Source organism: Aythya fuligula, chromosome 11 (assembly GCF_009819795.1).
Source record: "Aythya fuligula isolate bAytFul2 chromosome 11, bAytFul2.pri, whole genome shotgun sequence".
In the NCBI taxonomy this organism is placed as follows: Eukaryota; Metazoa; Chordata; class Aves; order Anseriformes; family Anatidae; genus Aythya; species Aythya fuligula.
In genome coordinates this window covers 11,115,394-11,232,605 of record NC_045569.1, presented here as the reverse complement: position 1 = coordinate 11,232,605, position 117,212 = coordinate 11,115,394, and the positions used below count along the sequence as shown (strand labels likewise).

General features: G+C 50.2%; 4 protein-coding genes and 29 non-coding genes across 33 annotated transcripts; 14 read left to right on the top strand and 19 right to left on the bottom strand.

Moving 5' to 3' along the window:
* The first annotated feature begins 3,584 nt into the window (after positions 1-3,584).
* Positions 3,585-9,501, top strand: LOC116493524 (olfactory receptor 11L1-like). Its single transcript, XM_032194987.1, has 2 exons — positions 3,585-4,490; positions 9,445-9,501. Exons 1-2 carry the CDS (start codon positions 3,585-3,587, stop codon positions 9,499-9,501), a joined length of 963 nt encoding a protein of 320 aa, XP_032050878.1.
* Positions 9,502-16,425: 6,924 nt separating this feature from the next.
* On the top strand, positions 16,426-17,364 carry LOC116493523 (olfactory receptor 5V1-like; the record flags this gene model as incomplete). Its single annotated transcript, XM_032194986.1, has 1 exon — positions 16,426-17,364. A coding segment is annotated over one exon (939 nt), but the record flags the coding sequence as incomplete, so codon positions are not given.
* Positions 17,365-18,669: 1,305 nt separating this feature from the next.
* TRNAQ-CUG lies at positions 18,670-18,741 on the top strand. Its single transcript has one exon. It is a non-coding gene; the product is annotated as a tRNA-Gln (tRNA).
* Positions 18,742-24,126: 5,385 nt separating this feature from the next.
* On the top strand, positions 24,127-24,198 carry TRNAQ-CUG. Its single transcript has one exon. It is a non-coding gene; the product is annotated as a tRNA-Gln (tRNA).
* Positions 24,199-29,578: 5,380 nt separating this feature from the next.
* Positions 29,579-29,650, top strand: TRNAQ-CUG. The gene has a single exon. It is a non-coding gene; the product is annotated as a tRNA-Gln (tRNA).
* A 4,494-nt stretch (positions 29,651-34,144) lies between these two features.
* Positions 34,145-34,226, top strand: TRNAS-AGA. Its single transcript has one exon. It is a non-coding gene; the product is annotated as a tRNA-Ser (tRNA).
* Positions 34,227-36,566: 2,340 nt separating this feature from the next.
* On the top strand, positions 36,567-36,638 carry TRNAM-CAU. The gene has a single exon. It is a non-coding gene; the product is annotated as a tRNA-Met (tRNA).
* Positions 36,639-37,198: 560 nt separating this feature from the next.
* TRNAG-UCC lies at positions 37,199-37,270 on the top strand. Its single transcript has one exon. It is a non-coding gene; the product is annotated as a tRNA-Gly (tRNA).
* A 5,519-nt stretch (positions 37,271-42,789) lies between these two features.
* On the top strand, positions 42,790-42,861 carry TRNAQ-CUG. Its single transcript has one exon. It is a non-coding gene; the product is annotated as a tRNA-Gln (tRNA).
* Positions 42,862-47,371: 4,510 nt separating this feature from the next.
* Positions 47,372-47,453, top strand: TRNAS-AGA. Its single transcript has one exon. It is a non-coding gene; the product is annotated as a tRNA-Ser (tRNA).
* A 1,446-nt stretch (positions 47,454-48,899) lies between these two features.
* On the top strand, positions 48,900-48,971 carry TRNAM-CAU. The gene has a single exon. It is a non-coding gene; the product is annotated as a tRNA-Met (tRNA).
* A 337-nt stretch (positions 48,972-49,308) lies between these two features.
* TRNAG-UCC lies at positions 49,309-49,380 on the top strand. The gene has a single exon. It is a non-coding gene; the product is annotated as a tRNA-Gly (tRNA).
* A 1,138-nt stretch (positions 49,381-50,518) lies between these two features.
* On the top strand, positions 50,519-50,590 carry TRNAQ-CUG. Its single transcript has one exon. It is a non-coding gene; the product is annotated as a tRNA-Gln (tRNA).
* Positions 50,591-54,715: 4,125 nt separating this feature from the next.
* TRNAQ-CUG lies at positions 54,716-54,787 on the bottom strand. The gene has a single exon. It is a non-coding gene; the product is annotated as a tRNA-Gln (tRNA).
* Positions 54,788-55,925: 1,138 nt separating this feature from the next.
* On the bottom strand, positions 55,926-55,997 carry TRNAG-UCC. Its single transcript has one exon. It is a non-coding gene; the product is annotated as a tRNA-Gly (tRNA).
* A 337-nt stretch (positions 55,998-56,334) lies between these two features.
* On the bottom strand, positions 56,335-56,406 carry TRNAM-CAU. Its single transcript has one exon. It is a non-coding gene; the product is annotated as a tRNA-Met (tRNA).
* A 1,446-nt stretch (positions 56,407-57,852) lies between these two features.
* Positions 57,853-57,934, bottom strand: TRNAS-AGA. The gene has a single exon. It is a non-coding gene; the product is annotated as a tRNA-Ser (tRNA).
* Positions 57,935-62,446: 4,512 nt separating this feature from the next.
* TRNAQ-CUG lies at positions 62,447-62,518 on the bottom strand. Its single transcript has one exon. It is a non-coding gene; the product is annotated as a tRNA-Gln (tRNA).
* A 5,900-nt stretch (positions 62,519-68,418) lies between these two features.
* TRNAG-UCC lies at positions 68,419-68,490 on the bottom strand. Its single transcript has one exon. It is a non-coding gene; the product is annotated as a tRNA-Gly (tRNA).
* Positions 68,491-68,827: 337 nt separating this feature from the next.
* Positions 68,828-68,899, bottom strand: TRNAM-CAU. The gene has a single exon. It is a non-coding gene; the product is annotated as a tRNA-Met (tRNA).
* Positions 68,900-71,229: 2,330 nt separating this feature from the next.
* TRNAS-AGA lies at positions 71,230-71,311 on the bottom strand. Its single transcript has one exon. It is a non-coding gene; the product is annotated as a tRNA-Ser (tRNA).
* A 4,504-nt stretch (positions 71,312-75,815) lies between these two features.
* On the bottom strand, positions 75,816-75,886 carry TRNAQ-CUG. The gene has a single exon. It is a non-coding gene; the product is annotated as a tRNA-Gln (tRNA).
* Positions 75,887-84,812: 8,926 nt separating this feature from the next.
* On the bottom strand, positions 84,813-84,884 carry TRNAG-UCC. Its single transcript has one exon. It is a non-coding gene; the product is annotated as a tRNA-Gly (tRNA).
* A 337-nt stretch (positions 84,885-85,221) lies between these two features.
* Positions 85,222-85,293, bottom strand: TRNAM-CAU. Its single transcript has one exon. It is a non-coding gene; the product is annotated as a tRNA-Met (tRNA).
* Positions 85,294-87,622: 2,329 nt separating this feature from the next.
* Positions 87,623-87,704, bottom strand: TRNAS-AGA. Its single transcript has one exon. It is a non-coding gene; the product is annotated as a tRNA-Ser (tRNA).
* Positions 87,705-92,216: 4,512 nt separating this feature from the next.
* Positions 92,217-92,288, bottom strand: TRNAQ-CUG. Its single transcript has one exon. It is a non-coding gene; the product is annotated as a tRNA-Gln (tRNA).
* A 5,019-nt stretch (positions 92,289-97,307) lies between these two features.
* Positions 97,308-97,379, bottom strand: TRNAQ-CUG. The gene has a single exon. It is a non-coding gene; the product is annotated as a tRNA-Gln (tRNA).
* Positions 97,380-102,395: 5,016 nt separating this feature from the next.
* TRNAQ-CUG lies at positions 102,396-102,467 on the bottom strand. Its single transcript has one exon. It is a non-coding gene; the product is annotated as a tRNA-Gln (tRNA).
* Positions 102,468-103,097: 630 nt separating this feature from the next.
* On the bottom strand, positions 103,098-103,169 carry TRNAG-UCC. The gene has a single exon. It is a non-coding gene; the product is annotated as a tRNA-Gly (tRNA).
* A 337-nt stretch (positions 103,170-103,506) lies between these two features.
* Positions 103,507-103,578, bottom strand: TRNAM-CAU. The gene has a single exon. It is a non-coding gene; the product is annotated as a tRNA-Met (tRNA).
* An 821-nt stretch (positions 103,579-104,399) lies between these two features.
* On the bottom strand, positions 104,400-104,481 carry TRNAS-AGA. Its single transcript has one exon. It is a non-coding gene; the product is annotated as a tRNA-Ser (tRNA).
* A 5,849-nt stretch (positions 104,482-110,330) lies between these two features.
* On the top strand, positions 110,331-111,305 carry LOC116493522 (olfactory receptor 6B1-like). The gene has a single exon (XM_032194985.1). It carries the CDS (start codon positions 110,331-110,333, stop codon positions 111,303-111,305), a length of 975 nt encoding a protein of 324 aa, XP_032050876.1.
* Positions 111,306-115,674: 4,369 nt separating this feature from the next.
* LOC116493521 (olfactory receptor 12D2-like) lies at positions 115,675-116,643 on the bottom strand. Its single transcript, XM_032194984.1, has one exon. It carries the CDS (start codon positions 116,641-116,643, stop codon positions 115,675-115,677), a length of 969 nt encoding a protein of 322 aa, XP_032050875.1.
* Between the last annotated feature and the right edge of the window lie 569 nt (positions 116,644-117,212).

Here is a 117,212-nt window from a genome sequence, read left to right as displayed (position 1 = left end):
TGGTTGAGTCCCAGAAGCACACACACAAATCTGGAGAAAAATAGCAGTCATGTTTTTGTTTCCTAGGCATCACAAGTAACAGAAGCACAAGTGAAGCCACACAGGCTATAAGTGTCCCTTGAAGCAGTCTCCTTTCTTTTCTAGTCAAGCAAGACATACTACACTTGTGCAGTATTCAGTGATTCAGCCACCCAAACAGATCAGGCTAGATTGTTTTCACAGCACCCAGTTTCTACTGTATTGCCTCCTTTCCTCTCTGGCTTCTGAGCAAGAGCTAATTTCCCTGTAGGTAGTGCCAAGCATTTGTGTCCCCTTCCCTCCCCAAGCATGGTGCTGTCCTCAGCAGCTCTTTAACATTCTTCTGCTAGTGAAGTAGCTCCAGGACCAGACAGGGCCATGTGGCAAAGGCCCTGCTAAAACAGAGAGCTACACTTCAGAATCCCTGAGCTAGCAGTAGAGCCTCCAGCAACTCTGCTCTGATTGCAGTAGGATCTTTGCATGCTGCAGGTGTTATGTACCTCATCCTATAGACATCTTCGCCTCATGGCTCTTTCTTACAAGGGTGAGCAGTGATCCTTCTTACTTCTGTGGGACAGCTGCACACTGACAGGGTTTGGGACTGAAAGATGAAGCATCTGCCCAGAGATGTTGTTTTTAAGAGTGGCAGGCAGGACTGCCAAAGGGAAAATTCCTTACAAGCTTCTCTATGTTGGCATGGATTTGCCAAAAAAGAAAATTCTTCTCTGGCAATGTAAGGATGGACATGAGGATGCAACACAACAGATATACCCCTCCTCCTCCCACCCATCAGGAACACAGATTGTAGGTAAAATGTTATGTGAGATGAGGAAATACTATCGATGAGCAGGAAATTTCCATTGAACCTGTGAAGAGTAAGACTTTGTCCCTTTGTCCTAGCCTGTAAAGGTGCCTACAGAGGGGATTCAGCTCAACATTTGCACTAGCTTCTTTGCAAGAGCTTCAGAAATTGCTGCGTACCATAGGTACCAAACATTAGAGCTCAGTGACAAATACCAATTTGCTTGCTTTCCTCTCTTTTTTCTCCAGCCTACACAAGCCAGAAATTCCCTAAGAAAAAGGAGGAACTGCAGGACAGTTTTGGGGATGGTCCTGGGAAAAGGGGTATGTCCTGTCTCTGTGAGGTGATCATAGTGGTTATACCCTGCTGGGCAGCTAAACTCCACCACAACTGCTCTCTCACTCCCCTTCCGCAGAAGCAGAGGGGGAGAAGAAAGTAGAAAGTATGCTGGAAAGAAAAAAAAGACCCAGGGGCTGAGATAAGGGGAATTTAGGAAGAAAGAAAAAAACAAACAAAGGCCGTGTGGAAGCAGAGAGAGAGAGGAAAATAATTATTTCCTACTTCCCATCAAAAAGCAATGTTTGGCTATATCCTGGGGAGCGGGGCCTCAATATGCGTAGTGGTTGTTTGGGAGGACAGACGTCTTCATAATGAGAGCCACTCCACTCCTTCTCCCTTCCCACCTTTTATTGCTGAGTGTGACACCATGCAGTATGGAATATCCTTTTGGTTGGTTTAGGTCAGCTGCCCTGGTGATGTTTCTTTTCTCACTTTTTTGCCCACCCCCTGGGAGAGTTAGAGAGAGTCCTGATGCTGTGCCAGCACTGTTCAGCAGCAGACACAACACTGGTGTGATACCACTGCTGTTCTGGCTACAAGTGCAGAGCACAGCACTGTATGGGTTGCTGCAGGGAAAGTTAACAGCCCAGCCAGACCCAGTACAACCTCATTGCAGCCTTCCAATGAATCTCTTTTGTACTGTTAACTTGGGAATGAAGAACTCAAGAGAAAAGTCTCTTTAAAGTTTTCCTCCTCAGTAAGCTTGCCATTTTCAAAAAAATGAAAAAATGTTTGAAGAACTAAGAAAATATGTTTTGATGCTTTACGCGTTCCAGATACCTTCTGACTGAAGAAAAACAAACAAACAAACAAACAAACAAACAAAAAACATAAATAGGAAATAAGTAGCAAAAAGTCTTTTTTGTTTCTTATTTATTTATTTAGTTAGTTTTCCCCTTTAACATTTTGAAGACAATCAGAAATTATGAAGATGAGCCTTGAAAGCCCGTAAGTGATCAACAAGCAGCAAAACGTACGTTTTGCCTAGAGAGCTTTCCCAAAGTGTCACTCAGAAGATGCAGTAGAAAGACACAACTTGGATGAAATGTGCTGCGAAAATGTCCCAGAGCAAAATCTTCAGTTATTTTAATGTACTTCAAAATGATTTTCTTTTTAACAATAGAATTTCATTTTACAGTTACTGAGCTGCTACATTTGAGCTTTTTTTCAGAAAGCATGGTTTGGTTAGCTGAAATGTCTGTAGTGTATCTGGTGAATTCTGGATGCAGTTTTTTCAAAGGGATTTTTCCTCTTACTGACAGGCTGTAGATGTGTCATCAGCCTTGCAGTAGTAGCTAGGGTGTTCTACGGAGTGTCTCCACCCATGGCATTACTCCCTAGAGATGCTTAGTAAAGACTGAAATCAATGTTTGGTACAGTTCCACCTTTGTCTGTGTCAGCCTGTCTTCATAAAAGTCAAGACTGACCAAAAGGTAGTTGAATCTAGAAGGGTTTCTATCTAATGAGATGTTGTAGTCAATGTAGGAGATTGTTAATAAAGCTCTAACTACAGAGTAAAGGACGTATCCAATCTAAGGACCTGAGCACAGACTGAAACCTCATCAGTACCTAATGTGTTTGTAGTTTGGAAAAGGTCTGAAGCACATACTCAATATTATGTGTAGTGGTTCATACGTAAGTGAGTAGATAAATACTATATGAATCTGCTTTATTATGTGTATGGAAAAATGAGATTATTCTTATGAATTGCATTGTGCCTAATCAACTTGTAATAATAGTTTATTCACTATGAATTCCATTCATGAGGCAGGAATTTTATCTTTATGCACAGTATTTAACAAGAAATTATATGACTGCTGTTGAATCTGTGTGGAAGTTTGTATCCTGCCATAGCAAAGCATTTTGAAAGTGTTATGTATTATCTTGATGTGTTTGAACAGGACCATGTATATGAGTAGTTTGAAATCATTATTTAAAAAAAAGTAATCATGAGTGCAATAAGTACTGTTGATTGTGCATATTAATTCTGTCAGTGAATAGTAGATCTTTGCTGTCTGAGTTCATATGTGTAAGTTTATGTATTGTTTTTTAGCATGCATTAGTATGAATGATACCTATTATATCTACTTATGCAATTTTTTACACATATCCTTATGAAAAGATACATATCCTTATCTGAAAGTGTGAAGAGTGGCTGTCTACATGACCATTTGCAATTCATTCTGTATCTGTCTATGTGAAGTTCATGAAATACATGTTAAAAAATCTGTCTTGGGACAAATAGAGAGCAGGATGTAAGGAAAGGAGGTAGAATGGAAGGTCAGATCAGTAGTGACTTTGATGCTGCTCCAAAATATTTATTTGAGAAACACAATCTTTAAAAAGAACACCTTCACTGCTTAAAATTATCACATTCTGATATTGATTACTTTCTTAACAGACAAATCCTGTCTTTTTCCAAAAGATGGTAAATGACACAGCAGTACTGGAATTCAGGCTACTGGGTTTCGGTGGCAACCCACAGTACCAGATCCTACTATTCATAGTGTTCTTGGTTATTTATATTCTCACCATTTTAGGAAACTTCATTATTATTTCAGTAGTGACACTGGAGCCACGACTTCATTTACCCATGTACAAATTTCTCAAGAACCTCTCTTTCCTAGAGGTCTGTTACACCAGCACAATTGTACCCAAGATGCTGGCCAATCTACTGGCAGAGAGGAAGAGCATCTCTTTCTCAGGGTGCATGGCACAGCTTTTCTACTTCATTACCCTGGGAGCCACTGAGTGCTACCTCTTGGCAGCAATGGCATATGACCGATACCTTGCAGTCTGTGAACCCCTGCACTATATTGTGACTATGACTGCTGAGTCTTATACTCGTCTGGCTGTGGGCTCCTGGATCACTGGTGTCTTCACTGGTTTTCTCCCCTGTCTGATGGTCTCCAGATTGCACTTCTGCAGTTGCAACCTCATTGATCATTTCTTCTGTGATATCTCTCCACTGTTGAAGCTCTCATGCTCAGACACCACTGTAACAGAAGCTGTCATCTTCATCCTCTCTCTCCTCGTCCTTTCCAGCTGCTTTCTGTTGATTCTTTTCTCATACCTACTTATAATCCTCAGTATCCTAAAGATCCCCTCTACTTCTGGAAAAAGAATGACTTTCTCCACCTGTAGCTCACACCTCATGGTTGTGACTATATACTATGGTACAATGATTTCCATGTACGTCCGTCCCACCTACCGCCTATCCTCAGAGCTCAGCAAGGCTGTATCTGTGCTCTACACAGTGGTGACACCCCTTCTGAATCCAGTCATCTATGGCTTGAGAAACAAAGGATTCAAGGAGGCATTGGAAAAAATAGTCATCAGACACCATCGTCCTTGTGCTTTGTAAGATGGGGAGAGTTCAACTCTGACTCTTGTTATCCAGGTTCTTTGTTATATTCTGATTACAGTGCAGGTTATTATCTCAATAACACATTACAGTAACAGTTTCTGCTTTTTTTATAAAGAATAATTCAAGCCAGTTATTACTGTTAACCAAAATAACTCCTGGCATATTCTCATGCTTTACTTTCCTCTTTTTCTTTTTCCTTTCTCCCTCTGTATTTACCCAGCATTTAATTTACTTTTTATTAATTTTATAATTACTATTTGAATTGCATTTTATGTTCTTGTTACTGCACAGGCACTAAAGCACAAATTTCATATGTGTTAATAAAGGTTAAAATTTCTGTATTATTTATGTTTTTCATTGCCTGTAGATGCTAGCTCATTTTTCTCTTGGTCATTTTTGGTGTGTCTATTGATTCAGAATAAATGCCACTGCAGTTTTTCTGTGTTTCATGTGTGGTATGTGAAACAAATATCTTGACATAAATAGAAACAGTGTAATCGCCTGTTATGAGGAAAAGGTATCTGAAAAGTACATTTTCTTTTGTTGCTTTACAATAATTTAATGCTATGAGTAGTTAATATGATTTAACTGAAGGATACTATTCCGTTCCTTTCTCCTTGAAGGAACATTTCAGGTGATGAGACATCAAATTATACTCTTATATTAGTAGGTGCAGACTACTTAAGGCATCTGCAGGAGGTTATGAGTCATGTCACGGAAGCCATAGGAGAAGCCATCTTTCTACAGTAGCTGCTTTATTCCACTGAATGACCTATGGACTGTTAAATTCTTGGACCCATATATTTATGCATTTGATTTGTCCCCCGAAACTCTACTTACAGAAATGAAAGCTTAGGTATCTACCTGGCATGTGGACACCTGTGTGAGAACCCACAAGTTTAGAAGTCATAGAATCATAGAAGTCCTTAGTACTTAGAGATAGGGATTGCAAAGAGTCAGAACAACCTAAAAGATACAACTACCATGGTTCTGCTAAAGAAAGGCACTACAGCAAACACTCCATTGAGTTCTTAGGTGCCAAGGACAGAATTGCACAAGAGTCTTGATAGCAAGACTATCACCATAGCCACAAGATATTCAATACAAACAGCAGTGAGAGTAACCTTGCTTGACTTCAACTTACTGAAGTTATGAGCATTAACCTAATCAAGTCAGGATGAATCACACTTAACTGAGGATAGCAACTCAGGTGCATAAAGAGAAACCATTAGTAATAACTTCGTGACTTATTAGATGCTGCAGAATAAATCTTTTGGTTAGCAGATTCAACACTAGATCAGTCAGAGACTACCCCTTTTTGAAGTTACGGGTGGAGGCCATTGAGAGCACTGTAGGACATTCACAATGACAATAAATGCCTGTTTTTAGGCAGTTAATTTTCTTCCCAGGTATACACTTCAGATAAGATGAATGGCACTCTATAAAGACTGATGATACTAACTAGGATTTCAATTTAGTTCCTGTCTAAGATGTCTTCAGATGATCAAGATATCCATCTGGGGCTGGTAGACAGGGAACGGGATAAAAAAGGAGCTTGCATTTAATGTTTTAATGTTTAATGTTTTAATTAATGTTTTAATGTTTAAATTTAATTTAATTTAATTTAATGTTGCTTTAATGGAGGTTTTCACCAAAGCTCTCAAAAGTATGCAAGCAAGTAGATGCTTTCATTCTCCAATTCAAAACTATGGAACTAATTTTCTTTGCATTCTTTTCTGTTTGTCAGCCACCTATCTGCAACACCTGAATGATCAACTACTCTGGTCTGACACAGAAATTAACAAATTGTAGGTTCATAGGATAATTCAGATAGGCAGAGATCTTGGGCAGTCTCTAGCCCAACCTTTTGTCCAAAGTAGTCAGCTATGAAGTCAGACCAGGTTGTTCTGGACTGTTTCTTATCAAGTGTTGACATGCTCAAGGGCAGAGAGTGAACAGTCTGTTTCAGTGCCTGTACAAGAGATCCCTTCTCAACTACATTATTCCATGATTTTCCATACAATTTTATTTTGCGTAGAGACTCAGAATCATAGTACTACTACAAAAAATGCAAATAAAGTAGATGTTAGAGCAGTCATTTCATTATTTTCAGACAGATTTGGCTAGAGTTCAAGAAAAAAAAAAGAGGGTTTAGGATCTTTGGAAGAAGGGGTGGGCCACTCAGGCGGAATACAAAGATGTTGTGAGGCTGTGCAGGGAGAAAATTAGAAGGGAAAAAGCCAAACTGGAGTTCAATCTGTTTATTGCTGTTAAAGACAATTAAAAATGTGTTTATAAAGACATAAAAAAGGAAAGGAGGACTAAGGAGAATTTCAATCTTTTATTGGATGTGGGGGAAAACACAGTGGTAAGAGGTGAGGCTGATGTACTTGATGACTTCTTTGTCTCAGTATCGCATTGAGATATTCATAATGTTTTAATCAAATAAGTGTACTTCTGTCAGATTTTCCTTTTGTAAAATAATATATGCATTTGTTTTCTTGTCTACTTACCAATATTTTTTCCAACCACAATATATGTAAATATTTATTTTAATTCTTGAACAAACATTGACAAAGACTGTTGTCATTAACTTTAATTGCTAATCATCTTTCTGCTCATCTTAATGTACCCACATCTATCTGTCTGTGCACTTTGTCATCATTTGTCAATCTGTAGCTATGTGACCAGTGTTTGCCATGTTGGTACATTTTCCAGTCATGTGAAAATAACTGAAAAGTCATCTTCAAAACACTATAAAATCCTAAACATTTTCTAAATTATATAAGTTCTGGCAACTGCAAAGATCAATCATGCTGATTGCATGTTCAGCCAATTTTACAAGAAAAGCAGCAGAGGACATTGAAGCTAACACAGAAGTTGCAATGCAGTTTTACTTCTGCTGTGGGAAGAGTTGGTGAGAAGGAAGATGTTACAAGAGCTACTAATGAAAAAAAGTAACCAGAGACTGTCCACAAGATGTTTGACCACAAATACTGAAAGATGAAAAGTTTTTGAAGTGAATTAATTTAACTTTGTTAGTCTTAAATATGAGAAACAAGAGAAGCCTTGTTACATTTTTTTTTCATTGAAAATTGCAAAGTCTAGCAAAAATCTTCCTCAAAGATGATTTCTCCTATTAGACACCTTCTGACTACTTGCAGAGTCAGAAGTAAGAGTAAGCTTATAGCGTCCTTACTTTACAAAGACTTTGTGAAAAAATTACTGTGAGAAGGTCAAACACAGGAGTAAAGTTTCCTGAAGTTTTAATGGGGCCTTCTGAGGCTATTAGAAATAGAGCTGTTATGGGAAATCCTAATGGCCCTCCGGGGAGGAGCTGATTAGAGCAGAAAAACAGAGCATGGTTACAGGCAAAGAAAGGAAGGAAAAAATGCTTTCATGAAGCAACCCCTGTGAGGTATCCTGCCAAAGAAAGGAGCAAGGATTTTCAACCTTTGCAGCCCTTGCCTGCCTGAGGTTTCTTTCTGATCAGCATGGAGCATGAAGAGGAGATTGCCTCTGCACTTCCAGGATCCTGGAGAGTGCAAAGGCAGCACAGTAAAGGTGTCTGAGCAAAGGTCTCTTCCTGCTTGCCCTGCTGCTGCAGGAAAAAGTAGCCAAGGGTCTGTGAAAGGGACAGACCTCCCTGTCACAGTATGGCCCAATGATACTCCTCTTCAACTACAATCACTGTGACTCCTGTCCCATATCTCCTACACCCACACAGCTGGTATCCATCTGGCCTACACATCATTGCTATCCCAGCTGTGGGACTACCCTCTTCCCCTATGCTCCTCAGCCTCAAACAGAGCCCTCAGACTGAGTTTTCCTGCTACACCTCTAGCCTAACCTGCAGGCCCCCAGCAGTCCAGCCTCAGAGAGATGGTAGCCAGCTTCTCCACATAGAGCTTTGCCTGCCCCAGACCAGTTTCACTCCCCACCAGACCCCAGTATTTCAGTGATGCTTTGTAGACTGACCCTGCAACCCCTAAACTTCCACTTGCCACAGACCATTCCCCTAGCTTTCCAGAAATGGATGCTTGTTCTTTGGCCATGAAAACATGATCAGTGCTCCCATACATGGAACAGTCCCTCAGAATCTGAGCAGGATGGACAGAGATGGGTGCAGATCCACTACAAGGAAGACATTGATTTGCTGGAATGCATGCAGAGAAGAACAATGAAGCTCATGAAGAAGACAAGAACACCATGGAACAGCTGAGAGCACTGGAGTTGTTTGTGTAAGGATATGTAGAACAAGAGAGTCTGCTTCTTTAAGGGTATTTGGTCAAGGGCCTTTTTTTCCAGGGCAACAAGGGAGAAGAAGAAGGGGAGGCAATGATGGGAATCAAGTCTGGTCAGTCACCCTGATTTATGAGAGCATGTGACAGTGTAGGAATATTTATTCCAGAATGATTATCTGATAGATAACTTCTAAGATGGAAGACAATCATAAGACAAAGACCCCTCAGTCACTAATTGGTGAGCTAAGAAGCTACAGGTGCCATTTCCAGGGAGGATCATGAGAACAAAAGGTGGGATAGGTAAAAACAAATGGATATAAAAGAGCTGGTTGTATGTAAAATGGGGTCTGTAGTATACTTGTCTGGCCAAGCACTGCACCTGATCACCACAGTCTGTCTATCACCTTCCATCTTCCTCTCATTAAATCTTTTCTTAGTTATCTCTCTGTATATTTGCACTTTTTCTCCAAAATGTACATGAGCTGTGAGGATTAAGAACCAGCTACTGCCAAGACCTGGATATGGGTGAGTGAACCTCAGTGTCAGATACTGCAGTCAGGTTGGGAAAGGGCACTCCAGCCTGTGGTGCTAGCTATTGGAATGAATGCAGGGGTCTCAGAAACAGTCACTGGTGGGACCTATGTGTGTGGAAGTGGAATTGGGGCCAGGTACAGGAGCGAGTAGGGGTCCTATTATCAGGAATTGGAGGGGGCAGAGCTCTCTGGATCTGAAAGGGTCCTACAGACTTTGAGCCCAGAGTGACAGCTGCTGGGGGAATTGGTATGAGTGAACTGGCTGGCCTCAACTGGAGTCAGCCCAGTGGTGTAGGCACCCTTGACCTTTGGTGCCATCTACTGGAGCAAGTGGGGGTCTCAATGCCAGCTGCTGGAGCAAATGGAGTTCCCTACTCCAAGCCACTGCAGTGGAAGAAGTGTGTGTTCCCAAGCCAGGTATTGGGACTGGAATTGGTGTGACTGTAAGCATATAGTGTTATATGATACAATATTAGGATGAAGCTAATCTAACTTATGTTCTTTTCTTTACATTGTACTTGAGATCTGCTCCAAGCAGTGATGCTTTGAGTGCATACTCAAATTCATAGCTTGTAATGTATCACCCCATGCTTACTGTTTAGATAGGAAAAAAAGTGGAATAAAGGTATAGGGCTTTGATATGTAATACTAGAAGACTAAACCAAGATGGGAAAGACAGGGTATGGTCCTACCCTTGTTAATCAGGATATCCCTGGAATTATGACACCTTTAAAATATATTTGAGTTTAATTTGGGAACATGCCGGAAGGGATCCATGAAGAGATTCAGCATTCATGCACTGATAAAATAAGGGGTGCATGCAGCAGTAAAACAAGGAACAGAAAACATACATTGACTCTACTACTAGCTATTAGGAGTAAGACTATAATCAACAATCGATATCTGAGACAGATGAAATAAGCTGTGCCTCAGATGCACCCTCTTTTCTCCACTTTCAATAATTTGAAAGATACCTCATGCATAAGAAAATTAACTCCATGTCAGTTGAAAACCTGCTTATTAACTCAGCAGCCCAGTGAAGGTATGTGCAGTAAGAGAAGGAGATGCACTCATATCAGCTGAAAACATGTACTTCATCTTCATTCAGCCTTTGTTACAGTCCCTCACTACATCCTTGTATCTGAATTAGATACATGGATTAGATGTACATGTCTGTGCATAAGAAATAGTCTGGATGGCCATTTCCGAAGAGGGGCAGTCAACAGTTGAATGTTCCCAGGCCCATTGTTCAATTGCAAATCTCCAACAACCATCCTATACTTTGGCCAGATGAACAAGATATGCATGTTAATCAATACAAATTCGTGCATGTTAATTAAATCACATTCCTGCTCAAACCCAGTCTCAGCAATCCTCTCTTGATTTACAGTCACTGGGTATTTCAACGCTAACAAGCCTGACAATATTCTACAGCAAGAACAATCAAGTTCTTATCATAGAGCCTGGCTGTGTTGTCTCCACTCCGCTCCACACTCTATAATGTTCCTCTTAGAGTTACACAAGTTCCCCCAGTGTGATCAACATCTGAGGTTGGAGGCCTAGAAAACTTCTGTGTAGAGCAGCTACACTTCACTCTGGAAGCTTCTTCAGTGTTGTACTTTTTCTTTAAGATGTGAATATAAGTTTAATTTGTAAGTCACCTCAGGCAATTTTCCATAGGGGGAGAAGGGAAAGGAAGACATTTTCTGCTTCAGGCATAAGCCACCACATTCACAAAGGCATAGTATAGCACTGCCTAGCTCCTTGGCTCTCCATATCCTCTGAGTCCATCTTTAGTTGCAGTGTCCTGTTTCCAGAGTCTGTGGTCTACTCAGTAGCCTTCAAAAGCAAGCATTTCAACAGCTTCCCAAGTGTGCATGGCTCCTTCCAGCTGAGGGCATGATAGGCTGTTGTGTGCCTGAGAAGAGACTACAGAAACATAGGCTTTGCTAGTAGGCCAAGGAAGGCAGGAGTGAATCATTTTCCAGGGCAGATGTGAAGGCCACATTGTTTGGTATTGCCTCCCATTACCTTTTCCAGGTAATTCCTAGAATAAAAAAATCCAGTGATCGATAGCCCTTCATCCTCTAATGTTAATCCTGTTTTTGGAGAACCAGTTTTTCAAGCTATCCTACTGGATAGTGTTTGGTGCATGCATGGTATTTGGTATTGCACTTCTTTTCTCAAGTCTGCAAATGTATTGCATGGCCAAGAATCAGCTAAGCTTTCTCCTGAACAAGGACTTGAATGCTCATATTTAGGGGCTGATACTTTCCCAGCTGATCAGCCCACGCATTACAATACAGAGCTGAGCCTCATACAGAAGGCAGAGGTGAAGACCGTAGCTTTCCAAGCCTTTTGGGGGAAGACATATAGCTGGAGGTTTATATAAAGGAAACTGACCTGGAGACAGACACTTCTGTTTATTGCCCAGAAAGGCAATCTACACCATGATGGGGTTCATCAGCGCTGGTCATTTTTAATTCAGAGCACAGAAGCAGGCAATTCCAAAATACAGGGACAGAAGTCTGGCTTGGCTTGAGATGGGAAACAAAATAAAGGTTGGTTCCATAGGTCTTAGATAGCACAAAAGTGTTCTCTTTTGTTTTGTTATTTTTTTTTTATTATTATTTTATTACTTAAGTGACTTTTTTAAGTGTGATAACTTATCCAAAAAGATCTTCATAGGTTAACAAGCATGCCTTTATGTGTGTGCACATCTAAGTGTCAGACTATGGGAGACAATGACTGCTGGAGGCCCAGCTGCCAAAGAGACTGTAGAGTTTGGGGGCTTCTAGGGGTGGGAAATTTGTGTGTGCCTGCATGAATGAAGTAGATTCAGGGGGAGATAGTGTTGTATAAGAGAGATTTTAAACACACTAAAGGAAAAAAAATCATCTGCCATTTCCTTTTTATGTCTACCCACCTACATACATGAATATTCATCTACCCATCTACCTAGAAGTAATTCAGAATTCAATGAATTAATATTTAAGTATTTGATTTCAGATTTAGGAATAAAGAATTCTTCTGTTTAGTTAAGAAGTTTTAATTACAGTACATTATTTTAAAATAGAGATTAATGAAAGCTTTGTGAAAAGTTAAAATTGACAATAAAGAGAAAAGATATATGGAGAATCTTCTTGATTTATTTGTCGTGCAGTAGTAGTATCACAGGTTCTCCACAAAACCAGGAAATTTTGGAGGAAAGCATGGCTGAATAGGTGCTCATTGCCATGTCTTTTTTTTCTTCCTTTTCCTTTTCCTTTTCCTTTTCCTTTTCCTTTTCCTTTTCCTTTTCCTTTTCCTTTTCCTTTTCCTTTTCCTTTTCCGTTCCCTTTCCCTTTCCCTTTCCCTTTCCCTTTCCCTTTCCCTTTCCCTTTCCCTTTCTATCCGGGGTTCCAATAATGCAAACTTTTATTCTCATGCATGGGATGTTATAATTCTTCCTTGCATCATACTTAATAGGAAACAGAGACTACTGAAAAACACCACTTGTCCTGAAAGTCATTCCACCACAAACATGTTATCTCAGTTGCATAAATTGTGGTAGACTCATGAACGACTCTCAGACCACAGTTGCAAAGGTGCTAAAAGGGGATAGAAATCAATAACTCTTTTCTAGGGCACTCAAAGCAAAATATACACAATTACAGAAAGTCAAGCACAGGCTAAAAGTCTTCTTATATAAAGCAAAAAGAGGATTTTTAGAAAAAAAAAAAAAAAAGAAAAGAAAAGCTATGTCACCTCTTTTTTACTGCTGAGATATAGTATTTCTTTCAGATGGGATGTTCATACTTAGATATCCAGATTATGGGCACTAATACCTAAGCAACTTCTTTAGTTCTTACAAATACAAAGTAAAAATGAATTACCAGGACATGGTTCACTTCACTCTCAGGTAAACACCTGACATAAAGATGAGCAATCACTATATATGATTACATATTTCTATATGAACTGTATATGGACATTAAGATACGGGGGCCTTAAGTAGCTGTCTCAGCTGTTTGTGTTGTAGGCATCAAAGATTATGAGAGTCCACCGTACAAGAGATCATCAATAAAAGGATGTACAATGTGTAGTTTCAGATTATTTGGGAGGGATGCTTGTAATCTTAATTATCACTGCTTTTAATTGACTTTTTTTGTTTCAGCCAAAACATCCAACATATGATGATTTCTCTTGGTCTCAGAATTACTTACTAGGCAGTTTGTGTTTCCAGTATCAGTAAATTAATTTTTCTGTTATCATACAGACATCACAGCAGTCTTCAAAACAGAATGTCTGATGAAAGGCATTATAATATGCAACACTGGGAATATAAGAAACTAACTAATAGCCTGTTGTTATTATTTTTCCTGTCTTGAAAAAAACTCATTAGCTCCTGGCCTGAAATATTAACAGTTTCATACACTAGAGATAATCTTCCCTGCGGAAGTCAGGAAATATTTAGGCTTCCCAAAGTAAGGCTAAGAATTCAGAGTCAGGCATATGAAAAGAGAGGAGCTATAAAAGAAGAAGTGTATAACAGATTCTTCCACAGTACATAACCAGGAGCCAGGAGAAGCATTTATTTTCCTGCGGTAAACTGTATTGCATGTTTTTAAGTACAATGTTAGACTTAAAGACACAGAGATTGACAGGGAGGTTGAAGACTAGATAAGTAGATCAGAGACAAGAGAGAGAACTTCAAGATTTTTTTTATGTTGTCTTTTTGGAAACATTAACTTATAATTTCTGTCTAACAGTTTCATTAATACAAAAAGTAGTAAAGAGGAAGGAACTGTATCAGTTTAATGTATACTCTTTAGTTCAATCTCCCCAGTTGTGTGTGTCTTTGTCAATCTGTTTACTCAGTTTTAATTTGTTCATGATTTTAATATCAGAGGTAGGTCAGTTCACTGTTATTTTTCTCTTTTCTATGGATTTAGGAATATACACGTATGGACATAATTTTATTATTATTCCATTATGGTATTTTGTACTAACCTAGACATTCTATACATTTTAATATACTTTACAGGGAGAGGATACAAGAATTTGAAACAGGTAAAGAAATCCTAAGAAAATAAGTTATTCCTTTGGTGTGTACATAAATCCTAAAAGAAATAATTCAGTAAAGGTGCAATTTTTTCTTTTTTTCCCAGTACTATGAGTCAGTGAAGGCTTCTGGGAAGGACAAAACAACACATAATCATGTCTCTGCATGTGTATGTTAAAAAAATATATATATATAAAAAAAATCCAATGTAAGCCTGATATGGCTCTGTACACTTAGCAAAGCTCTTTTCAGTTTAACTTTGCAGAAGTTTTGAATGAGGATGCACACCATGCTTGTGATTCAAAGCAGCTCGGCATTCCACTACTGTTATTGCCACCAGTGAAAAATGAATAAAAAACCAGCAGTTTATATTCATTCTTAAGAGGTTTTTATTTGTTTATGGATAGTTTTTTTTAGATTTTTAGATTCTTTAGATTTAATGGACTGGTTTTATTGCCTTTTGTATTGAATAACAGCGTCAATCTATTAAAAATATAGTTAAAGAAAAAAAATCAGAAACTTTTGCTAAAATTTGAAGGTAGATATGGAATCAATTTTCTATTTGTCATCTGTTCATGTTCAGCATTTAGACTCTTTGTGTAGCCAAAGAAATCAGCCTTCCCATTCCAGGAGTGACTCAGAATGTATATGTGAGACAGGTAGAATTAATTTGCTATTAAAGGTGCTAGTGTCCACTTTCTTACCTACTGTCTGCTACAACTAAACTGCAGTATTCTTTTAAAATTCACAAAGAAAAAGATAAATTATCATGGTACTATGATTTTTGTTCAAGTCTTACATAGATGTGGAGATAATATAAACGTAAAAGTAACGCTATTGCATCCAATATAACCCAAGTGAATAACACTACAAAATTTCTCATAATGGGTTTCAAATGACAGTCTGCAAGTGTTGACTAGTATTGTCAATGTTGCAGAAGACTGAAAGGGTATAGACCATTGATATAAAATTGCAAAATCAATTTTACTCTGCTGACCTAACTCTCTCTCACTGTACCATTCTGTTTGTTTTTTTTTTTTCATGTTAGCTTTCAAAATAGGAATGGTTGAGCAAAATATGGTTTTAATTTGACATACTGTGAAGCTCTTTGAGCTCAAAGAGCTTCATGGTATATAACATGTTCTACAACACAGCAATGTTTGTTTAAAAAAAACACTGTCAGGCATTCCAGAAAATGTCAAAATGTCAAAGTGTCATGATAGCACTGGGATAAAGCTCACACTTTGATATAATATCCCTGAGTGCCAAAAGTACGGCTTAATTCTGCCTGAACTCAGGAGTAATCCATCTGTCTCTTTAGAGAGACAAACTAAAGGAAAGGACCGAGGTGGAAGAAGTGGGAACTCAGTCATAGAGTAGTTCTGCTTATTCAGATGTTAAAGATGCAAAATGGATGAGGATACTTGGTTCTAAGAACTTGAGTCTGAACTCTACAAGTTACCAAAGATTTAGAGCTTAGTGATGTGGTTTAGTGGAGGACTTGTTAGTGTTAGGTCAGAGGTTGGACTAGGTGATCTTGGAGGTCTCTTCCAACCTAGATGATTCTGTGATTCTGTGAAAAAGAACTAAGAAGTGAAACAACCTTGCATAAAGTCTCTAGTTCAAAGTTAAGGTCATGAGTTGTGCAGAACAGACTGGTGCAACTGGTATTGCTGCTGTGTTTGGTCTTGGGCAAATCTGGGATTTAAACCTGTTTGTCAAGAGGAAAACATACTGTAAGGAAGTGAGTGCATTGTAAGGATGTCCTCTTTCCCAGGTTTAGCTGTTAAGGCCTTCCCCTTGTGTGGAATCTGAAAGGCACTCTGAGCAGGAAATTCCTGTTGGACTCAGTGGGCAGGACAGCTTACATCAAAACCTGTCTGCATACCTCTGTTGGAAATTTCTCAGCTAGGACTGAAACTGACTGCACCCCACCCACTGCTGCTAACACTCAAAACTGCACTGAGTTGTCTCTTTGCCTTTCTTTATTACCTGAGTGTCAATTAGTGTAACTTTAATCCTGATTCCGCTTGCTGACGTCATTATTTATTTCTGCTCTTACAGGCCACATACTGTGAATGGCAAACCAAACAAGTGCAAGTGAGTTTGTTCTATCGGGACTTACAAGTGACCCACATCTTCAAAGCCTCTTCTTCTTTGTCTTTTCTGTTATTTATTTTATTACTCTTTTTGGAAATATGTTGATCATGATTGTAATAAGTACTGATTCCCACCTTCACTGCCCTATGTACTTCTTCCTTTTTCACTTAGCCTTCATAGACATCTGTTATGCCACCACCACTGTTCCTAAGATGCTGGTGAATTTCCTAGTGAAGCAGAAAAGCATTGGATTCGGTGCCTGTATTACACAGATGTCCCTTATCCTTCTTTCAGCTGGTAGTGAAATTTTCATGCTCTCAGCAATGGCATATGACCGATTTGTTGCTGTCTGTAACCCGCTGCACTACCAAGAGGCTATGAACAAACTTTTCTGTAACCAGCTGGTGGGGAGTGCATGGGCAATGGGATTCTTACATTCCATTATAAACACACTGCCAATGTTAAATGTACAATTCTGCAACTACACAGAAATTAAGCATTTCAGCTGTGAGTTGCCTCCTCTCCTCTCTGCAGCATGCTGTAGAACCACCCTCAATAAAGTTGTTCTTTTGTCTTCTGCGGTGATCTTTGGGTCAAGCTCCTTCCTGCTCACCCTCACCTCCTATATCTATATCATCTCTACTGTCCTGAAGATACAGTCTTCAAAGGGAAGGCAGAAAGCATTCTCCACTTGCAGCTCCCACCTCATCATAGTGGTTTTGCTATACACAACTGCTCTGTTCCAGTACACAAAATCCAGCTCAAGTTCTTCACTCATTCTAGATCAACTGTTTTCCATCCAGTACAGCATTTTAACTCCCATGTTAAATCCCATAATCTACAGCCTGAAAAATAATGATATGAAAACAGCTTTGGGCAGAATGTTAGGGAAAATTAAAGTTTCACAATCATTGTAACTACCTTTAAGCTATACATTCCAAATAAATGCACTTTTTAAAATGGAGCTATAAGGAAACAATCTGTCCTATATGTTAAAAGATGGTAAGAGCAGCCTTCACCTCCCACAGCTTTGGACCCAAGACTCCTTCCAGCCCGGCTTCTGGAGCTCAGTCTGGTGCCCTTGGGATGTGGGGTCTCTACTTAGGGCAAGGAACACAGCTGTTGCTTTCCTGTTTGCAAGTGTAACTGGTAGCAAAGCTAACCGCTTATCTCAAAGAATATTGACACAGTCACACAGACTTCCGCAGGCAATGTTTGCCTCTCAAGTTTGTTTCTCTGTATAATTTATTTATCGTTTCCCTCTTTTCCTTCATATTGCATTTGACAAGGTCCTCAATCACACCATCTCACTGAAAGTAGCATTTCTACATTTCCACAAATCTTTATGAATTAGCATGACCTACAATGTTTGTTCTTGTCATTGATTCTTATCACTGATATCATTTGTTGGCCAGATTTGTGTCTGTATGTTCTTATTTATTTCTGCTTCCTTTTTTTTATTTTATTACCCCTTTTTGAACTGAACAGGTCCTACAACTGATACCCTTTAAAGGAGCAGGCATCCCGTTTCCACAATACCATTACACTGTAGAAATCAGTTGTGTCTGTAGTAGCAGATCACTTGTTTTTTCACTTCATGCATTTATTCACATATTGCCTTTACTGCATTCCTACTCTTGCTACTGGGACCTTTCCAGAGGGAAAAAACTAAGATGACAGATGAAATCTAGAACCAATTCAGTGCATAGATAGCTGCTCCTTTAGGTTTGTTCTACCTTCAGTTACATCGTAGTGGAACTATCCCTATTCCAGATGGTATATTGCCTTCACAGCCATGGTGGGCATTCTTTTCCTGCAGCCAGCACTCCTGCTTTCCTGAAACTATGTTTACTGAAATTGACAGAATGGCTCGTGCTCCATTTCTCTAAGAGTTCCCATCTTTCTGTTGTGCACCTGTTTATGCTAGTTGCTGTGGAATGAGGTCAGGGAAGTCCATATAGCCGTGGCAGTGCACCAAGCGTGGGGAATGACTGGCAGGCATGGGAGAGGGCAGGTTTTGCCTGCTGTGTTTCCAGTGGAAAGAGTTAGGATGTGAGGAGAGAGGGCACCTGAGTGCCATGAGAGGAAGAAGGCATTGCACGTTGTGCAACGCATAGGAAGGTGTGTTGTGTGTTGTGTCATCGTGGCAGCTCTTTGTTTTGTTGAACCTCGTGCTATGCCCCATCCCTTGCTCAGGGCAGGGCCACAGCACACATCCAGGAGGTCCCATGGTGTAATGGTGAGCACTCTGGACTCTGAATCCAGCGATCTGAGTTCAAATCTCAGTGGGACCTCTACTCTGACTTTTATTCCAATCTTCCAAGTTCTTGCCTTCCTCCCTACCCTGTGTTACCAATCCCACCGGAATCAGTGCCCCTCCTCCTACCCTGGGCCCCACTGCCCGCAGTCTCTTGCTTATGGAAACCTGTCACGTGCTCGGGTAGAGGAGACTCTCGAAACCCATGGCCTGTGGCAACTTGGTCATCTCCAGAGACTTCACAACATCCAAGAACGGTACATTGCCATCTTTGACCACTCTCAGATCAGTAGTAGAGGGTTACTGTGCAATGCTTTCCTTGAGGAGTGAGGAGCTAATGGAGGCAGGAAGAGAACAGACCACCACGAGTCTCCAGCTGTGCTGCACAAGGTCTTTAATGAGAACGAGAAAATGCAGTGGAGCAGTACAGAGACCAAGAAGATCGTTTGCAGGGTTCAGGGAGGCAGAGAGAACGGCCCATCCATCTCAGGGATGTCTGTCCCAAATGGGATGATCCACGCGCTTCAGCAGTTGAAGCGGCAGAGTGGGGAAGGCAGACACAGCCCTGACCCCCCCAGACCAAGGGAGCCCCCAGAAGAGATGGGAACCCCCCCAGTGCTGAGGGAGCTGCCAACAGCAGCTGACAGAGAGGATCCCACGGCGGTGCTCTGAGGGAAGGAGGTGAGGATGGGGCCCGGCAGAGTCACCACGACCGGGGAGGGCTGGATGGCAACCGTCGAGTCAGCGCACCGGGCGACACATGGCTCACTGCAGCTGCTGGCAAGTGGGGTTGGGCCAGAGGCACCGCAGGACGATGGGACACAGGGTCTGAAGCAAGACATCTCTCGTCGAGGGAGGCGAAGCTGAAACACAGAGTAGCAGGGAGGGGATACACACCCCAAGGTCAGCCTTTGTCATCTCCAAAACAGAAGTGGCTGCACTGAAGATTGGGCAGGAAGCACCGGCTTATTTGGTAAGGGTCCCTCTCTTTTCAGGCACTTAATTCTTGCAGAGAGACATCCCTGCAGCTGAGCCCCATCAATCTCCCTCTGCTAGAGAGGTCCCCACAGTCCCCAGCTCTCCAAATCCACCCCTTCAAAAGGGAAAGAAGTCACAGGCCCGAACCATCTGTATTGCAGCGCCAATCTGAGGCAGCCCAAGTACCAAACGGAGTCGCCAGCGTGACAGCAATGGGGCCCTCAGGGAGAGCTGGAGCGAGCGCAGGCTTACCTCGTTCCTCAAGGAAAGGGAGAGAGAAGAGAAGTGGATGCAGAGCCTGCAGCAGCATGGTCTTTTATGCTGCATCCCAGAGCCCCACGGGAACAGAAACATTCCTTGCTCATGAAGCATCAAAACACCTCATAGTTGCTTCCTTCAGAGGCCTTGGTGGTGGTTAAGAGCTTGCTTCTTTCATCTGCCAGCTTTTGTTCCTGCCTCATGCCACCTAACACTGAAATGATATATCTGTGTCCCAGGCTCCTAAGACCAATTGTGACAGAGGTCTTAGGCTGCCTGTGTGGGATTGTGTGTTTCCGTCATACAAACGTCCTTTGGAGTATCATCCACTTTGTGGTGAGCATGGCCACTAGTCACGGTGATACCCAGCCACAGAGGACACGAGAAGTCACCACACAAGGGCATTCAGTGCCGAGATTCGAGCTAATTCTGTGAGACATTTCTCCCTGTGGTTTATCACAGATAGGCAGGAGACCATTGAGTAAGCTCAGGTAGATGATCAAGACAGCACACGTGGAGGAGACATGGGCCATGTTTCTAAGATGTTTCAGCAAGGATGGAGTGTTCTGAACTAGGGGATGTCTCCTGAAGGCAGAGGAGAGGACATCAAGGTCATTGTTGACACTTGTCATGCTCTGACAGAGCCCAAACACAAAGTTCAATGAAAGCAGAGTCAAAGGGAGGAAGGGTACACCTGAGGCCAATGCAGTTCTCTCTCAAGTCATCTCTCTGAAGCAGTGAGACCTTTCTCTGTGCCTTCACAGAAATGCAGCAGGTCAAGGCATAGGAACGCGATGCAAGAGATGCCCGCGTCCTTCCCCGAAGCTGACGCACTCTCCAATTGACCTGATTTCCTCAACACATTTGTCCCACTGGCCAGAGGTCTGCCTGGCCTGCTTTTGAGGCGAGGCTTGCAGCAAGGAGCCTAAACTGGAATTGTCTTTGTTCGGGGCCAGGGATGGAGCAGCCCCTTCCATGCATTTCCACGTATAAAGTGAGTGGGGATCTGCCTCCCAGCACACCTGACAGTCATCCCGATGTGGAAGAGCTGGGAAAATCCCTGAGCTGCAGGCAAACATGAGTCACCCAGCTGTGGACAGCAGTGGACATGGCTTTTCGGCCTTAGGCGTGCCAGGAATAGCAGAGCTCTTAGCTTCACTCCTACCTACGTGCTGCTTTCCTTACCAAGGGAGTTTCCAAGGGGCTCTGTACCCTTCCTGAAACACCAGGTGCTTTTACGCATTCTTGTGCTGCTGCCTCCCAAGGCATTCCCTTTGTGTGGCTGGTCTGGGGCCCATCTGATACAGTGCACGCCAGAGTACTCAGGGTCTGAAAGACCCTCTGGAGATCCTTTGGGCTGAAGTTCCGGCCTCAGCTGGCCAAATATCCCATTTATCTCAGGGGGTTCTGGGCCTTATCTGGTTGCCATCTGAACACTGCATCCCCCTCAGGTCGCAGGCTCTTGGTAGCTCTTCCAGGGCTCCACCATGCCCACTGTGACCTGTTTTCTCCAAAGGACAGCTGGCAATTTCCTTGTGGCAGCTTGTGAGCATTGCTTCTCTCTTTGCCCAAGTGATGAGACAGGAAGGGATCAGGATGTGAGAGGGAGGGACAGGAAAATCACCCAGCTGGGGCTTAAGGCACTTTGAGCACTTGCAAATAGGCAAGGAAGTGCCTACAAGGCAGCATTATGAAGAAATTGCACATATCCTTTCCAGAAAGGATGGGGTGCTTCTTTTAGAGGACCAAAATACTGATGCACGCAGGATGGGGAATAAACAAGATGAGCTAGAGATGTGTGTGTGTAAGGTGTCTGGCTGTGCAGGAGTTAACTTTCCCCACAGCAGCCCATATAGCATTGTGTTCTGCACTTGTAGCTAGAACAGCACTGATATGGCACCAGTGTTTTGTCTACTGCTGAGCAGTGCTTCCATGCCATCAGAACTCTCTCCAATCCACCCTAAGGCCAGTAGGCAGGGGGTCGGCAAGAGCTGGGGAGGCGGCCTTGGCAGAACAGCCAATCTGAAGTGACCAAAGGGATATTCCCTACCATATGATATCAGACTCGGCAAGAAAAGCTGCGCAGGAAAGGAGAAGGCGGTGCTCTCATTAGGAACACATCTGTCCACCCACGCGACCACTATGCATTTTGAGACCCCGCTTCCCAAGATGTGGCCCAACATAACTTCCCGATGGGAAGTAGTGTATAATTGTTTTCTCTCTCTTTGCTTCCGTACAGCATTTGCTTGTTTTGTCTTCTGGGGTATGTTCTTGGTTGTTGTTGTGTTTAGTTTTGGTTTTGAAGCAGCGTGATCAAAGCAATGCCCACGTTCTTCCCTAAAGGTGACCCACAATCAAATGTCCGTGTGCTGCTCAGCAGCTTCATCCCATTGGCCAGAGGTCTGGCTGGGCTGCTTTTGAGGACAGGCTCATGGCATGAGGGCAAATCAGCCTCCCAGCGCACCTGGCAGTCATCCTGATGAGGAAGAGCTGGGAAAATCCCAGAACTGCAGGCAAACATGAGTCACCAAGCTGCAGACAGAGTGGACTCGGTGTTCTGACCTCAGTCATGCCGGGAACAGGAGAGCTCCTACCCCATTCCACCCAAAGTGCTTCTTTCTTCACCAAAGGCATTTCCAAGGGTCGTTGTACCATTCCTGAAACAACGGGTGCTTTTGCACATTCTTGAGCTGCTGACTTCCAAGGAATTACCTTTGTGCGGCTGGTCCATGGCTCATATGACTTGTGAGACCTAGACTTGAAAGGACCTTTGGATGTGAGCCACTCCAACCCCTCTGACCGCCTCCCCAGAGCATGGTGCTGCGTGGTTTCTCTCCCAGGGACGAGCACCCCCATGACGAGGGTGCTGAGAACTGCTGAAGCAGTTTGGTGCTGCAGCAGGTGGATGGCTGTCCTTTATGCTTCAAAGACTCATAGGCCTGCCCGGGTGTTCTGAAGTCACACCAACTCGAGTGTATTTGCTCTCTTCGTCCTCCTCTATATTTGGTATCTCCGTGGTGCTGGATGATCTAAGGTGGGGTTTCCTCAGCTTCAGAGGGTATGCTGGTGTGTACAACGCCAGTGTTCGGAGCACAGCGTTCTTTCCTCTGAGGTTGGCTTTGAAATGCTCTTTTGCACAACCGTAGCCAGGACTGCACATCTCGGCATCCCTGTGTCCCCAGGCTGCGTGCAGAGCCACTGCCATACTATACAGAGCCTCGGTCATTTTGGAGACCTTCTGAATATAACTGGAAGTGGATGCCACAAAGTTCCTGGGAAGAAGGAAGTGAGGTACACACTCTGCTCTCTGGAGACACTACTCTGCCACCTTTCCAGGCACATTCCTTTGAATCCAGATCCCCAACCTGTCCCTGTCCTTTCCCTTCCACAAGATTACAGCAAAGAGCAGAAGCCATGTGTACGTGTCAGCGGTAGGATATGGGAGCTCATTTTTGAAGCCTGTGGAATCTCTTAGACACAGAAATAAAGTAGCTAGCAGAAAAATGCAAGATAAGGTACAAGACAAGTAGCACAAGGTCGAAGAAGAAGTAACAATTGATGAGTTGAGAAAACAACCAGCACGAGAGGTCCTCATGACAATAAATCAACGAGCAGAATAAGAGCGTGATAGTCGCGTGAACACTACTATAGCCACCAAAGAGCGAGCTTACCTGGTAGCATAAGCAGCATGTGTAAAGATGCTAAGGGTATAAATGTAAGAATGTATACTCAATAAATGCTTCGGTTGCACACCAGCCTGGAGTTGTGTGATCAATTCCCTTCAGTAGGAGGGCTCCAACCTCACGTCCATCCTGTGATCACCAGGATGGAGAGTCGTACTCCGTTTGTCTAAGACGTTCCACCTTTCTGTTGCACACCTGTTTATGCTAGTTGCTGTGGAATGAGGTCAGGGAAGTCCATATAGCCGTGGCAGTGCACCAAGCGTGGGGAATGACTGGCAGGCATGGGAGAGGGCAGGTTTTGCCTGCTGTGTTTCCAGTGGAAAGAGTTAGGATGTGAGGAGAGAGGGCACCTGAGTGCCATGAGAGGAAGAAGGCATTGCACGTTGTGCAACGCATAGGAAGGTGTGTTGTGTGTTGTGTCATCGTGGCAGCTCTTTGTTTTGTTGAACCTCGTGCTATGCCCCATCCCTTGCTCAGGGCAGGGCCACAGCACACATCCAGGAGGTCCCATGGTGTAATGGTGAGCACTCTGGACTCTGAATCCAGCGATCTGAGTTCAAATCTCAGTGGGACCTCTACTCTGACTTTTATTCCAATCTTCCAAGTTCTTGCCTTCCTCCCTACCCTGTGTTACCAATCCCACCGCTATCAGTGCCCCTCCTCCTACCCTGGGCCCCACTGCCCGCAGTCTCTTGCTTATGGAAACCTGTCACGTGCTCGGGTAGAGGAGACTCTTGAAACCCATGGCCTGTGGCAACTTGGTCATCTCCAGAGACTTCACAACATCCAAGAACATTGAGATCTTTGACTACTCTCAGATCAGTAGTAGAGGGTTACTGTGCAATGCTTTCCTTGAGGAGTGAGGAGCTAATGGAGGCAGGAAGAGAACAGACCACCACGAGTCTCCAGCTGTGCTGCACAAGGTCTTTAATGAGAACGAGAAAATGCAGTGGAGCAGTACAGAGACCAAGAAGATCGTTTGCAGGGTTCAGGGAGGCAGAGAGAACGGCCCATCCATCTCAGGGATGTCTGTCCCAAATGGGATGATCCACGCGCTTCAGCAGTTGAAGCGGCAGAGTGGGGAAGGCAGACACAGCCCTGACCCCCCCAGACCAAGGGAGCCCCCAGAAGAGATGGGAACCCCCCCAGTGCTGAGGGAGCTGCCAACAGCAGCTGACAGAGAGGATCCCACGGCGGTGCTCTGAGGGAAGGAGGTGAGGATGGGGCCCGGCAGAGTCACCACGACCGGGGAGGGCTGGATGGCAACCGTCGAGTCAGCGCACCGGGCGACACATGGCTCACTGCAGCTGCTGGCAAGTGGGGTTGGGCCAGAGGCACCGCAGGACGATGGGACACAGGGTCTGCAGCAAGACATCTCTCGTCGAGGGAGGCGAAGCTGAAACACAGAGTAGCAGGGAGGGGATACACACCCCAAGGTCAGCCTTTGTCATCTCCAAAACAGAAGTGGCTGCACTGAAGATTGGGCAGGAAGCACCGGCTTATTTGGTAAGGGTCCCTCTCTTTTCAGGCACTTAATTCTTGCAGAGAGACATCCCTGCAGCTGAGCCCCATCAATCTCCCTCTGCTAGAGAGGTCCCCACAGTCCCCAGCTCTCCAAATCCACCCCTTCAAAAGGGAAAGAAGTCACAGGCCCGAACCATCTGTATTGCAGCGCCAATCTGAGGCAGCCCAAGTACCAAACGGAGTCGCCAGCGTGACAGCAATGGGGCCCTCAGGGAGAGCTGGAGCGAGCGCAGGCTTACCTCGTTCCTCAAGGAAAGGGAGAGAGAAGAGAAGTGGATGCAGAGCCTGCAGCAGCATGGTCTTTTATGCTGCATCCCAGAGCCCCACGGGAACAGAAACATTCCTTGCTCATGAAGCATCAAAACACCTCATAGTTGCTTCCTTCAGAGGCCTTGGTGGTGGTTAAGAGCTTGCTTCTTTCATCTGCCAGCTTTTGTTCCTGCCTCATACCACCTAACACTGAAATGATATATCTGTGTCCCAGGCTCCTAAGACCAATTGTGACAGAGGTCTTAGGCTGCCTGTGTGGGATTGTGTGTTTCCGTCATACAAACGTCCTTTGGAGTATCATCCACTTTGTGGTGAGCATGGCCACTAGTCACGGTGATACCCAGCCACAGAGGACACAAGAAGTCACCACACAAGGGCATTCAGTGCCGAGATTCGAGCTAATTCTGTGAGACATTTCTCCCTGTGGTTTATCACAGATAGGTAGGAGACCATTGAGTAAGCTCAGGTAGATGATCAAGACAGCACACGTGGAGGAGACATGGGCCATGTTTCTAAGATGTTTCAGCAAGGATGGAGTGTTCTGAACTAGGGGATGTCTCCTGAAGGCAGAGGAGAGGACATCAAGGTCATTGTTGACACTTGTCATGCTCTGACAGAGCCCAAACACAAAGTTCAATGAAAGCAGAGTCAAAGGGAGGAAGGGTACACCTGAGGCCAATGCAGTTCTCTCTCAAGTCATCTCTCTGAAGCAGTGAGACCTTTCTCTGTGCCTTCACAGAAATGCAGCAGGTCAAGGCATAGGAACGCGATGCAAGAGATGCCCGCGTCCTTCCCCGAAGCTGACGCACTCTCCAATTGACCTGATTTCCTCAACACATTTGTCCCACTGGCCAGAGGTCTGCCTGGCCTGCTTTTGAGGCGAGGCTTGCAGCAAGGAGCCTAAACTGGAATTGTCTTTGTTCGGGGCCAGGGATGGAGCAGCCCCTTCCATGCATTTCCACGTATAAAGTGAGTGGGGATCTGCCTCCCAGCACACCTGACAGTCATCCCGATGTGGAAGAGCTGGGAAAATCCCTGAGCTGCAGGCAAACATGAGTCACCCAGCTGTGGACAGCAGTGGACATGGCTTTTCGGCCTTAGGCGTGCCAGGAATAGCAGAGCTCTTAGCTTCACTCCTACCTACGTGCTGCTTTCCTTACCAAGGGAGTTTCCAAGGGGCTCTGTACCCTTCCTGAAACACCAGGTGCTTTTACGCATTCTTGTGCTGCTGCCTCCCAAGGCATTCCCTTTGTGTGGCTGGTCTGGGGCCCATCTGATACAGTGCACGCCAGAGTACTCAGGGTCTGAAAGACCCTCTGGAGATCCTTTGGGCTGAAGTTCCGGCCTCAGCTGGCCAAATATCCCATTTATCTCAGGGGGTTCTGGGCCTTATCTGGTTGCCATCTGAACACTGCATCCCCCTCAGGTCGCAGGCTCTTGGTAGCTCTTCCAGGGCTCCACCATGCCCACTGTGACCTGTTTTCTCCAAAGGACAGCTGGCAATTTCCTTGTGGCAGCTTGTGAGCATTGCTTCTCTCTTTGCCCAAGTGATGAGACAGGAAGGGATCAGGATGTGAGAGGGAGGGACAGGAAAATCACCCAGCTGGGGCTTAAGGCACTTTGAGCACTTGCAAATAGGCAAGGAAGTGCCTACAAGGCAGCATTATGAAGAAATTGCACATATCCTTTCCAGAAAGGATGGGGTGCTTCTTTTAGAGGACCAAAATACTGATGCACGCAGGATGGGGAATAAACAAGATGAGCTAGAGATGTGTGTGTGTAAGGTGTCTGGCTGTGCAGGAGTTAACTTTCCCCACAGCAGCCCATATAGCATTGTGTTCTGCACTTGTAGCTAGAACAGCACTGATATGGCACCAGTGTTTTGTCTACTGCTGAGCAGTGCTTCCATGCCATCAGAACTCTCTCCAATCCACCCTAAGGCCAGTAGGCAGGGGGTCGGCAAGAGCTGGGGAGGCGGCCTTGGCAGAACAGCCAATCTGAAGTGACCAAAGGGATATTCCCTACCATATGATATCAGACTCGGCAAGAAAAGCTGCGCAGGAAAGGAGAAGGTGGTGCTCTCATTAGGAACACATCTGTCCACCCACGCGACCACTATGCATTTTGAGACCCCGCTTCCCAAGATGTGGCCCAACATAACTTCCCGATGGGAAGTAGTGTATAATTGTTTTCTCTCTCTTTGCTTCCGTACAGCATTTGCTTGTTTTGTCTTCTGGGGTATGTTCTTGGTTGTTGTTGTGTTTAGTTTTGGTTTTGAAGCAGTGTGATCAAAGCAATGCCCACGTTCTTCCCTAAAGGTGACCCACAATCAAATGTCCGTGTGCTGCTCAGCAGCTTCATCCCATTGGCCAGAGGTCTGGCTGGGCTGCTTTTGAGGACAGGCTCATGGCATGAGGGCAAATCAGCCTCCCAGCGCACCTGGCAGTCATCCTGATGAGGAAGAGCTGGGAAAATCCCAGAACTGCAGGCAAACATGAGTCACCAAGCTGCAGACAGAGTGGACTCGGTGTTCTGACCTCAGTCATGCCGGGAACAGGAGAGCTCCTACCCCATTCCACCCAAAGTGCTTCTTTCTTCACCAAAGGCATTTCCAAGGGTCGTTGTACCATTCCTGAAACAACGGGTGCTTTTGCACATTCTTGAGCTGCTGACTTCCAAGGAATTACCTTTGTGCGGCTGGTCCATGGCTCATATGACTTGTGAGACCTAGACTTGAAAGGACCTTTGGATGTGAGCCACTCCAACCCCTCTGACCGCCTCCCCAGAGCATGGTGCTGCGTGGTTTCTCTCCCAGGGACGAGCACCCCCATGACGAGGGTGCTGAGAACTGCTGAAGCAGTTTGGTGCTGCAGCAGGTGGATGGCTGTCCTTTATGCTTCAAAGACTCATAGGCCTGCCCGGGTGTTCTGAAGTCACACCAACTCGAGTGTATTTGCTCTCTTCGTCCTCCTCTATATTTGGTATCTCCGTGGTGCTGGATGATCTAAGGTGGGGTTTCCTCAGCTTCAGAGGGTATGCTGGTGTGTACAACGCCAGTGTTCGGAGCACAGCGTTCTTTCCTCTGAGGTTGGCTTTGAAATGCTCTTTTGCACAACCGTAGCCAGGACTGCACATCTCGGCATCCCTGTGTCCCCAGGCTGCGTGCAGAGCCACTGCCATACTATACAGAGCCTCGGTCATTTTGGAGACCTTCTGAATATAACTGGAAGTGGATGCCACAAAGTTCCTGGGAAGAAGGAAGTGAGGTACACACTCTGCTCTCTGGAGACACTACTCTGCCACCTTTCCAGGCACATTCCTTTGAATCCAGATCCCCAACCTGTCCCTGTCCTTTCCCTTCCACAAGATTACAGCAAAGAGCAGAAGCCATGTGTACGTGTCAGCGGTAGGATATGGGAGCTCATTTTTGAAGCCTGTGGAATCTCTTAGACACAGAAATAAAGTAGCTAGCAGAAAAATGCAAGATAAGGTACAAGACAAGTAGCACAAGGTCGAAGAAGAAGTAACAATTGATGAGTTGAGAAAACAACCAGCACGAGAGGTCCTCATGACAATAAATCAACGAGCAGAATAAGAGCGTGATAGTCGCGTGAACACTACTATAGCCACCAAAGAGCGAGCTTACCTGGTAGCATAAGCAGCATGTGTAAAGATGCTAAGGGTATAAATGTAAGAATGTATACTCAATAAATGCTTCGGTTGCACACCAGCCTGGAGTTGTGTGATCAATTCCCTTCAGTAGGAGGGCTCCAACCTCACGTCCATCCTGTGATCACCAGGATGGAGAGTCGTACTCCGTTTGTCTAAGACGTTCCACCTTTCTGTTGCACACCTGTTTATGCTAGTTGCTGTGGAATGAGGTCAGGGAAGTCCATATAGCCGTGGCAGTGCACCAAGCGTGGGGAATGACTGGCAGGCATGGGAGAGGGCAGGTTTTGCCTGCTGTGTTTCCAGTGGAAAGAGTTAGGATGTGAGGAGAGAGGGCACCTGAGTGCCATGAGAGGAAGAAGGCATTGCACGTTGTGCAACGCATAGGAAGGTGTGTTGTGTGTTGTGTCATCGTGGCAGCTCTTTGTTTTGTTGAACCTCGTGCTATGCCCCATCCCTTGCTCAGGGCAGGGCCACAGCACACATCCAGGAGGTCCCATGGTGTAATGGTGAGCACTCTGGACTCTGAATCCAGCGATCTGAGTTCAAATCTCAGTGGGACCTCTACTCTGACTTTTATTCCAATCTTCCAAGTTCTTGCCTTCCTCCCTACCCTGTGTTACCAATCCCACCGCTATCAGTGCCCCTCCTCCTACCCTGGGCCCCACTGCCCGCAGTCTCTTGCTTATGGAAACCTGTCACGTGCTCGGGTAGAGGAGACTCTCGAAACCCATGGCCAGTGGCAACTTGGTCATCTCCAGAGACTTCACAACATCCAAGAACGGTACATTGCCATCTTTGACCACTCTCAGATCAGTAGTAGAGGGTTACTGTGCAATGCTTTCCTTGAGGAGTGAGGAGCTAATGGAGGCAGGAAGAGAACAGACCACCACGAGTCTCCAGCTGTGCTGCACAAGGTCTTTAATGAGAACGAGAAAATGCAGTGGAACAGTACAGAGACCAAGAAGATCGTTTGCAGGGTTCAGGGAGGCAGAGAGAACGGCCCATCCATCTCAGGGATGTCTGTCCCAAATGGGATGATCCACGCGCTTCAGCAGTTGAAGCGGCAGAGTGGGGAAGGCAGACACAGCCCTGACCCCCCCAGACCAAGGGAGCCCCCAGAAGAGATGGGAACCCCCCCAGTGCTGAGGGAGCTGCCAACAGCAGCTGACAGAGAGGATCCCACGGCGGTGCTCTGAGGGAAGGAGGTGAGGATGGGGCCCGGCAGAGTCACCACGACCGGGGAGGGCTGGATGGCAACCGTCGAGTCAGCGCACCGGGCGACACATGGCTCACTGCAGCTGCTGGCAAGTGGGGTTGGGCCAGAGGCACCGCAGGACGATGGGACACAGGGTCTGAAGCAAGACATCTCTCGTCGAGGGAGGCGAAGCTGAAACACAGAGTAGCAGGGAGGGGATACACACCCCAAGGTCAGCCTTTGTCATCTCCAAAACAGAAGTGGCTGCACTGAAGATTGGGCAGGAAGCACCGGCTTATTTGGTAAGGGTCCCTCTCTTTTCAGGCACTTAATTCTTGCAGAGAGACATCCCTGCAGCTGAGCCCCATCAATCTCCCTCTGCTAGAGAGGTCCCCACAGTCCCCAGCTCTCCAAATCCACCCCTTCAAAAGGGAAAGAAGTCACAGGCCCGAACCATCTGTATTGCAGCGCCAATCTGAGGCAGCCCAAGTACCAAACGGAGTCGCCAGCGTGACAGCAATGGGGCCCTCAGGGAGAGCTGGAGCGAGCGCAGGCTTACCTCGTTCCTCAAGGAAAGGGAGAGAGAAGAGAAGTGGATGCAGAGCCTGCAGCAGCATGGTCTTTTATGCTGCATCCCAGAGCCCCACGGGAACAGAAACATTCCTTGCTCATGAAGCATCAAAACACCTCATAGTTGCTTCCTTCAGAGGCCTTGGTGGTGGTTAAGAGCTTGCTTCTTTCATCTGCCAGCTTTTGTTCCTGCCTCATGCCACCTAACACTGAAATGATGTATCTGTGTCCCAGGCTCCTAAGACCAATTGTGACAGAGGTCTTAGCCTGCCGGTGCGGGATTGTGTGTTTCCGTCATACAAACGTCCTTTGGAGTATCATCCACTTTGTGGTGAGCATGGCCACTAGTCACGGTGATACCCAGCCACAGAGGACACGAGAAGTCACCACACAAGGGCATTCAGTGCCAAGATTCGAGCTACTCTGTGAGACATTTCTACCTGTGGTTTATCACAGATATACAGGAGACCATGGAGTATGGTCAGGTAGAAGTTCAAGATACAACCAGTGGAGGAGACATGGGCCAGAGGTCTGCCTGACCTGCTTTTGAGGTGAGGCTTGCAGCAAGGAGATGAATCCTGATTTCATTTTTTCCTGGACCAGGGATGGAGCAGCCCCTTCCATGCTTTTCCACATATAAAGTGACTGGGGATCTGCCTCCCATCACACCTGACAGTCATCCTGATGTGGAAGAGCTGGGAAAATCCCTGAGCTTCAGGCAAACATGAGTCACCCAGCTGTGGACAGCAGTGGACATGGCTTTTCAGCCTCTGATGTGCCAGAAATTACAGAGGTCCTCCCAATGTGCTGCTTTCCTCACCAAGGGTGTTTCCAGGGGGCTTTCTTTTTTTTTTTTTTCTTTTCATTCCTGAAACACCAGGTGCTTTTATGCATTCCCGTGCTGCTGCCTCCCAAGGCATTGCTTTTGTGTGGCTGGTCCAGTGTCCGCATTACTCGTGTTGGACTGGAAAGTATCTTTGGAGGTGAGCCACTCCAACCCCCTGTGCACTGCAGGCTCACCTAGATGAGGTTTCTCAGGTGGGACTCATCACCCTTTCTAGACCTTGCCCACCTCAAGGAGTTCTCAGGTGCGTCCTGGCCCTAGATGCACTTCATTGGTACTTTAATTTCCCCTGCTGACTGGTTCAGCTGATGGCTGCTTTTATAAGGTAAGAGGCAGGAAACCACCTAAGAGGAACACTTTCACCTGAGAAGGGGCTTGCATGCTGGACCCCTCTGCCAGCCAGGGGCTCTCCAAGCTGACCTTCCCTGGCAAGCGAGCTGGCAACCAGGAAGGAACTGGCAGAGAGGATGCCAGCAGTGTTGAGCAGATCTCAGGGTCTGGAGATTGAGAGGAAATAAATACTGGAATTAAGCATGAAGCCTCCCTCCAGGATTGGCCGGGAAAACCCGTGCTGGGACACACTTCCTCTCATCCTTTCAGCACTGCTGCACAGGAGACTTTTCTAGTCACTGGTAAGCAAGGATAACCAGGGCAGGTGGCGTTCAGTGCACGTACGCGTCCTCATACTCACTGTGGTGCCAATGAGCACGTTCAGACCCCGTGTCTCATGGAGATCAAACTAGAATTAGCTGTGGGCTTTCACACCCAGATGAAAGAACAAAAAAAGCTCACAAAAGCTCTTCAAACAACAGCCCCATCTCCTGTGTATAACCAACACCACCCAAAAACAAACAACAAACCAAGAAGCACAAGGACAATATTTGATCCCAGGCCCTACTTTGGAATTTTCACAGGGAATCAAAGGCATGAGGGCATTTCCTGAGATGAGGTCCTACCCCAGGAGGTGGGACACCTTAGGTGTGGAAGCCCAACAGCACAGCCCTCAGAGGAGCATGTACAGGAGGACAGGCTTGGCCTGAGTGTACTCTAGTTGGGCAAAGGGCAGAGGAAAGAAGCTGCTCGGGAGTGGGACTCGATCTCACGCCTCCCAGGGAGACTGCATCCTGAATGTTTGTCCCTGCCTCCTGTCCACAGTCCTGCTCCCATCCCTGAACCTTCCCAGAGCCAGCCTGCCTCCTTCAACCTCCACCAGGCAGGGTTGTAGGGTGCACACTTGCCCTCCTTGCAACATGGGCCACTGCCAGGCCACTGCAGCACCTTCGGGTACGTGGGAGCACAGGGAGGAAGAGTCCCTGGCACAGGGGCAGCACACTGCTAACGCTTCTCCCTAAGGCCGAGGCAATCCTGCACAGCGGCAACCAAAGGAGGTGCCAGCAAGTGATGGCTCTGCACATTCAACGTGCTGCCAAGGGGCTCAAGGCACACGTGTACTCTTCCCCTGACTCCCTGCATTCCCTCCAGAGCCTGTGGAAATACAGAACCAACCACTTGGCCAACAGGGCTGTTTCATGGCCTGTTCACTGGGGGAGCAAGGGTGCTTCTTTGTGCCCTAAACGGGCCCAGCCAGCTGGCTACAGAGGGCTCTATGACATAAAGCCCTAGGGGGAAGGCTGTGACAGTCTCATGGTGTCAGTGCACAGGAAAAGGCTTGGAGAGTCAACGAGAAGTGACAGGGCATGGGCCGAGTGCTGAGCAATGACTGAGATCCAGTGTCACAGGGATGAGGCTCATTTGCAGCCCATGCAGCAGAAGAGGAGAATGCAACTCTATCTTAGACTTGAGGCTTCAAGTCTTTCTTTCTTCTTTCTTGCGGCTTTGCGGTGGAACAGGCTGTCCCCCTGCAGCCTGTGGAGCAGACCATGGTGGAGCAGGTAGATACGGCCGAAGGACATTGCAGACCACTGTTAGCCATCAGAGGAGCAGACTCTGGGCCAGAACGGCAATCCCAGGAGAGGAGCTCCTGGTGGAGCACTCCTGAAGGGCTGCACACTTTGTAAGGAGCATGTTGGAGTGGTTCTTGAAGAACTGCGTTCTGTTGGAAGGTCACATCGGATCAGTTTGAGAACGACTGCATCCCATGGCTAATATCCCATCCCACAGCTTCCGCTGTCAGGGTCTGTCTCCACACAGGTTGTCTCCACGCTTTTTCCATGGAAGCAGCTGAGATGGCAGGTGAGCAGATACGGTTCTGTGTGTCAGGATATGCCGTATGGCAGTGTGAGGCCAAGGTGCAGGAAGGTGCGTCCTTATCCGTGGGCTTCGAGCAGTCAAGGGGCCAGGAAGCGTGTCAGCAGGTGGCAATTTGGGCTGCTGGTGCAGGTCCCTTGTGCAGCAGCTTTGGGTGCAGCCTGTCCTTGAGAGTGGCAGGGAAGTGGTGGTCATTGCCCAGAGCACTTGATGATGCCATCAGAGCTGGCCGGAGCAGGTAGTTGTGGCCGAGTGGTGAAGGCGATGGACTAGAAATCCATTGGGGTTTCCCCGCGCAGGTTCGAATCCTGCCAACTACGGCATGCAGTCCCCTTTTGGTCTGCCTGCAGTGACCGTGCTGCTGCCACGGGATGCAGGCCCCCAGGGGCCCAGGCACAGCCGTGTTCCTCCAGCTGCACAGGGCCTTGCCAGGGAACACAGCAGCTCCCCCTTGCTCACTTTGAGTACTTGTCCTCGCCTCCGCCCCAAAAGTGCCCGGATGGGCAAGTAATGCTGATGCCATTTACCGGGCAGGCAAGAAGTGGTCACAGAAAGAGCCACAGAAAGGGCCACTGATGTCCAGGGGCTGCAGAAGAAGTCCTTCTGTGAGCAGAGTGGCCTCACCCTGAAGGGAAGACACCTCCTAGCTCTGAGAGCAGTGGATCCTCATGGATCTTGCCTAAAGGCCATGGGGTCCGAACAGCTGACCCTCTCTCTCCCCAGCCTTTGCACACACAGGAACAACCTTTCCCAGGGGTCTTTCCCAAATTTCCAAATGCAGGTACCTGGTTTGTCCCCTGCAGTTGTCCCACTGACAGTCACGGATCAGCAAAGCTCTAAGGGGCAGCTCAAAGGCTCTGCCCCGAGCTATACGCACTGCAGAAGGCAGGCAGTCTCCAGCAGCACTCTTTGACCTCCCATCTGCATACCTAGGCATCTGTGTCCTGTTTTTTTTTTTTTTGTTTGTTTGTTTTGTGTTGTTTTTGTTTTTGTTTTTTTTTTTTTTTTGTTGTTTGTTTGTTTGTTTTCTGCATGTCTGTCTGCTGTGTGCCAGGGCACGTGGACAGGCCGGAGAAGCAGTACGCAGAGGCAGAAACATATAGGCCTGAGCACGGGCACCTCAGCCCTTGGCTCTCATGACAGCGTCTACCTGCAGAGCCTGCCCAGCACCTTCCCAGGAGGGCTGGCAGCAGCTAAGGCTGGCCCTCAGGCAGGCTGGGTGGATGGCCCTGCCCTGCCCTACCCTGCCCTGCCCTGCCCTGCCCTGCCCTGCCCTGCCCTGCCCTGCCCTTGGAGGCTGGGAGTCACCACCCGACAGCAGAGCTGCGAGGGTCAGGCCTCGCTTCAGGGCTAGGGCAGAGGGCTTTCCGTGTGTGCCTGGCAGGCCCCAGCCTGGTGGTGGGCACAGCCCTGCAGCTGTCAGGGAGCAGCAAGGGCTGGGCTGCATCAGGCGGTCGGAGGAGCCCTGCTTGGTGGGGGTGACTTGCAGAGAACGGGCTCCAGTCAGTAAGACTGTAAAGCAAGTATGTTTATTCAGCACTGGGCAGCATGCGGGGTAGTCCCACCAAAGTCGTGTGCACCTGACACGGCAACTTGCCTTGGTTATATGCAGTAAAGGGTTTACATATACATGAAGTTTCACAATACGCCTATACATATTCATAACCTGTCCCCGCTTCGTATTAAAATTAGTTCCAATGAGTCATTTCCATAAATTCCTTCCGTCTGTGTTTCCGCAGTGTATCCTGGTGGTGGTCGTCAGGGGTCGTGGGGATGAAGGTTGGTGACTCTTCCTCGTCACCACTAGCTTACCTCTTGTCTTTGTGCAGACTTGGTTGCTCCTTGGCTCTTCTCCATCCACAGGACCAGTCTCTACTAGCTTCTTAAGACAGGCTCACCCTCTTATCAGGAGACTGACCTTGGTAAGGGACCCAAGGCTTCTTGCTTTAGTTAATTTGCACAATGCACCACAGTTAGCAAAGACACTAAGTAGCACTAAGTAGTTTAATGCCATCAGCGCCCTAGAATCATGGAATGTCCCGAGTTGGAAGGGACCCATAAGGATCATCAAGTCCAATTCCTGGCACCGCACAGGTCTATCCAAACGTTTAGACCGTGTTACTAAGTGCACAGTCCAATCGCTTCTTAAATTCAGACAGGCTTGGTGCAGTGACTACTTCCCTGGGCAGCCTGTTCCAGTGTGCAACCACCGTCTCGGTGAAGAACCTCTTCCTGATGTCCAGCCTAAACTTCCCCTGCCTCAGCTTAAGACCGTTCCTGCGGGTCCTATCACTGGTGTTTACGGACAATAGGTCACCTGCCTCTCCACTCCCCCTCGCGAGGAAGTTGTAGACCACGATGAGGTCCCCCCTCAGCCTCCTCTTCTCCAGGCTGAACAGGCCCAGTGATTGCTCAGCTTCTCTTAACTCCCTCTCTCAGGGGAGCGCAGCACAGGCAGGGGCAGGGCGCTGTCTGTGAGGGGGCGCAGCCCCATCACGGGGCAGCGTGATTTGCACACATGGTGGCGGCCCTGGTGAGCTGTGTGGAGAGCAGGTGGTGGGAGCCTGCAAAGCAGGCAGGCAGGTGCCCCATTGCTGCGGGTTTGGCTCAGGGCACCGCAGGCAGGGCTGGGCGAGGTGGGGGCAGCAGGTCTGGGGGAGAGCAGAGTGGCGCAGCGGAAGCGTGCTGGGCCCATAACCCAGAGGTCGATGGATCGAAACCATCCTCTGCTACAGCCTTTACTTGCAGGCTCCTGTGCCAAGCTTTTGTGCCTCTGCTGCCGTTCGGTCCTCTCTCGTGCCGTGGCTGGGGCTGTTATGGCTGTTGCACTCCCTCTGCTCTGCACCCTTCCCCTTTGCTTTCTTGCCAGTCAGCACTCCAAAAGGGCCGCTGAGCAGCGCAGGCTGCTGTGGAGCAGCAGACACACCACAGCCCTCAGCTCTGCCCAGGAAACGCTGGCTGCTCTGCTAGCTACGCTGACACTGGCACAGGTGCACACCCCCCCTACACACTCACAGCACATGCAGTGCATGGGCAGCCCGCGTCAGAGCCAGCGCCAGCGTCAGAGAGCAGGGCCAGCAGCAGCAGCCAGGGAGGCAGGCCCTGGAGGGTCCTTGCAGAAGACGGAGAAGACAGAGGTGTTTGTGGTAGCGCTGGTTCAGCCCTCTGTTCCCGAATGAGCCAGAATGGCAGGGCCCGCAGCAGGTTGAGGAAGCGTGTGGGGAGGTGGCTGAAAGGAGGAGGCCCCTAAGGTGGTGAGCTGCAGGAGCCTCGGGGAGGCATGCAGCCAGATGCGTTGGTGGTATAGTGGTGAGCATAGCTGCCTTCCAAGCAGTTGACCCGGGTTCGATTCCCGGCCAACGCACACCAGCTTTTCTTCAGCCAGGCAGCAGCAGCAGCCGTGTGTCGGGCTCCAAAACCACCCAGTTTCTGTTCTGACATTTGAATGCAACATGCTTAGGGGCATGGTGCGGCTGGATTCCTCTCCCAGGGCACCCCCATGACCGGGGTGCTGCAGGGAAGTGCTGAAGCAGTTTGGTTCTGCAGCAGGTGAGGTGGATGGCTGTCCTTTAAGGCTCAAAGGCCTGTCTGGCTGTCTGAAGTCACACCAACTTGACTGAATTTGCTCTCTTCATCCTCCTCTGTATTCGGCATCTCTACAGAGCTGGCTGGTCAAAGGTGGGGATTCCTCAACTTCAGATAGTACACTGGTGAGTACAACACCAGTGTTCAGAGCAAAGCGTTCTTTCCTTTGAGCGATAGAAAGATACTGTGTGTGGCATTTAGTGCATTTACACTGGTATGCACTGCATTCTGCTGCCTCGAGAGAACACCTCTGAAAAGAGGCTGGCTCTCTCTCCTTTATCACACCTGCCCAGCCTACCTTCCCCACATATTTAAACACATGGATAAGAGGCCCGCTGAGCCTTCTCTTCTGCAGGCGAAGCAGTCCCTGCTCTCACAGCCTGCCCTTTCATCAGTCACGACAGAACCACAGCATTGCTGAGCTTGGCAGGGTGTCCGCAGGACATCTTGTCTGTCTCTTCCCAGGGACATATTCACTGCCCTGAGTGAAGGCACCTTCACCCTCCTCTCTTTCCAGTAGAAACAGGCCAGCTTTCCTTGCAATGCTTTCCTTGAGGAGTGAGGAGCTAATGGAGGCAGGAAGAGAACAGACCACCACACGTCTCCAGCTGTGCTGCACAAGGTCTTTAATGAGAATGAGGAAAGGCAGTGGGGCAGTACAGAGACCAAGAAGATCGTTTGCAGGGTTCAGGGAGGCAGAGAGAACGGCCCATCCATCTCAGGGATGTCTGCCCCAAATGGGATGGTCCACGCACTTCAGCAGTTGAAGCGGCAGAGTGGGGAAGGCAGACACAGCCCTGACCCCCCCAGACCAAGGGAGCCCCCAGAAGAGATGGGAACCCCCCCAGTGCTGAGGGAGCTGCCAACAGCAGCTGACAGAGAGGATCCCACGGCGGTGCTCTGAGGGAAGGAGGTGAGGATGGGGCCTGGCAGGGTCACCACGACCGGGGAGGCCTCAATGAACACCGTCGAGTCAGCGCACCGGGCGATACACGGCTCACTGCAGCTGCTGGCAAGTGGGGTTGGGCCAGAGGCACCGCAGGGGGATGGGACACAGGGTCTGCAGCAAGACATCTCTCGTCGAGGGAGGCGAAGCTGAAACACAGAGTAGCATGGAGGGAACACACACCCCAAGGTCAGCCTTTGTCATCTCCAAAACAGAAGTGGCTGCACTGAAGATTGGGCAGGATGCACCGGGCTATTTGGTAAGAGTCCATCTCTTTTCAGGCACTTAATTCTTGCAGAGAGACATCCCTGCAGCTGAGCCCCATCAATCTCCCTCTGCTAGAGAGGTCCCCACAGTCCCCAGCTCTCCAAATCCACCCCTTCAAAAGGGAAAGAAGTCACAGGCCCGAACCATCTGTATTGCAGTGCCAATCTGAGGCAGCCCAAGTACCAAACGGAGTCGCCAGTGTGACAGCAATGGGGCCCTCAGGGAGAGCTGGAGCGAGCGCAGGCTTACCTCGTTCCTCAAGGAAAGGGAGAGAGAAGAGAAGTGGATGCAGAGCCTGCAGCAGCATGGTCTTTTATGCTGCATCCCAGAGCCCCACGGGAACAGAAACATTCCTTGCTCATGAAGCATCAAAACACCTCATAGTTGCTTCCTTCAGAGGCCTTGGTGGTGGTTAAGAGCTTGCTTCTTTCATCTGCCAGCTTTTGTTCCTGCCTCATGCCACCCAACACTGAAATGATATATCTGTGTCCCAGGCTCCTAAGACCAATTGTGACAGAGGTCTTAGCCTGCCGGTGCGGGATTGTGTGTTTCCGTCATACAAACGTCCTTTGGAGTATCATCCACTTTGTGGTGAGCATGGCCACTAGTCACGGTGATACCCAGCCACAGAGGACACGAGGTGTCACCACACAAGGGCATTCAGTGCCGAGATTCGAGCTAATTCTGTGAGACATTTCTCCCTGTGGTTTATCACAGATAGGCAGGAGACCATGGAGTATGGTCAGGTAGACGATCAAGGCAGGACACGTGGAGGAGACATGGGCCATGTTTCCAAGACGTTTCAGCAAGGATGGAGTGTTCTGAAGTAGAGGAAGTCTCCTGAAGGCAGAGGAGAGGACATCAAGGTCATTGTTGACACTTGTCATGATCTGACAGAGCCCAAACACAAAGTTCAATGAAAGCAGAGTCAAAGGGAGGAAGGGTACACCTGAGGCCAATGCAGTTCTCTCTCAAGTCATCTCTCTGAAGCAGTGAGACCTTTCTCTGTGCCTTCACAGAAATGCAGCAGGTCAAGGCATAGGAACGCGATGCAAGAGATGCCCGCGTCCTTCCCTGAAGTTGACCCACTCTCCAATTGACCTGGTTTCCTCAACACATTTGTCCCACTGGCCAGAGGTCTGCCTGGCCTGCTTTTGAGGCGAGGCTTGCAGCAAGGAGCCTAAACTGGAATTGTCTTTGTTCGGGGCCAGGGATGGAGCAGCCCCTTCCATGCATTTCCACGTATAAAGTGAGTGGGGATCTGCCTCCCAGCACACCTGACAGTCATCCCGATGTGGAAGAGCTGGGAAAATCCCTGAGCTTCAGGCAAACATGAGTCACCCAGCTGTGGACAGCAGTGGACATGGCTTTTCGGCCTTAGGCATGCCAGGAATAGCAGAGCTCTTAGCTTCACTCCTACCTACGTGCTGCTTTCCTTACCAAGGGAGTTTCCAAGGGGCTCTGTACCCTTCCTGAAACACCAGGTGCTTTTACGCATTCTTGTGCTGCTGCCTCCCAAGGCATTCCCTTTGTGTGGCTGGTCTGGGGCCCATCTGATACAGTGCACGCCAGAGTACTCAGGGTCTGAAGGACCCTCTGGAGATCCTTTGGGCTGAAGTTCCGGCCTCAGCTGGCCAAATATCCCATTTATCTCAGGGGGTTCTGGGCCTTATCTGGTTGCCATCTGAACACTGCATCCCCCTCAGGTCGCAGGCTCTTGGTAGCTCTTCCAGGGCTCCACCATGCCCACTGTGTCCTGTTTTCTCCAAAGGACAGCTGGCAATTTCCTTGTGGCAGCTTGTGAGCATTGCTTCTCTCTTTGCCCATGTGATGAGACAGGAAGGGATCAGGATGTGAGAGGGAGGGACAGGAAAATCACCCAGCTGGGGCTTAAGGCACTTTGAGCACTTGCAAATAGGCAAGGAAGTGCCTACAAGGCAGCATTATGAAGAAATTGCACATATCCTTTCCAGAAAGGATGGGGTGCTTCTTTTAGAGGACCAGAATACTGATGCACGCAGGATGGGGAATAAACAAGATGAGCTAGAGATGTGTGTGTGTAAGGTGTCTGGCTGTGCAGGAGTTAACTTTCCCCACAGCAGCCCATATAGCATTGTGTTCTGCACTTGTAGCTAGAACAGCACTGATATGGCACCAGTGTTTTGTCTACTGCTGAGCAGTGCTTCCATGCCATCAGAACTCTCTCCAATCCACCCTAAGGCCAGTAGGCAGGGGGTCGGCAAGAGCTGGGGAGGCGGCCTTGGCAGAACAGCCAATCTGAAGTGACCAAAGGGATATTCCCTACCATATGATATCAGACTCGGCAAGAAAAGCTGCGCAGGAAAGGAGAAGGCGGTGCTCTCATTAGGAACACATCTGTCCACCCACGCGACCACTATGCATTTTGAGACCCCGCTTCCCAAGATGTGGCCCAACATAACTTCCCGATGGGAAGTAGTGTATAATTGTTTTCTCTCTCTTTGCTTCCGTACAGCATTTGCTTGTTTTGTCTTCTGGGGTATGTTCTTGGTTGTTGTTGTGTTTAGTTTTGGTTTTGAAGCAGTGTGATCAAAGCAATGCCCACGTTCTTCCCTAAAGGTGACCCACAATCAAATGTCCGTGTGCTGCTCAGCAGCTTCATCCCATTGGCCAGAGGTCTGGCTGGGCTGCTTTTGAGGACAGGCTCATGGCATGAGGGCAAATCAGCCTCCCAGCGCACCTGGCAGTCATCCTGATGAGGAAGAGCTGGGAAAATCCCAGAACTGCAGGCAAACATGAGTCACCAAGCTGCAGACAGAGTGGACTTGGTGTTCTGGCCTCAGTCATGCCAGGAACAGGAGAGCTCCTACCCCATTCCACCCAAAGTGCTTCTTTCTTCACCAAAGGCATTTCCAAGGGTCGTTGTACCATTCCTGAAACAACGGGTGCTTTTGCACATTCTTGAGCTGCTGACTTCCAAGGAATTACCTTTGTGCGGCTGGTCCATGGCTCATATGACTTGTGAGACCTAGACTTGAAAGGACCTTTGGATGTGAGCCACTCCAACCCCTCTGACCGCCTCCCCAGAGCATGGTGCTGCGTGGTTTCTCTCCCAGGGACGAGCAGCCCCATGACGAGGGTGCTGAGAACTGCTGAAGCAGTTTGGTGCTGCAGCAGGTGGATGGCTGTCCTTTATGCTTCAAAGACTCATAGGCCTGCCCGGGTGTTCTGAAGTCACACCAACTCGAGTGTATTTGCTCTCTTCGTCGTCCTCTATATTTGGTATCTCCGTGGTGCTGGATGATCTAAGGTGGGGTTTCCTCAGCTTCAGAGAGTATACTGGTGTGTACAACGCCAGTGTTCGGAGCACAGCGTTCTTTCCTCTGAGGTTGGGTTTGAAATGCACTTTTGCACGACCATAGCCAGGACTGCGCATCTTAGCATCCCTGTGTCCCATCCAGGCTGCGTGCAGAGCCACTGTCATACTATACTGAGCCTCGGTCATTTTGGAGACCTTCTGAATATACCTGGAAGTGGATGCCACAAAGTTCCTGGGAAGAAGGAAGTGAGGTACACACTCTGCTCTCTGGAGATACCACTCTGACGCCTTTCCAGGCACGTTCCTTTGAATCCAGATCCCCGACCTGTCCCTGTCCTTCCCCGTCCACAGAAGTACAGCAAAGAACAGAAGCCATGCGTACGTGTCTGCGGTAGGAGGGCTCCAACCTCACGTCCATCCTGTGATCACCAGGATGGACACTCATTTCTCTAAGAAATTTCCACCTTTCTGTTGCACACCTGTTTATGCTAGTTGCTGTGGAATGAGGTCAGGGAAGTCCATATAGCCGTGGCAGTGCACCAAGCGTGGGGAATGACTGGCAGGCATGGGAGAGGGCAGGTTTTGCCTGCTGTGTTTCCAGTGGAAAGAGTTAGGATGTGAGGAGAGAGGGCACCTGAGTGCCATGAGAGGAAGAAGGCATTGCACGTTGTGCAACGCATAGGAAGGTGTGTTGTGTGTTGTGTCATCGTGGCAGCTCTTTGTTTTGTTGAACCTCGTGCTATGCCCCATCCCTTGCTCAGGGCAGGGCCACAGCATATGTCCAGGAGGTCCCATGGTGTAATGGTGAGCACTCTGGACTCTGAATCCAGCGATCTGAGTTCAAATCTCAGTGGGACCTCTACTCTGACTTTTATTCCAATCTTCCAAGTTCTTGCCTTCCTCCCTACCCTGTGTTACCAATCCCACCGGAATCAGTGCCCCTCCTCCTACCCTGGGCCCCACTGCCCGCAGTCTCTTGCTTATGGAAACCTGTCACGTGCTCGGGTAGAGGAGACTCTTGAAACCCATGGCCCGTGGCAACTTGGTCATCTCCAAAGACTTCACAACATCCAAGAACATTGAGATCTTTGACCACTCTCAGATCAGTAGTAGAGGGTTACTGTGCAATGCTTTCCTTGAGGAGTGAGGAGCTAATGGAGGCAGGAAGAGAACAGACCACCACACGTCTCCAGCTGTGCTGCACAAGGTCTTTAATGAGAACGAGAAAATGCAGTGGAGCAGTACAGAGACCAAGAAGAAAGTCTGCAGGGTTCAGGGAGGCAGAGAGAACAGCCCCTCCATCTCAGGGATGTCTGTCCCAAATGGGATGATCCACGCGCTTCAGCAGTTGAAGCGGCAGAGTGGGGAAGGCAGACACAGCCCTGACCCCCCCAGACCAAGGGAGCCCCCAGAAGAGATGGGAACCCCCCAGTGCTGAGGGAGCTGCCAACAGCAGCTGACAGAGAGGATCCCACGGCGGTGCTCTGAGGGAAGGAGGTGAGGATGGGGCCTGGCAGGGTCACCACGACCGGGGAGGCCTCAATGAACACCGTCGAGTCAGCGCACCGGGCGATACACGGCTCACTGCAGCTGCTGGCAAGTGGGGTTGGGCCAGAGGCACCGCAGGGGGATGGGACACAGGGTCTGCAGCAAGACATCTCTCGTCGAGGGAGGCGAAGCTGAAACACAGAGTAGCAGGGAGGGAACACACACCCCAAGGTCAGCCTTTGTCATCTCCAAAACAGAAATGGCTGCACTGAAGATTGGGCAGGATGCACTGGCTTATTTGGTACGGGTCCCTCTCTTTTCAGGCACTTAATTCTTGCAGAGAGACATCCCTGCAGCTGAGCCCCATCAATCTAACCCTGCTAGAGAGGTCCCCACAGTCCCCAGCTCTCCAAATCCACCCCTTCAAAAGGGAAAGAAGTCACAGGCCCGAACCATCTGTATTGCAGTGCCAATCTGAGGCAGCCCAAGTACCAAACGGAGTCGCCAGCGTGACAGCAATGGGGCCCTCAGGGAGAGCTGGAGCGAGCGCAGGCTTACCTCGTTCCTCAAGGAAAGGGAGAGAGAAGAGAAGTGGATGCAGAGCCTGCAGCAGCATGGTCTTTTATGCTGCATCCCAGAGCCCCACGGGAACAGAAACATTCCTTGCTCATGAAGCATCAAAACACCTCATAGTTGCTTCCTTCAGAGGCCTTGGTGGTGGTTAAGAGCTTGCTTCTTTCATCTGCCAGCTTTTGTTCCTGCCTCATACCACCCAACACTGAAATGATATATCTGTGTCCCAGCTCCTAAGACCAATTGTGACAGAGGTCTTAGCCTGCCGGTGCGGGATTGTGTGTTTCCGTCATACAAACGTCCTTTGGAGTATCATCCACTTTGTGGTGAGCATGGCCACTAGTCACGGTGATACCCAGCCACAGAGGACACGAGGTGTCACCACACAAGGGCATTCAGTGCCGAGATTCGAGCTAATTCTGTGAGACATTTCTCCCTGTGGTTTATCACAGATAGGCAGGAGACCATGGAGTATGGTCAGGTAGACGATCAAGACAGCACAAGACGATCAAGACTTGGTTCGCTGAACACATTTGTCCCACTGGCCAGAGGTCTGCCTGGCCTGCTTTTGAGGTGAGGCTTGCACCATAGAGCCTTAACCTGATTTCATTTTTTCCTTGGCCAGGGATGGAGCAGCCCCTTCCATGCATTTCCACATATAAAGTGACTGGGGATCTGCCTCCCAGCGCACCTGACAGTCATCCTGATGTGGAAGAGCTGGGAAAATCCCTGAGCTTCAGGCAAACATGAGTCACCCAGCTGTGGACAGCAGTGGACATGGCTTTTCAGCCTCTGGTGTGCCAGAAATTACAGAGCTCATTGTCTCCCTCCTCCCAATGTGATGCTTTCTTCACCAAGGGTGTTTCCAGGGAGCTTTGTACCCTTCCTGAAATAACACTTGCTTTTATGCATTCCCGTGCTGCTGCCTCCCAAGGCATTTCCTTTGTGTGGCTGGTCCAGTGTCCGCATTACTCGTGTTGGACTGGAAAGTACCTTTGGAGGTGAGCCACTCCAACCCCCTGTGCACTGCAGGCTCACCTAGATGAGGTTTCTCAGGTGGGACTCATCACCCTTTCTAGACCTTGCCCACCTCAAGGAGTTCTCAGGTGCGTCCTGGCCCTAGATGCACTTCATTGGTACTTTAATTTCCCCTGCTGACTGGTTCAGCTGATGGCTGCTTTTATAAGGTAAGAGGCAGGAAACCACCTAAGAGGAACACTTTCACCTGAGAAGGGGCTTGCATGCTGGACCCCTCTGCCAGCCAGGGGCTCTCCAAGCTGACCTTCCCTGGCAAGCGAGCTGGCAACCAGGAAGGAACTGGCAGAGAGGATGCCAGCAGTGTTGAGCAGATCTCAGGGTCTGGAGATTGAGAGGAAATAAATACTGGAATTAAGCATGAAGCCTCCCTCCAGGATTGGCCGGGAAAACCCGTGCTGGGACACACTTCCTCTCATCCTTTCAGCACTGCTGCACAGGAGACTTTTCTAGTCACTGGTAAGCAAGGATAACCAGGGCAGGTGGCGTTCAGTGCACGTACGCGTCCTCATACTCACTGTGGTGCCAATGAGCACGTTCAGACCCCGTGTCTCATGGAGATCAAACTAGAATTAGCTGTGGGCTTTCACACCCAGATGAAAGAACAAAAAAAGCTCACAAAAGCTCTTCAAACAACAGCCCCATCTCCTGTGTATAACCAACACCACCCAAAAACAAACAACAAACCAAGAAGCACAAGGACAATATTTGATCCCAGGCCCTACTTTGGAATTTTCACAGGGAATCAAAGGCATGAGGGCATTTCCTGAGATGAGGTCCTACCCCAGGAGGTGGGACACCTTAGGTGTGGAAGCCCAACAGCACAGCCCTCAGAGGAGCATGTACAGGAGGACAGGCTTGGCCTGAGTGTACTCTAGTTGGGCAAAGGGCAGAGGAAAGAAGCTGCTCGGGAGTGGGACTCGATCTCACGCCTCCCAGGGAGACTGCATCCTGAATGTTTGTCCCTGCCTCCTGTCCACAGTCCTGCTCCCATCCCTGAACCTTCCCAGAGCCAGCCTGCCTCCTTCAACCTCCACCAGGCAGGGTTGTAGGGTGCACACTTGCCCTCCTTGCAACATGGGCCACTGCCAGGCCACTGCAGCACCTTCGGGTACGTGGGAGCACAGGGAGGAAGAGTCCCTGGCACAGGGGCAGCACACTGCTAACGCTTCTCCCTAAGGCCGAGGCAATCCTGCACAGCGGCAACCAAAGGAGGTGCCAGCAAGTGATGGCTCTGCACATTCAACGTGCTGCCAAGGGGCTCAAGGCACACGTGTACTCTTCCCCTGACTCCCTGCATTCCCTCCAGAGCCTGTGGAAATACAGAACCAACCACTTGGCCAACAGGGCTGTTTCATGGCCTGTTCACTGGGGGAGCAAGGGTGCTTCTTTGTGCCCTAAACGGGCCCAGCCAGCTGGCTACAGAGGGCTCTATGACATAAAGCCCTAGGGGGAAGGCTGTGACAGTCTCATGGTGTCAGTGCACAGGAAAAGGCTTGGAGAGTCAACGAGAAGTGACAGGGTATGGGCCGAATGCTGAGCAATGACTGAGATCCAGTGTCACAGGGATGAGGCTCATTTGCAGCCCATGCAGCAGAAGAGGAGAATGCAACTCTATCTTAGACTTGAGGCTTCAAGTCTTTCTTTCTTCTTTCTTGCGGCTTTGCGGTGGAACAGGCTGTCCCCCTGCAGCCTGTGGAGCAGACCATGGTGGAGCAGGTAGATACGGCCGAAGGACATTGCAGACCACTGTTAGCCATCAGAGGAGCAGACTCTGGGCCAGAACGGCAATCCCAGGAGAGGAGCTCCTGGTGGAGCACTCCTGAAGGGCTGCACACTTTGTAAGGAGCATGTTGGAGTGGTTCTTGAAGAACTGCGTTCTGTTGGAAGGTCACATCGGATCAGTTTGGGAAAGACTGCATCCCATGGCTAATATCCCATCCCACAGCTTCCACTGTCAGGGTCTGTCTCCACACAGGTTGTCTCCACGCTTTTTCCATGGAAGCAGCTGAGATGGCAGGTGAGCAGATACGGTTCTGTGTGTCAGGATATGCCGTATGGCAGTGTGAGGCCAAGGTGCAGGAAGGTGCGTCCTTATCCGTGGGCTTCGAGCAGTCAAGGGGCCAGGAAGCGTGTCAGCAGGTGGCAATTTGGGCTGCTGGTGCAGGTCCCTTGTGCAGCAGCTTTGGGTGCAGCCTGTCCTTGAGAGTGGCAGGGAAGTGGTGGTCATTGCCCAGAGCACTTGATGATGCCATCAGAGCTGGCCGGAGCAGGTAGTTGTGGCCGAGTGGTGAAGGCGATGGACTAGAAATCCATTGGGGTTTCCCCGCGCAGGTTCGAATCCTGCCAACTACGGCATGCAGTCCCCTTTTGGTCTGCCTGCAGTGACCGTGCTGCTGCCACGGGATGCAGGCCCCCAGGGGCCCAGGCACAGCCGTGTTCCTCCAGCTGCACAGGGCCTTGCCAGGGAACACAGCAGCTCCCCCTTGCTCACTTTGAGTACTTGTCCTCGCCTCCGCCCCAAAAGTGCCCGGATGGGCAAGTAATGCTGATGCCATTTACCGGGCAGGCAAGAAGTGGTCACAGAAAGAGCCACAGAAAGGGCCACTGATGTCCAGGGGCTGCAGAAGAAGTCCTTCTGTGAGCAGAGTGGCCTCACCCTGAAGGGAAGACACCTCCTAGCTCTGAGAGCAGTGGATCCTCATGGATCTTGCCTAAAGGCCATGGGGTCCGAACAGCTGACCCTCTCTCTCCCCAGCCTTTGCACACACAGGAACAACCTTTCCCAGGGGTCTTTCCCAAATTTGGTGTAAAGCTGAGATGCTGAGGAGTGCGGAATATCCTGTGTGCTTCTCCTCTGAGGAGGAACAGCAAATGCAAAAGGACGTGTGGTGGGATCTTTGGCATCCATCAGACTACTCCCGTCTGTCTCAGGTGCTGACCCGTGTGCTAGAAAAGAGCAGGAGGCTTCAGAGAGGCCTTCTTTTGGTCCCATGGCCAGCTGCTCTGGCAGCAAAGGCCCTGGGAGGAAGAGGGGCTGATACTGGTAGCCTGGCTGTGTTTGCAGAAGCGGGAAGGGATAGGACAAGGGATAATACCCTGAGGTATTATCACAAGGAGAGTGCCCCGAGAAGGAGAGTGTGTGACAGGCCCAGGCTGGTACCTGCCTTGTCCCCTGCAGTTGTCCCACTGACGGTCACAGAGCCGCAAAGGGCTAAGGGACAGCTCAAAGGCTCTGCCCTGAGCTATACCCAGTGCAGAAGGCAGGCAGTCTCCAGCAGCACTCCTTCTGTGCCCAGCCCTGTGTGTTGTGTTTGACCTTTATCTTGTGTGCCTGCATGCTGTGTGCCGGGGCGTGTAGACGGGCCAGGGAAGCAGCAGGCAGAGGCAGAAACATGCAGGCCGGAGCATGGCCCCCTGAGCCCCCACAACAGGCTCTCCCTGCGCTTCAGGGCTGGGGCAGACGGCTTTCCCTGTATGCCTGTCAGGCCCCAGCCCGGCGGTGGGCAGAGCCCTGCAGCGGTGAGGCAGCAGCGAGCGCTGGACTGCAACAGGCAGTCAGAGGAGCCCTGCTCTGCGGGGGAGCGCAGCACAGGCAGGGGCAGGGCGCTGTCTGTGAGGGGGCGCAGCCCCATCACGGGGCAGCGTGATTTGCACACATGGTGGCGGCCCTGGTGAGCTGTGTGGAGAGCAGGTGGTGGGAGCCTGCAAAGCAGGCAGGCAGGTGCCCCATTGCTGCGGGTTTGGCTCAGGGCACCGCAGGCAGGGCTGGGCGAGGTGGGGGCAGCAGGTCTGGGGGAGAGCAGAGTGGCGCAGCGGAAGCGTGCTGGGCCCATAACCCAGAGGTCGATGGATCGAAACCATCCTCTGCTACAGCCTTTACTTGCAGGCTCCTGTGCCAAGCTTTTGTGCCTCTGCTGCCGTTCGGTCCTCTCTCGTGCCGTGGCTGGGGCTGTTATGGCTGTTGCACTCCCTCTGCTCTGCACCCTTCCCCTTTGCTTTCTTGCCAGTCAGCACTCCAAAAGGGCCCCTGAGCAGCGCAGGCTGCTGTGGAGCAGCAGACACACCACAGACTAACTCTTTCCACTGGAAACACAGCAGGCAAAACCTGCCCTCTCCCATGTCTACCCGTGTGGGCAGGTGGCTGGAAGGAGGAGGCCCCTGCAGGGGTGGTGAGCTGCAGGAGCCTCGGGGAGGCATGCAGCCAGATGCGTTGGTGGTATAGTGGTGAGCATAGCTGCCTTCCAAGCAGTTGACCCGGGTTCGATTCCCGGCCAACGCACACCAGCTTTTCTTCAGCCAGGCAGCAGCAGCAGCCATGTGTCGGGCTCCAAAACCACCCAGTTTCTGTCCTGACATTTGAATGCAAGGTGCTCTGGGGCACCGAGCCTTCCTTGCCTCCCCAGAGCATGGTGCTCACGCTGGATTCCTCTCCCAGGGCACCCCCATGACCGGGGTGCTGCAGAGAAGTGCTGAAGCAGTTTAGTGCTGCATCCAGCAGATGGATGGCTGTCCTTTAAGGCTCAAAGGCCTGTCTGGCTGTCTGAAGTCACACCAACTTGACTGAATTTGCTCTCTTCATCCTCCTCTGTATTCGGCATCTCTGCAGAGTTGGCTGGTAAAAATGGTGTTTCTTGAGCTTCAGAGGGTATGCTGGTGTGTACAACGCCAGTGTTCGGAGCACAGCGTTCTTTCCTCTGAGGTTGGGTTTGAAATGCACTTTTGCACAACCATAGCCAGGACTGCGCATCTTAGCATCCCTGTGTCCCATCCAGGCTGCGTGCAGAGCCACTGTCATACTATACTGAGCCTCGGTCATTTTGGAGACCTTCTGAATATACCTGGAAGTGGATGCCACAAAGTTCCTGGGAAGAAGGAAGTGAGGTACACACTCCGCTCTCTGGAGATACCACTCTGACGCCTTTCCAGGCACGTTCCTTTGAATCCAGATCCCCGACCTGTCCCTGTCCTTCCCCGTCCACAGAAGTACAGCAAAGAACAGAAGCCATGCGTACGTGTCTGCGGTAGGAGGGCTCCAACCTCACGTCCATCCTGTGATCACCAGGATGGACACTCATTTCTCTAAGAAATTTCCACCTTTCTGTTGCACACCTGTTTATGCTAGTTGCTGTGGAATGAGGTCAGGGAAGTCCATATAGCCGTGGCAGTGCACCAAGCGTGGGGAATGACTGGCAGGCATGGGAGAGGGCAGGTTTTGCCTGCTGTGTTTCCAGTGGAAAGAGTTAGGATGTGAGGAGAGAGGGCACCTGAGTGCCATGAGAGGAAGAAGGCATTGCACGTTGTGCAACGCATAGGAAGGTGTGTTGTGTGTTGTGTCATCGTGGCAGCTCTTTGTTTTGTTGAACCTCGTGCTATGCCCCATCCCTTGCTCAGGGCAGGGCCACAGCATATGTCCAGGAGGTCCCATGGTGTAATGGTGAGCACTCTGGACTCTGAATCCAGCGATCTGAGTTCAAATCTCAGTGGGACCTCTACTCTGACTTTTATTCCAATCTTCCAAGTTCTTGCCTTCCTCCCTACCCTGTGTTACCAATCCCACCGCTATCAGTGCCCCTCCTCCTACCCTGGGCCCCACTGCCCGCAGTCTCTTGCTTATGGAAACCTGTCACATGCTCGGGTAGAGGAGACTCTCGAAACCCATGGCCCGTGGCAACTTGGTCATCTCCAGAGACTTCACAACATCCAAGAACGGTACATTGCCATCTTTGACCACTCTCAGATCAGTAGTAGAGGGTTACTGTGCAATGCTTTCCTCGAGGAGTGAGGAGCTAATGGAGGCAGGAAGAGAACAGACCACCACACGTCTCCAGCTGTGCTGCACAAGGTCTTTAATGAGAACGAGAAAATGCAGTGGAGCAGTACAGAGACCAAGAAGATCGTTTGCAGTGTTCAGGGAGGCAGAGAGAATGGCCCATCCATCTCAGGGATGTCTGCCCCAAATGGGATGATCCACACACTTCAGCATTTGAAGCGGCAGAGTGGGGAAGGCAGACACAGCCCTGACCCCCCCAGACCAAGGGAGCCCCCAGAAGAGATGGGAACCCCCCCAGTGCTGAGGGAGCTGCCAACAGCAGCTGACAGAGAGGATCCCACGGCGGTGCTCTGAGGGAAGGAGGAGAGGATGGGGCCCGGCAGAGTCACCACAACCGGGGAGGCCTCAATGAACACCGTCGAGTCAGCGCACCGGGCGACACATGGCTCACTGCAGCTGCTGGCAAGTGGGGTTGGGCCAGAGGCACCGCAGGACGATGGGACACAGGGTCTGAAGCAAGACATCTCTCGTCGAGGGAGGCGAAGCTGAAACACAGAGTAGCGGGGAGGGGATACACACCCCAAGGTCAGCCTTTGTCATCTCCAAAACAGAAGTGGCTGCACTGAAGATTGGGCAGGATGCACCGGCTTATTTGGTACGGGTCCCTCTCTTTTCAGGCACTTAATTCTTGCAGAGAGACATCCCTGCAGCTGAGCCCCATCAATCTCCCTCTGCTAGAGAGGTCCCCACAGTCCCCAGCTCTCCAAATCCACCCCTTCAAAAGGGAAAGAAGTCACAGGCCCGAACCATCTGTATTGCAGTGCCAATCTGAGGCAGCCCAAGTACCAAACGGAGTCGCCAGTGTGACAGCAATGGGGCCCTCAGGGAGAGCTGGAGCGAGCGCAGGCTTACCTCGTTCCTCAAGGAAAGGGAGAGAGAAGAGAAGTGGATGCAGAGCCTGCAGCAGCATGGTCTTTTATGCTGCATCCCAGAGCCCCACGGGAACAGAAACATTCCTTGCTCATGAAGCATCAAAACACCTCATAGTTGCTTCCTTCAGAGGCCTTGGTGGTGGTTAAGAGCTTGCTTCTTTCATCTGCCAGCTTTTGTTCCTGCCTCATACCACCTAACACTGAAATGATATATCTGTGTCCCAGCTCCTAAGACCAATTGTGACAGAGGTCTTAGGCTGCCTGTGTGGGATTGTGTGTTTCCGTCATACAAACATCCTTTGGAGTATCATCCACTTTGTGGTGAGCATGGCCACTAGTCACGGTGATACCCAGCCACAGAGGACACGAGGTGTCACCACACAAGGGCATTCAGTGCCGAGATTCGAGCTAATTCTGTGAGACATTTCTCCCTGTGGTTTATCACAGATAGGCAGGAGACCATTGAGTAAGCTCAGGTAGATGATCAAGACAGCACACGTGGAGGAGACATGGGCTATGTTTCCAAGATGTTTCAGCAAGGATGGGGTGTTCTGAAGTAGAGGAAGTCTCCTTAAAGCAGAGGAGAGGACATCAAGGTCATTTCTGACACTCATCATGATCTGACAGAGCCCAAAGACAAAGTTTAATGAAAGCAGAGTCGAAGGGAGGAAGGGAACACCTGAGGCCAATGCAGTCCTCTTTCAAGTCATTTCTCTGAAGCAGTGAGACCTTTCTCTGTGCCTTCACAGAAATGCAGCAGGTCAAGGCATAGGAACGCGATGCAAGAGATGCCCGCGTCCTTCCCTGAAGCTGACGCACTCTCCAACTGACCTGATTTCCTCAACACATTTGTCCCACTGGCCAGAGGTCTGCCTGGCCTGCTTTTGAGGCAAGGCTTGCGGCAAGGACCTAAACCGGAATTGTCTTTGTTCGGGGCCCGGGATGGAGCAGCCCCTTCCGTGCATTTACATGTATAAAGTGACTGGAGATCTGCCTCCCAGTGCTCCTGACAGTCATCCTGATGTGGAAGAGCTGGGAAAATCCCTGAGCTCCAGGCAAACATGAGTCACCCAGCTGTGGATAGCATTGGATGTCACTTTTCAGTCTCAAGCGTGCCAGGAATATCGGAACTCCTAGCCTCACTCCTCCCAATGTGCTATTTTCCTTCCCAAGTCTATTTGAAGGGGCTCTATATCCTTCCTGAAACACCAGGTGCTTTTACGCATTCTTGTGCTGATGAAAGAATAGGGCTCAGAAAAGCTTTGCTAACGACAGTGCCATCTCCATTGAATAACCGTCACCACCGAGAAAATACCTTAGTTTCTTCCTTCAGGAGACCACCGCTACTTCAGAACACCCCATCCTTGCTGAAACATCTTGTAAAGATGGCCTGTCATGTCATTACTTTTGTATGACGGAAACACACAATCCCGCACCAGCAGGCTAAGACCTCTGTCACAATTGGTCTTAGGAGCTGGGACACAGATACATCATTTCAGTGTTAGGTGGCATGAGGCAGGAACAAAAGCTGGCAGATGAAAGAAGCAAGCTCTTAACCACCACCAAGGCCTCTGAAGGAAGCAACTATGAGGTGTTTTGATGCTTCATGAGCAAGGAATGTTTCTGTTCCCGTGGGGCTCTGGGATGCAGCATAAAAGACCATGCTGCTGCAGGCTCTGCATCCACTTCTCTTCTCTCTCCCTTTCCTTGAGGAACGAGGTAAGCCTGCGCTCGCTCCAGCTCTCCCTGAGGGCCCCATTGCTGTCACACTGGCGACTCCGTTTGGTACTTGGGCTGCCTCAGATTGGCACTGCAATACAGATGGTTCGGGCCTGTGACTTCTTTCCCTTTTGAAGGGGTGGATTTGGAGAGCTGGGGACTGTGGGGACCTCTCTAGCAGAGGGAGATTGATGGGGCTCAGCTGCAGGGATGTCTCTCTGCAAGAATTAAGTGCCTGAAAAGAGAGGGACCCGTACCAAATAAGCCGGTGCATCCTGCCCAATCTTCAGTGCAGCCACTTCTGTTTTGGAGATGACAAAGGCTGACCTTGGGGTGTGTATCCCCTCCCCGCTACTCTGTGTTTCAGCTTCGCCTCCCTCGACGAGAGATGTCTTGCTTCAGACCCTGTGTCCCATCGTCCTGCGGTGCCTCTGGCCCAACCCCACTTGCCAGCAGCTGCAGTGAGCCATGTGTCGCCCGGTGCGCTGACTCGACGGTGTTCATTGAGGCCTCCCCGGTTGTGGTGACTCTGCCGGGCCCCATCCTCTCCTCCTTCCCTCAGAGCACCGCCGTGGGATCCTCTCTGTCAGCTGCTGTTGGCAGCTCCCTCAGCACTGGGGGGGTTCCCATCTCTTCTGGGGGCTCCCTTGGTCTGGGGGGGTCAGGGCTGTGTCTGCCTTCCCCACTCTGCCGCTTCAAATGCTGAAGTGTGTGGATCATCCCATTTGGGGCAGACATCCCTGAGATGGATGGGCCATTCTCTCTGCCTCCCTGAACACTGCAAACGATCTTCTTGGTCTCTGTACTGCTCCACTGCATTTTCTCGTTCTCATTAAAGACCTTGTGCAGCACAGCTGGAGACGTGTGGTGGTCTGTTCTCTTCCTGCCTCCATTAGCTCCTCACTCCTCGAGGAAAGCATTGCACAGTAACCCTCTACTACTGATCTGAGAGTGGTCAAAGATGGCAATGTACCGTTCTTGGATGTTGTGAAGTCTCTGGAGATGACCAAGTTGCCACGGGCCATGGGTTTCGAGAGTCTCCTCTACCCGAGCATGTGACAGGTTTCCATAAGCAAGAGACTGCGGGCAGTGGGGCCCAGGGTAGGAGGAGGGGCACTGATAGCGGTGGGATTGGTAACACAGGGTAGGGAGGAAGGCAAGAACTTGGAAGATTGGAATAAAAGTCAGAGTAGAGGTCCCACTGAGATTTGAACTCAGATCGCTGGATTCAGAGTCCAGAGTGCTCACCATTACACCATGGGACCTCCTGGACATATGCTGTGGCCCTGCCCTGAGCAAGGGATGGGGCATAGCACGAGGTTCAACAAAACAAAGAGCTGCCACGATGACACAACACACAACACACCTTCCTATGCGTTGCACAACGTGCAATGCCTTCTTCCTCTCATGGCACTCAGGTGCCCTCTCTCCTCACATCCTAACTCTTTCCACTGGAAACACAGCAGGCAAAACCTGCCCTCTCCCATGCCTGCCAGTCATTCCCCACGCTTGGTGCACTGCCACGGCTATATGGACTTCCCTGACCTCATTCCACAGCAACTAGCATAAACAGGTGTGCAACAGAAAGGTGGAAATTTCTTAGAGAAATGAGTGTCCATCCTGGTGATCACAGGATGGACGTGAGGTTGGAGCCCTCCTACCGCAGACACGTACGCATGGCTTCTGTTCTTTGCTGTACTTCTGTGGACGGGGAAGGACAGGGACAGGTCGGGGATCTGGATTCAAAGGAACGTGCCTGGAAAGGCGTCAGAGTGGTATCTCCAGAGAGCGGAGTGTGTACCTCACTTCCTTCTTCCCAGGAACTTTGTGGCATCCACTTCCAGGTATATTCAGAAGGTCTCCAAAATGACCGAGGCTCAGTATAGTATGACAGTGGCTCTGCACGCAGCCTGGATGGGACACAGGGATGCTAAGATGCGCAGTCCTGGCTATGGTTGTGCAAAAGTGCATTTCAAACCCAACCTCAGAGGAAAGAACGCTGTGCTCCGAACACTGGCGTTGTACACACCAGCATACCCTCTGAAGCTCAAGAAACACCATTTTTACCAGCCAACTCTGCAGAGATGCCGAATACAGAGGAGGATGAAGAGAGCAAATTCAGTCAAGTTGGTGTGACTTCAGACAGCCAGACAGGCCTTTGAGCCTTAAAGGACAGCCATCCATCTGCTGGATGCAGCACTAAACTGCTTCAGCACTTCTCTGCAGCACCCCGGTCATGGGGGTGCCCTGGGAGAGGAATCCAGCGTGAGCACCATGCTCTGGGGAGGCAAGGAAGGCTCGGTGCCCCAGAGCACCTTGCATTCAAATGTCAGGACAGAAACTGGGTGGTTTTGGAGCCCGACACATGGCTGCTGCTGCTGCCTGGCTGAAGAAAAGCTGGTGTGCGTTGGCCGGGAATCGAACCCGGGTCAACTGCTTGGAAGGCAGCTATGCTCACCACTATACCACCAACGCATCTGGCTGCATGCCTCCCCGAGGCTCCTGCAGCTCACCACCCCTGCAGGGGCCTCCTCCTTCCAGCCACCTGCCCACACGGGTAGACATGGGAGAGGGCAGGTTTTGCCTGCTGTGTTTCCAGTGGAAAGAGTTAGTCTGTGGTGTGTCTGCTGCTCCACAGCAGCCTGCGCTGCTCAGGGGCCCTTTTGGAGTGCTGACTGGCAAGAAAGCAAAGGGGAAGGGTGCAGAGCAGAGGGAGTGCAACAGCCATAACAGCCCCAGCCACGGCACGAGAGAGGACCGAACGGCAGCAGAGGCACAAAAGCTTGGCACAGGAGCCTGCAAGTAAAGGCTGTAGCAGAGGATGGTTTCGATCCATCGACCTCTGGGTTATGGGCCCAGCACGCTTCCGCTGCGCCACTCTGCTCTCCCCCAGACCTGCTGCCCCCACCTCGCCCAGCCGTGCCTGCGGTGCCCTGAGCCAAACCCGCAGCAATGGGGCACCTGCCTGCCTGCTTTGCAGGCTCCCACCACCTGCTCTCCACACAGCTCACCAGGGCCGCCACCATGTGTGCAAATCACGCTGCCCCGTGATGGGGCTGCGCCCCCTCACAGACAGCGCCCTGCCCCTGCCTGTGCTGCGCTCCCCCGCAGAGCAGGGCTCCTCTGACTGCCTGTTGCAGTCCAGCGCTCGCTGCTGCCTCACCGCTGCAGGGCTCTGCCCACCGCCGGGCTGGGGCCTGACAGGCATACAGGGAAAGCCGTCTGCCCCAGCCCTGAAGCGCAGGGAGAGCCTGTTGTGGGGGCTCAGGGGGCCATGCTCCGGCCTGCATGTTTCTGCCTCTGCCTGCTGCTTCCCTGGCCCGTCTACACGCCCCGGCACACAGCATGCAGGCACACAAGATAAAGGTCAAACACAACACACAGGGCTGGGCACAGAAGGAGTGCTGCTGGAGACTGCCTGCCTTCTGCACTGGGTATAGCTCAGGGCAGAGCCTTTGAGCTGTCCCTTAGCCCTTTGCGGCTCTGTGACCGTCAGTGGGACAACTGCAGGGGACAAGGCAGGTACCAGCCTGGGCCTGTCACACACTCTCCTTCTCGGGGCACTCTCCTTGTGATAATACCTCAGGGTATTATCCCTTGTCCTATCCCTTCCCGCTTCTGCAAACACAGCCAGGCTACCAGTATCAGCCCCTCTTCCTCCCAGGGCCTTTGCTGCCAGAGCAGCTGGCCATGGGACCAAAAGAAGGCCTCTCTGAAGCCTCCTGCTCTTTTCTAGCACACGGGTCAGCACCTGAGACAGACGGGAGTAGTCTGATGGATGCCAAAGATCCCACCACACGTCCTTTTGCATTTGCTGTTCCTCCTCAGAGGAGAAGCACACAGGATATTCCGCACTCCTCAGCATCTCAGCTTTACACCAAATTTGGGAAAGACCCCTGGGAAAGGTTGTTCCTGTGTGTGCAAAGGCTGGGGAGAGAGAGGGTCAGCTGTTCGGACCCCATGGCCTTTAGGCAAGATCCATGAGGATCCACTGCTCTCAGAGCTAGGAGGTGTCTTCCCTTCAGGGTGAGGCCACTCTGCTCACAGAAGGACTTCTTCTGCAGCCCCTGGACATCAGTGGCCCTTTCTGTGGCTCTTTCTGTGACCACTTCTTGCCTGCCCGGTAAATGGCATCAGCATTACTTGCCCATCCGGGCACTTTTGGGGCGGAGGCGAGGACAAGTACTCAAAGTGAGCAAGGGGGAGCTGCTGTGTTCCCTGGCAAGGCCCTGTGCAGCTGGAGGAACACGGCTGTGCCTGGGCCCCTGGGGGCCTGCATCCCGTGGCAGCAGCACGGTCACTGCAGGCAGACCAAAAGGGGACTGCATGCCGTAGTTGGCAGGATTCGAACCTGCGCGGGGAAACCCCAATGGATTTCTAGTCCATCGCCTTCACCACTCGGCCACAACTACCTGCTCTGGCCAGCTCTGATGGCATCATCAAGTGCTCTGGGCAATGACCACCACTTCCCTGCCACTCTCAAGGACAGGCTGCACCCAAAGCCGCTGCACAAGGGACCTGCACCAGCAGCCCAAATTGCCACCTGCTGACACGCTTCCTGGCCCCTTGACTGCTCGAAGCCCACGGATAAGGACGCACTTTCCTGCACCTTGGCCTCACACTGCCATACGGCATATCCTGACACACAGAACCGTATCTGCTCACCTGCCATCTCAGCTGCTTCCATGGAAAAAGCGTGGAGACAACCTGTGTGGAGACAGACCCTGACAGTGGAAGCTGTGGGATGGGATATTAGCCATGGGATGCAGTCTTTCCCAAACTGATCCGATGTGACCTTCCAACAGAACGCAGTTCTTCAAGAACCACTCCAACATGCTCCTTACAAAGTGTGCAGCCCTTCAGGAGTGCTCCACCAGGAGCTCCTCTCCTGGGATTGCCGTTCTGGCCCAGAGTCTGCTCCTCTGATGGCTAACAGTGGTCTGCAATGTCCTTCGGCCGTATCTACCTGCTCCACCATGGTCTGCTCCACAGGCTGCAGGGGGACAGCCTGTTCCACCGCAAAGCCGCAAGAAAGAAGAAAGAAAGACTTGAAGCCTCAAGTCTAAGATAGAGTTGCATTCTCCTCTTCTGCTGCATGGGCTGCAAATGAGCCTCATCCCTGTGACACTGGATCTCAGTCATTGCTCAGCATTCGGCCCATACCCTGTCACTTCTCGTTGACTCTCCAAGCCTTTTCCTGTGCACTGACACCATGAGACTGTCCACAGCCTTCCCCCTAGGGCTTTATGTCATAGAGCCCTCTGTAGCCAGCTGGCTGGGCCCGTTTAGGGCACAAAGAAGCACCCTTGCTCCCCCAGTGAACAGGCCATGAAACAGCCCTGTTGGCCAAGTGGTTGGTTCTGTATTTCCACAGGCTCTGGAGGGAATGCAGGGAGTCAGGGGAAGAGTACACGTGTGCCTTGAGCCCCTTGGCAGCACGTTGAATGTGCAGAGCCATCACTTGCTGGCACCTCCTTTGGTTGCCGCTGTGCAGGATTGCCTCGGCCTTAGGGAGAAGCGTTAGCAGTGTGCTGCCCCTGTGCCAGGGACTCTTCCTCCCTGTGCTCCCACGTACCCGAAGGTGCTGCAGTGGCCTGGCAGTGGCCCATGTTGCAAGGAGGGCAAGTGTGCACCCTACAACCCTGCCTGGTGGAGGTTGAAGGAGGCTGGCTGGCTCTGGGAAGGTTCAGGGATGGGAGCAGGACTGTGGACAGGAGGCAGGGACAAACATTCAGGATGCAGTCTCCCTGGGAGGCGTGAGATCGAGTCCCACTCCCGAGCAGCTTCTTTCCTCTGCCCTTTGCCCAACTAGAGTACACTCAGGCCAAGCCTGTCCTCCTGTACATGCTCCTCTGAGGGCTGTGCTGTTGGGCTTCCACACCTAAGGTGTCCCACCTCCTGGGGTAGGACCTCATCTCAGGAAATGCCCTCATGCCTTTGATTCCCTGTGAAAATTCCAAAGTAGGGCCTGGGATCAAATATTGTCCTTGTGCTTCTTGGTTTGTTGTTTGTTTTTGGGTGGTGTTGGTTATACACAGGAGATGGGGCTGTTGTTTGAAGAGCTTTTGTGAGCTTTTTTTGTTCTTTCATCTGGGTGTGAAAGCCCACAGCTAATTCTAGTTTGATCTCCATGAGACACGGGGTCTGAACGTGCTCATTGGCACCACAGTGAGTATGAGGACGCGTACGTGCACTGAACGCCACCTGCCCTGGTTATCCTTGCTTACCAGTGACTAGAAAAGTCTCCTGTGCAGCAGTGCTGAAAGGATGAGAGGAAGTGTGTCCCAGCACGGGTTTTCCCGGCCAATCCTGGAGGGAGGCTTCATGCTTAATTCCAGTATTTATTTCCTCTCAATCTCCAGACCCTGAGATCTGCTCAACACTGCTGGCATCCTCTCTGCCAGTTCCTTCCTGGTTGCCAGCTCGCTTGCCAGGGAAGGTCAGCTTGGAGAGCCCCTGGCTGGCAGAGGGGTCCAGCATGCAAGCCCCTTCTCAGGTGAAAGTGTTCCTCTTAGGTGGTTTCCTGCCTCTTACCTTATAAAAGCAGCCATCAGCTGAACCAGTCAGCAGGGGAAATTAAAGTACCAATGAAGTGCATCTAGGGCCAGGACGCACCTGAGAACTCCTTGAGGTGGGCAAGGTCTAGAAAGGGTGATGAGTCCCACCTGAGAAACCTCATCTAGGTGAGCCTGCAGTGCACAGGGGGTTGGAGTGGCTCACCTCCAAAGGTACTTTCCAGTCCAACACGAGTAATGCGGACACTGGACCAGCCACACAAAGGAAATGCCTTGGGAGGCAGCAGCACGGGAATGCATAAAAGCAAGTGTTATTTCAGGAAGGGTACAAAGCTCCCTGGAAACACCCTTGGTGAAGAAAGCATCACATTGGGAGGAGGGAGACAATGAGCTCTGTAATTTCTGGCACACCAGAGGCTGAAAAGCCATGTCCACTGCTGTCCACAGCTGGGTGACTCATGTTTGCCTGAAGCTCAGGGATTTTCCCAGCTCTTCCACATCAGGATGACTGTCAGGTGCGCTGGGAGGCAGATCCCCAGTCACTTTATATGTGGAAATGCATGGAAGGGGCTGCTCCATCCCTGGCCAAGGAAAAAATGAAATCAGGTTAAGGCTCTATGGTGCAAGCCTCACCTCAAAAGCAGGCCAGGCAGACCTCTGGCCAGTGGGACAAATGTGTTCAGCGAACCAAGTCTTGATCGTCTTGTGCTGTCTTGATCGTCTACCTGACCATACTCCATGGTCTCCTGCCTATCTGTGATAAACCACAGGGAGAAATGTCTCACAGAATTAGCTCGAATCTCGGCACTGAATGCCCTTGTGTGGTGACACCTCGTGTCCTCTGTGGCTGGGTATCACCGTGACTAGTGGCCATGCTCACCACAAAGTGGATGATACTCCAAAGGACGTTTGTATGACGGAAACACACAATCCCGCACCGGCAGGCTAAGACCTCTGTCACAATTGGTCTTAGGAGCTGGGACACAGATATATCATTTCAGTGTTGGGTGGTATGAGGCAGGAACAAAAGCTGGCAGATGAAAGAAGCAAGCTCTTAACCACCACCAAGGCCTCTGAAGGAAGCAACTATGAGGTGTTTTGATGCTTCATGAGCAAGGAATGTTTCTGTTCCCGTGGGGCTCTGGGATGCAGCATAAAAGACCATGCTGCTGCAGGCTCTGCATCCACTTCTCTTCTCTCTCCCTTTCCTTGAGGAACGAGGTAAGCCTGCGCTCGCTCCAGCTCTCCCTGAGGGCCCCATTGCTGTCACGCTGGCGACTCCGTTTGGTACTTGGGCTGCCTCAGATTGGCACTGCAATACAGATGGTTCGGGCCTGTGACTTCTTTCCCTTTTGAAGGGGTGGATTTGGAGAGCTGGGGACTGTGGGGACCTCTCTAGCAGGGTTAGATTGATGGGGCTCAGCTGCAGGGATGTCTCTCTGCAAGAATTAAGTGCCTGAAAAGAGAGGGACCCGTACCAAATAAGCCGGTGCATCCTGCCCAATCTTCAGTGCAGCCATTTCTGTTTTGGAGATGACAAAGGCTGACTTTGGGGTGTGTGTTCCCTCCCTGCTACTCTGTGTTTCAGCTTCGCCTCCCTCGACGAGAGATGTCTTGCTGCAGACCCTGTGTCCCATCCCCCTGCGGTGCCTCTGGCCCAACCCCACTTGCCAGCAGCTGCAGTGAGCCGTGTATCGCCCGGTGCGCTGACTCGACGGTGTTCATTGAGGCCTCCCCGGTCGTGGTGACCCTGCCAGGCCCCATCCTCACCTCCTTCCCTCAGAGCACCGCCGTGGGATCCTCTCTGTCAGCTGCTGTTGGCAGCTCCCTCAGCACTGGGGGGGTTCCCATCTCTTCTGGGGGCTCCCTTGGTCTGGGGGGGTCAGGGCTGTGTCTGCCTTCCCCACTCTGCCGCTTCAACTGCTGAAGCACGTGGATCATCCCATTTGGGACAGACATCCCTGAGATGGAGGGGCTGTTCTCTCTGCCTCCCTGAACCCTGCAGACTTTCTTCTTGGTCTCTGTACTGCTCCACTGCATTTTCTCGTTCTCATTAAAGACCTTGTGCAGCACAGCTGGAGACGTGTGGTGGTCTGTTCTCTTCCTGCCTCCATTAGCTCCTCACTCCTCAAGGAAAGCATTGCACAGTAACCCTCTACTACTGATCTGAGAGTGGTCAAAGATCTCAATGTTCTTGGATGTTGTGAAGTCTCTGGAGATGACCAAGTTGCCACAGGCCATGGGTTTCAAGAGTCTCCTCTACCCGAGCACGTGACAGGTTTCCATAAGCAAGAGACTGCGGGCAGTGGGGCCCAGGGTAGGAGGAGGGGCACTGATTCCGGTGGGATTGGTAACACAGGGTAGGGAGGAAGGCAAGAACTTGGAAGATTGGAATAAAAGTCAGAGTAGAGGTCCCACTGAGATTTGAACTCAGATCGCTGGATTCAGAGTCCAGAGTGCTCACCATTACACCATGGGACCTCCTGGACATATGCTGTGGCCCTGCCCTGAGCAAGGGATGGGGCATAGCACGAGGTTCAACAAAACAAAGAGCTGCCACGATGACACAACACACAACACACCTTCCTATGCGTTGCACAACGTGCAATGCCTTCTTCCTCTCATGGCACTCAGGTGCCCTCTCTCCTCACATCCTAACTCTTTCCACTGGAAACACAGCAGGCAAAACCTGCCGTCTCCCATGCCTGCCAGTCATTCCCCACGCTTGGTGCACTGCCACGGCTATATGGACTTCCCTGACCTCATTCCACAGCAACTAGCATAAACAGGTGTGCAACAGAAAGGTGGAACGTCTTAGACAAACGGAGTACGACTCTCCATCCTGGTGATCACAGGATGGACGTGAGGTTGGAGCCCTCCTACTGAAGGGAATTGATCACACAACTCCAGGCTGGTGTGCAACCGAAGCATTTATTGAGTATACATTCTTACATTTATACCCTTAGCATCTTTACACATGCTGCTTATGCTACCAGGTAAGCTCGCTCTTTGGTGGCTATAGTAGTGTTCACGTGACTATCACGCTCTTATTCTGCTCGTTGATTTATTGTCATGAGGACCTCTCGTGCTGGTTGTTTTCTCAACTCATCAATTGTTACTTCTTCTTCGACCTTGTGCTACTTGTCTTGTACCTTATCTTGCATTTTTCTGCTAGCTACTTTATTTCTGTGTCTAAGAGATTCCACAGGCTTCAAAAATGAGCTCCCATATCCTACCGCTGACACGTACACATGGCTTCTGCTCTTTGCTGTAATCTTGTGGAAGGGAAAGGACAGGGACAGGTTGGGGATCTGGATTCAAAGGAATGTGCCTGGAAAGGTGGCAGAGTAGTGTCTCCAGAGAGCAGAGTGTGTACCTCACTTCCTTCTTCCCAGGAACTTTGTGGCATCCACTTCCAGTTATATTCAGAAGGTCTCCAAAATGACCGAGGCTCTGTATAGTATGGCAGTGGCTCTGCACGCAGCCTGGGGACACAGGGATGCCGAGATGTGCAGTCCTGGCTACGGTTGTGCAAAAGAGCATTTCAAAGCCAACCTCAGAGGAAAGAACGCTGTGCTCCGAACACTGGCGTTGTACACACCAGCATACCCTCTGAAGCTGAGGAAACCCCACCTTAGATCATCCAGCACCACGGAGATACCAAATATAGAGGAGGACGAAGAGAGCAAATACACTCGAGTTGGTGTGACTTCAGAACACCCGGGCAGGCCTATGAGTCTTTGAAGCATAAAGGACAGCCATCCACCTGCTGCAGCACCAAACTGCTTCAGCAGTTCTCAGCACCCTCGTCATGGGGGTGCTCGTCCCTGGGAGAGAAACCACGCAGCACCATGCTCTGGGGAGGCGGTCAGAGGGGTTGGAGTGGCTCACATCCAAAGGTCCTTTCAAGTCTAGGTCTCACAAGTCATATGAGCCATGGACCAGCCGCACAAAGGTAATTCCTTGGAAGTCAGCAGCTCAAGAATGTGCAAAAGCACCCATTGTTTCAGGAATGGTACAACGACCCTTGGAAATGCCTTTGGTGAAGAAAGAAGCACTTTGGGTGGAATGGGGTAGGAGCTCTCCTGTTCCCGGCATGACTGAGGTCAGAACACCGAGTCCACTCTGTCTGCAGCTTGGTGACTCATGTTTGCCTGCAGTTCTGGGATTTTCCAGCTCTTCCTCATCAGGATGACTGCCAGGTGCGCTGGGAGGCTGATTTGCCCTCATGCCATGAGCCTGTCCTCAAAAGCAGCCCAGCCAGACCTCTGGCCAATGGGATGAAGCTGCTGAGCAGCACACGGACATTTGATTGTGGGTCACCTTTAGGGAAGAACGTGGGCATTGCTTTGATCACACTGCTTCAAAACCAAAACTAAACACAACAACAACCAAGAACATACCCCAGAAGACAAAACAAGCAAATGCTGTACGGAAGCAAAGAGAGAGAAAACAATTATACACTACTTCCCATCGGGAAGTTATGTTGGGCCACATCTTGGGAAGCGGGGTCTCAAAATGCATAGTGGTCGCGTGGGTGGACAGATGTGTTCCTAATGAGAGCACCACCTTCTCCTTTCCTGCGCGGCTTTTCTTGCCGAGTCTGATATCATATGGTAGGGAATATCCCTTTGGTCACTTCAGATTGGCTATTCTGCCAAGGCCGCCTCCCCAGCTCTTGCCGACCCCCTGCCTACTGGCCTTAGGGTGGATTGGAGAGAGTTCTGATGGCATGGAAGCACTGCTCAGCAGTAGACAAAACACTGGTGCCATATCAGTGCTGTTCTAGCTACAAGTGCAGAACACAATGCTATATGGGCTGCTGTGGGGAAAGTTAACTCCTGCACAGCCAGACACCTTACACACACACATCTCTAGCTCATCTTGTTTATTCCCCATCCTGCGTGCATCAGTATTCTGGTCCTCTAAAAGAAGCACCCCATCCTTTCTGGAAAGGATATGTGCAATTTCTTCATAATGCTGCCTTGTAGGCACTTCCTTGCCTATTTGCAAGTGCTCAAAGTGCCTTAAGCCCCAGCTGGGTGATTTTCCTATCCCTCCCTCTCACATCCTGATCCCTTCCTGTCTCATCACATGGGCAAAGAGAGAAGCAATGCTCACAAGCTGCCACAAGGAAATTGCCAGCTGTCCTTTGGAGAAAACAGGTCACAGTGGGCATGGTGGAGCCCTGGAAGAGCTACCAAGAGCCTGCGACCTGAGGGGGATGCAGTGTTCAGATGGCAACCAGATAAGGCCCAGAACCCCCTGAGATAAATGGGATATTTGGCCAGCTGAGGCCGGAACTTCAGCCCAAAGGATCTCCAGAGGGTCCTTCAGACCCTGAGTACTCTGGCGTGCACTGTATCAGATGGGCCCCAGACCAGCCACACAAAGGGAATGCCTTGGGAGGCAGCAGCACAAGAATGCGTAAAAGCACCTGGTGTTTCAGGAAGGGTACAGAGCCCCTTGGAAACTCCCTTGGTAAGGAAAGCAGCACGTAGGTAGGAGTGAAGCTAAGAGCTCTGCTATTCCTGGCACGCCTAAGGCCGAAAAGCCATGTCCACTGCTGTCCACAGCTGGGTGACTCATGTTTGCCTGCAGCTCAGGGATTTTCCCAGCTCTTCCACATCGGGATGACTGTCAGGTGTGCTGGGAGGCAGATCCCCACTCACTTTATACGTGGAAATGCATGGAAGGGGCTGCTCCATCCCTGGCCCCGAACAAAGACAATTCCAGTTTAGGCTCCTTGCTGCAAGCCTCGCCTCAAAAGCAGGCCAGGCAGACCTCTGGCCAGTGGGACAAATGTGTTGAGGAAATCAGGTCAATTGGAGAGTGCGTCAGCTTCGGGGAAGGACGCGGGCATCTCTTGCATCGCGTTCCTATGCCTTGACCTGCTGCATTTCTGTGAAGGCACAGAGAAAGGTCTCACTGCTTCAGAGAGATGACTTGAGAGAGAACTGCATTGGCCTCAGGTGTACCCTTCCTCCCTTTGACTCTGCTTTCATTGAACTTTGTCTTTGGGCTCTGTCAGAGCATGACAAGTGTCAACAATGACCTTGATGTCCTCTCCTCTGCCTTCAGGAGACTTCCTCTACCTCAGAACACTCCATCCTTGCTGAAACGTCTTGGAAACATGGCCCATGTCTCCTCCACGTGTGCTGCCTTGATCGTCTACCTGCCCTTAGTCCAAGGTCTCCTGCATATCTTTGACAAACCACAGGGAGAAATGTCTCACAGAATTAGATCAAATCTTGGCACTGAATGCCCTTGTGTTGACTTCTCGTGTCCTCTGTGGCTGGGTATCACCGTGACTAGTGGCCATGCTCACCACAAAGTGGATGATACTCCAAAGGACGTTTGTATGACGGAAACACACAATCCCGCACCGGCAGGCTAAGACCTCTGTCACAATTGGTCTTAGGAGCTGGGACACAGATATATCATTTCAGTGTTAGGTGGTATGAGGCAGGAACAAAAGCTGGCAGATGAAAGAAGCAAGCTCTTAACCACCACCAAGGCCTCTGAAGGAAGCAACTATGAGGTGTTTTGATGCTTCATGAGCAAGGAATGTTTCTGTTCCCGTGGGGCTCTGGGATGCAGCATAAAAGACCATGCTGCTGCAGGCTCTGCATCCACTTCTCTTCTCTCTCCCTTTCCTTGAGGAACGAGGTAAGCCTGCGCTCGCTCCAGCTCTCCCTGAGGGCCCCATTGCTGTCACACTGGCGACTCCGTTTGGTACTTGGGCTGCCTCAGATTGGCACTGCAATACAGATGGTTCGGGCCTGTGACTTCTTTCCCTTTTGAAGGGGTGGATTTGGAGAGCTGGGGACTGTGGGGACCTCTCTAGCAGGGTTAGATTGATGGGGCTCAGCTGCAGGGATGTCTCTCTGCAAGAATTAAGTGCCTGAAAAGAGATGGACTCTTACCAAATAGCCCGGTGCATCCTGCCCAATCTTCAGTGCAGCCACTTCTGTTTTGGAGATGACAAAGGCTGACTTTGGGGTGTGTGTCCCCTCCCTGGTACTCTGTGTTTCAGCTTCGCCTCCCTCGACGAGAGATGTCTTGCTGCAGACCCTGTGTCCCATCCCCCTGCGGTGCCTCTGGCCCAACCCCACTTGCCAGCAGCTGCAGTGAGCCGTGTATCGCCCGGTGCGCTGACTCGACGGTGTTCATTGAGGCCTCCCCGGTCGTGGTGACCCTGCCAGGCCCCATCCTCTCCTCCTTCCCTCAGAGCACCGCCGTGGGATCCTCTCTGTCAGCTGCTGTTGGCAGCTCCCTCAGCACTGGGGGGGTTCCCATCTCTTCTGGGGGCTCCCTTGGTCTGGGGGGGTCAGGGCTGTGTCTGCCTTCCCCACTCTGCCGCTTCAACTGCTGAAGTGCGTGGACCATCCCATTTGGGGCAGACATCCCTGAGATGGATGGGCCGTTCTCTCTGCCTCCCTGAACCCTGCAAACGATCTTCTTGGTCTCTGTACTGCCCCACTGCCTTTCCTCATTCTCATTAAAGACCTTGTGCAGCACAGCTGGAGACGTGTGGTGGTCTGTTCTCTTCCTGCCTCCATTAGCTCCTCACTCCTCAAGGAAAGCATTGCAAGGAAAGCTGGCCTGTTTCTACTGGAAAGAGAGGAGGGTGAAGGTGCCTTCACTCAGGGCAGTGAATATGTCCCTGGGAAGAGACAGACAAGATGTCCTGCGGACACCCTGCCAAGCTCAGCCATGCTGTGGTTCTGTCGTGACTGATGAAAGGGCAGGCTGTGAGAGCAGGGACTGCTTCGCCTGCAGAAGAGAAGGCTCAGCGGGCCTCTTATCCATGTGTTTAAATATGTGGGGAAGGTAGGCTGGGCAGGTGTGATAAAGGAGAGAGAGCCAGCCTCTTTTCAGAGGTGTTCTCTCGAGGCAGCAGAATGCAGTGCACACCAGTGTAAATGCACTAAATGACACACAGTGTATCTTTCTATCACTCAAAGGAAAGAACGCTTTGCTCTGAACACTGGTGTTGTACTCACCAGTGTACTATCTGAAGTTGAGGAATCCCCACCTTTGACCAGCCAGCTCTGTAGAGATGCCGAATACAGAGGAGGATGAAGAGAGCAAATTCAGTCAAGTTGGTGTGACTTCAGACAGCCAGACAGGCCTTTGAGCCTTAAAGGACAGCCATCCATCTGCTGGATGCAGCACTAAACTGCTTCAGCACTTCTCTGCAGCACCCCGGTCATGGGGGTGCCCTGGGAGAGGAATCCAGCGTGAGCACCATGCTCTGGGGAGGCAAGGAAGGCTCGGTGCCCCAGAGCACCTTGCATTCAAATGTCAGGACAGAAACTGGGTGGTTTTGGAGCCCGACACACGGCTGCTGCTGCTGCCTGGCTGAAGAAAAGCTGGTGTGCGTTGGCCGGGAATCGAACCCGGGTCAACTGCTTGGAAGGCAGCTATGCTCACCACTATACCACCAACGCATCTGGCTGCATGCCTCCCCGAGGCTCCTGCAGCTCACCACCCCTGCAGGGGCCTCCTCCTTCCAGCCACCTGCCCACACGGGTAGACATGGGAGAGGGCAGGTTTTGCCTGCTGTGTTTCCAGTGGAAAGAGTTAGTCTGTGGTGTGTCTGCTGCTCCACAGCAGCCTGCGCTGCTCAGGGGCCCTTTTGGAGTGCTGACTGGCAAGAAAGCAAAGGGGAAGGGTGCAGAGCAGAGGGAGTGCAACAGCCATAACAGCCCCAGCCACGGCACGAGAGAGGACCGAACGGCAGCAGAGGCACAAAAGCTTGGCACAGGAGCCTGCAAGTAAAGGCTGTAGCAGAGGATGGTTTCGATCCATCGACCTCTGGGTTATGGGCCCAGCACGCTTCCGCTGCGCCACTCTGCTCTCCCCCAGACCTGCTGCCCCCACCTCGCCCAGCCGTGCCTGCGGTGCCCTGAGCCAAACCCGCAGCAATGGGGCACCTGCCTGCCTGCTTTGCAGGCTCCCACCACCTGCTCTCCACACAGCTCACCAGGGCCGCCACCATGTGTGCAAATCACGCTGCCCCGTGATGGGGCTGCGCCCCCTCACAGACAGCGCCCTGCCCCTGCCTGTGCTGCGCTCCCCTGAGAGAGGGAGTTAAGAGAAGCTGAGCAATCACTGGGCCTGTTCAGCCTGGAGAAGAGGAGGCTGAGGGGGGACCTCATCGTGGTCTACAACTTCCTCGCGAGGGGGAGTGGAGAGGCAGGTGACCTATTGTCCGTAAACACCAGTGATAGGACCCGCAGGAACGGTCTTAAGCTGAGGCAGGGGAAGTTTAGGCTGGACATCAGGAAGAGGTTCTTCACCGAGACGGTGGTTGCACACTGGTACAGGCTGCCCAGGGAAGTAGTCACTGCACCAAGCCTGTCTGAATTTAAGAAGTGATTGGACTGTGCACTTAGTAACACGGTCTAAACGTTTGGATAGACCTGTGCGGTGCCAGGAGTTGGACTTGATGATCCTTATGGGTCCCTTCCAACTCGGGACATTCTATGATTCTAGGGCACTGATGGCATTAAACTACTTAGTGCTACTTAGTGTCTTTGCTAACTATGGTGCATTGTGCAAATTAACTAAAGCAAGAAGCCTTGGGTCCCTTACCAAGGTCAGTCTCCTGATAAGAGGGTGAGCCTGTCTTAAGAAGCTAGTAGAAACTGGTCCTGTGGATGGACAAGAGCCAAGGAGCAACCGAGTCTGCACAAAGACAAGAGGTAAGCTAGTGGCGACGAGGAAGAGTCACCAACCTTCATCCCCACGACCCCCGACGACCACCACCAGGATACACTGCGCAAACACAGATGGAAGGAATTTATGGAAATGACTCATTGGAACTAATTTTAATACGAAGCGGGGACAGGTTATGAATATGTATAGGCGTATTGTGAAACTTCATGTATATGTAAACCCTTTACTGCATATAACCAAGGCAAGTTGCCGTGTCAGGTGCACACGACTTTGGTGGGACTACCCCGCATGCTGCCCAGTGCTGAATAAACATACTTGCTTTACAGTCTTACTGACTGGAGCCCGTTCTCTGCAAGTCACCCCCACCGAGCAGGGCTCCTCCGACCGCCTGATGCAGCCCAGCCCTTGCTGCTCCCTGACAGCTGCAGGGCTGTGCCCACCACCAGGCTGGGGCCTGCCAGGCACACACGGAAAGCCCTCTGCCCTAGCCCTGAAGCGAGGCCTGACCCTCGCAGCTCTGCTGTCGGGTGGTGACTCCCAGCCTCCAAGGGCAGGGGCAGGGCAGGGCAGGGCAGGGCAGGGCAGGGCAGGGCAGGGTAGGGCAGGGCAGGGCCATCCACCCAGCCTGCCTGAGGGCCAGCCTTAGCTGCTGCCAGCCCTCCTGGGAAGGTGCTGGGCAGGCTCTGCAGGTAGACGCTGTCATGAGAGCCAAGGGCTGAGGTGCCCGTGCTCAGGCCTATATGTTTCTGCCTCTGCGTACTGCTTCTCCGGCCTGTCCACGTGCCCTGGCACACAGCAGACAGACATGCAGAAAACAAACAAACAAACAAACAAAAAAACAAAAACAAAAACAAAACAAAACAAACAAACAAACAAAAAAAACAGGACACAGATGCCTAGGTATGCAGATGGGAGGTCAAAGAGTGCTGCTGGAGACTGCCTGCCTTCTGCAGTGCGTATAGCTCGGGGCAGAGCCTTTGAGCTGCCCCTTAGAGCTTTGCTGATCCGTGACTGTCAGTGGGACAACTGCAGGGGACAAACCAGGTACCTGCATTTGGAAATTTGGGAAAGACCCCTGGGAAAGGTTGTTCCTGTGTGTGCAAAGGCTGGGGAGAGAGAGGGTCAGCTGTTAGGACCCCATGGCCTTTAGGCAAGATCCATGAGGATCCACTGCTCTCAGAGCTAGGAGGTGTCTTCCCTTCAGGGTGAGGCCACTCTGCTCACAGAAGGACTTCTTCTGCAGCCCCTGGACATCAGTGGCCCTTTCTGTGGCTCTTTCTGTGACTACTTCTTGCCTGCCCGGTAAATGGCATCAGCATTACTTGCCCATCCGGGCACTTTTGGGGCGGAGGCGAGGACAAGTACTCAAAGTGAGCAAGGGGGAGCTGCTGTGTTCCCTGGCAAGGCCCTGTGCAGCTGGAGGAACACGGCTGTGCCTGGGCCCCTGGGGCCTGCATCCCGTGGCAGCAGCACGGTCACTGCAGGCAGACCAAAAGGGGACTGCATGCCGTAGTTGGCAGGATTCGAACCTGCGCGGGGAAACCCCAATGGATTTCTAGTCCATCGCCTTCACCACTCGGCCACAACTACCTGCTCCGGCCAGCTCTGATGGCATCATCAAGTGCTCTGGGCAATGACCACCACTTCCCTGCCACTCTCAAGGACAGGCTGCACCCAAAGCTGCTGCACAAGGGACCTGCACCAGCAGCCCAAATTGCCACCTGCTGACACGCTTCCTGGCCCCTTGACTGCTCGAAGCCCACGGATAAGGACGCCACCTTCCTGCACCTTGGCCTCACACTGCCATACGGCATATCCTGACACACAGAACCGTATCTGCTCACCTGCCATCTCAGCTGCTTCCATGGAAAAAGCGTGGAGACAACCTGTGTGGAGACAGACCCTGACAGCGGAAGCTGTGGGATGGGATATTAGCCATGGGATGCAGTCGTTCTCAAACTGATCCAATGTGACCTTCCAACAGAACGCAGTTCTTCAAGAACCACTCCAACATGCTCCTTACAAAGTGTGCAGCCCTTCAGGAGTGCTCCACCAGGAGCTCCTCTCCTGGGATTGCCGTTCTGGCCCAGAGTCTGCTCCTCTGATGGCTAACAGTGGTCTGCAATGTCCTTCGGCCGTATCTACCTGCTCCACCATGGTCTGCTCCACAGGCTGCAGGGGGACAGCCTGTTCCACCGCAAAGCCGCAAGAAAGAAGAAAGAAAGACTTGAAGCCTCAAGTCTAAGATAGAGTTGCATTCTCCTCTTCTGCTGCATGGGCTGCAAATGAGCCTCATCCCTGTGACACTGGATCTCAGTCATTGCTCAGCACTCGGCCCATGCCCTGTCACTTCTCGTTGACTCTCCAAGCCTTTTCCTGTGCACTGACACCATGAGACTGTCACAGCCTTCCCCCTAGGGCTTTATGTCATAGAGCCCTCTGTAGCCAGCTGGCTGGGCCCGTTTAGGGCACAAAGAAGCACCCTTGCTCCCCCAGTGAACAGGCCATGAAACAGCCCTGTTGGCCAAGTGGTTGGCTCTGTATTTCCACAGGCTCTGGAGGGAATGCAGGGAGTCAGGGGAAGAGTACACGTGTGCCTTGAGCCCCTTGGCAGCACGTTGAATGTGCAGAGCCATCACTTGCTGGCACCTCCTTTGGTTGCCGGCTGTGCAGGATTGCCTCGGCCTTAGGGAGAAGCGTTAGCAGTGTGCTGCCCCTGTGCCAGGGACTCTTCCTCCTGTGCTCCCACGTACCCGAAGGTGCTGCAGTGGCCTGGCAGTGGCCCATGTTGCAAGGAGGGCAAGTGTGCACCCTACAACCCTGCCTGGTGGAGGTTGAAGGAGGCTGGCTGGCTCTGGGAAGGTTCAGGGATGGGAGCAGACTGTGGACAGGAGGCAGGGGACAAACATTCAGGATGCAGTCTCCCTGGGAGGCGTGAGATCGAGTCCCACTCCCGAGCAGCTTCTTTCCTCTGCCCTTTGCCCAACTAGAGTACACTCAGGCAAGCCTGTCCTCCTGTACATGCTCCTCTGAGGGCTGTGCTGTTGGGCTTCCACACCTAAGGTGTCCCACCTCCTGGGGTAGGACCTCATCTCAGGAAATGCCCTCATGCCTTTGATTCCCTGTGAAAATTCCAAAGTAGGGCCTGGGATCAAATATTGTCCTTGTGCTTCTTGGTTTGTTGTTTGTTTTTGGGTGGTGTTGGTTATACACAGGAGATGGGGCTGTTGTTTGAAGAGCTTTTGTGAGCTTTTTTTGTTCTTTCATCTGGGTGTGAAAGCCCACAGCTAATTCTAGTTTGATCTCCATGAGACACGGGGTCTGAACGTGCTCATTGGCACCACAGTGAGTATGAGGACGCGTACGTGCACTGAACGCCACCTGCCCTGGTTATCCTTGCTTACCAGTGACTAGAAAAGTCTCCTGTGCAGCAGTGCTGAAAGGATGAGAGGAAGTGTGTCCCAGCACGGGTTTTCCCGGCCAATCCTGGAGGGAGGCTTCATGCTTAATTCCAGTATTTATTTCCTCTCAATCTCCAGACCCTGAGATCTGCTCAACACTGCTGGCATCCTCTCTGCCAGTTCCTTCCTGGTTGCCAGCTCGCTTGCCAGGGAAGGTCAGCTTGGAGAGCCCCTGGCTGGCAGAGGTGTCCAGCATGCAAGCCCCTTCTCAGGTGAAAGTGTTCCTCTTAGGTGGTTTCCTGCCTCTTACCTTATAAAAGCAGCCATCAGCTGAACCAGTCAGCAGGGGAAATTAAAGTACCAATGAAGTGCATCTAGGGCCAGGACGCACCTGAGAACTCCTTGAGGTGGGCAAGGTCTAGAAAGGGTGATGAGTCCCACCTGAGAAACCTCATCTAGGTGAGCCTGCAGTGCACAGGGGGTTGGAGTGGCTCACCTCCAAAGGTACTTTCCAGTCCAACACGAGTAATGCGGACACTGGACCAGCCACACAAAGGAAATGCCTTGGGAGGCAGCAGCACGGGAATGCATAAAAGCAAGTGTTATTTCAGGAAGGGTACAAAGCTCCCTGGAAACACCCTTGGTGAAGAAAGCATCACATTGGGAGGAGGGAGACAATGAGCTCTGTAATTTCTGGCACACCAGAGGCTGAAAAGCCATGTCCACTGCTGTCCACAGCTGGGTGACTCATGTTTGCCTGAAGCTCAGGGATTTTCCCAGCTCTTCCACATCAGGATGACTGTCAGGTGCGCTGGGAGGCAGATCCCCAGTCACTTTATATGTGGAAATGCATGGAAGGGGCTGCTCCATCTCTGGCCAAGGAAAAAATGAAATCAGGTTAAGGCTCTATGGTGCAAGCCTCACCTCAAAAGCAGGCCAGGCAGACCTCTGGCCAGTGGGACAAATGTGTTCAGCGAAACCAAGTCTTGATCGTCTTGTGCTGTCTTGATCGTCTACCTGACCATACTCCATGGTCTCCTGCCTATCTGTGATAAACCACAGGGAGAAATGTCTCACAGAATTAGCTCGAATCTCGGCACTGAATGCCCTTGTGTGGTGACACCTCGTGTCCTCTGTGGCTGGGTATCACCGTGACTAGTGGCCATGCTCACCACAAAGTGGATGATACTCCAAAGGACGTTTGTATGACGGAAACACACAATCCCGCACCGGCAGCTAAGACCTCTGTCACAATTGGTCTTAGGAGCCTGGGACACAGGATATCATTTCAGTGTTGGGTGGCATGAGGCAGGAACAAAAGCTGGCAGATGAAAGAAGCAAGCTCTTAACCACCACCAAGGCCTCTGAAGGAAGCAACTATGAGGTGTTTGATGCTTCATGAGCAAGGAATGTTTCTGTTCCCGTGGGGCTCTGGGATGCAGCATAAAAGACCATGCTGCTGCAGGCTCTGCATCCACTTCTCTTCTCTCTCCCTTTCCTTGAGGAACGAGGTAAGCCTGCGCTCGCTCCAGCTCTCCCTGAGGGCCCCATTGCTGTCACGCTGGCGACTCCGTTTGGTACTTGGGCTGCCTCAGATTGGCACTGCAATACAGATGGTTCGGGCCTGTGACTTCTTTCCCTTTTGAAGGGGTGGATTTGGAGAGCTGGGGACTGTGGGGACCTCTCTAGCAGGGTTAGATTGATGGGGCTCAGCTGCAGGGATGTCTCTCTGCAAGAATTAAGTGCCTGAAAAGAGAGGGACCCTTACCAAATAGCCGGTGCATTCCTGCCAATCTTCAGTGCAGCCATTTCTGTTTTGGAGATGACAAAGGCTGACTTGGGTGTGTGTTCCCTCCCTGCTACTCTGTGTTTCAGCTTCGCCTCCCTCGACGAGAGATGTCTTGCTGCAGACCCTGTGTCCCATCCCCCTGCGGTGCCTCTGGCCCAACCCCACTTGCCAGCAGCTGCAGTGAGCCGTGTATCGCCCGGTGCGCTGACTCGACGGTGTTCATTGAGGCCTCCCCGGTCGTGGTGACCCTGCAAGGCCCCATCCTCACCTCCTTCCCTCAGAGCACCGCCGTGGGATCCTCTCTGTCAGCTGCTGTTGGCAGCTCCCTCAGCACTGGGGGGTTCCATCTCTTCTGGGGGCTCCCTTGGTCTGGGGGGGTCAGGGCTGTGTCTGCCTTCCCCACTCTGCCGCTTCAACTGCTGAAGCACGTGGATCATCCCATTTGGGACAGACATCCCTGAGATGGATGGGCTGTTCTCTCTGCCTCCCTGAACCCTGCAGACTTTCTTCTTGGTCTCTGTACTGCTCCACTGCATTTTCTCGTTCTCATTAAAGACCTTGTGCAGCACAGCTGGAGACGTGTGGTGGTCTGTTCTCTTCCTGCCTCCATTAGCTCCTCACTCCTCAAGGAAAGCATTGCACAGTAACCCTCTACTACTGATCTGAGAGTGGTCAAAGATCTCAATGTTCTTGGATGTTGTGAAGTCTCTGGAGATGACCAAGTTGCCACAGGCCATGGGTTTCAAGAGTCTCCTCTACCCGAGCACGTGACAGGTTTCCATAGCAAGAGACTGCGGGCAGTGGGGCCCAGGGTAGGAGGAGGGGCACTGATTCCGGTGGGATTGGTAACACAGGGTAGGGAGGAAGGCAAGAACTTGGAAGATTGGAATAAAAGTCAGAGTAGAGGTCCCACTGAGATTTGAACTCAGATCGCTGATTCAGAGTCCAGAGTGCTCACCATTACACCATGGGACCTCCTGGATGTGTGCTGTGGCCCTGCCCTGAGCAAGGGATGGGGCATAGCACGAGGTTCAACAAAACAAGAGCTGCCACGATGACACAACACACAACACACCTTCCTATGCGTTGCACAACGTGCAATGCCTTCTTCCTCTCATGGCACTCAGGTGCCCTCTCTCCTCACATCCTAACTCTTTCCACTGGAAACACAGCAGGCAAAACCTGCCGTCTCCCATGCCTGCCAGTCATTCCCCACGCTTGGTGCACTGCCACGGCTATATGGACTTCCTGACCTCATTCCACAGCAACTAGCATAAACAGGTGTGCAACAGAAAGGTGGAAAGTTCTTAGAGAAACGGAGTAAGACTCTCATCCTGGTGATCACAGGATGGACGTGAGGTTGGAGCCCTCCTACTGAAGGGAATTGATCACACAACTCCAGGCTGGTGTGCAACCGAAGCATTTATTGAGTATACATTCTTACATTTATACCCTTAGCATCTTTACACATGCTGCTTATGCTACCAGGTAGCTCGCTCTTTGGTGGCTATAGTAGTGTTCACGTGACTATCACATAGAATCATAGAATCATAGAATCATAGAATATCCTGAGTTGGAAGGGACCCTTAAGGATCATCAAGTCCAACTCTCGACACCGCACAGGTCTACCCAAAAGTTCAGACCATGTGCCTAAGTTCACAGTCCAATCTCTTCTTAAATTCAGACAGGCTCGGTGCAGTGACCACTTCCCTGGGGAGCCTGTTCCAGTGTGCAACCACCCTCTCTGTGAAGAACCCCCCTCCTGACGTCCAGCCTAAATTTCCCCTGCCTCAGCTTAACCCCGTTCCCGCGGGTCCTGTCACTAGTGTTAATGGAGAAAAGGTCTCCTGCCTCTTGACAACCCCTTACGAGGAAGTTGTAGACTGTGATGAGGTCTCCCCTCAGCCTCCTCTTCTCCAGGCTGAACAGGCCCAGTGACCTCAGCCGTTCCTCGTACGTCTTCCCCTCAAGGCCTTTCACCATCTTCGTAGCCCTCCTCTGGACACTTTCCAACAGTTTCATGTCCTTTTTATACTGTGGTGCCCAGAACTGCACACAGTACTCGAGGTGAGGCCGCACCAGCGCAGAGTAGAGCGGGACAATCACCTCCCTTGACCTACTAGCGATGCCGTGCTTGATGCACCCCAGGATACGATTGGCCCTCCTGGCTGCCAGGGCACACTGCTGGCTCATATTCAACTTGCTGTCTATCACGACCCCCAGATCCCTCTCTTCTAGGCTGCTCTCCAGCGTCTCATCGCCCAGTCTGTACATGCAGCCAGGGTTTCCCCGTCCCAGGTGCAGGACCCGGCACTTGCTCTTATTGAACTTCATGCGGTTGGTGATCGCCCAGCTCTCCAACCTGTCCAGATCCCTCTGTAAGGCCTTTACGCCCTCATTTGAGTCCACAACTCCTCCAAGTTTGGTGTCATCAGCAAACTTGCTCAAAATACCCTCTATTCCTACATCCAGATCGTTTATAAAAATATTGAAAAGTACCGGCCCTAAAATGGAGCCTTGAGGGACCCCACTGGTGACCGCCCGCCAGCCTGACGCAGCTCCATTTACCATAACCCTTTGGGCCCTGCCCGTTAGCCAATTGCTCACCCATCGTATGATGTTTTTATTTAGCTGTATGGTGGACATTTTGTCCAGTAGGATCCTATGGGAAACCGTGTCAAAAGCCTTGCTGAAGTCCAAAAAAATCACATCAGCTGGTTTCCCTTGGTCCACCATACGGGTGATCTTATCATAAAAGGAAATCAGGTTAGTTAGGCAGGACCTACCCTTCACAAACCCATGCTGGCTGGGACCAATGACTGCTTTGTCCCCAGGTGCGCCTCAATGAGTCCGAGAACCAACTTCTCCATGATTTTACCAGGCACTGACGTGAGACTGACAGGCCTGTAATTGCTAGGGTCTTCTTTCTGACCCTTCTTGAAAATTCGGCACAACATTTGCCAGCTTCCAGTCTACCGGGACCTCTCCAAATTCCCAGGATCGTTGAAAAATAATTGATAGAGGTTCCGCAGATGACATCCGCCAGCTCTTTCAGCACCCGGGGATGAATCCCATCCGGACCCATGGACTTGTAGGGATCCAGGTGGAGTAGCAAATCCCGCACACGTTCAGGGTCAGTTGGGAGTTTGTCATCCCCACCGTCCCGGTCCTCCAGCTCAGGGCACCCTGGGTCCCGAAGCCCATCATCGGCATTGAAGACAGAGGCAAAGAAGGCGTTAAGCGTCTCTGCTTTGCCTACGTCATCGTCTGTGAGGAGACCTTCCCTATCAAGGAGCGGCCCTATGTTTTCTTTAGTTCTCCTTTTTCCATTTACATATCTAAAAAAAACCCTTTTTATTTTCTCTCACAGACACAGCCAGCTTCAACTCTAGCTGTGCTTTGGCCACTCGAACTTTCTCCCTACAAACACGAACAGCATCCCTGTATTCTTTCCATGACGCCTGGCCCTCCTTCCAGTAGCGAAACACTCTCTGTTTCCGCCTAATCTCCATTAGAATGTTCCTGTCAGCCACGCCGGCCTCCTGCCCCGCCTGCCTGACTTGCGATATTTTAGGAATTGCCTTATCTTGTGCTTCTAGGAGGCATCGCTTAAAGAGTGACCAGCACTGGTGGACATCGAGGCCTTCAAGAGCAGTTTCCCAGGGGACCTTACTGACTAGTTCCCTGAGCAGCCTGAAGTCCGCTTTCCCCATATCTAGGGATGAGGTTTTGGTGGCACTTTTCCTTCTGTCACCATAAATTTTGAACTCAACCACTTCATGGTCGCTATGACCGAGGCGGCCACCAATCACCACATCTCCCACCAGACCCTCTCTGTTTTCTAGCAACAGGTCTAGGAGGGCACCTTTCCTAGTTGGCTCCGTTAGCACCTGTACCAAGAAGTTATCATCTAGGTGCTTCATGAACCTCCTGGACTTGCTCGTGTCAGCCGTGTGGCACTCCCAGTTACGTCCGGCAAGTTGAGTCCCCCATAAGGACAAGGGGAGTTAATCTCGAGGCCTCTCTTAGTTCTGTAAAGAATAATTTATCGCGCTATCGTCCTGGCCAGGCGGTCTGTAATAGACTCCCACAACGACATCCCCTTTATTCGTTCGTCCCTTGATCCTTACCCAGAGGCTCTCAACTTTGCCATCGCCGACCTGAAGTTCCACACAGTCCAGCCCCTGCTTCACATACATCGCCACCCCACCACCTCGCCTACCCTGCCTGTCCCTCCTGAAGAGCCTGTAACCATCTATCGCAACACCCCAGTCACAGGACTCATCCCACCATTTTCGCTATATGCCGATGATGTCATAGTTGCGGGACTGGGCCAGGACTTCTAGCTCATCTATTTTATTCCTCATACTGCGTGCGTTTGTGTAAAAGCACTTCAGGTGCGTCTCCTTACACTCAGCACCTTGTGGATCTGACCAAAGGACCCCACTGGCACACAGCCCCTCTGATTCTAGCATACCATCCCTTAGGTCTTCACGGCTCGCCTGGTTTTAGCCCCTTCCCCCTTCGACTCTAGTTTAAAGCCCTATCTATCAGCCCTGCCACGCTCTATTCTGCTCGTTGATTTATTGTCATGAGGACCTCTCGTGCTGGTTGTTTTCTCAACTCATCAATTGTTACTTCTTCTTCGACCTTGTGCTACTTGTCTTGTACCTTATCTTGCATTTTTCTGCTAGCTACTTTATTTCTGTGTCTAAGAGATTCCACAGGCTTCAAAAATGAGCTCCCATATCCTACCGCTGACACGTACACATGGCTTCTGCTCTTTGCTGTAATCTTGTGGAAGGGAAAGGACAGGGACAGGTGGGGATCTGGATTCAAAGGAATGTGCCTGGAAAGGTGGCAGAGTAGTGTCTCCAGAGAGCAGAGTGTGTACCTCACTTCCTTCTTCCCAGGAACTTTGTGGCATCCACTTCCAGTTATATTCAGAAGGTCTCCAAAATGACCGAGGCTCTGTATAGTATGGCAGTGGCTCTGCACGCAGCCTGGGGGACACAGGGATGCCGAGATGTGCAGTCCTGGCTACGGTTGTGCAAAAGAGCATTTCAAAGCCAACCTCAGAGGAAAGAACGCTGTGCTCCGAACACTGGCGTTGTACACACCAGCATACCCTCTGAAGCTGAGGAAACCCCACCTTAGATCATCCAGCACCACGGAGATACCAAATATAGAGGAGGACGAAGAGAGCAAATACACTCGAGTTGGTGTGACTCAGAAACACCCGGGCAGGCCTATGAGTCTTTGAAGCATAAAGGACAGCCATCCACCTGCTGCAGCACCAAACTGCTTCAGCAGTTCTCAGCACCCTCGTCATGGGGTGCTCGTCCCTGGGAGAGAAACCACGCAGCACCATGCTCTGGGGAGGCGGTCAGAGGGGTTGGAGTGGCTCACATCCAAAGGTCCTTTCAAGTCTAGGTCTCACAAGTCATATGAGCCATGGACCAGCCGCACAAAGGTAATTCCTTGGAAGTCAGCAGCTCAAGAATGTGCAAAAGCACCCATTGTTTCAGGAATGGTACAACGACCCTTGGAAATGCCTTTGGTGAAGAAAGAAGCACTTTGGGTGGAATGGGGTAGGAGCTCTCCTGTTCCCGGCATGACTGAGGTCAGAACACCGAGTCCACTCTGTCTGCAGCTTGGTGACTCATGTTTGCCTGCAGTTCTGGGATTTTCCCAGCTCTTCCTCATCAGGATGACTGCCAGGTGCGCTGGGAGGCTGAATTTGCCCTCATGCCATGAGCCTGTCCTCAAAAGCAGCCCAGCCAGACCTCTGGCCAATGGGATGAAGCTGCTGAGCAGCACACGGACATTTGATTGTGGGTCACCTTTAGGGAAGAACGTGGGCATTGCTTTGATCACACTGCTTCAAAACCAAAACTAAACACAACAACAACCAAGAACATACCCCAGAAGACAAAACAAGCAAATGCTGTACGGAAGCAAAGAGAGAGAAAAACAATTATACACTACTTCCCATCGGGAAGTTATGTTGGGCCACATCTTGGGAAGCGGGGTCTCAAAATGCATAGTGGTCGCGTGGGTGGACAGATGTGTTCCTAATGAGAGCACCACCTTCTCCTTTCCTGCGCGGCTTTTCTTGCCGAGTCTGATATCATATGGTAGGAATATCCCTTTGGTCACTTCAGATTGGCTATTCTGCCAAGGCCGCCTCCCCAGCTCTTGCCGACCCCCTGCCTACGGCCTTAGGGGTGGATGGAGAGAGTTCTGATGGCATGGAAGCACTGCTCAGCAGTAGACAAAACACTGGTGCCATATCAGTGCTGTTCTAGCTACAAGTGCAGAACACAATGCTATATGGGCTGCTGTGGGGAAAGTTAACTCCTGCACAGCCAGACACCTTACACACACACATCTCTAGCTCATCTTGTTTATTCCCCATCCTGCGTGCATCAGTATTTCTGGTCCTCTAAAAGAAGCACCCCATCCTTTCTGGAAAGGATATGTGCAATTTCTTCATAATGCTGCCTTGTAGGCACTTCCTTGCCTATTTGCAAGTGCTCAAAGTGCCCTTAAGCCCCAGCTGGGTGATTTTCCTATCCCTCCCTCTCACATCCTGATCCCTTCCTGTCTCATCACATGGGCAAAGAGAGAAGCAATGCTCACAAGCTGCCACAAGGAAATTGCCAGCTGTCCTTTGGAGAAAACAGGTCACAGTGGGCATGGTGGAGCCCTGGAAGAGCTACCAAGAGCCTGCGACCTGAGGGGGATGCAGTGTTCAGATGGCAACCAGATAAGGCCCAGAACCCCCTGAGATAAATGGGATATTTGGCCAGCTGAGGCCGGAACTTCAGCCCAAAGGATCTCCAGAGGGTCCTTCAGACCCTGAGTACTCTGGCGTGCACTGTATCAGATGGGCCCCAGACCAGCCACACAAAGGGAATGCCTTGGGAGGCAGCAGCACAAGAATGCGTAAAAGCACCTGGTGTTTCAGGAAGGGTACAGAGCCCCTTGGAAACTCCCTTGTAAGGAAAGCAGCACGTAGGTAGGAGTGAAGCTAAGAGCTCTGCTATTCCTGGCACGCCTCAGGCCAAAAGCCATGTCCACTGCTGTCCACAGCTGGGTGACTCATGTTTGCCTGCAGCTCAGGGATTTTCCCAGCTCTTCCCACATCGGGATGACTGTCAGGTGTGCTGGGAGGCAGATCCCCACTCACTTTATACGTGGAAATGCATGGAAGGGGCTGCTCCATCCCTGGCCCGAACAAAGACAATTCCAGTTTAGGCTCCTTGCTGCAAGCCTCGCCTCAAAAGCAGGCCAGGCAGACCTCTGGCCAGTGGGACAAATGTGTTGAGGAAATCAGGTCAATTGGAGAGTGCGTCAGCTTCGGGGAAGGACGCGGGCATCTCTTGCATCGCGTTCCTATGCCTTGACCTGCTGCATTTCTGTGAAGGCACAGAGAAAGGTCTCACTGCTTCAGAGAGATGACTTGAGAGAGAACTGCATTGGCCTCAGGTGTACCCTTCCTCCCTTTGACTCTGCTTTCATTGAACTTTGTCTTTGGGCTCTGTCAGAGCATGACAAGTGTCAACAATGACCTTGATGTCCTCTCCTCTGCCTTCAGGAGACTTCCTCTACCTCAGAACACTCCATCCTTGCTGAAACGTCTTGGAAACATGGCCCATGTCTCCTCCACGTGTGCTGCCTTGATCGTCTACCTGCCCTTAGTCCAAGGTCTCCTGCATATCTTTGACAAACCACAGGGAGAAATGTCTCACAGAATTAGATCAAATCTTGGCACTGAATGCCCTTGTGTTGACTTCTCGTGTCCTCTGTGGCTGGGTATCACCGTGACTAGTGGCCATGCTCACCACAAAGTGGATGATACTCCAAAGGACGTTTGTATGACGGAAACACACAATCCCGCACCGGCAGGCTAAGACCTCTGTCACAATTGGTCTTAGGAGCTGGGACACAGATATATCATTTCAGTGTTAGGTGGTATGAGGCAGGAACAAAAGCTGGCAGATGAAAGAAGCAAGCTCTTAACCACCACCAAGGCCTCTGAAGGAAGCAACTATGAGGTGTTTTGATGCTTCATGAGCAAGGAATGTTTCTGTTCCCGTGGGGCTCTGGGATGCAGCATAAAAGACCATGCTGCTGCAGGCTCTGCATCCACTTCTCTTCTCTCTCCCTTTCCTTGAGGAACGAGGTAAGCCTGCGCTCGCTCCAGCTCTCCCTGAGGGCCCCATTGCTGTCACACTGGCGACTCCGTTTGGTACTTGGGCTGCCTCAGATTGGCACTGCAATACAGATGGTTCGGGCCTGTGACTTCTTTCCCTTTTGAAGGGGTGGATTTGGAGAGCTGGGGACTGTGGGGACCTCTCTAGCAGGGTTAGATTGATGGGGCTCAGCTGCAGGGATGTCTCTCTGCAAGAATTAAGTGCCTGAAAAGAGATGGACTCTTACCAAATAGCCCGGTGCATCCTGCCCAATCTTCAGTGCAGCCACTTCTGTTTTGGAGATGACAAAGGCTGACTTTGGGGTGTGTGTCCCCTCCCTGGTACTCTGTGTTTCAGCTTCGCCTCCCTCGACGAGAGATGTCTTGCTGCAGACCCTGTGTCCCATCCCCCTGCGGTGCCTCTGGCCCAACCCCACTTGCCAGCAGCTGCAGTGAGCCGTGTATCGCCCGGTGCGCTGACTCGACGGTGTTCATTGAGGCCTCCCCGGTCGTGGTGACCCTGCCAGGCCCCATCCTCTCCTCCTTCCCTCAGAGCACCGCCGTGGGATCCTCTCTGTCAGCTGCTGTTGGCAGCTCCCTCAGCACTGGGGGGGTTCCCATCTCTTCTGGGGGCTCCCTTGGTCTGGGGGGGTCAGGGCTGTGTCTGCCTTCCCCACTCTGCCGCTTCAACTGCTGAAGTGCGTGGACCATCCCATTTGGGGCAGACATCCCTGAGATGGATGGGCCGTTCTCTCTGCCTCCCTGAACCCTGCAAACGATCTTCTTGGTCTCTGTACTGCCCCACTGCCTTTCCTCATTCTCATTAAAGACCTTGTGCAGCACAGCTGGAGACGTGTGGTGGTCTGTTCTCTTCCTGCCTCCATTAGCTCCTCACTCCTCAAGGAAAGCATTGCAAGGAAAGCTGGCCTGTTTCTACTGGAAAGAGAGGAGGGTGAAGGTGCCTTCACTCAGGGCAGTGAATATGTCCCTGGGAAGAGACAGACAAGATGTCCTGCGGACACCCCTGCCAAGCTCAGCCATGCTGTGGTTCTGTCGTGACTGATGAAAGGGCAGGCTGTGAGAGCAGGGACTGCTTCGCCTGCAGAAGAGAAGGCTCAGCGGGCCTCTTATCCATGTGTTTAAATATGTGGGGAAGGTAGGCTGGGCAGGTGTGATAAAGGAGAGAGAGCCAGCCTCTTTTCAGAGGTGTTCTCTCGAGGCAGCAGAATGCAGTGCACACCAGTGTAAATGCACTAAATGACACACAGTGTATCTTTCTATCACTCAAAGGAAAGAACGCTTTGCTCTGAACACTGGTGTTGTACTCACCAGTGTACTATCTGAAGTTGAGGAATCCCCACCTTTGACCAGCCAGCTCTGTAGAGATGCCGAATACAGAGGAGGATGAAGAGAGCAAATTCAGTCAAGTTGGTGTGACTTCAGACAGCCAGACAGGCCTTTGAGCCTTAAAGGACAGCCATCCATCTGCTGGATGCAGCACTAAACTGCTTCAGCACTTCTCTGCAGCACCCCGGTCATGGGGGTGCCCTGGGAGAGGAATCCAGCGTGAGCACCATGCTCTGGGGAGGCAAGGAAGGCTCGGTGCCCCAGAGCACCTTGCATTCAAATGTCAGGACAGAAACTGGGTGGTTTTGGAGCCCGACACACGGCTGCTGCTGCTGCCTGGCTGAAGAAAAGCTGGTGTGCGTTGGCCGGGAATCGAACCCGGGTCAACTGCTTGGAAGGCAGCTATGCTCACCACTATACCACCAACGCATCTGGCTGCATGCCTCCCCGAGGCTCCTGCAGCTCACCACCCCTGCAGGGGCCTCCTCCTTCCAGCCACCTGCCCACACGGGTAGACATGGGAGAGGGCAGGTTTTGCCTGCTGTGTTTCCAGTGGAAAGAGTTAGTCTGTGGTGTGTCTGCTGCTCCACAGCAGCCTGCGCTGCTCAGGGGCCCTTTTGGAGTGCTGACTGGCAAGAAAGCAAAGGGGAAGGGTGCAGAGCAGAGGGAGTGCAACAGCCATAACAGCCCCAGCCACGGCACGAGAGAGGACCGAACGGCAGCAGAGGCACAAAAGCTTGGCACAGGAGCCTGCAAGTAAAGGCTGTAGCAGAGGATGGTTTCGATCCATCGACCTCTGGGTTATGGGCCCAGCACGCTTCCGCTGCGCCACTCTGCTCTCCCCCAGACCTGCTGCCCCCACCTCGCCCAGCCGTGCCTGCGGTGCCCTGAGCCAAACCCGCAGCAATGGGGCACCTGCCTGCCTGCTTTGCAGGCTCCCACCACCTGCTCTCCACACAGCTCACCAGGGCCGCCACCATGTGTGCAAATCACGCTGCCCCGTGATGGGGCTGCGCCCCCTCACAGACAGCGCCCTGCCCCTGCCTGTGCTGCGCTCCCCTGAGAGAGGGAGTTAAGAGAAGCTGAGCAATCACTGGGCCTGTTCAGCCTGGAGAAGAGGAGGCTGAGGGGGGACCTCATCGTGGTCTACAACTTCCTCGCGAGGGGGAGTGGAGAGGCAGGTGACCTATTGTCCGTAAACACCAGTGATAGGACCCGCAGGAACGGTCTTAAGCTGAGGCAGGGGAAGTTTAGGCTGGACATCAGGAAGAGGTTCTTCACCGAGACGGTGGTTGCACACTGGTACAGGCTGCCCAGGGAAGTAGTCACTGCACCAAGCCTGTCTGAATTTAAGAAGTGATTGGACTGTGCACTTAGTAACACGGTCTAAACGTTTGGATAGACCTGTGCGGTGCCAGGAGTTGGACTTGATGATCCTTATGGGTCCCTTCCAACTCGGGACATTCTATGATTCTAGGGCACTGATGGCATTAAACTACTTAGTGCTACTTAGTGTCTTTGCTAACTATGGTGCATTGTGCAAATTAACTAAAGCAAGAAGCCTTGGGTCCCTTACCAAGGTCAGTCTCCTGATAAGAGGGTGAGCCTGTCTTAAGAAGCTAGTAGAAACTGGTCCTGTGGATGGACAAGAGCCAAGGAGCAACCGAGTCTGCACAAAGACAAGAGGTAAGCTAGTGGCGACGAGGAAGAGTCACCAACCTTCATCCCCACGACCCCCGACGACCACCACCAGGATACACTGCGCAAACACAGATGGAAGGAATTTATGGAAATGACTCATTGGAACTAATTTTAATACGAAGCGGGGACAGGTTATGAATATGTATAGGCGTATTGTGAAACTTCATGTATATGTAAACCCTTTACTGCATATAACCAAGGCAAGTTGCCGTGTCAGGTGCACACGACTTTGGTGGGACTACCCCGCATGCTGCCCAGTGCTGAATAAACATACTTGCTTTACAGTCTTACTGACTGGAGCCCGTTCTCTGCAAGTCACCCCCACCGAGCAGGGCTCCTCCGACCGCCTGATGCAGCCCAGCCCTTGCTGCTCCCTGACAGCTGCAGGGCTGTGCCCACCACCAGGCTGGGGCCTGCCAGGCACACACGGAAAGCCCTCTGCCCTAGCCCTGAAGCGAGGCCTGACCCTCGCAGCTCTGCTGTCGGGTGGTGACTCCCAGCCTCCAAGGGCAGGGCAGGGCAGGGCAGGGCAGGGCAGGGCAGGGCAGGGCAGGGTAGGGCAGGGCAGGGCCATCCACCCAGCCTGCCTGAGGGCCAGCCTTAGCTGCTGCCAGCCCTCCTGGGAAGGTGCTGGGCAGGCTCTGCAGGTAGACGCTGTCATGAGAGCCAAGGGCTGAGGTGCCCGTGCTCAGGCCTATATGTTTCTGCCTCTGCGTACTGCTTCTCCGGCCTGTCCACGTGCCCTGGCACACAGCAGACAGACATGCAGAAAACAAACAAACAAACAAACAAAAAAACAAAAACAAAACAAAACAAAACAAACAAACAAACAAAAAAAACAGGACACAGATGCCTAGGTATGCAGATGGGAGGTCAAAGAGTGCTGCTGGAGACTGCCTGCCTTCTGCAGTGCGTATAGCTCGGGGCAGAGCCTTTGAGCTGCCCCTTAGAGCTTTGCTGATCCGTGACTGTCAGTGGGACAACTGCAGGGGACAAACCAGGTACCTGCATTTGGAAATTTGGGAAAGACCCCTGGGAAAGGTTGTTCCTGTGTGTGCAAAGGCTGGGGAGAGAGAGGGTCAGCTGTTAGGACCCCATGGCCTTTAGGCAAGATCCATGAGGATCCACTGCTCTCAGAGCTAGGAGGTGTCTTCCCTTCAGGGTGAGGCCACTCTGCTCACAGAAGGACTTCTTCTGCAGCCCCTGGACATCAGTGGCCCTTTCTGTGGCTCTTTCTGTGACTACTTCTTGCCTGCCCGGTAAATGGCATCAGCATTACTTGCCCATCCGGGCACTTTTGGGGCGGAGGCGAGGACAAGTACTCAAAGTGAGCAAGGGGGAGCTGCTGTGTTCCCTGGCAAGGCCCTGTGCAGCTGGAGGAACACGGCTGTGCCTGGGCCCCTGGGGGCCTGCATCCCGTGGCAGCAGCACGGTCACTGCAGGCAGACCAAAAGGGGACTGCATGCCGTAGTTGGCAGGATTCGAACCTGCGCGGGGAAACCCCAATGGATTTCTAGTCCATCGCCTTCACCACTCGGCCACAACTACCTGCTCCGGCCAGCTCTGATGGCATCATCAAGTGCTCTGGGCAATGACCACCACTTCCCTGCCACTCTCAAGGACAGGCTGCACCCAAAGCTGCTGCACAAGGGACCTGCACCAGCAGCCCAAATTGCCACCTGCTGACACGCTTCCTGGCCCCTTGACTGCTCGAAGCCCACGGATAAGGACGCACCTTCCTGCACCTTGGCCTCACACTGCCATACGGCATATCCTGACACACAGAACCGTATCTGCTCACCTGCCATCTCAGCTGCTTCCATGGAAAAAGCGTGGAGACAACCTGTGTGGAGACAGACCCTGACAGCGGAAGCTGTGGGATGGGATATTAGCCATGGGATGCAGTCGTTCTCAAACTGATCCAATGTGACCTTCCAACAGAACGCAGTTCTTCAAGAACCACTCCAACATGCTCCTTACAAAGTGTGCAGCCCTTCAGGAGTGCTCCACCAGGAGCTCCTCTCCTGGGATTGCCGTTCTGGCCCAGAGTCTGCTCCTCTGATGGCTAACAGTGGTCTGCAATGTCCTTCGGCCGTATCTACCTGCTCCACCATGGTCTGCTCCACAGGCTGCAGGGGGACAGCCTGTTCCACCGCAAAGCCGCAAGAAAGAAGAAAGAAAGACTTGAAGCCTCAAGTCTAAGATAGAGTTGCATTCTCCTCTTCTGCTGCATGGGCTGCAAATGAGCCTCATCCCTGTGACACTGGATCTCAGTCATTGCTCAGCACTCGGCCCATGCCCTGTCACTTCTCGTTGACTCTCCAAGCCTTTTCCTGTGCACTGACACCATGAGACTGTCACAGCCTTCCCCCTAGGGCTTTATGTCATAGAGCCCTCTGTAGCCAGCTGGCTGGGCCCGTTTAGGGCACAAAGAAGCACCCTTGCTCCCCCAGTGAACAGGCCATGAAACAGCCCTGTTGGCCAAGTGGTTGGCTCTGTATTTCCACAGGCTCTGGAGGGAATGCAGGGAGTCAGGGGAAGAGTACACGTGTGCCTTGAGCCCCTTGGCAGCACGTTGAATGTGCAGAGCCATCACTTGCTGGCACCTCCTTTGGTTGCCGCTGTGCAGGATTGCCTCGGCCTTAGGGAGAAGCGTTAGCAGTGTGCTGCCCCTGTGCCAGGGACTCTTCCTCCCTGTGCTCCCACGTACCCGAAGGTGCTGCAGTGGCCTGGCAGTGGCCCATGTTGCAAGGAGGGCAAGTGTGCACCCTACAACCCTGCCTGGTGGAGGTTGAAGGAGGCAGGCTGGCTCTGGGAAGGTTCAGGGATGGGAGCAGGACTGTGGACAGGAGGCAGGGACAAACATTCAGGATGCAGTCTCCCTGGGAGGCGTGAGATCGAGTCCCACTCCCGAGCAGCTTCTTTCCTCTGCCCTTTGCCCAACTAGAGTACACTCAGGCCAAGCCTGTCCTCCTGTACATGCTCCTCTGAGGGCTGTGCTGTTGGGCTTCCACACCTAAGGTGTCCCACCTCCTGGGGTAGGACCTCATCTCAGGAAATGCCCTCATGCCTTTGATTCCCTGTGAAAATTCCAAAGTAGGGCCTGGGATCAAATATTGTCCTTGTGCTTCTTGGTTTGTTGTTTGTTTTTGGGTGGTGTTGGTTATACACAGGAGATGGGGCTGTTGTTTGAAGAGCTTTTGTGAGCTTTTTTTGTTCTTTCATCTGGGTGTGAAAGCCCACAGCTAATTCTAGTTTGATCTCCATGAGACACGGGGTCTGAACGTGCTCATTGGCACCACAGTGAGTATGAGGACGCGTACGTGCACTGAACGCCACCTGCCCTGGTTATCCTTGCTTACCAGTGACTAGAAAAGTCTCCTGTGCAGCAGTGCTGAAAGGATGAGAGGAAGTGTGTCCCAGCACGGGTTTTCCCGGCCAATCCTGGAGGGAGGCTTCATGCTTAATTCCAGTATTTATTTCCTCTCAATCTCCAGACCCTGAGATCTGCTCAACACTGCTGGCATCCTCTCTGCCAGTTCCTTCCTGGTTGCCAGCTCGCTTGCCAGGGAAGGTCAGCTTGGAGAGCCCCTGGCTGGCAGAGGGGTCCAGCATGCAAGCCCCTTCTCAGGTGAAAGTGTTCCTCTTAGGTGGTTTCCTGCCTCTTACCTTATAAAAGCAGCCATCAGCTGAACCAGTCAGCAGGGGAAATTAAAGTACCAATGAAGTGCATCTAGGGCCAGGACGCACCTGAGAACTCCTTGAGGTGGGCAAGGTCTAGAAAGGGTGATGAGTCCCACCTGAGAAACCTCATCTAGGTGAGCCTGCAGTGCACAGGGGGTTGGAGTGGCTCACCTCCAAAGGTACTTTCCAGTCCAACACGAGTAATGCGGACACTGGACCAGCCACACAAAGGAAATGCCTTGGGAGGCAGCAGCACGGGAATGCATAAAAGCAAGTGTTATTTCAGGAAGGGTACAAAGCTCCCTGGAAACACCCTTGGTGAAGAAAGCATCACATTGGGAGGAGGGAGACAATGAGCTCTGTAATTTCTGGCACACCAGAGGCTGAAAAGCCATGTCCACTGCTGTCCACAGCTGGGTGACTCATGTTTGCCTGAAGCTCAGGGATTTTCCCAGCTCTTCCACATCAGGATGACTGTCAGGTGCGCTGGGAGGCAGATCCCCAGTCACTTTATATGTGGAAATGCATGGAAGGGGCTGCTCCATCTCTGGCCAAGGAAAAAATGAAATCAGGTTAAGGCTCTATGGTGCAAGCCTCACCTCAAAAGCAGGCCAGGCAGACCTCTGGCCAGTGGGACAAATGTGTTCAGCGAACCAAGTCTTGATCGTCTTGTGCTGTCTTGATCGTCTACCTGACCATACTCCATGGTCTCCTGCCTATCTGTGATAAACCACAGGGAGAAATGTCTCACAGAATTAGCTCGAATCTCGGCACTGAATGCCCTTGTGTGGTGACACCTCGTGTCCTCTGTGGCTGGGTATCACCGTGACTAGTGGCCATGCTCACCACAAAGTGGATGATACTCCAAAGGACGTTTGTATGACGGAAACACACAATCCCGCACCGGCAGGCTAAGACCTCTGTCACAATTGGTCTTAGGAGCCTGGGACACAGATATATCATTTCAGTGTTGGGTGGCATGAGGCAGGAACAAAAGCTGGCAGATGAAAGAAGCAAGCTCTTAACCACCACCAAGGCCTCTGAAGGAAGCAACTATGAGGTGTTTTGATGCTTCATGAGCAAGGAATGTTTCTGTTCCCGTGGGGCTCTGGGATGCAGCATAAAAGACCATGCTGCTGCAGGCTCTGCATCCACTTCTCTTCTCTCTCCCTTTCCTTGAGGAACGAGGTAAGCCTGCGCTCGCTCCAGCTCTCCCTGAGGGCCCCATTGCTGTCACGCTGGCGACTCCGTTTGGTACTTGGGCTGCCTCAGATTGGCACTGCAATACAGATGGTTCGGGCCTGTGACTTCTTTCCCTTTTGAAGGGGTGGATTTGGAGAGCTGGGGACTGTGGGGACCTCTCTAGCAGGGTTAGATTGATGGGGCTCAGCTGCAGGGATGTCTCTCTGCAAGAATTAAGTGCCTGAAAAGAGATGGACCCTTACCAAATAGCCCGGTGCTTCCTGCCCAATCTTCAGTGCAGCCATTTCTGTTTTGGAGATGACAAAGGCTGACCTTGGGGTGTGTGTTCCCTCCCTGGTACTCTGTGTTTCAGCTTCGCCTCCCTCGACGAGAGATGTCTTGCTGCAGACCCTGTGTCCCATCCCCCTGCGGTGCCTCTGGCCCAACCCCACTTGCCAGCAGCTGCAGTGAGCCGTGTATCGCCCGGTGCGCTGACTCGACGGTGTTCATTGAGGCCTCCCCGGTCGTGGTGACCCTGCCAGGCCCCATCCTCTCCTCCTTCCCTCAGAGCACCGCCGTGGGATCCTCTCTGTCAGCTGCTGTTGGCAGCTCCCTCAGCACTGGGGGGGTTCCCATCTCTTCTGGGGGCTCCCTTGGTCTGGGGGGGTCAGGGCTGTGTCTGCCTTCCCCACTCTGCCGCTTCAACTGCTGAAGCACGTGGATCATCCCATTTGGGACAGACATCCCTGAGATGGATGGGCCGTTCTCTCTGCCTCCCTGAACCCTGCAGACTTTCTTCTTGGTCTCTGTACTGCTCCACTGCATTTTCTCGTTCTCATTAAAGACCTTGTGCAGCACAGCTGGAGACGTGTGGTGGTCTGTTCTCTTCCTGCCTCCATTAGCTCCTCACTCCTCAAGGAAAGCATTGCACAGTAACCCTCTACTACTGATCTGAGAGTGGTCAAAGATCTCAATGTTCTTGGATGTTGTGAAGTCTCTGGAGATGACCAAGTTGCCACAGGCCATGGGTTTCAAGAGTCTCCTCTACCCGAGCACGTGACAGGTTTCCATAAGCAAGAGACTGCGGGCAGTGGGGCCCAGGGTAGGAGGAGGGGCACTGATTCCGGTGGGATTGGTAACACAGGGTAGGGAGGAAGGCAAGAACTTGGAAGATTGGAATAAAAGTCAGAGTAGAGGTCCCACTGAGATTTGAACTCAGATCGCTGGATTCAGAGTCCAGAGTGCTCACCATTACACCATGGGACCTCCTGGATGTGTGCTGTGGCCCTGCCCTGAGCAAGGGATGGGGCATAGCACGAGGTTCAACAAAACAAAGAGCTGCCACGATGACACAACACACAACACACCTTCCTATGCGTTGCACAACGTGCAATGCCTTCTTCCTCTCATGGCACTCAGGTGCCCTCTCTCCTCACATCCTAACTCTTTCCACTGGAAACACAGCAGGCAAAACCTGCCCTCTCCCATGCCTGCCAGTCATTCCCCACGCTTGGTGCACTGCCACGGCTATATGGACTTCCCTGACCTCATTCCACAGCAACTAGCATAAACAGGTGTGCAACAGAAAGGTGGAAATTTCTTAGAGAAATGAGTGTCCATCCTGGTGATCACAGGATGGACGTGAGGTTGGAGCCCTCCTACCGCAGACACGTACGCATGGCTTCTGTTCTTTGCTGTACTTCTGTGGACGGGGAAGGACAGGGACAGGTCGGGGATCTGGATTCAAAGGAACGTGCCTGGAAAGGCGTCAGAGTGGTATCTCCAGAGAGCGGAGTGTGTACCTCACCTCCTTCTTCCCAGGAACTTTGTGGCATCCACTTCCAGGTATATTCAGAAGGTCTCCAAACTGACCGAGGCTCTGTATAGTATGGCACTGGCTCTGCATACAGCCTGGGGACACAGGGATGCTAAGATGCGCAGTCCTGGCTACGATTGTGCAAAAGAGCATTTCTAAATCAACCTCAGAGGAAAGAACGCTGTGCTCCGAACACTGGCGTTGTACACACCAGCATACTCTCTGAAGCTGAGGAAACCCCACCTTAGATCATCCAGCACCACGGAGATACCAAATATAGAGGAGGACGAAGAGAGCAAATACACTCGAGTTGGTGTGACTTCAGAACACCCGGGCAGGCCTATGAGTCTTTGAAGCATAAAGGACAGCCATCCACCTGCTGCAGCACCAAACTGCTTCAGCAGTTCTCAGCACCCTCGTCATGGGGGTGCTCGTCCCTGGGAGAGAAACCACGCAGCACCATGCTCTGGGGAGGCGGTCAGAGTGGTTGGAGTGGCTCACATCCAAAGGTCCTTTCAAGTCTAGGTCTCACAAGTCATATGAGCCATGGACCAGCCGCACAAAGGTAATTCCTTGGAAGTCAGCAGCTCAAGAATGTGCAAAAGCACCCGTTGTTTCAGGAATGGTACAACGACCCTTGGAAATGCCTTTGGTGAAGAAAGAAGCACTTTGGGTGGAATGGGGTAGGAGCTCTCCTGTTCCCGGCATGACTGAGGCCAGAACACCGAGTCCACTCTGTCTGCAGCTTGGTGACTCATGTTTGCCTGCAGTTCTGGGATTTTCCCAGCTCTTCCCCATCAGGATGACTGCCAGGTGCGCTGGGAGGCTGATTTGCCCTCATGCCATGAGCCTGTCCTCAAAAGCAGCCCAGCCAGACCTCTGGCCAATGGGATGAAGCTGCTGAGCAGCACACGGACATTTGATTGTGGGTCACCTTTAGGGAAGAACGTGGGCATTGCTTTGATCACACTGCTTCAAAACCAAAACTAAACACAACAACAACCAAGAACATACCCCAGAAGACAAAACAAGCAAATGCTGTACGGAAGCAAAGAGAGAGAAAACAATTATACACTACTTCCCATCGGGAAGTTATGTTGGGCCACATCTTGGGAAGCGGGGTCTCAAAATGCATAGTGGTCGCGTGGGTGGACAGATGTGTTCCTAATGAGAGCACCGCCTTCTCCTTTCCTGCGCGGCTTTTCTTGCCGAGTCTGATATCATATGGTAGGGAATATCCCTTTGGTCACTTCAGATTGGCTATTCTGCCAAGGCCGCCTCCCCAGCTCTTGCCGACCCCCTGCCTACTGGCCTTAGGGTGGATTGGAGAGAGTTCTGATGGCATGGAAGCACTGCTCAGCAGTAGACAAAACACTGGTGCCATATCAGTGCTGTTCTAGCTACAAGTGCAGAACACAATGCTATATGGGCTGCTGTGGGGAAAGTTAACTCCTGCACAGCCAGACACCTTACACACACACATCTCTAGCTCATCTTGTTTATTCCCCATCCTGCGTGCATCAGTATTCTGGTCCTCTAAAAGAAGCACCCCATCCTTTCTGGAAAGGATATGTGCAATTTCTTCATAATGCTGCCTTGTAGGCACTTCCTTGCCTATTTGCAAGTGCTCAAAGTGCCTTAAGCCCCAGCTGGGTGATTTTCCTGTCCCTCCCTCTCACATCCTGATCCCTTCCTGTCTCATCACATGGGCAAAGAGAGAAGCAATGCTCACAAGCTGCCACAAGGAAATTGCCAGCTGTCCTTTGGAGAAAACAGGTCACAGTGGGCATGGTGGAGCCCTGGAAGAGCTACCAAGAGCCTGCGACCTGAGGGGGATGCAGTGTTCAGATGGCAACCAGATAAGGCCCAGAACCCCCTGAGATAAATGGGATATTTGGCCAGCTGAGGCCGGAACTTCAGCCCAAAGGATCTCCAGAGGGTCCTTCAGACCCTGAGTACTCTGGCGTGCACTGTATCAGGTGGGCCCCAGACCAGCCACACAAAGGGAATGCCTTGGGAGGCAGCAGCACAAGAATGCGTAAAAGCACCTGGTGTTTCAGGAAGGGTACAGAGCCCCTTGGAAACTCCCTTGGTAAGGAAAGCAGCACGTAGGTAGGAGTGAAGCTAAGAGCTCTGCTATTCCTGGCACGCCTAAGGCCGAAAAGCCATGTCCACTGCTGTCCACAGCTGGGTGACTCATGTTTGCCTGCAGCTCAGGGATTTTCCCAGCTCTTCCACATCGGGATGACTGTCAGGTGTGCTGGGAGGCAGATCCCCACTCACTTTATACGTGGAAATGCATGGAAGGGGCTGCTCCATCCCTGGCCCCGAACAAAGACAATTCCAGTTTAGGCTCCTTGCTGCAAGCCTCACCTCAAAAGCAGGCCAGGCAGACCTCTGGCCAGTGGGACAAATGTGTTGAGGAAATCAGGTCAATTGGAGAGTGCGTCAGCTTCGGGGAAGGACGCGGGCATCTCTTGCATCGCGTTCCTATGCCTTGACCTGCTGCATTTCTGTGAAGGCACAGAGAAAGGTCTCACTGCTTCAGAGAGATGACTTGAGAGAGAACTGCATTGGCCTCAGGTGTACCCTTCCTCCCTTTGACTCTGCTTTCATTGAACTTTGTGTTTGGGCTCTGTCAGAGCATGACAAGTGTCAACAATGACCTTGATGTCCTCTCCTCTGCCTTCAGGAGACATCCCCTAGTTCAGAACACTCCATCCTTGCTGAAACATCTTAGAAACATGGCCCATGTCTCCTCCACGTGTGCTGTCTTGATCATCTACCTGAGCTTCCTCAATGGTCTCCTGCCTATCTGTGATAAACCACAGGGAGAAATGTCTCACAGAATTAGCTCGAATCTCGGCACTGAATGCCCTTGTGTGGTGACTTCTCGTGTCCTCTGTGGCTGGGTATCACCGTGACTGGTGGCCATGCTCACCACAAAGTGGATGATACTCCAAAGGACGTTTGTATGACGGAAACACACAATCCCACACAGGCAGCCTAAGACCTCTGTCACAATTGGTCTTAGGAGCCTGGGACACAGATATATCATTTCAGTGTTAGGTGGTATGAGGCAGGAACAAAAGCTGGCAGATGAAAGAAGCAAGCTCTTAACCACCACCAAGGCCTCTGAAGGAAGCAACTATGAGGTGTTTTGATGCTTCATGAGCAAGGAATGTTTCTGTTCCCGTGGGGCTCTGGGATGCAGCATAAAAGACCATGCTGCTGCAGGCTCTGCATCCACTTCTCTTCTCTCTCCCTTTCCTTGAGGAACGAGGTAAGCCTGCGCTCGCTCCAGCTCTCCCTGAGGGCCCCATTGCTGTCACACTGGCGACTCCGTTTGGTACTTGGGCTGCCTCAGATTGGCACTGCAATACAGATGGTTCGGGCCTGTGACCTCTCCGTTTTGAAGGGGTGGATTTGGAGAGCTGGGGACTGTGGGGACCTCTCTAGCAGGGTTAGATTGATGGGGCTCAGCTGCAGGGATGTCTCTCTGCAAGAATTACGTGCCTGAAAAGAGATGGACCCGTACCAAATAGCCCGGTGCATCCTGCCCAATCTTCAGTGCAGCCATTTCTATTTTGGAGATGACAAAGGCTGACTTTGGGGTGTGTGTCCCCTCCCTGGTACTCTGTGTTTCAGCTTCGCCTCCCTCGACGAGAGATGTCTTGCTGCAGACCCTGTGTCCCATCGTCCTGCGGTGCCTCTGGCCCAACCCCACTTGCCAGCAGCTGCAGTGAGCCGTGTGTCGCCCGGTGCGCTGACTCGACGGTTGCCATCCAGCCCTCCCCGGTCGTGGTGACTCTGCCGGGCCCCATCCTCACCTCCTTCCCTCAGAGCACCGCCGTGGGATCCTCTCTGTCAGCTGCTGTTGGCAGCTCCCTCAGCACTGGGGGGGTTCCCATCTCTTCTGGGGGCTCCCTTGGTCTGGGGGGGTCAGGGCTGTGTCTGCCTTCCCCACTCTGCCGCTTCAACTGCTGAAGCACGTGGATCATCCCATTTGGGGCAGACATCCCTGAGATGGATGGGCCATTCTCTCTGCCTCCCTGAACCCTGCAAACGATCTTCTTGGTCACTGTACTGCTCCACTGCATTTTCTCGTTCTCATTAAAGACCTTGTGCAGCACAGCTGGAGATGTGTGGTGGTCTGTTCTCTTCCTGCCTCCATTAGCTCCTCACTCCTCAAGGAAAGCATTGCACAGTAACCCTCTACTACTGATCTGAGAGTGGTCAAAGATCTCAATGTTCTTGGATGTTGTGAAGTCTCTGGAGATGACCAAGTTGCCACTGGCCATGGGTTTCAAGAGTCTCCTCTACCCGAGCATGTGACAGGTTTCCATAAGCAAGAGACTGCGGGCAGTGGGGCCCAGGGTAGGAGGAGGGGCACTGATAGCGGTGGGATTGGTAACACAGGGTAGGGAGGAAGGCAAGAACTTGGAAGATTGGAATAAAAGTCAGAGTAGAGGTCCCACTGAGATTTGAACTCAGATCGCTGGATTCAGAGTCCAGAGTGCTCACCATTACACCATGGGACCTCCTGGATGTGTGCTGTGGCCCTGCCCTGAGCAAGGGATGGGGCATAGCACGAGGTTCAACAAAACAAAGAGCTGCCACGATGACACAACACACAACACACCTTCCTATGCGTTGCACAACGTGCAATGCCTTCTTCCTCTCATGGCACTCAGGTGCCCTCTCTCCTCACATCCTAACTCTTTCCACTGGAAACACAGCAGGCAAAACCTGCCCTCTCCCATGCCTGCCAGTCATTCCCCACGCTTGGTGCACTGCCACGGCTATATGGACTTCCCTGACCTCATTCCACAGCAACTAGCATAAACAGGTGTGCAACAGAAAGGTGGAAATTTCTTAGAGAAATGAGTGTCCATCCTGGTGATCACAGGATGGACGTGAGGTTGGAGCCCTCCTACCGCAGACACGTACGCATGGCTTCTGTTCTTTGCTGTACTTCTGTGGACGGGGAAGGACAGGGACAGGTCGGGGATCTGGATTCAAAGGAACGTGCCTGGAAAGGCGTCAGAGTGGTATCTCCAGAGAGCGGAGTGTGTACCTCACCTCCTTCTTCCCAGGAACTTTGTGGCATCCACTTCCAGGTATATTCAGAAGGTCTCCAAACTGACCGAGGCTCTGTATAGTATGGCACTGGCTCTGCATACAGCCTGGGGACACAGGGATGCTAAGATGCGCAGTCCTGGCTACGATTGTGCAAAAGAGCATTTCTAAATCAACCTCAGAGGAAAGAACGCTGTGCTCCGAACACTGGCGTTGTACACACCAGCATACTCTCTGAAGCTGAGGAAACCCCACCTTAGATCATCCAGCACCACGGAGATACCAAATATAGAGGAGGACGAAGAGAGCAAATACACTCGAGTTGGTGTGACTTCAGAACACCCGGGCAGGCCTATGAGTCTTTGAAGCATAAAGGACAGCCATCCACCTGCTGCAGCACCAAACTGCTTCAGCAGTTCTCAGCACCCTCGTCATGGGGGTGCTCGTCCCTGGGAGAGAAACCACGCAGCACCATGCTCTGGGGAGGCGGTCAGAGTGGTTGGAGTGGCTCACATCCAAAGGTCCTTTCAAGTCTAGGTCTCACAAGTCATATGAGCCATGGACCAGCCGCACAAAGGTAATTCCTTGGAAGTCAGCAGCTCAAGAATGTGCAAAAGCACCCGTTGTTTCAGGAATGGTACAACGACCCTTGGAAATGCCTTTGGTGAAGAAAGAAGCACTTTGGGTGGAATGGGGTAGGAGCTCTCCTGTTCCCGGCATGACTGAGGCCAGAACACCGAGTCCACTCTGTCTGCAGCTTGGTGACTCATGTTTGCCTGCAGTTCTGGGATTTTCCCAGCTCTTCCCCATCAGGATGACTGCCAGGTGCGCTGGGAGGCTGATTTGCCCTCATGCCATGAGCCTGTCCTCAAAAGCAGCCCAGCCAGACCTCTGGCCAATGGGATGAAGCTGCTGAGCAGCACACGGACATTTGATTGTGGGTCACCTTTAGGGAAGAACGTGGGCATTGCTTTGATCACACTGCTTCAAAACCAAAACTAAACACAACAACCAAGAACATACCCCAGAAGACAAAACAAGCAAATGCTGTACGGAAGCAAAGAGAGAGAAAACAATTATACACTACTTCCCATCGGGAAGTTATGTTGGGCCACATCTTGGGAAGCGGGGTCTCAAAATGCATAGTGGTCGCGTGGGTGGACAGATGTGTTCCTAATGAGAGCACCGCCTTCTCCTTTCCTGCGCAGCTTTTCTTGCCGAGTCTGATATCATATGGTAGGGAATATCCCTTTGGTCACTTCAGACTGGCTATTCTGCCAAGGCCGCCTCCCCAGCTCTTGCTGACCCCCTGCCTACTGGCCTTAGGGTGGATTGGAGAGAGTTCTGATGGCATGGAAGCACTGCTCAGCAGTAGACAAAACACTGGTGCCATATCAGTGCTGTTCTAGCTACAAGTGCAGAACACAACGCTATATGGGCTGCTGTGGGGAAAGTTAACTCCTGCACAGCCAGACACCTTACACACACACATCTCTAGCTCATCTTGTTTATTCCCCATCCTGCGTGCATCAGTATTCTGGTCCTCTAAAAGAAGCACCCCATCCTTTCTGGAAAGGATATGTGCAATTTCTTCATAATGCTGCCTTGTAGGCACTTCCTTGCCTATTTGCAAGTGCTCAAAGTGCCTTAAGCCCCAGCTGGGTGATTTTCCTGTCCCTCCCTCTCACATCCTGATCCCTTCCTGTCTCATCACATGGGCAAAGAGAGAAGCAATGCTCACAAGCTGCCACAAGGAAATTGCCAGCTGTCCTTTGGAGAAAACAGGTCACAGTGGGCATGGTGGAGCCCTGGAAGAGCTACCAAGAGCCTGCGACCTGAGGGGGATGCAGTGTTCAGATGGCAACCAGATAAGGCCCAGAACCCCCTGAGATAAATGGGATATTTGGCCAGCTGAGGCCGGAACTTCAGCCCAAAGGATCTCCAGAGGGTCCTTCAGACCCTGAGTACTCTGGCGTGCACTGTATCAGGTGGGCCCCAGACCAGCCACACAAAGGGAATGCCTTGGGAGGCAGCAGCACAAGAATGCGTAAAAGCACCTGGTGTTTCAGGAAGGGTACAGAGCCCCTTGGAAACTCCCTTGGTAAGGAAAGCAGCACGTAGGTAGGAGTGAAGCTAAGAGCTCTGCTATTCCTGGCACGCCTAAGGCCGAAAAGCCATGTCCACTGCTGTCCACAGCTGGGTGACTCATGTTTGCCTGCAGCTCAGGGATTTTCCCAGCTCTTCCACATCGGGATGACTGTCAGGTGTGCTGGGAGGCAGATCCCCACTCACTTTATACGTGGAAATGCATGGAAGGGGCTGCTCCATCCCTGGCCCCGAACAAAGACAATTCCAGTTTAGGCTCCTTGCTGCAAGCCTCACCTCAAAAGCAGGCCAGGCAGACCTCTGGCCAGTGGGACAAATGTGTTGAGGAAATCAGGTCAATTGGAGAGTGCGTCAGCTTCGGGGAAGGACGCGGGCATCTCTTGCATCGCGTTCCTATGCCTTGACCTGCTGCATTTCTGTGAAGGCACAGAGAAAGGTCTCACTGCTTCAGAGAGATGACTTGAGAGAGAACTGCATTGGCCTCAGGTGTACCCTTCCTCCCTTTGACTCTGCTTTCATTGAACTTTGTGTTTGGGCTCTGTCAGAGCATGACAAGTGTCAACAATGACCTTGATGTCCTCTCCTCTGCCTTCAGGAGACATCCCCTAGTTCAGAACACTCCATCCTTGCTGAAACATCTTAGAAACATGGCCCATGTCTCCTCCACGTGTGCTGTCTTGATCATCTACCTGAGCTTCCTCAATGGTCTCCTGCCTATCTGTGATAAACCACAGGGAGAAATGTCTCACAGAATTAGCTCGAATCTCGGCACTGAATGCCCTTGTGTGGTGACTTCTCGTGTCCTCTGTGGCTGGGTATCACCGTGACTGGTGGCCATGCTCACCACAAAGTGGATGATACTCCAAAGGACGTTTGTATGACGGAAACACACAATCCCACACAGGCAGCCTAAGACCTCTGTCACAATTGGTCTTAGGAGCCTGGGACACAGATATATCATTTCAGTGTTAGGTGGTATGAGGCAGGAACAAAAGCTGGCAGATGAAAGAAGCAAGCTCTTAACCACCACCAAGGCCTCTGAAGGAAGCAACTATGAGGTGTTTTGATGCTTCATGAGCAAGGAATGTTTCTGTTCCCGTGGGGCTCTGGGATGCAGCATAAAAGACCATGCTGCTGCAGGCTCTGCATCCACTTCTCTTCTCTCTCCCTTTCCTTGAGGAACGAGGTAAGCCTGCGCTCGCTCCAGCTCTCCCTGAGGGCCCCATTGCTGTCACACTGGCGACTCCGTTTGGTACTTGGGCTGCCTCAGATTGGCACTGCAATACAGATGGTTCGGGCCTGTGACCTCTCCGTTTTGAAGGGGTGGATTTGGAGAGCTGGGGACTGTGGGGACCTCTCTAGCAGAGGGAGATTGATGGGGCTCAGCTGCAGGGATGTCTCTCTGCAAGAATTACGTGCCTGAAAAGAGATGGACCCGTACCAAATAGCCCGGTGCATCCTGCCCAATCTTCAGTGCAGCCATTTCTATTTTGGAGATGACAAAGGCTGACTTTGGGGTGTGTGTCCCCTCCCTGGTACTCTGTGTTTCAGCTTCGCCTCCCTCGACGAGAGATGTCTTGCTGCAGACCCTGTGTCCCATCGTCCTGCGGTGCCTCTGGCCCAACCCCACTTGCCAGCAGCTGCAGTGAGCCGTGTGTCGCCCGGTGCGCTGACTCGACGGTTGCCATCCAGCCCTCCCCGGTCGTGGTGACTCTGCCGGGCCCCATCCTCACCTCCTTCCCTCAGAGCACCGCCGTGGGATCCTCTCTGTCAGCTGCTGTTGGCAGCTCCCTCAGCACTGGGGGGGTTCCCATCTCTTCTGGGGGCTCCCTTGGTCTGGGGGGGTCAGGGCTGTGTCTGCCTTCCCCACTCTGCCGCTTCAACTGCTGAAGCACGTGGATCATCCCATTTGGGGCAGACATCCCTGAGATGGATGGGCCATTCTCTCTGCCTCCCTGAACCCTGCAAACGATCTTCTTGGTCTCTGTACTGCTCCACTGCATTTTCTCGTTCTCATTAAAGACCTTGTGCAGCACAGCTGGAGACGTGTGGTGGTCTGTTCTCTTCCTGCCTCCATTAGCTCCTCACTCCTCAAGGAAAGCATTGCACAGTAACCCTCTACTACTGATCTGAGAGTGGTCAAAGATCTCAATGTTCTTGGATGTTGTGAAGTCTCTGGAGATGACCAAGTTGCCACAGGCCATGGGTTTCAAGAGTCTCCTCTACCCGAGCACGTGACAGGTTTCCATAAGCAAGAGACTGCGGGCAGTGGGGCCCAGGGTAGGAGGAGGGGCACTGATTCCGGTGGGATTGGTAACACAGGGTAGGGAGGAAGGCAAGAACTTGGAAGATTGGAATAAAAGTCAGAGTAGAGGTCCCACTGAGATTTGAACTCAGATCGCTGGATTCAGAGTCCAGAGTGCTCACCATTACACCATGGGACCTCCTGGATGTGTGCTGTGGCCCTGCCCTGAGCAAGGGATGGGGCATAGCACGAGGTTCAACAAAACAAAGAGCTGCCACGATGACACAACACACAACACACCTTCCTATGCGTTGCACAACGTGCAATGCCTTCTTCCTCTCATGGCACTCTCATGGCTAAGATGCGCAGTCCTGGCTATGGTTGTGCAAAAGTGCATTTCAAACCCAACCTCAGAGGAAAGAACGCTGTGCTCCGAACACTGGCGTTGTACACACCAGCATACCCTCTGAAGCTCAAGAAACACCATTTTTACCAGCCAACTCTGCAGAGATGCCGAATACAGAGGAGGATGAAGAGAGCAAATTCAGTCAAGTTGGTGTGACTTCAGACAGCCAGACAGGCCTTTGAGCCTTAAAGGACAGCCATCCATCTGCTGGATGCAGCACTAAACTGCTTCAGCACTTCTCTGCAGCACCCCGGTCATGGGGGTGCCCTGGGAGAGGAATCCAGCGTGAGCACCATGCTCTGGGGAGGCAAGGAAGGCTCGGTGCCCCAGAGCACCTTGCATTCAAATGTCAGGACAGAAACTGGGTGGTTTTGGAGCCCGACACACGGCTGCTGCTGCTGCCTGGCTGAAGAAAAGCTGGTGTGCGTTGGCCGGGAATCGAACCCGGGTCAACTGCTTGGAAGGCAGCTATGCTCACCACTATACCACCAACGCATCTGGCTGCATGCCTCCCCGAGGCTCCTGCAGCTCACCACCCCTGCAGGGGCCTCCTCCTTCCAGCCACCTGCCCACACGGGTAGACATGGGAGAGGGCAGGTTTTGCCTGCTGTGTTTCCAGTGGAAAGAGTTAGTCTGTGGTGTGTCTGCTGCTCCACAGCAGCCTGCGCTGCTCAGGGGCCCTTTTGGAGTGCTGACTGGCAAGAAAGCAAAGGGGAAGGGTGCAGAGCAGAGGGAGTGCAACAGCCATAACAGCCCCAGCCACGGCACGAGAGAGGACCGAACGGCAGCAGAGGCACAAAAGCTTGGCACAGGAGCCTGCAAGTAAAGGCTGTAGCAGAGGATGGTTTCGATCCATCGACCTCTGGGTTATGGGCCCAGCACGCTTCCGCTGCGCCACTCTGCTCTCCCCCAGACCTGCTGCCCCCACCTCGCCCAGCCGTGCCTGCGGTGCCCTGAGCCAAACCCGCAGCAATGGGGCACCTGCCTGCCTGCTTTGCAGGCTCCCACCACCTGCTCTCCACACAGCTCACCAGGGCCGCCACCATGTGTGCAAATCACGCTGCCCCGTGATGGGGCTGCGCCCCCTCACAGACAGCGCCCTGCCCCTGCCTGTGCTGCGCTCCCCTGAGAGAGGGAGTTAAGAGAAGCTGAGCAATCACTGGGCCTGTTCAGCCTGGAGAAGAGGAGGCTGAGGGGGGACCTCATCGTGGTCTACAACTTCCTCGCGAGGGGGAGTGGAGAGGCAGGTGACCTATTGTCCGTAAACACCAGTGATAGGACCCGCAGGAACGGTCTTAAGCTGAGGCAGGGGAAGTTTAGGCTGGACATCAGGAAGAGGTTCTTCACCGAGACGGTGGTTGCACACTGGAACAGGCTGCCCAGGGAAGTAGTCACTGCACCAAGCCTGTCTGAATTTAAGAAGCGATTGGACTGTGCACTTAGTAACACGGTGTAAACGTTTGGATAGACCTGTGGGGTGCCAGGAGTTGGACTTGATGATCCTTATGGGTCCCTTCCAACTCGGGACATTCTATGATTCTAGGGCACTGATGGCATTAAACTACTTAGTGCTACTTAGTGTCTTTGCTAACTGTGGTGCATTGTGCAAATTAACTAAAGCAAGAAGCCTTGGGTCCCTTACCAAGGTCAGTCTCCTGATAAGAGGGTGAGCCTGTCTTAAGAAGCTAGTAGAAACTGCAGGCAGACCAAAAGGGGACTGCATGCCGTAGTTGGCAGGATTCAAACCTGCGCGGGGAAACCCCAATGGATTTCTAGTCCATCGCCTTCACCACTCGGCCACAACTACCTGCTCTGGCCAGCTCTGATGGCATCATCAAGTGCTCTGGGCAATGACCACCACTTCCCTGCCACTCTCAAGGACAGGCTGCACCCAAAGCTGCTGCACAAGGGACCTGCACCAGCAGCCCAAATTGCCACCTGCTGACACGCTTCCTGGCCCCTTGACTGCTCGAAGCCCACGGATAAGGACGCACCTTCCTGCACCTTGGCCTCACACTGCCATACGGCATATCCTGACACACAGAACTGTATCTGCTCACCTGCCATCTCAGCTGCTTCCATGGAAAAAGCGTGGAGACAACCTGTGTGGAGACAGACCCTGACAGCGGAAGCTGTGGGATGGGATATTAGCCATGGGATGCAGTCTTTCCCAAACTGATCCAATGTGACCTTCCAACAGAACGCAGTTCTTCAAGAACCACTCCAACATGCTCCTTACAACAGGGTGCAGCCCTTCAGGAGTGCTCCACCAGGAGCTCCTCTCCTGGGATTGCCGTTCTGGCCCAGAGTCTGCTCCTCTGATGGCTAACAGTGGTCTGCAATGTCCTTCGGGCCATATCTACCTGCTCCACCATGGTCTGCTACACAGGCTGCAGGGGGACAGCCTGTTCCTCCACTGTCCACTGGGCTACAGGGCAAGTTCTTCTCCAGACCTGGAGTATCACCTTCCCTTCCTTATTCATTGATCTTGATGTCTGCAGCGTTGCTTCTCTTTACTTTTCCTCATTCCTCTCTCCCAGATTCTGTTGCACAACTTTTTTCTTTTCCCCCCCTTTCTTAATTATGCTATCACAGAGGCACAATTAACATCGCGTATTGTCTCAGCTTTGGACAGTGGTGGGTTCGTTTTTGAGATTTTTAACAGAAAGGGTCTCGTTGATGAAGTGGTGATTGGTGGTCATCTTGTCCATAGTGACCATGAAGTAGTCAAATTTAAAATATTAGGTGATAGGAGGAAAACTACCACCAAATCTTCAACCCTGGATATAGGGAGAGCAGGCTTGCGGTTGCCCAGGGAACTAGTTAGTATGGTCCCCTGGGAATTTGCTTTTGAAGGTGCTGGGATCCATCAGCACAGGTCACTTTTAAAGTACTACCTCATAAGAGTACAGGAAAAGAGGACTCCAAAATGTCAGAAGTCAAGCAGGCAGGACAGAATGCCAGGTTGGCTGAGCAAGGATCTTCTTCTAGAGTTTTGATGGAAAAGACAGCATATGGCCACAGTAAATGAGGTCAGGTGACATGAGAGGATTACAACATTGCTGCTCACCATTGTAGGGAAATAATTTGTGCAGCCAAAGCTCAATTAAAGTTGAAGCTGACCAACAAAAAGGACTTTTTGAAGTATGTTAACTGCAAAAGGAGGACCAGAGAGAATATTGCTCCATTATTTGATGAGGGTATTCACCTCAGAAGTAGGGATATAGACAAAGCAGACATTCAATGCCTTCTTTACCTGTGTCTTCAACAGCAATGATGAGCCCTGGGACCCAGACAGCCCTGATATGGAGGACTGACTGCAGGAACAATAAACTCCCAGCCAACTCCAGACATGTATGGGATTTGCTGCTCCAGCTGGATGCATGTAAGTCTATGGGGTCAGATGGAATTCAGCCCAGGGTGCTCAAAGAACTGATCGATATCATCATGAGATATCTATCAATTATTTTTCAACAGTCTTGGGAATCTAGAGAAGTCCTAGTTGACTGGAAGCTGGCAAATGTTGCCCTAATTTTCAAGAAGGGCGAGAAAGAAGACCCTGGTAATTACAGGTCTGTCAGTCTCACTTCAGTGCCTGGTAAAATTACAGAGAAGATTATGTTGGGAGTTATTGAAAAACACTTAACAGACAGCACAGTCATTGGTCATTGCCAACTCAAGATCACTAGGGGAAAGTGCTATTTAGCTAACTCAATTTTTGTTTTATGTAACAGTGTTTACCAAGGGAAACCAAGGGAAACCAGTTGATATAATCTTTTTTTTTTTTCAGTAAAACTTTTGATACTGTTTCTTGTAGTATTCTTCTGGACAAAATGTCCATCGTACAACTCGATAAATACATAATATGAAGGGTGCACAGTTGGCTGACAGGTCAGGCTCAAAAGGTTATAGTAAATGGAGTTGCATCAGGATGGTGGCCAATCAATAGTGGGGGTCTTCAGGGCTCCATCTTGGGGCCGGTTCTCTTCATTATTCTTATAAATGATCTGGATGCAAAAAATCAAATGTGTACTTAGTAAGAGTGCAGACATTAAATTGCAAGGAGCTGTTGACTCCATCAAGAGTAGAGAGGTCTTGCAGAGACATCTTGACAATTTAGAGGGCTGAGCAATAACCAACCACATGAAGTTTCACAAGAGAAGTGCTGGATTCTGCACCTGGGACAGGGCAACCCTGGATCTATGTACAAACTGATGGGCAAGAGGCTGGAAAGCAGCCTCACAGAAAGAGATTGGGAGTTCTGGTTAGTGGCAAGCTGTATATGAATCACAAATGTGCACTGGCAGCCAAAAAGGCCAACCATATCCTGGGGTGCGTCAGGCACAGCATTGCTAGCCAGTTGAGGAAGTGATTGTCTCACCCTACTCTACACTGATGCATCCTTACCTCGACTACTGTGTGCAGTTTTAGGCACCATGATATAAGAAGCACATAAAACGATTAGAAAATGTCCAAAGGAGGGCAACAAGGATGATGACAGGTCTAGAGGAGAAGACATACGAAGACTGATTGGAGTAAATTGGATTGTTCAGCCTCAAGAAGAGACTGAGGGGAGACCTCATCACATCTTACAGCATTCTCATGATGAGAGTGGAGGGGCAGGCACTGATTTCTTCTCTCTGGTGACCAGTGACAAGATCTGAGGAAACAGCTGGTGGTCAGGCACTGAAACAGGCTCCCCATGAAAGTGACACCAAGCCTGCTTCAAGAAACATTTGGACAAGACTCTCAGATATACGGTTTGATATTTGGGTGCTCCTGTGTGGAGTTGGGAGCTGGACTCAATGATCCTTGTGGATGCCCTCCAATTTAGGATATTCTGTGATTCTCTGATTCTATGAGATCTAGACAAAACAGTCAGTGGGCCCTAGGGAGTGATTCAGGCCACACCAGAGCTTGCTTACTTACTTCAGAGGTCTTAGTTAAGGTCCTTATACTAGTAAAGTCTAGTAAAATTCAGATGCTTTAGGTCTCCATAAAAGGGCAAAATATTCTCACATATCCTGTATTATATGTCAGTCCTGTGCAGCTGTCCCAGAAGTGCATTGTGGCAAGATGTTAGGCATAGATGCATGGAAAGCCCAATGATGCCTACAGCTTTGGTCAGTTACACTGTAACTGGAACTGCATTCACCACATTAGAAAATCTTTATTCTACATTCTGTGAATTAAGACACTGAAGTCTTGTTCCGTGGGATCTGGTTTCCTCTCATCTTTGTTCCCAGTGCTTTTCTCCTTTCTTAGATACAAGAGAAGAAGTAGCAATAACAGTTGTTGGAGTTTACACTGGGTTTGGATTTTGAGCCACAGCGTCCATCCTGCTTCTGCACAGTGCAAGAAATCTATGCAGGCCTTGTGAGAGAGTTTATTCTTGTTGGTTGGATACCATCATTCTCTGGCCCTTACTGCCTCCCTCAAGCACATATGAAGCCCTTGTTATCTGTCTGCAACTCAGATAATGTGATCACATTTTGAAAGAAATGTAAAGCAATACAGGGATCTGATGTTCATGGCCCATCATTGATCCAGGATTATTCTTTTCCAACCCATGCAACAACTATTTGGCCACCTGAAATTACTTAAAGACATGAAAGAAGTGTTTAACATGGCTGGGGAGAAAAAAAAAAAACAAAAAAAAACTGCAGTCATCTATCCAGAGACAGAATCATTTGGGAACGATCTGAAAACTTTCTGACAAGGTCTCAAAGGCCACTGTGTAGAATTATGCTCCTGTATACAAAAAGCAGTCACAGCCAGGTCTAAACTGTCAGAAATTCACTTAAATTTATAGAACCATGGCTACTTAAAGACACTTCTGATTTCTCCTCCATACATGACTTCAAGGACTAAAAGAGAACACAAAATCTAGAGATGCATCAAACAATGGGACGGCTTTGCAGTTGATTGTCTGATTTTCAGCCTCAAATTTTGGTCTTCAGTCTTATTTGTGAACATCCTCAAGTCTCAGTCTTGTAAGTTTTTGCACCCAATGAGTTAATTTTGGAGAAGTGGTGTATATATATTCATACCAGGCATAAGTAAGACAAGTTGTATTGGTGATCATCTTTACAGAAAAATGCTAAATCCTGTTTTGTGATTTTTATTCATACAAGTTACGTTTTTATATATGTTTATACTGTATTTATATTCAAGCAAAACTGTGAACTGAAAAGAGCAATAATATCAATGCTTTAATTTTAATAATAATGAGGTAGTGCTTTGAAACAATTATAAATCATATTTATAAATTTATTACTTATATAAGTCATTAATTTATAAGTCAATAGCAATTATTTCAATTCAGGTTTTAGTGCCAAATACATTCTTTCAGCAGTTTTTGACTTAACAGGGTCCAGGTGGTGCTCTGAACTTTCAAAGCATAAATTGATGACAATAAAATGACTACAGCTGCTAATAAGATTATTGTTCTTGAGTTCTTTTTAAAGGCAATTGGCTTGATCTGAAAAGTGTAAGTATCTAAATTTTAGCTAATCATTGAGAAATCATACAATTCAGTTAATGGGGAGAAAAATCAGCTTTTAAAATGAATTAAATGGATCCAAAATTAGACATAAAAGATGCATCTATCACAACATAAAGTGTTACATGTTCTGTGGGTGTATATAGATTACAATGGTGGGTTTGCAGGATAAAGTCTAATAGGGTTTTGTGATTCAGACCTGTAAACTAGTGAGAGATTTTAATTCAAATTATTTTAGCCATTTTTTTCTTTTTAATTAGCAAAAAATGTCCTTCATCAAAATTATTTTTCCTCAAGCATCTCACAGACTCATACTGAAAGTTCTCATGAAAAAAAAATAAAAAAATAAAAAAATAATATTAAGAAAATAAAATTTAAAAAATGTGGTTACTATCCACAAACTAAAATTTCTGTATCCTCTTTATTTTTTTTTTCTTCTAGAGATGAAATAAACTCTTTTGAATTTCTTACTTTCCCAGGAAATGTTCCATCAATATATTTTCAACATTATCTTATAGAAATGTGCCAATTCTTCTGTCTTCATATTTCAAAAAAATAAGTATTCTACATGCAAACTGTTTTAACAGGAAAAAAAATAATGATATGGGATGACTAGGTCTTTTGTTCCAGTAACTTCAAGATCACAGTTCTGAGATGCCTGAATACAATTGACAAGATGATTAATTTATCTCTCTCTCATTAATGCTTTTGAAAATTTGAATAATTTTTTCATAAAATAGAATTAAAATGAATTCAGGAATTAGGGGCAAGATTCATCAGAATGTACTTTAAATGGTTTCTGCATGAATGCTTACAGCTGGACTAGTCATCTACATTTTCCTTGTTATTACTCAACCTGCACTTTTGATGAAGTTTATCTTATCCTAAGGTCAGATAAGCTGCCTGTTTCTTTTCATTGACTGAAAGAGAAACCTACACAGTAGTCATCTAAAGCTTAATCACACAAATCCTATCTAGGGATAAGAACATTTGTTTAACTTTTTCAGAAATAAGCATTTAATTTTCAAGCCTCTTTTCCATATCCTGCTCTTTTTTTTTTCTTCTTTTTTCTTTTTTTTTTTTTTCCCTTATTTTTTTTTTCCCCTTTCCTGTTCTGTATTTGATCTCCAAGGCTCAGCTCTGCACTTCTCTTTATGGAAGAGAATTCTACCCAGATCAACATGTTCCTCTTGCTAGGATTCCCAGCCCTAATGGACTTGAAGGTATTGTTCTTCATAGTACTACTACTGACATACATTTTAACTGTTATGGAGAATGTGGTCATCATTTTGTTAATCAAAACAAACCATGAGCTCTACAAACCCATGTATTTTTTTCTTGGTCATCTCTCCTTCATTGAGGTCTGGTACATCTCAGTTACTATCCCCAAACTCTTGGCAAATTTCATTGCTGAAGAGAGAAGTATTTCCTTTGTGGGATGCATGACCCAGCTCTTTTTCTTCAGCTCCTTCATGTGCACTGAATGTGTCCTTCTCTCTGCCATGGCATATGATCGCTATGTGGCTATCTGTCAACCATTGCGCTACCTGGTCATCATGACATACCAAATGTGCATATACCTGATAGCTCTCTCCTGGTTCAGTGGGTTCACTGTATCTTTGATCAAGATCTCCTTCATCTCTCAGTTGGAGTTTTGTGGTCCCCAGGTAATTAACCATTTTTTCTGTGATATCAGCCCTGTGCTAAACCTCGCCTGCACTGATATGTCGGTGGCAGAGACAGTGGACTTTATGTTGGCTTTATTCATCCTGCTTGTTCCTCTCTCTGTCACTATTGTCTCCTACCTATTAATTATCACGACAATTCTGCATATCCCCACCACCCAAAGTAAGAAGAAAGCTTTCTCCACCTGTGCTTCCCACCTAACTGTGGTCACCATTTTCTTCTCAGCTGCCCTCTTTATGTATGCTCGGCCCAAGAAGATCGATCCTTATGACTTGAATAAGCTTGTGTCAGCTGTGTATACTATTGTCACTCCCATCTTAAACCCCTTCATTTACTGTCTGAGGAATCAGGAACTGAAGAGAGCATTAAAAAAAGTTCTCTCGGAAAAAATCAGTATCTATAAGGTCTCCAGATCCATCACTTCTCTCCAAATGCAAGGATAAACTATGTATAAACTGAAGCTGATAAGTACACAATAAGGATATCTGGCTAATGTCACAGAGACAGACTGTGATCAGAGGAACAATGACAGGGTGGAGAATGCTGACAACCTGATCCTTCTGAATCAGTCATCCCTAATACTATCAAAGGTGAATGACTGAGCCATAGTCCCATGAACTTTCCCAAGTGCTATGCAAAATAAAGGGGACTATAGCATAAGGGAGTATAGAATTTGGAAAGCCTGGGGATGGATGGAAAGTCTGGAATTAAAAGAATTGGGGATATTACAGGATTTATTACAGTTTGTTTAGGGAAACGGCCAAAGGAAGATAAAGGGAGATAAACACAGGAAAATGAGCAAATAAAAGGTCATGTGCACTTGTCTGGTCAACCACTGTACAGAGTTACCACAGTCTGTCCTGCCTTTTTATTAAACTGCTTTCCTTTCACAGAATTACAGAATTGTCAAGTTTAGAAGGGATCTCTGAAGGTTACCTGGTCCAACCCCTGTACTCAAGAAGGACCAACTAGAGCCAGTTGCCCAGGACCATAGGCAGATGGCTTTTGAATGTCTCCAAGGAGGAAGACTCCACAACTTCTCTGGGCAACCTGTTACATTGCTCAGTCACACACACAGTAAAGAAGATTTCCTTAATGTTCAGACAGAGCCTCCTGTGTTTCAGTTTATGCCAATTGCCTATTGTCCTGTCACTGGGCATCACTAGAAAGAGCCTGGCTCCAACCTCTTTGCACAATGTCCTGCCTTGAGACAAATTGTCTATGTCTTGCCTCAAGTTTTTCCTTTTTACATGTGCATACGCATATGTGTGAGTGATTTGGTAGTAAACATAAAGACATTGATCAGGAAAAGACACCTGAAAAAACAGATTCTGGAGAGACGGAATATTACAGGTCTAAGACTAGAGGGATCAAGGTCAGAAAACAAGATGTGGAAAGCCCATTAGTCCAAAGTCCAGCTGCCAAAGGTACTGTGGCTCTGGATGCCAGACAACAAAAACATCAAGGGCCTGAGAGAACAAAACTGGAGAGACCAAAGGTCTAGTAGACAGATAAACTCATGAAGGGGATATTCTGTTAGTAGACATCCACATTCATGCTCTCTGTGTTATGTGGAGACTTATAAAATATAGTCTCCTTCTACCCGTATTGATCCATTTGTGGCTCTGTGTGTGTGTGTACATGCACCTATCGGGAACTCATGTTCAGGCTCACTACTAGCAGGGCATGGGAACAGGGATATGTATTCGGTTTATATGGCAAGGGCTTAGTAGCAGTGGGGCTGGAGGGGCGGCTAGTGGCCTTTGTGAGAAGAATACGGAAGCTGCCCTGTGTTAGATGCCAGTTCCAGGCAGCTCAAAAAGAGATCTGTTGCTGGACAGAGTCGAGCCAGTAAGCAATGTTGGTTACACCTTTGTGAGAGCAGATTTAAGAAAGGGAAAAATAAAACTGCTGTGCAACAGCAGCTGGGAGAGAGGAGTAAGAAATAGCTCTATATACACCAAGGTCTGCACAGAAGGAGGGCAGGAGGTGCTCCAGGCACAGAGCAGAAGTTCCACTGTGGCCTGTGGAGAGACCCATGGTGGAGCAGGCTGTCTCCCTGCAGCCCATGGGTACCACAGCAGAGCAGTTCCCCATGCTGCAGCCTATGGAGGACCCCATGGTGCAGCAGGTGGATGTGGCCTGAAGGAGGCTGCAGCCCATGAAGAACCCCTGCAGGAGCAGGCTCCAGGACAGAGCTGCAGCCTGTGGAGAGGAGCTGCCACCCTTGGGAGACCCATGTTGGAGCAGTTTGCTCCTGATGGATGGACCCTGTGGTACAAACCCGTACTGGAGCATTTCTTGAAGAGATACAGCCTGCGGGGAGCCCACACAGGATCAGTTTGTGAAGGATGGCATCCTGTGGGAAGGACCGCACATTGGAGCAGAGGAACAGAGCAACCATGGAGCGACAGATGTTACAGGCTGACTGCAGCCCCCCTTCCCCTGCACCACTCAGGGGGAGGATGTAGGAGACGGCAGATGGGGGGAAGGTTTTTTCATTTGCTTTGATTTATACACTGTTCTAGTCTGCTTGTTATAGGTAATAAATTATATTAATATCCCTATGCTGAATCTGTTTTGTCTGTGATGGTAATTGATGGGTGGTCTCCCAACTATGTCAACCCTTAAGCTCTTTTCATTGTATTTTCTCCCCTTTTTTCCTTCAAGAAGGAGGAGTGAGAGAGTAGTTGTGGTGGAGTTTAGCTGCCCAGCAGGGCAAAACCACCACAGGATAAAGAGCAATCATTCCACTCACCTATCCAGGACTGCAGGAATATGCTGGATGCAGCTACTCTTAACACACACTTGACAACAGCTCTAAGAATCTCTTTAAATTCATCAAATTTGAAGTTGGCTACATGAGATACAGCAGATAAATCAATATCCATTGATTATAACGCAACAGTGTTCTCATTTGTTCTTGTCATTGACCAATGTTTGGGTACCATTCTACGATTATACAATTCTAAGTCCATGGGCGTTCAGTGTGGACTTTTGTAAAGGTTTGGGTAGTCTTCTAGTCTCAACACAATAGCAATAATCACAGGCTCAGTTTGGTGATGAAGATTCATATAGTTTGTTTGTAAGATGCAGTTGAAATTCAGTTTTCCAAATGCTTTAGCATGAGTATATACTCATTACATACCATCAGCAAAAACAAAATAGAAAGTTCCAGTAGGTGAAAACTAGTCCATGAAAAAAAATATGGTTCCAAACTTTGCTTTTGTTCCTCTACCCTTTTACAAAAAGAAGAATAGACTACCTTACACTGTATCACTCTTTAATTCCATTCCTATCACAGGGCACTGAGTTCTTACATAACCAGTAAGAATCTCCCACATTTGTTTTCAACAGCATTATCAAACACCTGTCCTTTCTTCATGCTACCTCCAGGGACACAGGGCAGAGATAACAGCCAAAACAAAACTCCCTTTTTTTGAACTGAAAATTTTAAATAAGAACATCAACATTTTTGGGGTTGTGCTAAATGGCTGCATACAAGATGGGACACAAAAGAGATCTAACCATATGCCATGTGATTACAGGCAGTTCATTCCGTGAGGTGCAAACTACCATTTTTGGGGCAAATGCCAGTTTGCACACCAAGTTGGTAGCAGAGATCTCTCTCTGCTTTGTTCTCAAAGACAGTACACATATACCCTTTGCAAGCTCAGTGTAGATTTACAGTTTCTTTCAGTGCAGAACTGAACACCAGGCAGGTCTTGCAGGGAGGGAAACAGTTCCTTTGCAATATTCTAGCTAATAAAAAAAATAAAATAAAAATAAATAAATAAATAAATAAATAAAAAAGGCTCAGTCTGAGTGCTGGTGTTAGCTGTATAGCTGTATACCTGATTCCTGCTCATTCCTATTCACCCTGCATTGCAGTAAAGCTGGTGTTGAAATTTATCTTGTATCTTCCTACATACATTGTCACAAAACATTATGCCACAACATATCATTTCTTCTGAGTGTATATAAAAAGCTTGTCAAATCTTCTGTCTGCCTCAGGCACAGTTGTTCTTAAAATCCAAGAGTGCTGGAAGGAGCATCTGAGTGCTCAGAGTGGGTGCGGAATTCCTAGCTGACTGTTCAGTGTGATGTGTTCAGTGTTAAGACAGCAAGAATGTCTGCCTTGTTCATGATGCCTTTTTTAGAAGTTGGTGGTCAGCATCTTCAGAAATCTTGACAAAAGTATTTAGCACAGTCAGGAGTAAGTAAGATGGACAGAAGAGTAGAAGATAGTCAAGAGGCTGGAATTCAAGTGAAAGGTCTTGATGTAGTTGTCTAAAAATGTACACTTCATCCTCATCTCCATTTTTAAGCATACATTTAAATACAAGTTCATTAGTAAGGCTCCCCTTATACTTAATGAAAAGATATGGACCCCCCAAAAAAGAGCTGACTCAAGTCAAATGTTGGCAAAATTCTCAGGCTATGCAACACCCAAAATGTAACACATACTAGCTCTCTAGGGATATACAGAGTGTGAGCTTCCTAATCAGAGCCATCAAGTAATAATATAAGACTTTGTATTATCCAGGACTAATGAATGGGACTGTCAGCTTTGGCTCATATCCTGCAAGAGACAAACATGCTTCTGTATTGGATGCTGGAGACTAGATGGGCTACAATAAGACACCTACACTGACAGAATAAACACCAAAGCCTTGAATATCTCCCCTGATTTACATCTAAGCAATTAAACTGTAATGTGCTGAACTACATGAGATAATGAGTGATTTTTTAGTCTCTTGTAATACAGCATCCTCTTGATCTCTTCTCTTGTAAATATGAATGGTGGAGTAACTACATTCTGAATTTTGTTCCTCTTTTGGTCACTTTCCACCAGGAGAGTTTTCTCCCTAATGTTCTATTCAGGGCATATCTCACCTCCTGGTTCCTAAGAGTGTAGATCAAGGGGTTCAGAGCTGGGGTGATGGCACTGTACATGACAGACACCTGCATGTCCGTTATAGAGGAGCTGCTCAAGGATGGAGGTGTATAATTGAAGAATAATGGTATGTACAGTAGCGCCACAACAGTAAAGTGAGAGGCACAGGTGGAGAAGGGCTTCCATCTTCCTTCCTGAGACTGGACTTTCTGGAAGAGGAAGGAGATGATGTATAGGTAGGAAAGGACTATGAGAATGAATGGGCCTAGAGCAATAGATGTGGTGACAACATTAAGGAGGATCATGTTGAGGCTGGTACTACTACAAGCCAAATTCAACAGTGGCTTGATATCACAGAAAAAGTGATGAATTTGGTTATGCCCACAGAAACTCAGTTGACAGGTCATAATTGAATGCATCATGGCATGTACAAAACCAATGGACCAGCTGGCCACAGCCAGCAGCAGACAAGTCCGTTGACTCATGACAAGGGTGTAGCACAGTGGGTTGCAAATGGCCACATAGCGGTCATAAGCCATGGTGGCCAGAAGCACAGCCTCAGTACTGCCCAGAAAGTGGAAGAAGTAGAGCTGGGCTAAGCACCCAGCAAAAGAAATAGGCTGATGCCCAAAGAGAAAACCAGTCAGCATCTTGGGAACAGTAACTGTAGAGTAAAAAATGTCCAGGCAGGAAAGGTTCCCCAAGAAGAAGTACATCGGTGTGTGGAGCCGTGGCTCAGATATCACCATGGTCACAATGACACCATTTCCCAAAAGACTAGTTAGGTAGAGCAACAGGAAGGAGATGAAGAAAAAGTATTGTAGACCTTGGATATCGGTGAGGCCCAAAAGGATGAACTCACTGACCTCTGTGCGGTTCAGCATTGCTAGAAAAATAGGAAGCAAAAGCAAAATGTCAAGGTTTCACAGTGTGAGAAATGCTGTATTACAATACTTATCTGTTTCTATACTATTTTAATACAAGCAAATGCAGGAAAGAACAAAACATTGTACATGTATATGCAACCAAACATAAAAGCTGAATACAAACACAAGAATTTAACACAAACAAAAGTAACTATAGTGCAGTCTTCTAATTTCTGTCTAGAACAAAAACAAAGAAGAGTGAAAATTTTTACAGAGATTAAATATTAAAATAAAAACTTCCATCTGTGCATAATATGGAAGAATATGTAAGGACAATATGTAAAATATGAAACATTGCTGCTTCTTCACCTTCAGCTACATTAATATTTCAGTTCTGCCCATCTGTAACTCCCTGCTATAACCTTTAATTTCATCAATAAAACTTCATAATTCATAAAGATCCACAATGTGAATCACTCTTGATGCTTTCTTTTTACTATTGTGCCTACATTTCTTTAAGCCAATTTTAACTTTCCCATTTCTAATGGTTACTATTTCTTCCAGATAGTTCTTTGGTCTTTAAAAAT

Bases quoted from the DNA above. Each gene is read 5' to 3' on its own strand.
- LOC116493524 (XM_032194987.1), top strand. From the start codon at position 3,585: ATGGTAAATGACACAGCAGTACTGGAATTCAGGCTACTGGGTTTCGGT. The intron at 4,491-9,444 runs GTCATCAGACAC...GGCCAGGTACAG, and splicing joins AGGAGGCATTGGAAAAAATA to GAGCGAGTAGGGGTCCTATT.
- LOC116493522 (XM_032194985.1), top strand. From the start codon at position 110,331: ATGGAAGAGAATTCTACCCAGATCAACATGTTCCTCTTGCTAGGATTC.
- LOC116493521 (XM_032194984.1), bottom strand. From the start codon at position 116,643: ATGCTGAACCGCACAGAGGTCAGTGAGTTCATCCTTTTGGGCCTCACC.